This window comes from Loxodonta africana, chromosome 23 (assembly GCF_030014295.1).
Source record: "Loxodonta africana isolate mLoxAfr1 chromosome 23, mLoxAfr1.hap2, whole genome shotgun sequence".
Lineage (NCBI taxonomy): Eukaryota > Metazoa > Chordata > Mammalia > Proboscidea > Elephantidae > Loxodonta > Loxodonta africana.
In genome coordinates, this window is record NC_087364.1 from 56,857,725 (window position 1) to 57,001,903 (window position 144,179).

A 144,179-nucleotide genomic window follows, 5' to 3' on the forward strand; every position below is an offset into this window, starting at 1 on the left:
AACTATGCAATTGAAATTGCCTCTGGATCTTTCTTTTTTATTAGCAGGATAAACTTAGGGATAAATCAATTCTTTGCCTTAGACCAAAGACGTAGGTTGGAAGGCTGTTCTTTTTCAGGAGTCCTTAAGAAGGTAGGTAAAAAGCATAGCACATGCTAACTTGCTCTTCCCTCACCCTAGCCCTCCTTCTTTGTGTGATTACCCCACCCTCGACTGCATTCAGAAATCACAACTCTGGCGTTCCTTTTGTCAGCCTGTTATTCTGAGAGGCTCTTAATTAACCCATTGCATATCCATATAAAGCAGGATATGCAAACATCGAAAATAATACTACAGCTACCACTCATGGAGTGCTATTCATCCAGTCATTTAACAAATATGCCTTGAGCTACTTTTATGATCTAAGGGTACATATCCAGCCAAAGGCTAGATATCTGATGATGAACATAAGGAAAAGATGACTTCTGTTTTCATGGACCATAAAGTCTGGTAGGATAAAGAGACATTGCAAAATAATTGCACAAGCTGAGACTGGAGGACTCCCTAAGACTATTGCCCCCAGATACTCTTTAATCCCTGAGCCAAAACTATCCCCCGGGGTTATCTTTTAGCAAAATAACAAATTGGCACACAAAATAATGGGTATGACCCGTGAGTAGGGTGCTCTGTTTAAAAACCGTCTATATGAGACCAGAAGGTCAAAAATTACTCTAAAGCAAGGATAAGAAGATAACAGGGCAGGAATGCTAGAGCACTGGAAATGAAACAACCGGAATGCAATAAAAGCAAATGTTGACACATTGTGAAAAATGTAACCAATGTCACTGAACCATTTGTGTAGAAATTGTCAAATAGGAACCTAATTTGCTGCGTAAACTCTCACGGAAAACACAACAAAATTTTATTGTAAAAAATCACACAAATAATTATTTATTAGCTGTGACATATGCTCTGAAAGAAAAAACAGAGTGCACTGAAAACACATGATAGGGAATTCCTGTCTGGCGATCTGAGAAGAATTCCCTAATGAAGTAACATTTAACGGTGTCAACTATTTAAACCATGACCTGGAGAGGGAGACAAGTGAAGGGCAGTGGAAGGGAAACACGGGAGAGGAGAACGAAGTAGCAAGAAGTTGACCTATGTTATCTCATTCAATATGCAAAACGAGAACTTCACAGGTAGTCACAGGAAATGGATCTCAAACCCAGCCTTTTCACTTCCTTGTCATGTAACCTTGGGCAATCACTTAACCTTTCATATCTTCAGCATCCTCATCTATAAACCTTACACTTTTTTTTTTGGAAATATCATCACTACTTAGCATATTTACCAGCAAAGAAAAAAATGTTCCCCAGTTTTTAATTGGTGTCAGTCATAATTTCCACCAAGTTTTGCATGGGCATAATGGTTGCTGCTTATGTTTTTGTTAGTTGCCATCAAGTCAATTCCAACACAACGACCCCATGTGTGCAGCGTAGAACTGCTCCATGGGGTTTTCAAGCCTGTTACCTTTCAGGAGCATATTTCCAGGCCTGTCTTCTGAGGCATCTCTGGGTGGGAACTGCCAAGCATTTGGCTAGTAGGTGAGTGCTTAATGGTTTGCGAGACCCAGGAACTCCAAAAAGGTAAGGCATACAGTTTCTACTTTCTGCATTCCACTGGCTCCAAGTTCCACATAAGATATCCTTTAGCTAAGCCTTTGGTGGCACAGTGGTTAAGTGCTATGGTTGCTAACCAAAAGGCCAGCAGTTCGAATCCACCATCTGCTCCTTGGAAATCCTATGGGCCAGTTCTACTCTGTCCTATAGGGTCGCCATAAGTCGGAATTGACTCCAGGACAACGGGTTTGTTTGGTTTGGGTTTGGGATTTTTTTCCAGTTTTTAGTTGAGAACTAGCTCATCCCAAGCCTACCTCTCCTTTTTTCTGAGGAGGTGACAAAGAATTTAAAAATGGAAGAAGAACCAAAGAAAAATCATGGAATAGAAGTATTTAGAGAAAATAAACTAGAAAAATTCCAAGTGTAATTTTAAACTGTTCAGGGCCAGGAAGCCTTATGTGCCTGAGCTTCCCTGAATCTTGAATACCAAAGACTATATGTGAATATAGGGTTGTTATGAGTTGGAATAGGAGCCCTGGTGGCACAGTGATTAAGCACTTGGCTGCTAGCTGAAAGATCGGCAGTTCAAATCCACCATTCATTCCATAGGAGAAAAATGTGGCCTTGGGAACCCTACGGACAGTTCTGCTTTATAAGGTCGCTATGAGTCAGAACTGACTTAACGGCAATGGTTTTGGTTTTGGTTTATGCGTTGGAACTGACCTGATGGTACACAACAACAATGACATCTGTAACTAGGAGAAAACAGTAGGAGGCACATCCTCTACAATTCATCATTTTTCCTAGAATTAGGTTGACGATCTAACTCAAGGAATACTGGGTTGGTACTAAACAGCAGATCCAGGATTGTGACAAGCCTTAAAAAATTTCAGCTGAGGCTTTGATATAGGAAAATAACTTTGATGAAATCATGTTCCTCTATTCAAATATTTTTTTTTAAAACACAATAACAAGACTAATTAACACATTTACTTGTACATGGACCAAGCTTCCTAAAGACAACAGAACATAGCCAGCAACTCAGAGTATCCTCCCATTGCAAATATAAGGCAATGAAAAATCTACTGGGTTTGTAAGGCAGATATATCCCCTTTCTGTCACCCCAGTAATGGCATTAATCTTTTTGCTTTGTGTAAAAGACTCCAAATTGCTTTTTGAGTGACTGGCTATTTCACAAGGATTCCAGAGAGATAAGACCTTTCACCTCTAGCTGCCCAGCCTGAATCAGTACTGCCTGAGATTTACTACCATTTAAAAACCAAGTGTTGACCTATGTGAAATGAAAGCTTATAGAACATAATGCCACATAGGCCAATTTCAACAGCTCAGGGTGACATTCAAACCAATGATGCAAATAGAACAGCAGGAAAGCAAGAAAGGGGTTAAATCGGTCTGGCTGGGTATTTATTTTCAAAATAAATACAAGGAAATTTGGCAGGCCATAATTACAATGTAGATGAACACAGAAGGATTATTTGATGCAGCAGAGATCATACGGCTCACTGTCCGGGTACCAGCTGTGCCTCTACTTTCTAAAATGTTTACCACATGAGGCCCCCTGTGTGTGCATGTGCACACACACACACCCCAACAACCAGCTATCATTTTCCTAGTGAGTCTATACCCTTTTTCTTAAATCCTCTCTCACTTTTAACACTGACTTTTCTGAACTATAAGGATGACAACTTCAGCTATTATATTATTAAGAGAAATGAATTAGAAAAAAGAAAATTAAATGCCCTTCTTGATTCTTTCATCTTCCTCTTGAAAGGGAGTTTCCACATCCACGTTATTGCCCCACGTGACAGAACCCTGATGTTTACCATTCTGAATAGACGGGTACGGCTAGAGAGAAGGACGCGAGTTGAACCTTGGCCACTGAGAAAACACTGAACCAGCACTGTATTCGGACTCTTTCACTGATACCGGGTTTTGAACTAGCACAATAACTTTAAAAGTGACATTGAAAAGAGCTCTTGATGCTCTTCCTATAGTCCTCTAAAGGCGAACACCCTAGAGAGGAATGACTTACTTATTCTGACAGTAAAGTCATCTGTGCCTACAAATACCACTATTATTTAATCCTTGTATAAACAAAAGTACATAGGGAGATAGAGATACACGTATGTGTGGATGGATGGTTAGATTAAAAATGTTGAAATCTTTGGGCCATTTACAATAGATATATAACATACATACTTACATACCTATATACTTACATACATATAAAAATGTCTACTTATATTGCCGTTTTTCTAAACCAAGTGGTTTGAATCTAGAAAGCCTCTTTATCCTGGGATGATTCTACCTTGGAAAATAACTCTCTTAAAAATAGTTTCTTAATTTTTTATGAATTTGCCTCTTATTAAAATTTCAGATGTTCGAAAATACATCCCTTTTCAATTCCTCAATCTAACCAGTATCCTTAAAAATCTGTGAGATAACCTAGAGACAAACATAAGTGTGATGTTACAAAGATACCAGCTTATCATCCTGACATTCTACAAAGAAAAAAAGATGTAGCTGTAGATGCCAACTAATATCTTAATTAGGCATAAACAATTAGAAAATTCATAAATTATTCTTCTGTTTATGCCACAATCCCAAATATGGGGGTGAAACCTAGTAATATAATCACTCAACCATTCCTACTCTGTCTTCCTTCTGGCTATGTTTCTGATTATACTTTATTCTCATCCAGGATAGATGACAAAGTGGGTCACATTAATGATAATCTCAGAATCATTAATAAATAAAAGAAACTCAGAATCTCCCTCATATTTTCCTAATAATAAGTGAATATCAGCTGTGTTGATCTCTGTACTTAGCACTTCCCCTGATATATACAAGGCAATCAGTAAATGTTTGTTGAGTGATTGGGTGGAGGATGTAAGAATAGATGAATGGAACAACAGAAGGATACATGGATGATTCCAAGATCTATGAAAACAGAGTAGAGAGTAAGAAGCTTGTTGATGCTGACCCTAGAACTGAAAGCATTTCAGAGAAAAAACAAAGATCAGCACCAAGGACAGGGAATATGTTCATTGCTATGTTCAGTATCCCTCTGAGTTGATGTTTCCCTATTTGAGAAATGGAGCTCGTAAAAGGGGTGGAGGCAATCCTGGTGACCTTGGGCAACCCCACCTAGCAAAACCTAAGTGCACCTTAAATGAAGATGACTTTAACTTTTTTTACTCTTTTCCCCACACATAGATGATCACAGAACTATTAAGTCTACCTTTAAATTCAAAGTCCAAAGTAAAAGGCTTCCCTAGAAATCGTGGGTCTGCTCCTCAACCAAAAATTCTACCCTAGAGGAAAAGGTTTTGTGCTACAGCAACTCTGTCAAAAATTAAATTCTGTGACAGGACAACCCAACAGTGCAGGACCCAAAACCATGACAGTTCATTCTGAGAACCTAGACATTTTTATGCAAAAATTCCCCCAAGAGGTGGCAGTCAACCTGGTTCCTACTTAGATCCAACTTTTCTTTCAAAAATAACCCAACCCCAGAGTCACTCACAAAATTATAGTACTGAAAAGAATAGGTAGACATCCACCAGCAATACCTGATTCTCTCTCTTTCTTTCTTTCTCACATACATACACATTGACATACACTCCCACACACACATACACACTAGAGTTTAGAATCAGCTGTTACCTTTAAAGTTCAAATTCAGTACACAAACCCTGAAAGACAACATGTCTCTGGACTGAAGTTATTCCCCCATCTCTAGAACATTTGAAGTGGCTAAGACCATCAGTGGAGTCCTGGTGGTGCGATGGTTAAGACCTGGACTGCTAACCAAAACTTTGGCAGTTCAAATCCACCAGCTGCCCCTTGGAAAACTTATGGGGGCAGTTCTACTCTGTCTTATAGCGTCACTTATGAATTGGCTAGCTTATAAGAACAGAAGTTTATTGTCTCAGTTCTGAAGGTTGGAAGACCAAGCTAACATGTCAGCTGGGCCATTCTCTCTTCAAAGCAGGGCTACAAATCGGTTCTTTCCAGTTCAAACCTCTGCTGAGAATTTGCGTTTCTAACAAGTACCCAGGTGATATTAATGCTGCTAGCGATAAGAATCATCTGGGAATCTTGTTAAAATGTAGATTCTGGTTCAGTATACCTGGGGTGGAAATGCAAATTCTCAGCCGGGGTTGCAACCAGAATGAACCGGTTTAAAGTCCTGCTTCAAAGCCTCTAGGAAAAGCCAGACCACTTAGAAATACAAAGTAATTGCCTAGCCTGCAGTCTAGGAACTTTTATGGCTCCAAAACCCCCACTACAACACACACCTTTGGATGGCATCACTGAGCAACATCGTGTCACTGCTATTATTGTAATTTTCACTTATAGATTCTGGTAGAGGTCAATGAATACCCTCTCTCAGCATCCTCCCCATGCCTATATCCTAAGACCTCTGAAGTCACCATATACCTCAAAATTTAGCCATGTCTAAGACACTGGCCTACCACCCATCTTTCAGTTTGTCTTATTGTGATGGCTAGCATGCTGCTATGATGCTGAAAGCTATGCCACTGGTATTTCAAATACCAGCAGGGCTACCCATCGTAGACAGGTTTCAACAGAGCTTCAGACTAAGACAGACTAGGAAGAAAGACCTGGTGACCTAATTCCAAACATGAGCCAATGAAAACCTTACGGATCAAAACAGAATATTGTCCGATGCTTGGTAGAGGGCCAACAAAAACCAGGAAAACCCTAAATGAGATTAATTGACACAACAGCAACAACAATGCACTCAAACACACCAATGGTCATGAAGATGTCGTAGGACCACACAACATTTTCTTTGGTTATACATAAGGTCACCATGAGTCTGAGCTGGCTCAACAACTAACAACAGTAAGAAGACATGGACACTGGGTATCTAGCCCCTCACACTACAATTCACCCTTTCCGCTTTCCATTCACTGCATCACCTCTCAATTTCAAAAATGTCAACGGTCCCTATTGATTTTTACTAGATAAAGCTTAATTTTACTGGCTTTCAAGACCTTTCATAAGTAGTATTGTCCCACCTGGTCAGTCCGATCTATCACAATTTCAAGCACCCCAGGCAGGCCCATCACTTTACAGTCCCAGACAGCTATCCTCAATCCCAGGGGTTTCCGAATCTGTAGCCCAGAGTAAGAATGAAAAAAAATCCCTTCTGGGCTAGTATATCTCAGTTGGGAAACTTTTTAGGGTGTTTTCAATGATGGGGTAGATAAGTTTTGGTAATTATAAACAAATTGTTTTAAAGTAATTGTTTGAATTGTAAGTGGAAGAGAAGAGTTTGACTATTCAAATATAATTAGGTTAATTGATTATAAGAAAGTGTTTCTTTTTAGATGATGTAATAACTACCAAGTTAAGCTTTCCGTTTCAAGTGTATGTTGGTGAGAGTTAATTAAAGAATCACAACTAATCTTTATCTAGCACAGTGGTTCTCAAACTTTAACCTGCATCAGAATTACCTAAAGAGTTTATTAAAACACAAAACACTGGGCTCCATCTCCCAGAGATTCTGATTCGGTTATCTGTAGCGGAAACTGACAATTTCCATTTGTAACAAGCTCCTAGGCAATGTGATGTTTCTGGCATGGAGACCACACTATTGAGGCCCACTGACCTAGTGTTTACTACACCTGAGGCCACCTTCTACATTGCTTACCTGTATTTTCTAATTTAACAGTAGAAGACCTATGAGGTTGGTATTATAGGAAGTTACCTAACCTGCCTATAGTCACACTGTTAGTAAGTGGTGGGAAAAGAATTCAAAACCAGGCAAGGGACTCTAGAGCTGACATGCTTAACCACAAGCATGTAATATCTGTTCTTTGTCAAAATGTCCATTTGAAATACTTAAAGCAATTGATTTATTCTGTAAGCACAATATCTGTCACTGAAGGATAAGGCAAAGGTTAACACAATAAAGGGGTCACAATTGTTCCAACTAAAATTGAACAGTTACCTAGAGCAGATACATTAAGTAGATGTCTTAGTCATCTAGTGCTGCTATAACAGAAATACCACAAATGGATGGCTTTAACAAAGAGAAATTTATTTTCTCACAGTCTAGTATGCTAGAAGCCCAAATTCAAGATGTCAGCTCCAGGGGAAGGCTTCCTCTCTCTGTGGGCTCTGGAGAGAGGTCCTTGTCGTCAATCTTTCCCTGGACTAGGAGCTTCTTTGGGCAGGAACCCCGGGTCCAAAGGACACATTCTGCTCCTGGCACTGCTTTTTTGGTGGTATAAGGTCCTTCACTCTCTTCACCTTATAAGATAAAAGGTGGTGCAGGCCACACCCCAGGGAAACTCTCTTTACATTGGATAAAGGATGTGGCCTGAGCAAGGGTGTTACATCTCACCCTAATCCTCTTTAACCTCAGGCAGAGATTATAACACATAGGAAAATCACAAAAATGGAGGACAACCACACAGTACTTGGAATCATGGCCTAACCAAGTCAACACATATTTTGGGGGGACACAATTCAATCCATGACAGTAGACTAGTCACCAGTTGTATTAGTTTCCTAGAGCTTCCATAAAAAATAAAATAAAATACCACAAATTGGAAAGCTGATAAGAAATTTATTGTGTCACAGTTCTCGAGGCTAGAAGTCCATGGAAATGTGTCAGCCAGGTCATGCTTCCTTCAAAGTTGCTAGGAGAAGATTATTTTCTCTTCTAGCTTGTGATAGCCCCAGGCATTCCTAGGCCTGTAGATGCATCTTCACATAGCCATCCATCCTCTATCTCTCTGTGTCTCTTCTTCTCTTTTATAAAGACACCACTCAAAGTGGATTAGGACTCACCTTACTCTACTATGACCTCATGTTAACTGATAAGAGCTTAAGAGACTGTACGTCTAAACAAGGTCACATTCACAGGTACCGGGGGTTAGGACTTCAACGTACCTTTTGGGGGGACACAATTCAAATCATAACAATAGTGTCTTTCTAAAGGAAAAAAATCCCAGCTTCCCTCCACTTCTTAGCCCTTTGGAAGGCAGCCCCACGTCCTCCAGAGTCTAGTGGTACCATAACTCTGCTGCAGAGAAAGCCCTCTACCCAAAGAAAAGCTGGTTCATACTGATTTTCTATTCCTTCTCTCCATTTACCCAGGAGTCAGTGTTTTAAAGTTTCCCAGGTGATTCCAATGTGCAGCAAAGTTTGATAACAAGTGTTCTAGAGCACCTGCTAGAGCTCTCCACCCAGCTTGATTTATTCTCTGGCAAGAAAGCTTTGACCAGGCTCATCCTATCGATCAATCCTCACGGGACCACTGCTTCAGCTGCAGCCATTGATCTAGCCCCTGCCTGCTTTATACAGACAGCAACTGTCTCTTGACTCTCCATGTGCCCCTCTACACAACCTCTGCCTCTGTCTTGAATGTAACAGGTCTCTGAACTTGAAGAATTTACGTACAATTATGTAATTATTTCTGTTTATCTTGGGGGATGAAGAGACAGGCAAAGAGGAAGTGTTTATTTTAGAAAAACCCTATAAGTCAGGATCAACTTGATGGCATTGGGTTTGGGTTTTCCTAGGAAAGTTCTACATGCTATGAAAACACTAACCAGATGACAACCCTCATTTTAAATGGTGTTTAGTATTTCCATACACATTGTTTTCTTATAAATGAGCCTAATTCTCTACTATGAAATCTAAAGCATAAGACTTCCAGAAAAATACTTGTGAGATGTACATTTTCATCTATTATGATAACTTTTGACCTACATTTTTGAAAATGTATGTATCGTGTAAATTCTGCTATTTCTGAAAAGAATTTGAAGGACTATATGATATTGAGCTGTATATGAAACAAAATAGGTGAAATAGAAATAAGATAATAATTATTAATCATTAGAAAGATGAGAGAGAAAGGGAACTAGGAGTCAGGGCTAAATGACTTACTTTCTGAGTAATTGAGTTAGTTTTGAGCTTTGTGGAAGACAAAAACATGGAGAAACATCTAATGGTATTAATTTCATTATAAAGAGAAAAAGAGGGGGGAGGGAAGGAAGGAAACAGAAAGAGCAGGAAGAAAGCATACTTGAAAAGACAATATTTTCCTGGGACTAAATTCTGGGAAATTATCACATGGATCCTCATTCACGAGACACTTGGTCCCATAACAATCAACAAGTTTTTCAACTTCAGCTCCAACATCTTTGGAGTGTCACCCATAGCCTGTGGTGGATACACAAACCTTGCCTACCTAAAGCATAAAGAGAGAATGATTAATTGGCTAATTGTTTTCCATGCTGTCAAACCTTAGCAAATATTATGGTCTTAAGCCATAATATTTACTGCACATGACTATAAGTTAATGCAGCCAGTTCAACAAATATTAGTCTTGTAGTCTCATTGTTTCCAACTGGAAACTAACCATGTGTTGTCCTGGGCTTGTTCCCTCACATACTGGCTATAAAAGAGACATTTCAGAGCACTATGAGATACTTCAGTTGAAGGAACAAAATTCTTGGTTTTACAATGGTCAGTGAATAGTAATCTAAGGTGTATTGGATTGAAAATCAGTTCCAAAAAATAATGAGTAAGAATTGTTCTCTATACAACTCTGTGAAACATGACCAGCCTTAATATATTGCCAGCTGGCACCTAATTGATGCTTGCTATGTACTTTTTATGTACTTTAAAAAAAAAAAAAAAAGAAGTTCCCATTATTTAAGTCCTATGACTAAACACTACTATTAACTTTATTTTGCAGGTAACATAATAGTAATATCGACAATGCCATGTACAACTTCAGAAGAGACATCTGAAATATAATCTTTTGGTAAGGTTCTTGAAGTGGTATGCTCGTAAATGTATAACAATCACGGTCTCTGGTGGAAAAAAAAAGTCCCAATTTGTAGCATTTGCCAATTTTCATGGTTTAAGTGCTCCCACCATGGCTAACTTCAAGTACCAACATAATGCCACTGAACCAAGTGGAGTTAGGAAAAGATTTGCACAATCAGCTGTCTCGATGCCATATAAACCAGCTCCCTCACACACTGCACATAATATGATATAATTCTGGAGATGCATTAGCTCACTGGGGCCTCAAAAGTAAGTGTCTTAGGCTGGGTTCTCTAGAGAAGAAAACCAGTAAAGCATATAAATATATATAGAAAGATTTATATCAAGGAAACAGCTCATACAATTAGAGGCTGGAATGTCCCAAGTCTGTGGATCAGGATAGAGGCCAATTCACGCAGCCAGAGAAGCTGGTGAACTCAAGATCAGCAGGTCAGAGAGCAGGGCTCCCTGCAGCAGGCAAGACTGCAAGGTTCCTGCTAATTCACGTAGCTGCAGGGGCTGGTGAACCCAAGATTGGGAGATTGGGGAGCAAGACTCTTGCCCACAGGCTGTGAAGATCCAATAATCCAACAATCGACAGGTAAGCTGCTAGCTGAAGTCCCAAGAACCAGAGGTCAGATGACAAGAGATAGCTGCTGGATCCAAAACAAGCCAAAAGCCTTGGCAAGGCAATCAGGAAGGAAGTAGGCCACAGATAGCAGGGAGATGAAGGCTGAGGGGGCAGTGAGCCACCACAGGTCCTGTCCCCACCAGTAACACTCAGTAGATTCCTTCACAGGGGTGATCACATACCAAAGTTCAACAGGGAAGTGATCACAACATTATACAACTGCCAAAACACTGAGAATCATGGTCCAGCCAAGTGGAGACACAATCTTAACCATCATAGTAAGTCACTGTTTCCCAGTACTAAAGGTCCCCAGGCAGCTGAAGAGTCATTGTGCTTCTTTCATCAAAGAGGAAAATGTGTTTCACTTTCCCTGACCTTCTTGCATCTGCAGTTCAGATTTTTAAAAACCATAATATCACAGGCCATAGGACGGAAAGAAACCTCAGAAGCCACCTGGTTCAACCACCTGCGGATGCTTGAATGGCCTGTGCGATAGGCCCATCAGCTGGGGTCCAGATCAGACGTTAACACCTCCACAGATGGGAGGCTTACTACATCCTGATGCCACACATAGTAATTTAGAGCCCTGGTGGTGCAAGAGTTAAGGGCTTGGCTGCTAACCAAAAAGCTGGCGGTTCAAACCTACCCAGGGGCTCCGTAGGAGAAAGACCTAGCAATCTGCTTCCATAAGGATTACAACCTAGAAAACCCTATGGGGCACTTTTATTCTGTCAAATGGGGTCACTATGAGTCTCAAATCAACTCCGTGGCACACAACAACAACAATAACAGGGACCTAGGAAATATTTGGCTCTACTTTCTGTTTTACAAATAAAGAAACTGAATCCAAGGTGTTTATATTTGTGTTCAAGGTCCCAGAGCTTTTAATGACAGCTAAAATTCACCTCTAAGGCTTCTAACTTACAATTGTAAAATGTATTGTCACGTTAGGCAACTTTCTGAGGAACATTTGTCCTTTAGTGTGCTTCATGAAAAATACGCCACTGCCAAGTAAGTGTGAGAAACACAACATACTACATGCTCTAATTAGATACAACACTCATTAACTTTGGTAAAGAAATCTGTTTAACAGCATTAACACAGCATTTCCCAAATTACTTAACTCTGAAACCTTCCACACCCCAACCCCAGCACCTATTAGGGTTCCACAGATGTGAAGAATGCACACTGGGAAGAAGGTTTGCCTTCTGACATTCTTTACTGAACCATCCTAGTACTGTCACTCACAGCTGTATACCGAATATGCTAAATCCACTCTCCACTTGACAGATTTTCCAATATGTGAAGACAGCTCTCATATTCCTTTAGAACCCTCCAGAGACTAGCTGCACACAAGCTGAGAGTTCTTTTCTAAAGGAAGATGACAACGTAGGTGTGAAGAAAAGAAAATTGAAGTGGGACCCCTAGTGGCTAAAAATGCACAAATGATCTTTAATTCCTTCCATCTTTCTTGGACACCCAGAAAGATTCCCCAAGATTGCTCCAGCAAAAAGATACCTTCAGTATCAGTTGGAGGTCCCTCAAAAAACTCACTGAAACACCCAACAATCCTCAGGGACAGAAAAAGAGAGAGAATGTGCTCCTAGCGTGGTTTCGCCAGATTAATTTACTCTGAGACAACCGCTTTTGGAAGCAGGACGAGTTATTATTCGCCTACTCTGAAGACCCAAATCAAAAAGGGAAAGGGAGGGGGCATCTGCTTACTATTCAGGTTCGGTTAAACATTTTTAGGGTTGTTTAATGAAGAGAAATGTTTCAAAGACGGGCAAACGGCCCAACTCTAAAAACCTTCTGTTTGGTATTAATGACAAGGAATACTGAATCCCGTGGTCTGAGCAAACAGTCTTTTTCTAGGCTCTACAGAAATGTGTTTGAAGGAAAGATCTCTGTCGGGGCTTTCATCCCTCTTTGTAAATTTTTGCCCCAGCTGCTCTGAGAAAAGGAGTTTCTTATTTGTTATTTTTTCAGGAGGTACAAAGCAAAAAAAAAAAAGAACTTTATAAATAAAGGGAAGGCTTAGAATACCACTTGGACACACTTACCAGACCTATAAAGAGCTTGTACAAAGCTCTTGATGGATTAGTTCTATAGGTAATATAATTCAAAACACTTGAGGTAGGGCATATTATAGTAAAATTCTTGAAATAACTTTGTATATGCAGGCAGGATCCTTTCACTTTCAAATAACAAGAATTGCAGGTGAACTCTGAAAAACAAAAGACCATTCGGAGTTCTTCTAGACTTTACCCTGCAGCAAACCAAATAAAATTAAATATTTAAAGAAATCGCAGCCTAAGTCCAACCAATGCAAGCAGAAAAATACCAAGATGGTTTTCAAACTTAATCCTTAACCCCAGGTCACTCACCCAGGGATGTTGTTAACACCGTGACAAGTGAAGCAAAGGAAGGACTAAATCCTGGGGCTAGGCTAAGCTCATGCCTACTGAAAGCCACAGCACTGTGTCACAACGTTTTAACCCATCGTAGGCTGCAATGATCACAGAATGGTTTTCATGCACTGATGCAATGAGTCAAGGAGCCCTGGTGGTGCAGTGGTTAAGTGCTCAGCTGCTAACCAAAAGGTAGGTAGTTCGAACCAGGGCTTCGAACCAGGCCTTCAAACCAGTTCTAAATGGTTCATTCGTAGTGGATGGAAACAAGGGCAGCATCCATACTGCATAGCAACCAAATTTCTTGCACATGGGATTTTGACCTGAGTATGAAACAAAAAGAGAAAGACCCTCAACAAGATGGATTGACACAGTGGTTTCAACAACAGGCTCAAGCATAGCAAGGATTGTGAGGATGGCACAGGACTGGCAGTGTTTTGTTCTGTTGAACACAGGGTCGCTAATGAGTAGGAACCGACTAGATGGCCCCTAACAACAACATGAAAAGGGCAGCCTTGCCCCCTCAAAGATGGTGGCCAATGGTGGCCAACCATGATGCTTTGAATGTGTTTCACTCTCCACAGTCCTGCCAATAATCCAATCTCCTGCATTAGGCTTCTAATCACTGCTGAGTTATAAGGAGCAGCACAGACACAGAGACAAGCAAGCAGACAAAGAGGGAAGAAAGACACTATCTGAAGACAACGGAGACAGACCAGTCTACAAACCCAGAAACTCCAAGAATTTCCAGCTAATAAGAAGCCCTTGTGGTGCAACAGTTAAACGCTCAGCTGCTAACCAAAAGTGTGATGGTTCCAACCCACCCAGTAGTTCCACTGAAGAAAGACATGGCGATCTACTTCTGTAAAGATTGTAGCCTAGAAAACCTTAATAAACAGTTCTACTCTGTCACGTTTTTGACTCGCTAAGAGTCAAAAATCAACTCAGTAGCACGCAAGAACAACAGAAGCTGAAATAGACAAGTGAGGACCTCTCCCTACTGTCAGCGCCCTAAATTCAGACTTCTAGCCTCCTGAATTATGAGGAAATAAATGTTTGTCCTTTTAAAACCACCTACTAAAAAAAAAAAAAAAAAATTTTTTTTTTTTTTTACTAATATTTGTGTTACAGCAGCACTAAGAAACTATGACAGAGTGCTACTTCATTCTCCAACTCAGGATCCCAGAGGTCAAACCTTGGCGTGGTCCTTACTCAGAGGGACACAGTTCCCACTCAGCCTAACAGCACACCCCAAAAATAATGTAAACAGGACCGAGGTCTTTTATTTATAAAGCACAGACTACTGACTCGCAACTAATACCAGCTTGTCACTTGCTCATTCATCATTTTTCATTCAGATCAGGACACACTGAAATCTCCTTAGCACTAATTGCCTTCCCCCTGATGCTCCAGTCTTTGTAAGGCTGCTTTTTCTCCAGGGACTTAGAGGGGAAGGAGCAAATTTTTCAGAACCCAAATCAAATGCTCCTTCCTCCAAGAAGCCTTCTTTTGTCACTTCATGGGAAGTGAGCCCTCTCTTCTCTAAACTCCTAGCACACCTTCTTTGCACCAATTCAAACCCTGGTTGGTTGGTTGTAATTATATTCATTTCCCAGGGCAGCTACCACTAATATCACCAGTTGCCACAGAGTCAATTCCGACTCATGGTGACCCCATGCGCCTCAGAATAGAACTCCATAGGGTTTTCATGGCTGTGACCTTTTGGAAGTAGATCACCAGGATTTTACTCTGAGGCACATCTGGGTGGGTTCCAACCGCCAGCTTTTCAATTAGTAGCCCAATGATTAAAAGTTTGCACGACCCAGGGACTGCTACTAATAGTATGTATTACATCTTTTATTGAAAACATGCTATGTGCCTGTATACATATTATCTTATCCGACACCTTGTGAAAGAGATATTGTGACCTCCATTTTACAAGTGAAGAAACCAAGGGATAGAAACACTAATAAACTCACCCAAGTTCACACACTAGTAAGAAGTAGGACTACGAATTGATAGCAAATCCGTCTGTGCCTGGCAGTAACCTATTGCCATCGAGTTAATTCCAACTCACAGGAACCCTATAGGACAAAGTAGGCCTGCCCCATAGGGTTTCTGCAATCTTTACAGAAGCAGACTGTCACATCTTTCTCCCATGGAGGAACTGGTAGGTTTGAACTGCGGACCTCTCGGTTAGCAGCCGAGCACTTTAACCATTGCACTTGAGAAATAGTGCTCATCAAATATTCTGTGATTATAGGGGGCACAAACACAGATATTTCCAAAACTGAACCAAACACCTCACAGAATTGGTTTGCAGGGTCTGAAGGCTTAGGACCATAGTCTCATGGGACAACTCAGTGAATTGGCATAACACAGTGTGTAAAGTTTATGTTCTATAGCCTAGTTTGGTAAGTAGCATCTGGGGTCTTAAAAGACATGAGAGGTCATCTAAGGTACAACTATTGGTCTCTGTGCATCTAGAGTAAAAGAGAAAGAAGGAAACCAAAAACTCAGAGAAGAAACTAGTCCACGTGAAACAAAACCTCATCTACCCTGAGGACCAGAAGAACTAGGTGGTGCCTTGCTATCCATACCAGCCATTCTGATCAGGAACACGATAGATGGATCCTGATTGAATGGGAGCAAAATGTGGAACAGAACTTGAATTTTTAAAACGGGCAGACTTACCGGACCAGTTGAGACTGAAGTATTCCTCAAGACTATTATTGCCCTGGGATACTCTTTAAACCTTGAACCAAAACTATTCCATGAGGACATCTTTTAGGTAAGTAACAGATTGGCTCATAAAATAAGCAATACCATCTGAGGGTACTGTGCTCCTTTAAAAAATCATCTATATAAGTCCAAGGTGAAAACACAATAAAATATTTTCATTACTTTAATAATAAAAATATGTATTCTGTGAGCTGCCCTACATTTCCCCCTCGGTGCTGTTAGGATGGAGTCAGGTGACCAACAGGCCGTGAGCAATGGGCAGAAATGGTGTGTGTCACCTCTGAGCTGAGGCATTTAAGGGTGGCAACACTGGAAGCCATGAGTTGAGATGGCAGAGTCTCAGGACAGAAAGAACCTAAATCCATGAGACACCACATGGGGAAGAGTTGCCAACAGGAGTCATGAGACCCCCACCAGACTTTCTGAGACCCAGAAACAAGCTCTGTTGTGTGAAGCCACTCAGATTCCAGAGATTTTGTTTGTTGCGGTGGTTGTTACCAGAGCGTACATCAGCATTTGCCTCACTAACGTAGGCTCCAAAGCCCATGTTTATCAGCGCTAAATTCCAAATTCTTCCAACTTGCCTTTTCAGGGTGCTTATCCAGTGTGAGGAATTCTTGAGCTGTACAACCAGACAATGCGCTCGCTGCTAACAGAAAGGTTGGAGGTTGGAGGACACCCAGAGGCACCTTGGAAGAAGGTGCTTCCAAAAAATCAGCCAAAAACCCTACGGAGCACAGTTCTGCTCTGGCACATATGAGGTTGCCATGACTTAGAACTGAGGGCGCAGCAACTGTTCTTGTTGTCGTTGTTGTTTGTTTGTTTTTATCTAATATGAGGCAGAAAAAAAAGATGAAGGAACAGATATATCAAATGCTACAGTTTTCTTCAGCAGGAGAGTGAGAATAAAACAGTTTTGAAGCATTCAGAGGGAAATCATGAGGCCCTCTTGGGTGACTTTCGCAACACACCACAACGGAACTGATGTCGCGGACTGGCTCTGAGCGAGAGGGGAGTTGACCGCACCCCAAATGGGCTGTGGCATCACTCTGTTCCAACAAAACACTTCTTCTTGCCACCCACACTACATTTACCTCTTGGATTCAACTTAAGTAAATTTTCTGATACACTGAGGATTGCTGTACACAAGAATACAAACAAACCAAAACAAAACACACCCATTGCCTTCGAGTTGATTCCGATTCATAGCAACCATAGGACAGAGTAGAACTGCCCCCATAGAGTTTCCAAGGAGCACCTGGTGGATTCAAACTGCCGACCTTTCTGGTTAGCAGTTGTAGCTCTTAACCACTACACCACCAGGGTTTCCTCCATAACGAAGAAAGTTTTTTTTTAACATAGAATGGCTTTTAGAAGCAGCTAATTTTCTCATCTATGTCAGGTGGTTTTGACTTACTCGTGGTAGAACAGAAAGATGAATTCTTTTTCTTAGTACATTTAAATTTAGGATTCCTATCTTCACTGTCTTTCCAGCATATTCACCACGGTAACAAAAATGCTCTCTGTCCGGTGTTATTAAACTTGAAAATATTAAATGTGCTTACCTTCTTCTGCTCAGCAATTTCACTCTAGTAATTTACACTACCCATGCAAATTCATACAGATATTCATAAAAATTTATTGGGGCACTATTTATAACAGTGAAAAACTGGAAGGCAACCTTAATGACCGTTAACAGTGGGCTGGTCATATTAGTTATGATATTCCTCCACAAGGAAATAACTTAAAGCCATTAAAATGATATGGTAACTCTGGGTTTAATAACACGCAAATGCATGCATGCCAGTTTTGTGAGTAAAAATTTAATTAAAAAACTTTCGGTGTTAGGTTTTATTTATGTAAAACTGCCTATGTGTGCGTGTATGTGTGTTTGTGTGTAGAGAAGACTTGAACGATATACCCCAAAATACTGACAGCCCTTCCCTCTACTTGGTAGGTCTGGGGATACTTTCCTATTCTTTCTTATGCTTTTTTGATATTGCTTCAAGTTATTTAATATTCGCCTAGTATTGTTATACAGGAGCCCTGGTGGTGCCGTGGTTAAGCACACTCACCTGCTAACTGCAAAGTTAGCAGTTCAAACCCACCAGCCACTCGCTGGTAGAGAGATGTGGCAGTCTGCTTCAGTAAAGATTACAGGCTTGGAAACCCTAAAGGGCCCTTGTACTCTGTCCTACACAGTTGCTATTAGAATCCATTCGATGGCAACAGGTTAGTTTAGTTAATTGCTGTAATCATAAAAAAGATAAAACTATTTTCGTTTGAGGAAAAATGCTTAAACTGTATATTAGCTATCGCATTCCAACCTACTCAAAACTTCATTTCAATAAAAGCACAAAGCAGCATTAATTAAGGACAGACAACAGCCTGTTTTTCAGAGATCAAATCTGCCGCTAATTTCCATACTAAGAATGGTACCTGGTCATAACTCAGTGTTCAGTGAAAATAATGAGGATTTAAAAGAACAAGGGTTGGAAGTTAATTTATTCTTGGATGAGTGATCACATCAGACTCCTACATTTAATGTGGAAGTGGATCTCACAGAGAGAAGAGATATGAATCCATTTCAATAAAATAAAAACTTCAAGTTATTTAACTTCTTGCTGCAGAACTAGAATTCCCAAAGCCATCAAGGCTTTCCAACTCTGCTCAGATCTTCAGTTCATGTGGGCAATGTTACAGTAACATCAAGTCAGCTGGCCATCAGATAAAGGGGAAAATAACAGAGATGCTAAACTGTATCCATCAACACCCCCAAAACTATCTCTGGCAAGGTATTATGACATAAGTTTTTCTTACTTTAAGTTTCTCTCACCTGTTAAGTAGAAGTTTTGTCAAAAAGGAATTTAATAAAGGCAGTACCAAAACACACTGTCAACTCTCCTGTTCAAAAAACTAACACCAGAATTGAATAACCTATACCCAAAACAAATGGGAGGATAAAGGTAAATAGGAAGTAGATGAATTCAACATTTTAATGAATTTTCTACTTTATAAAAATCTATTAGAACAGTACTGTCATGGGGATAGTCCACAAAAAGATATTAAGAATAAATATTGTTTTCAGAGTATAGCCCCATGTCTTTAATATACAAAATGTTCAATAAAAGCTTGCTGAATGGCTGAATAAGTGATGGATGTTATTTTGAAAGAGGTTAGGTATGCTGCTGTAAGTAACATACTATGAAATTTCAGTGGTTAAAACAATAAAAAATTGTTTCTGTCTTTACTGTGACTCTCTCAAGTCACAGTTCAATGTGGTTGATGACTCATTTGGATAACAGCTCTCATCCAAGTGGTGACTCAGGGATCCAGGAGTCTTCCATATAGCAGCTCATCATTTGGAACATGTGCCCTCCAAGATTGCCACAGAAGGGGAGGAGAAACTCAGGAATCAAATGCAAGGTTTTATGGATAGACCTTAAAAGTGGCATACACCATTTCCACCCATATTCCGTTGGCCGTAATTCAGCTACATCTTTTCACTTAGTTTCAAGGAAGGCTGGGAAATGTAGTTTTTCTGTGTGTAAATGAAGACAAAATAGATTTATAAGCAATCTCTGCCATGTGCTCACATGTTTTTATGTTAACTATTTTGACATTGATCTCTCTAAAACATATTATATTCCACATTGCTTTCTTAAGGACAACTACAAATTCATCCCTCTCTTTTCTTTGTGCCCTAAGTTCATAATTATAAGTATTACTCCCTGTTCTGAGCTAACATACAGGGCTGGAAGTCATGCTTCTTTCTTTCCTTGCTGACTGCTCCCACAGTTAGTCATCCACATTCATACTTAATAATGCTGCATTCGTTCAGCCTTGCTTTTATCTCCCTCCACCATTACCTAGGAAACCCTGGTGGTGTAGTGGTTAAGAGTTTGGCTGCTAATCAAAAGGTCAGCAGTTTGAATCCACCAGGTGCTCCTTGGAAACCCTATGAGGCAGTTCTATTCTGTCCTATAGGGTTGCTATGTGTCAGAATTGACTCGATGGGCAGTGGGTTTGATTTTTTGTTTGTTTGTTTGACCATTACGTAGCCCAATTAGTCTCTTAGAAGATCTTTCTCTTCCACTCTGGCCTCACCAACAACTAATCCATCCCAAACACTGCCACCAGAAGAATCTTCTTAGAACATGACTCTTACCACCATTGAAACAGCAACAAATATTCATTATCCTAAAGCATAATAGCATTTCCTTTTATCTTTCCATCTATCACCTTGGCAATAAAATCAGGTTCAAAATAAGGTCCAAACTACTTACCCCCCATAAACTGAGGCTACCTAATCCATTTCAGCCAATTGTGTTATATTCCCTCCTCCATGATATCCTTCCTACCTGAGATACCCTCAGGAAAAAAAAAAAAACAGTGCCATCAACCTCAGCATTTTCCTTCGTTATCTAAATCTTTCAACATCCTGTTCCAGTCTCATCTTCTGTATTAGTTAAGTTGCTAAGTTGCTGACAGATAAACATTAGAGTCTTCCCCTGAAGCTGGCCCCCTCAATTTGGACTTCCAGCCTCCTAGACTGTGAAAGAATAAACTTCTGTTTGTTAAAGCCATCCACTTGTGGTATTTCTGTTATAGCAGCACTAGATGACTAAGACAAACCCTAACAAAGCGGCCAAATAGCAGACCTGCTCCATTTGGGACATACAGGGCCCGTCAGCTGCCATGCTGACAGCAGCTGCCTGGCACCAAGGAGATACTAAGTAAACATAAATCCACTTCTCTCCTCTCCTTGTCTCAACATTACTATTTGCTCACGGAAAAGCATTTCAACAGGCAAACTATAATATTTCTTATTAACGACATAAAACTTATTAATTTTCTCAACAATTTACCCTTATACCATCACCACAAACAGAAAGGGTGTGGAACAGGGAAAAGGGAGAGAAGAATTTTGAAAGCTCTGGTGAAGAGTAAAACCAATGGTTTTCATAGGAATTTACTGAACATTTCAATAACATCCTCTTTTCTCCCACGGAAATTCTCCATCCTAAGTAGCTCATAAAACCTCTTCTGCATTAACTGCCACATAAAAACAAAGACACAGAGCTGCTTCAAAGCATTTTCATGGAGAACTAATATGACCAATTAGTCATAAAGGTCCTTTCAAACAGCCTTCAATGGAGTGCAAACACCTCTTTCTAAAAGAAGTCTAGAATGGTCGAGACATATATGTTTAAGCAAAATTGATAATAGCTTACATGTTAAAAGATATAAGAATTAATTCAATTATATCCAAGTTTATTAAGGTTTATGGACTCAGTGAAAAGTTCAACGTGCCAAAACCAATACTGTTGTATATGTTAATGTTTGTACTTTTTGTTGTTCTGAATTAATTTCTGTTCCCCTGGGCTACCACTTTATTGTCACCTTTGGTAAAAGTGACTTGAATTAAATGTTAACTGAATATAGTTTAAAATAAAGTAGAGCAAAGTTTCTTTAAGCCACACTGACCTCTAGAGACACAGAGGGATTACAAAGAGCCTGGAGTAAAACCAAAATCCACCCTCACAAAATCTGTGTGCATATAATAAAGGGATTTATTTTTTGGCATAAGAATGGACTATCCTCTGAGCTCGGTGCTATACTGCATTGACTAGGCATACTGCATTGCATGTTGTTAAAATTCTACTGCAAAGATAAAAAAGAAAGAAGCAAAGAGAAAAGGAACTTGAAAGCAATCAAAATGATTCAAACACTTGGAATGGAAAAGGCACTGAACTGTGCCTCCAGAAATCTGAGTTCTGGTCCTGATTCTTTCTTCTACCTGTGTAATACCTGTGTGACCTTGGGCAAACCACTTTCTTCCATAAGGCTTCATTCTTCCCATCAGTTAAATGAAGGGTTGATTCCCAAATTCTCTACTATTCTGTGCTAAATAAATTCTAACAATTTCTTTTCTAAACTTAAAAAAAAAAATCCAATATACCCATTTTTAAAATAGCCTCTATTATTGACTTAAGGCCCCTGGGTGGTGCAAACAGTTTGTGCTCAACTACTAATCTAAAGGTGGGCAGTTCTAACCCAACCAATGGCACCACGAAGAAAGGCCTGGTGTTCTGCTTCCATGAAGATTACAGCCAAGAAACCCTCTAGATCAGTTCTACTCTGTGACTCATGGGGTCTCCAATTGAGTTGAATGAACTTGGCAGCAACGGGTTTGGTTTTGGTTATTACTGACTTGATAATTAGACTGGCCAGTGTAGTATATTACTGGTAAAGATGATGATGGGCAAAATACATAATCAGAGAAACTTGATAGTTTTAAATGAGAAACAATATAATTTGAAATTCAGGTCACTTATAAGAAAGTATATGTGTAACACATGGCTTCTTTTTAAGTGATGGTCTCTGTTGGAGAGTCAAATGGCAAGGAAATGTTTAGTCAGTACAGAAATTACAAGCCTAAAGACTAGTAAATGCGGCTCACTCAAGAAGCTGGCACATTGCCAGTGAAGATGGGGTGATCTAAGGTAGTTACGCTGCTGTGTAGCACAGACTCAACTTCAGAGCCAGGATCTCTGAGGGCTTGTCCTGTGAAGGTTAATGCCGCAAAGAAACCATTGAAACGTAGCCTTGCTGTTCTGAGTCAGAAAATTATTAAGAGATATTCATATTTTCTTCTTAAATTTTGATAGATGAGCAGGAAATATACAAGATAAGCCTAGAAAATCCTGTCATGCCAGATATGAAGGAAGCTAGCTATCAAAGGCTGCAGAAGTCAGGAAGATTCAGCAGTCAACCTGAAGGGACTGGCACTGGCCAAAGTTGGGAGATTTGAGCACCAGTAAGAATAATAAACGCAGTGAATTAAAACACAGCCAATTCACTTAAATCTCATGAGTTCCTAGCTGATGCTTAAGGGGGAAAAAAGCCTTTATATGGGGCCCTGGTAGTGCAGTGGTTAAACGCTTGGCTGGTAACCAAAAGGTCAGCAGTTCGAATCCAGCAGCCACTCCTTGGAAACTCTATGGGGCAGTTCTATTCTGAATCGACTCAACAGCAACAGGTTTGGTTTGATGTTTGGTTAATTGGTCCCCTAGGGAGATGATGGAGCCCCAGAAGGGCAGCGGTTAAGAGATCAGCCGCTAACCAAAGGTTGGCGGTTTAAATTCACCAGCCACTCCTTAGAAACCTTATGAAACAGTTCTGCTCTGTCTTATAGGGTCCCTGTGAGTCAGAATTGACCCAGCAGCAACAGGTTTGGGTTTTTTTTGTTTGGGGGGGGCGGTTTGGGGGTGTTATGGATTGAATTATGTCCCACAAAAAATGTGTATATCAACTTGGTTAGGCTGTGATTCCCAGTATTGTATGGTTGCCCTCCATTTTGTGATTGTAATTCTATGTTGAGAGGATTAGAGTGGGATTGTAACACCACCCTCACTCAGGTCACCTCAAGAGATAAAAGGAAAGGGAAGCAAACAGAGAGTTGGGGACCTCATACCACCAAGAAAGCAGAACGAGGAGCAGAGCATGTCCTTTGGATACGGGGTTCCTTTGCCTGAGAAACTCCTCGACCAAGGGAAGATTGAGGACAAGGATCTTCCTCCAGAGCCGACAGAGAGAGAGAAAGCCTTCCCCTGGAGCTGACTCCCTGAACTTGGACTTTTAGCCTTCTTTACTGTGAGAAAATAAATTTCTCTTTGTTAAAGCCATCCACTTCTGGTATTTCTGTTATAGCAGCACTAGATGACTAAGACAGTGGTGGTGATAAGGAATCAACTCATTATTTTGAAAACTGGTAAATAGAGGGAAAGAATCAAGCATTTATCCTGCCTTTACAATGCAAACTGCACCATTGTTGAACCACACAGTGGCTGAGAGAATGTTCCTCTTTAGAGAAGTATTCTGGCTGATAAATGAAAAGAAACAATAGATTATATAACCCCTAATGAACTAAAGAATCTAGATATTGATTACCAATTGATGCTTGCATCTCAGACAGAGAGAGAAACAGACACTATGTGTATATGTCTTCTGATAACATGGGTAACACGGTACAATGTATTAAGTAGCCTCACCAAAATAAGATGAATTTGATAAAGCGTGCCAAGAAGTACAATGAGGACATTGCTAAAGCTATACTTCTAAATATCAATAAATTATTCATGTTCAATGTGCCCTACTACCAAAAGATAAAATATACAGCTACGATACTAAGAATGCAAACAGGATATAAACATTGCATTGACCAAATGCAGCTAAGTGATTGCAATATTTTTGACTGCACACTGATTTTAAATGAACAGCCAAATACTCTGTGATCCACAAAATCACTAGCTCCACTATCTGATCATGAAACTGTGTGTGCCTTACATCCAAATGAAAAGAAAAAATCCTCAGGCCTTCCAATTTAAAGAGGGACACACACACACACACACACACACACACACTGTTGCTTCCTGTATTCCTGAAACCCCACTGGGTGAGGGGGAGCTGCAAAAGTAGCAGCAAAGAGAATGGGTGTTGGGGTTGAAAGACCAGGAACTGCATAAACTACAGAAATCTCTGGAAGACATTAGCAGAGAGAAGGGAGCTAGGAGGAGACTGTCAAAGCCTAGGACATACCAGAGCCTACAGGGTACAAAATCATCAAAGACAACCTAGATAACCTAGATAGATTTTGGCATCAGTGTGAAGCTGGACAACCACCCACCCGTTCATTCCCCAAAGCAAGCCTGTCAAACCAAATGCCCCACCTTGTTACACGGAAATGCCAATCAGGAGCCCCACTAGGGGGGTAAGACCCTCGTATCACAGTAGGGAAAATCTGCTCTAGCCACATAGTCATCAATCACTGAGGGAAGGAGAAATAGATGTTTAAGGATAGTACTTACAATGACAAAGATAGCCAATAAAAGAACTAAATATAATAATGTAACTGAGGGAGAAGAGACAGGTGGCAACAGAGGGGAAGAAAGAACATACTAGGTAGGAGGATAAATAAAGAACAAGAGAGAAGATGGTTCATGTTCGGGAACTACAAGTATTTCAGCAAAGCCAGACTCTGTGGTGTAAAGAAAGGGTTTTGAGAGATGACCAGTCTAGAGAAGTAAGTAGAGGCCAGAGTATCACGCCACATGGAGGGGAGTTTGAGCTTTATCTTGAAAGTTGCAAGGACTTTTAAGCACAGAATCTAACATGGTTAGGTTTGCATTTTGGAACTTGACTCTGGCTTCTGTACGGAGATTGCTGGGGGACAAGTCTAGAGACAGGGAAACTATTTAGGCGGCTGCTGAAGTTATCCAGGAAAGAAAGAAAATAAATTACTGAACTAAGTCATTGGCAGTGAAACTGGGGGGATGCTTTTCAAATTTCAGCATGCATCAAAATCACTGGGGGGCTTGTTAAAGCACAATTGCTGGCCCCCATGATCCCCAGAGTTTCTGATTCAGTATGTCTGAGGTGAGACTCTGCATTTATAAGAAGTTCTCAGGTGATGCTGATGCTGCTGGAACAGGGACCACACTTGAGAACCACTGGCCTATGGAAACAAAGACTGTATTTGAGGCTATTTAACAAGTGGAGTGACAATACTTGGTGACTCATTGAATAAAGATGTTGAAGAGAAGGGAGGAGTCATCGTTCTTCTCCACTTTCTACCTTGGATGACTGGGAGATGATGGTGGCAATCATCAAAGTAGGGAATACTGCAGGAAAACACGTTTGGTGGAAGAAGCAAGGAAGTAGTGAATATGAAAAGGTCCATTTAGCACATATTAAATTTGACATTCACATGGGCCATCCCAACGGAGTTGTACAGCAGGCAATTTATGTATACTTCTGGGCATTAAGCGGGGTACGTGGGCTAAGAAATATAGGTACAAGAATCATCAGCATCCAAACCAAAAAAAAAAAAACAAACCCAGTGCCGTCGAGTCGATTCCAACTCATAGCGACCATGTAGGACAGAGTAGAACTGCCCCATAGGGTTTCCAAGGAGCGCCTGGCACATATGGATGATAATTAAAGCCATGAGGATGAATATGTTTTCCCAGGTTAGTCAGTACAGACAGAAGAGGATAAAACCTTGGGAGACACATAACGTTTAAGAAAAGGAACTGGCACCACTAAGTCAACTGAGAACATCAGAAAGGGATAAGATATTCATTGCTACATTGTTTGCAATAGCAAAAGATTGAGAATAATCAATGCCCATGAATATGGGACTGGTTAAATAAATCCTGGCACTCTCTATAGTAGAATTATTTGAAGATGTAAAAAATAAAATAAAATGGGATGAGGAAGTACTTTAAATACTGATAGAAAGATGTCCTAAATACATAGTATTATTATGTGAAAAATAGGAAGGTGCAGAGTATTGTTTAATATGCTACCACTTAGGTGGAAAGAAGTATGAAACATACATATTTGCTTGTAGATGCACAGAATACCTGTGGAAAGATATATATCTGTAACATCAGTGGCTTCTTGAGGAACATAGGTGGGAAACTGGTAATTAAGGGAAAGAAGATCCAAGTAGAGGTTCAACCCAAAGGCCCAAACATCCTATCAGCCACCAGATACAGGCCTAATGTTAAGCCTGAGAGCCTTATACTATTACTTAAGTCACAAAAACAATTCTTATTCTGATTCCGTGATGACCCAACAACATCCTGAAACTTTTCGCCTAGAAAGAGAATTCATTATTCACACTGTCCCAATTGACTAATCCACCTGACAATCATACAATTTTATGGTAAGTCAATAACTGAGATTCCATTGTGGCTTTATAGGATCAATAATTGGGATTCTAGTATGGCTTTAAACACCCACCTCTTGCAAGCTTTGTAAGCTTGAGGTTCCGGGGTTCAATCAGAACTAGGAGATTAGATGAGAGAATCTGCGTCTACAGAGCCAAGGGCCTAATTTTGGACCCAGGTAAATTGACCAAAGTAAATTTATTATTTGGCTTCTTGACAGCCAGTGAGCACTCTCTCCTGGCCAGGCTGCAATATCACCAAATTTCTAGAGGAAGAAAAGCCTATTTATAATGCTCTGCATCCTACCTTTATGACACATATTTCACTGACTGACGTGAAATTTACCAATCTACTTATCAATTCCCCGGGACTGCGACCTCCAACCTCCCCCAGCAGTATCTCTTGCCCTTCCCAACCAAAGCTCAATGCTTTTGAGTATCATTCCATCAAATTGTTTCTTCCTGCCATAAACAAAAGGTATGCCATATAGTTGGGTGTATATTTGCTAGGGTCCACTACCGAATCATAAATTTCTGAGTACAGAATCTGTTTTATTCACCTTTGTATTCCTGAAAGAAAGTGCATGCCTTACGCATCATAGGCATTGAACACATTCATACTGAATGGGATTGATTTCCCCACTAACATAGTACCTACCCAGCTTCCTTTAAACAGTTAAATTGAGGGCCCTTACAAAATTCCCTTTCAGGTGTGACTTCTAATCTTGTAAGGGAGATAATTTTGCCCAGGGGCCTTTTGACACCCCTGAAATGTCATCCTAAATGAAGCCACTTACTCAACTTACTCGTAAAACCAGCCCTGCTCAGATAATATACTGTTATCTAGCAAAGCCTGGAAATGGGCTTCTAGTCTAGCTAATAGAGAATCTCAGCATACATTAAATATAGATCAATATTTTTCAAATTAGAATTTGATTTTTCAGATCTGCTACACTAAAATGATGCCAAACAAGATGTAAGTTCTCTTTGAAGATGTGAAAGGATGTTTCCAAACCCTGCCCAGGGAATCCAGGAACAGGGAGAGCTGATGCTGGGTAGCCAAGGCGACGCAAAGCCCAGGCAGTATCGTATGGGTAGCAAACAGCTCCGCTTTTTCTGTTTATATGGTGCTTTCAGATATGATTTCGTTTCCACCACTACTATTTTTAGTTTGAAAAATCATTTGCTTAAAAGGGACTTAATCATGTCGTGGTGCCTCAGGACATCATTTTTATTACAAATTTCTCAGCTCAATATCTGCATTACCATGTAACGGAGTAAGGAAGTAACTAGCACTAACGTTAGGTAACAGAACCATTTGTTGAAAATATTTTGTATACAATGTGATTCTTTTTTTCGCAATTAAGAATCCCACTTTCTTTTACCTTCCTTCCCAGATGTTACTTTCCCCAGATCATTTCTGCTACTCTCCTGTCTTCTAGTTAACATCAATGTATAATGTTGACAGTACTCTGTACAATGCAGAGCCTGGAAAGGTCCCGGCCACAGTCTAGACTCTTTGAACGGGTGATACCACAGTGAAAAAATATCAGAGCATTTTCTCTTGACTATTTGACTCACCAGCAACCTCAGCTAAGCAGATAACACAACCTTACTGCTGGAAATGAAGACAACTTGAAGCGCTTACTGATGAAGGTAAAAGACTATAGCCTTCATTATGAATTACACCTGAATATAAAGAAAACTAAAATCCTCACAATCGGGCCCATAAACAGCATCATAGTAAATGATGAAGAAATTGAAGTGGTGGAGAACTTCATTCTACTTGGATCAACAATCAATGTCCATAGCAGCAGCAGTCAAGAAATTAAATGACATATTGCATTAGGCAAATCTGCTGAAAAAGACCTCTTCAAAATATTAAAAAGCAAAGATGTCACTTTGCTGACTAAGGCGCACCTGACCCAAGCCATGATATTTTCAATTGCTTCATACGCATGTGAAAGCTGGACAATGAATAAGGAAGACCAAAGAAAAATGGATGCCTTTGAATTATGATGTTGGCGAAGAATATTGACTATACCACGGACTGCTACAAGAATGAACAAATCGGTCCTGGAGGAAGTACAGCCAGAATGTTCCTTAGAAGCAAAGAGGGTAAGATTTCATCTCACTTGCTTTGGACACATCAACAAGAGGGACCAGTCACTGGAGGACATCATGTTTGGTAAAGTAAGAGGGTCAGTGAAAAAGAAGGAAACCTGCAATGAAATGGATTGACACAGTGGCTGCAAAAATGGACTCCTGGCAACGATTATGAGAACAGCACAGGACCAGCAATGTTTTGCTCTGCTTTACTTGGGGTCGCTATGAGTTGGAGCCCACATGACAGTGCCTAACAGTGACAGAATTCAAAACCATTCCTCTTTTGTCAGGATATTCCCAAAAGGCGATAGAGACTCAAGATCTGTAAGTATTGAAGAATATACATATTTTCTTATTTGAACAGAATCTCCAACTTCAGAAAACTATCCACAAACCTTAAGATGTTTTAAAAAAACTGACTGGAGGGGAGACAGATGTCAATACACTAAAGCAGAAAATGAAAGAAAAGCCTTAAATTGGGAAGAGATGACAGTGAAATATGGAAGGAGGCAGAGAAGGTCTAAGAAATCAGATCAGGCGCAGGGTAATTACCGAGATTGCAAAAATTAATCTAGACACATATTTCTGAGCTCATCCTCAGTGGGTTTTATCTTTACTCCTCTTTCTTTTAACTCAACTGGGTATGATTGTCAGAACACAGCAACCTTATCTGATAAACTACATTTTGTCAAAGTCATTATATCCAGCTTAAGAGGATTTGCCATTCTGTTTTAGCCACATTAAAATAAGGGCCAGGACTATTAAATACACTGTAAACATTTCATATCAAAATCAAAGTAAATCCCATCCTTATCCAGCTAGGAAGAGAGGCCCATCCCTGAGCCATGCTGTGTGTATGTCAAATACCTTGATAGAGTCGTAATGGCCTATTAATCAGAGCACAGGTTAAATAGTCTACCACCTGTTCTACATCAACATTAATAGTCTGAAAAACCTTTTATAGAGACAAGCAATGTCACTACCATCCTGTACCAACTTGAGCTTTCAGAATGAACTCCTTAGGGCCAGTTCTCATCTGTTTCCATATAGTATTAACAGTCATAGACTTGAGCAACTTTAAGCCTGGGCCTAAATCTGCATACTAAAATAAACCACCAGCTCCTGGCTCGAAAATGCTCAGTTCTATTTTTTAAAAATTAACTGTTTGAATGTTTTCTCTGATTCCTCAGTATATGGGTCATGGCAGAAATGAAACTGTGCTGCAACTGATTGCTAGTTATTATTTAATGGTTGAAGACCCACCATGCACAGGCCCTAGTTTTAAGAGTGATCAAGAGAAAACCCATCTCAGGTATCACAAGGTATAATAAGTCCTAGATTCTAGTCTCAGATCTACCATTGAACTTGAAGTTACTTACATGACCTTGGAGGATCTCTTGGCTTCGTAAGTCTCATCTGTAAAACATAGAAGTTGCACTGAGATACTGCTGTCACTGTTGGGTTGTGAGTCAAAAGAAGCAGATGAAAGCACTCATCCAAACAGCTAAACTTACAAAATTACATCCTGGACAGGGTAAAGTTTACTGTCTTCCCGTTACTATGGATGTACAAACCAACTGTGTCTAGATTTAATCTTCAAAGTTTCACCTGAGATACAATGCTGAGTCCTTGAGAGAAAATGGGAGAGACATTATACTTAACATATTAATAAAAAGCATTAACAACGTTTACTTTATTTCATGACTTGAGAAGCTGTAACAGATGAAACTAAGTAATTTATCACTGTGAAGGCCTGCTTATGACTATATCTATAAACTTGAAAACACCGTGTAAATTATTCTAGCTGGATATCTGTGCTGCTACTCATTTGTCAAAAGAATAAATGAGTTTAAAGTTTCCAAAGAAGGAGGTAGATTTACTCCCTACATGCCCATTTTAATTATTGTGTACACTTATTCAGTGTTACGCAAATTACTGACTCTGAAAATTCAGAATTAGTAGTTACAATTTGAACTCTAAAGTTTCTGGATCTGCTTAAAAATCATAGAAGTCTACCTCTGGAGGAAACTCAAGTCTAAGTCCCTTATTTTAAAGGTTATATATATATATGCGTGTGTATGTGTGTGTGTGTGTGTATCCACCACCATCTGTCAGTTTCCTGTACTGTGGTGGCTCTCATGTTGCTATGATGCTGGAAGCTATTCCACCAGTATTTCAAATATCAGCAGGGTCACCCATGATGAACAGGTTTTAGTAGAGCTTCTAGACTAAGACAGACTAGGAAGAAAGACCTGGTGATCTACATTCAAAAATTAGCAAATAAAAACTCTATGGATCGACCAATTTTATGTGGAAGGGAAAGAGGCCCCAGATAAGTAAGGCATTACAGAAAAAGAAGAACAAAGTGGAAGGCCTTACTCTACTTGATTTTAGAACCTATTATACCGCCACAGTAGTCAAAACAGCCTGGTACTGGTACAACAACAGATACATGGACCAATGGAACCGAATTGAGAATCCAGACATAAATCTGTCTACATATGAGCAGTTGATATTTCACAAATGCAGTCTTTTGAACAAATGGTGCTGGCATAACAGGACATCCATCTGCAAAAAAATGAAACAAGACCCATACCTCACTCCATGCACAAAAATGAGCTAAAAATGGATCAAAGACCTAAACATAAAATCTAAAACAATAAAGATCATGGAAGAAAAAATAGGGACAACATTAGGAGCCCTAATACATGGCATAAACAGTATACAAAACATTATTAAGAATGCAGAAGAAAAACTAGATAACTGAGAGCTCCCAAAAATCGGACACCTATGCTCATCCAAAGACTTCACCAGAAGAGTAAAAAGACTACCTACAGACTGGGAAAAAGTTTTTAGCTATGACCTTTCTGACCAGTGACTGATCTCTAAAATCTACATGATACTGCAAAAACTCAACTGCAAAAAGACAAATAGCCCAATTAAAAAATGGGCAAAAGATATGAATAGATACTTCACTAAAGAAGACATTCAGGTAGCTAACATATATAAGGAAAGGTTCACGATCATTAGCCATCAGAGAAATGCAGATCAAAACTACAATGAGATTTCATCTCACTCCAACAAGGCTCCAACAAGGCTGGCATTAATCCAAAAAACACAAAATAATAAATATTGGAGAGGCTGTGGAGAGATTGGAACACTTATACACTGCTGGTGGGAATGTCAAATGGTACAACCACTTTGGAAATCGATTTGGCGCTTCCTTAAAAAGCTAGAAATAGAACTACCATATGATCCAGCAATTCCACTCCTTGGAATATATCCTGGAGAAATAAGAGCCTTTACACAAACAGATATATGCACGCCCCTGTTTATTGCAGCACTGTTTACAATAGCAAAAAGATGGAAGCAACCAAGGTGCCCATCAATGGATGAATGGATAAATAAATTATGGTATATTCACACAATGGAATACTACGCATCAATAAAGAACAGTGAGGAATCTGTGAAACATTTCATAACATGGAGGAACCTAGAAGGCATTATGCTGAGTGAAATTAGTTGCGAAAGGACAAATATTGTATAAGACCACTATTATAGAAACTTGAGAAATAGTTTAAACTGAGAAGAAAACATTCTTTCGTGGTTACGAGAGGGGGGAAGGAGGGGAATTGGGAGAGGGGCGTTCACTAATTAGACAGTAGATAAGAACTACTTTAGGTGAAGGGAAAGGCAGCACGCGATACAGGGGAGGTCAGTACAATTGGACTAAACCAAAAGCAAAGAAGTTTCCTGAATAAAGTGAATGTTTCGAAGGCCAGCGTAGCAGGGGCAGGGGTCTGGGGACCATGGTTTCAGGGGACATCTAAGTCAATTGGCATAATAAAATCTACTAAGAAAACACTCTGCATCCCACTTTGAGGAGTGGCGTCTGGGGTCTTAAACACTAGCAAGCAGCCATCAAGGAGCATTAATTGGTCTCAACCCACCTGGATCAAAGGAAAATGAAGAACACCAAGGACACAAGGCAATTACGAGCCCAAGAGACAGAATGGGCCACGTGAACCAGAGACTACATCATCCTGAAACCAGAAGAACTAGATGTTGCCTGGCTACAACTGATGGCTGTCCTGACAGGGAGCACAACAGAGAACCCCTGAGGAGCAGGAGAACAGTGGGATGCAGACCCCAAATTCTCATAAGACCAGACTTAATGGTCTGACTGAGACTGGAAGGATCCCACTGGTCATGGCCCCGGACCTTCTGTTGCCCCAGTACAGGAACCATTCCCGAAGCCAACTCTTCGGACATGGATTGGACTGGACAATGGGTTGGAGAGGGATGCTGGTGAGGAGTGAGCTTCTTGGATTAGGTGGACGCTTGAGACTATGCTGGCATCTCCTGCCTGGAGGGGAGATGAGAGGGTGGAGGGGGTTAGAAGCTGGCGAAATGGACACAAAAAGAGAGAGTGGAGGGAGAGAGCGGGCTGTCTCATTAGGGGGAGAGTAATTGGGAGTGCGTAGCAAGGTGTATATGGGTTTTTGTGTGAGAGACTGACTTGATTTGTAAACTTTCACTTAAAGCACAATAAAAATTATTAAAAAAAAAAAACTCTATAGATCACAACAGAATAGTGTCCAATATAGTGCTGGAAGATGAGCCCCCTAAGTTAAAAGTCACTTTGCAATGGCTGGAACAATAATCATGAAGATAGTGCATGACTGGACAACATTTAGTTACGACGTACAGTGCGTCACCATGAGTCAGTGCCATCTCGATAGCAGCTAACAACATATAGATAGATAAATAGGTAGGCATAATATAACCTATTGCCATTTTGCCACTGAGTTGATTCCAACTCCCGATGACTCGTGTGTCATAGTAGAACTGTGCTCCATAGGGTTTTCAATGGCTGATTTTTCAGACGTAGATCATGAGGCCTTTCTTCCCAGGCACTTCTGGGTGAATTCAAACCACCAACCTTTCAGCTGGCAGCATAGTTCACTAAAACTTTGGATCACCTAGGGACTCCATATATGTTTATATATATAATATATATATATACAAAAACCAAAAACCAAACCCAGTGTCATCGAGTCAATTCTGACTCATAGCGACCCTATAGGACAGAGTAGAACTGCCCCATAGAGTTTCCAAGGAGCATCTGGAGGATTCGAACTGTTGACCCTTTGGTTAGCAGCTGTAGCACTTAACCACTACGCCACCAGGGTTTCATATATATATATATACACACACACAAGTATATATACATACATGTATGCATACACAGTAACACAGAGAATTAGCTGATTTGCAGCTAGCAAGTGACAGTGAGGACTTCTATCTCTGAGTCCAATGGTCTTTCCACTTCAGCAAACGATTGCCCTCGATATATGCAATGTAACTACATCATCTCCAAGATTGTTTCTAATCTAAATTTCTAGGCTCCCTGAAGAAGCGTAAAGTCCAGATGCAGAGGCATAGTGGGGGAGGGGGGCAGGTAGCAGACGGGAGCACTTGCCTCCCAGGCGCAAGTCCAAGGGGGCTCCAGATGAGACACAGAATGACATTCTGAGGCATCACAAATATGAAAGGTGCCTAAGGGGCAATTTAGAGATTGCCCCTGGGTGCTCAAATTGGTGGGGAGTGCAACTTAGAAATTGCCTCTAGACCCTTGTTACCATCACTACACCTCTGTCCATATGGCTTACTAAACCAAAAAAACAAATCTGTTGCCCTCAAGTGTATTGCGACTTGTAGCAACCCTATAGGGCAGAGTAGAACTACCCCCCTAGAGTTTCCAAGGAGCACCTCGTGGATTTGAACTGCTGACCTTTTGGTTAGCAGCCATAGCTCTTAACTACTACACCACCAGTATTTCCAAAGGCTCACTATCCTAGTGAAAACAACCAGGCCTCCCATTTGCTGGATGAAACAGAAAAGTACTCTATCAATCAGAGTTCTTGGTTGCAAGTAGCAAGAAGACCCTGGCTGATTGAAGAAGAAAAGGAATTTTTGAAAATGTTTCTGGTATTTTTGTGCTCACCAGAAAACATGGAGGAACAGGCTAGGAAAATAGACAGGAATAAGGGAGGCTGGGCAGCAGCCAAGACCAAAGCAGAAGTTACATCACAGACCAGATTGGTGGGCTTGTCACCACTGCTGCCACTACATCCTGGACTCTGGGCGTTTTTGCCGCCTCTGCAGCCACCACTCCAGGCTGAATTCTCGAGCAGCCTTGGTTATTTACCTGAGGATTCAATGATTGGATGAGGCTAAATCACGCACCTGAGCCCCAGCTGCAAGGCAGGTTGAGGAACAGCTTCTATCATGAAGGTAGGCGGAGCCACAGTCACTTCCCCAAACATTAGAAGGGGCCAGATGTAGGGCAGATAGCCAGTTAGACAGACCAATAGTCAGACAGGCAGATAGACAGATAGATAGACAGATAGGCCCTTGTCCACAAGAAGTAATATATTTGAGAAACTCAAAGAAATACATCTTGTCTACATAAATTACCAAAAAACCAAACCAATTGCCATCGAGTCAATTGCCGCTCATAGAGACTCTATAGGACAGAGTAGAACTGCCCCCTAGGGTTTCCAAGGAGTAACTGGTGGATTCGAACTGCTGACCTTTTTGATAGCAGCCAAGCTCTTAATCACTGCACCACCAGGCTCTCTATATAAATTAAGCCCCTTTAAAGTGACTGAAAAATGATTACAACATCCCAATTAATCTCCAGAATTGATCAATAATGATATGAAATCCCATTTTCGCTATCTATCGGAGACCCTGGGTGGTGCAAAGAGTTAAGTGCTTGACTACTAGCCAAAGGGTGGCTATTCTAACACATCGAGAGGCACCTCAGAAGACAGGCCTGGCAATCTACTTCCAAAAGGTCATAGCCTTGAAAACCCTATGGAGTGCTCTACCCTGCACACATGGGGTCACCATGAGTCAGAATTCACTGAATGACAACTACCAACAACGTATGTATATGTATAATATATCTGGAAAGATCCACGTTAAAATGTTTATGCTATTATCTTTGGGTGGTGAAAAATGAGTAATTTCTATTTTTTTAATTATTCTTAGAGCTTCTAAATTTTTCTCCTGTTTATATGCATTGTGTGTGTAATAAATTTTTACCAAAGTACTAATAGAGTGGTAGTTTTCTACTTCTACTGGTTATTTTGTATGATTCTAGAAATTTCAACTACACATGATGCTTTCTAAGAAAGCACATATGGCTTTTTATAACATTCACACACATTTAAAAAAAATTTAATGCTCATTTTATTTATGCAGTTGTTTTATAAATTTAAATATTTCTACTTTTCCACATGCATTTTCTTTAAATTATTTTTTAAAAGGAGCGGGCACAATTCTCTTACACAGGGCACTTAATTTTCTATAAAACTGTTTTCTCCTCTTTTTTTCTCCTTTACAAATGCGTACATTTCTTTTCCTGGTGAGCTTTACTGCTGTCAATTCCAATCGACTACGGCTTTCTATTGCCATTGGTCCTGCAGGGTTAATTTGTAATGTTTAGATTTCTTGGCACTCTTTCCTTCCTTTTCTTCCCCTAAATGCCCAAGCCCTATAACCCTTAATTTTACTAGCTGATTCTGTGCCCAGTAACTATTTATAACCAGAGATAATTCCAGATTTGGACAGCTGGTCTAGTCCATAGTTGTGATATCTGTGATCCCATTTAGTTTGCCCACATCTGACCCTAGGCCACAAACATGGTGAAGGCACATATTAACAGGGCCAGAGATTACCCAGTAAGCAAGGTACGCACGGGCTCAATGCACCTTCCCACCAATCTACAGTGGACAATTTCACCTGTCCCCCCACCACATCAAAGATGTGGTAAAACCCATGTAAAATTGCTACTGCAGATTAGCAAGTAAATACAAGTAAGCCCTTGCATACCTTGCACAATGCAAGCTGGTACATACTGTGCTTACTGGTTAATCCGCCCCTGCATGTATATGAACAAAGAAATTTAAGAAGCACAAAGCTTATGCATTGTGGAGTTTGCCCTACATACTGTGGAGTTGGCACAGCCTGCATTCAAGGGAGAGGAATTTATACTACAGCTAAGAATATCTTTTGTGCCTTTTTATGCAGGGATGAAGTGGCAGGTAAGGCTCCTAGCATCCTGTGAGCACACCATGTTCATTTTCCATTGTTTCTTTCACCTGGTGCTCCTTATTGTTTTTGTTCTGACTCATACTGACCCTATGTACAATAGAAGAAAATGCTTTCTGGTCCTGCACCATCCTCACAATCATTGTTACGCTTCAGCCCATTGTGTGTACAGCCACCATGTCAACCCATCTCATTGAGGGTCTTCCTCTTTTTCACTGACCTTCTACTTCACCTGGTACATCCTTCCTAAACCTCTACACCTGCCCAAGGCCTACACAATGCTCAAACACCAGTTCATACTCTGCTTTTTTCCTAAGTGATGGACAGGTGTATATGTATAGCTAGACATAAATAATAATCATAGGTGCCATTTCTACCAAGTACCAGACTTATCCTCACATCAACCTTACAAGCATAGATTGGATATAGCTACAAAGTAGTAGATACCACGACCATTAAGGAAAATAGTCTCTGCCCTTAGAGAATTTTCAGTCTGATGGAATCAGATATGTGCAAAAATAATTCAATACAAGAGGCTAAGGGCAGAGGAAAAGGGAAATTTTGCCTGCAGTGCAAGAATTTATTACAGTGTGGATTTGGGGGAAGCCTGCTTCAAGGAAGCCCATTTTACAGACAAAGAACCTGAGGTTTGCAGAGGTTACAGTTGTCATGATTACGTCCTAGTAAATGATGGAGCCAGAAATCAGACACAGATTTCTCTAATTCCAGCGTTACCACTCTTTTCCTTGTAAGAAGTTAACTTTGATCTCTTTTAAATTTCTTGCTAGACATGGAGCCAAGATGGCGGAATAGACAGACGCTTCCATCGAGCCCTCTTTACAACAAAGACCCGAAAAAAACAAGTGAGACGGAGTATATTTGTGACAAGCTGGGAGCCCTGAGCATCAAAGGCAAGCTTAGACAACGAACTGAGGGGCAGGGGGAGAAAGAGACCGTTCAGAAGCAGAGAGGAGTTGCCAGACCTGAATCACGGGGAGCCCTCAGGCACCATTCCTGGAGCAGCAGCAGCAGCGGTGGCGGCCTGGTCCTAGCGTTTGGCCACAGTTTCCTCAGGGAGAAGCAGCAGCCACACAGCCCACTCACACCTCCAGAACCTGAGGAGAACTGCACTCTCGGCAAAAGCTAAGGACTTGTGTATATTTTACCGTGCCCCCCCCACCCCCCCACCCCCCCACCCCCCCCCCCGCCAAGCCATCTTCAGTGGCTGAATCCCTGGGCCTGAGAGAGACCCTGGTGAGCACCTAAAACCATCCTCCCAGCCTTGGGGAAGGAAAAAAAAATTGCAAATGGGGAAAAGATAATTTGCTAGCTCCATTAACCGGGGGAGCTCAGGACAGAAGTGGCTCCTGTCCAGGCATAAACCGTCCATGGACCTTGAGCACCTTTCCCTTCTGCATGGACCTGTGTGGGCCTATTTCAGGAGAATAGGCCCTTGTTGGCAAACTCCAACCATTTCAGCTGTGTGGTGGAGAGGTGGGGGTTTGATGTTTGACATTGCTTTGTCTATTAAACAAGGCCCTCACCTAACTACATCAGGGACCTAAGGACTGGTAGGTCCAATCAGGTCACTCAGCCAGCCACGACAGGGGTCCAAAGATAACTGGTACCTCCCAGTCCTTACAACCAAAAACTTTGGATGCCCATGGTCCCTCGGCAGAACCCACCCACCAGCACCTTCTAGGGAACAGAGACTTGTTTTCCTCAGAGACACTTGGGGGTCAGTTCTCAGCCCCCTGCCTTGTTCAGAGCGTGACCCACTGCTGCAATCAGATACCGGTATATACGCCAATCACCCCTGCCCCTCTAAGACTGTGGGACAGAGCCTGTACCACACACTCAATATAAGCTACCTGGAAACCGGAGCTGAATTCATACAAGGAAACTCAATGGACTCATAGACTGATATACCTGATAATAGCTCTAGCCAGCTGCGGTCAGGACACCAGAGCTCCAAAGGTGAAAATAATCAAGCTAGCTCACTCAAGCAACCCATAGGGGTATACCAAAACAAAACAAAGAAAGCAGCTACGACACAGTAAGCAAGCATAAACTAATACGGTAACTTATAGATGGCTTGGAGACAACAGTCAATATCAAGTCACATAAAGAAACAGACCATGATCACCTCAATAGGCTTTCAAAACAAAGAATCCAGGGATCTTCTAGACGAAAGTGCATTCCTGGAATTACCAGATGCAGAATACAAAAGGTTAATATACAGAACCCTTCAAGACATCAGGAAGGAAATGAGGCAATATGCAGAACAAGCCAACAAACACACAGATAAAACAACTGAAGAAATTAGAAAGATTCTTCAGGAATATAATGAAAAGTTTAATAAGCTGGAAAAATCCATAGACAGACAGCAATCAGAAATTCAGAAGATTAACAGTAAAATTACAGAATTAGATAACTCAATAGAAAATCAGAGGAGCAGAATTGAGCAAGTAGAAGATAGGATTTCTGAACTCGGAGATAAATCACTTGGCGCTAATATATTTGAAGAAAATCAGGTAAAAGAATTTTAAAAAATGAAGAAACCTTAAGAATCATGTGGGACTCTATCAAGAGAAATAGCCTACGAGTGATTGGAGTACCAGAACAGAGAAGGATAACAGAAAATACAGAGAAAATTGTTGAAGATTTTTTGGCAGAAAACTTCCCTGATATTGTGAAAGATGAGAAGATATCTATCCAAAATGCTCATCAAACTCCACATAAGGTAGATCTAAAAAGAAAGCACCAAGACATATTATAATCAAGCTTGCCAAAACCAAAGATAAAGAGACAATTATAAGAGCAGCAAGGGATAAATGAAAAGTCACCTACAAAGGAGACCAATAAGAATAAGCTTGGACTGCTTGGCAGAAACTATACAGGCAAGAAGGCAATGGGATGACATATTTAAAAAACTGAAGGAAAAAAAATGCCTGCCAGGAATCATACATCCATCAAAACTATCTCTTGAATATGAAAGTGAAATTAAGACATTTCCAGACAAACACAAGTTGAAGAAATTCATAAAAACCAAACCAAAACTACAAGAAATACTAAAGGGAGTTCTTTGGTTAGAAAATCAATAATATCAGGTATCAACCCAAGACTAGAACACTGGGCAGAGCAACCAGAAGTCAACCCAGATAGGGAAACCCAAAAAAAACAAAGCAAGATTATATATATATATAAAAAAAAAGCCCAAAACAGGGTAATAGCAATGTTATTATATAAAAGACAACATTAAAATAATAAAGAGGGACTAAGAAATGTAATCATATGGAAAGGAAAATACGGCAATACAAAGAATTAAAAGTTAGTTTTAAATTTAGAAAAATAGGGGTAAATAATAAGGTAACCACAAAGGAGACAAACTTTCCTACTTATCAAAATAAAATACGAGGGAAAAATACAGACTCAGCAGAAACAAAATCAACAACAACAAATATGAGGAAAGGACAGTATATAAAGAAAATCTACTCAGCACATAAAATCAAGCGGGAAAAAGAAGCTGTCAACACACAAAAAAAGACATCAATTTGACTTAAAGAACAATAAAAATAATTTAAAAAAAAAAGACATCAAAATGACGGCACTAAATTCATAAAAAAAAAAAACATATCCATAATTACCCTGAGTGTAAATGGACTAAATGCACCAATAAAGAGATAGAGAGTGGCAGAATGGATTAAAAAACAAGATCCGTCTATATGCTGCCTACAAGAGACATACCTTAGAGACAAAAACAAACTAAAACTCAAAGGATGGAAAAAAATATGTCAAGCAAACAACAATCAAAAAAAGAGCAGGAGTGGCAGTATTAACTTCTGACAAAATAGACTTCAAAGTTAAATCCATCAGAAAGGATAAGGAAGGACACTATATAATGATTTAAAAAAAAAGGGACAGTATATCAAGAACATATAACTATGTTAAATATTTATGCACCCAATGACGGCTGCAAGATGTATAAAACATACTCTATCAGCACTGAAAAGTGAGATAGACAGCTCCACAATAATAGTAGGAGACTTCAACAACCCACTTTGGGTGAAGGACAGGACATCCAGAAAGAAGCTCAATAAAGACATGAAAGATCTAAATGCCACAATCAACCAACTTGACCTCGTAGACATATACAGAACAGTCCACCCAACAGCAACCAACTATACTTTCTTTTCTAGTGCACACGGAACATTCTCTAGTATAGACCACATATTAGGTCATAAAGCAAGCCTTAGCAGAATCCAAAACATTGAAATATTACAAAGCATCTTCTCTGACAATAAGGCCATAAAAGTAGAAATCAATAACAGGAAAAGCAGGGAAAAGAAATCAAACACTTGGAAACTGAACAATACCCTGCTCAAAAAAGACTGGATAATAGAAGACATTAAGGATGGAATAAAGAAATTCAGAGACTCCAATGAGAATGAAAACACTTCCTATCAGAACCTTTAGGACACAGCAAAAGCAGTGCTCAGAGGCCAATTTATATCAATAAATGCACACATCCAAAAAGAAGAAAGAACCAAAATCAAAGAATTATCCCTATAACTTGAACAAATAGAAAGAGAGCAACAAAAGAAACCCACAGGCACCAGAAGAAAACAAATAATAAAAATTAGAGCTGAACTAAATGAAATAGAAAACAGAAAAACAATTGAAAGAACAAGACCAAAAGCTGGTTTTTTGAAAAAATCAACAAAATTGATAAACCACTGGCCAAACTGACAAAAGAAAAACAGGAGAGGAAGCAAATAACCCAAATAAGAAATGAGATGGGCGATATTACAACAGATCCAACTGAAATTAACAGAATCCTATCAGATTTTTTTTAAAACAGATTACTCTGAAGAACTATACTCAAACAAATCTGAAAACCTAGAAGAAATGGGTGAATTCCTGGAAACACACTACCTACCTAAACTAAGACAAACAGAGGTAGAATAACTAAATAGACCCATAAAAAAAGAAGAGATTGAAAAGGTAATCAAAAAACTTCCAAAAAAAAAAAGCCCTGGTCCGGACAGCTTCACTGCAGAGTTCTACCAAACTTTCAGAGAAGAGCGAACACCACTACTACTAAAGGTATTTCAGAGCATAGAAATGGACGGAATACTTCCAAACTCATTCTGTGAAGCCACCATATCCCTGATTCCAAAACCAGGTAAGGACACCTCAAGAAAAGAAAATTATAGACCTATATCCCTCATGAATATAGATGCAAAAACCCTCAACAAAATTCTAGCCAATAGAATTCAACAACATATCAAAAAAATAATTCACCATGACCAAGTGGGATTCATACCAGGTATGGTTCAACATACCTGGTATGAATCCCACATCATACCAGGGATGGTTCAACATTAGAAAAACAATGAATGTAATCCACCACATAAATAAAACAAAAGACAAGAATCACATGATTTCATCAATTGATGCAGAAAAGACATTGGACAAAGTTCGACACTCATTCATGATAAAAACTCTCAGCAAAATAGGAATAGAAAGAAAATTCCTCAACATAATAAAAGGCATTTATACAAAGCCAACAGCCAACATCACGCTAAATGGAGAGAGCTTGAATACATTTCCACTCAGATCAGGAACCAGACAAGGATGCCCTTTATCACCACTCTAATTCAACGTTGTGCTGGAAGTCCTAGCCAGAGCAATTAGGCTACATAAAAAAATGAAGGGCATCCAGATTGGCAAGGACGAAGTCTCTCTGTTTGCAGATGACATGATCTTATACACAGAAAACCCTAAGGAATCCTCCAGAAAACTACTGAATCTAATAGAAGAGTTCAGCAGAATATCAGGATACAAGATAAACATACAAAAATCAGTTGGATTCCTCTACACCAACAAAAAGAACGTCGAAGAGGAAATCACCAAATCAATGCCATTTACAGTAGCCTCCAAGATGATAAAATACTTAGGAATAAATCTTACCAGAGTTGTAAAAGACTTATACGAAGAAAACTACAGTACACTTCTGCAAGAAACCAAAAGAGACTTACATAAGTGAAAAAAAAATACCTTGCTCATAGATAGGAAGGCTTAACATTATAAAAATGTCTATTCTACCAAAAGCGATCTATACATTTAATGCAATTCTGATCCAAATCCCAATGACATTCTTTAATGGGATGGAGAAACAAATCACCAACTTCATATGGAAGAGAAAGAGGCCCCAGATAAATAAGACATTATTGAAAAAGAAGAACAAAGTGGGAGGCCTTACTCTACCTGATTTTAGAACCTATTATACCACCACAGTAGTCAAAACAGCCTGGTACTGGTCAACAACAGATACGTGGACCAATGGAACCGAATTGAGAATCCAGACGTAAATCCATCCACCTATGAGCAGTTGATATTTGACAAAAGCCCCCAAACAGTTAAATGGGGGAAAAGACAGTCTTTTTAACAAATGGTGCTGGCATAACAGGACATCCATCTGCAAAAAAATGAAACAAGACCCATACCTCACTCCATGCACAAAAATGAGCTAAAAATGGATCAAAGACCTAAATATAAAATCTAAAACGATAAAGATCATGGAAGAAAAAATAGGGACAACATTAGGAGCCCTAATACATGGCATAAACAGTATACAAAACATTACTAAGAATGCAGAAGAAAAACTAGATAACTGGGAGCTCCTAAAAATCAAACACCTATGCTCATCCAAAGACTTCGCCAAAAGAGTAAAAACACTACCTACAGACTGGGAAAAAGTTTTTAGCTATGACCTTTCTGACCAGTGTCTGAACTCTAAAATCTATATGATACTGCAAAAACTCAACTGCAAAAAGATAAATAACCCAATTAAAAAATGGGCAGAAGATATGAATAGATACTTCACTAAAGAAGACATTCAGGTAGCTAACATATATAAGGAAAGGTTCACGATCATTAGCCATCAGAGAAATGCAGATCAAAACTACAATGAGATTTCATCTCACTCCAACAAGGCTCCAACAAGGCTGGCATTAATCCAAAAAACACAAAATAATAAATATTGGAGAGGCTGTGGAGAGATTGGAACACTTATACACTGCTGGTGGGAATGTCAAATGGTACAACCACTTTGGAAATCGATTTGGCGCTTCCTTAAAAAGCTAGAAATAGAACTACCATATGATCCAGCAATTCCACTCCTTGGAATATATCCTGGAGAAATAAGAGCCTTTACACAAACAGATATATGCACGCCCCTGTTTATTGCAGCACTGTTTACAATAGCAAAAAGATGGAAGCAACCAAGGTGCCCATCAATGGATGAATGGATAAATAAATTATGGTATATTCACACAATGGAATACTACGCATCGATAAAGAACAGTGAGGAATCTGTGAAACATTTCATAACATGGAGGAACCTGGAAGGCATTATGCTGAGTGAAATTAGTCAGTTGCAAAAGGACAAATATCGTATAAGGCCACTATTATAAAAACATGAGAAATAGTTTAAACTGAGAAGAAAACATTCTTATCTACCACTAATTAGTTGGTAGATAAGAACTACTTTAGGTGAAGGAAAAGACAGCACACAATACAGGGGAGGTCAGCACAATTGGACTAAACCAAAAGCAAAGAAGTTTCCTGAATAAACTGAATGGTTCAAAGGCCAGTGTAGCAGGGGCAGGGGTCTGGGGACCATGGTTTCAGGGGACATCTAAGTCAACTGGCATAATAAAATCTATTAAGAAAACACTCTACATCCCACTTTGAAGAGTGGCATCTAAGATGCATCAATTGGTCTCAACCCACCTGGATCAAAGGAGAATGAAGAACACCAAGGACACAAGGCGATTACGAGTCCAAGAGACAGAAAGGGCCACATAAACCAGAGACTACATCATCCTGAGACCAGAAGAACTAGATGGTGCCCAGCTACAACCGATGGCTGCCCTGACAGGGAATACAACAGAGAATCCCTGAAGGAGCAGGAGAGCAGTGGGATGCAGACCCCAAATTCTCATAAAAAGATCAGACTTAATGGTCTGACTGAGACTAGAAGGACCCTGGTGGTCACGGCCCCCAGACCTTCTGTTGCCCCAGGACAGGAACCATTCCCGAAGCCAACTCTTCAGACATGGACTGGACAATGGGTTAGAGACAGATTCTGGTGAGGAGTGAGCTTCTTGGATCAGGTGGAAACTTGAGACTATGTTGGTATCTTCTGCTTGGAGGTGAGATGAGAGGGTGGAGGGGGTTAGAAGCTGGCGAAATGGACACAAAAAGAGAGAGTGGAGGGAGAGAGCGGGCTGTCTCATTAGGCAGAGAGTAATTGGGAGTGTGTAGCAAGGTGTATATGGGTTTTTGTGTGAGAGACTGACTTGTAAACTTTCACTTAAAACACAATAAAAATTATTTTAAAAAAAATTTTTCTTGCTAGTCTATGGATCTCTTGCTTACCCCAACCAGCATCATAGTCTCAAGCTAGCTGCACCATTTATCTATTATTTCTGAATACCTGAGGTCATGGCGTTCCCCACTCACATCGTTGCTCCAAATCAAGTCCTGTTTTTCATGGTTTGCCGCACCCTAGTCAAACGACCACGTGATTACACGGTTGGAGCTGAGAGAGGTGAAATGGGAGCAATTCAGATTAACACAGAACAAACTGTCATTGTTCATATCCAAGGTTCTTAAATAAACCAACCAAGACCAAACTCATTGCCGATGAGGCGATTCGACTCATAACGACCCTATAGAACAGAGTAGAACTGCCACTTGGTGTTTCCAAGAACAGCTAATGGATTCAAACTGCTGACCTTTTGGTTAGCAACTGAGCTCTTAACCACTGCACCACCACATTGCACCACAAGGGCTCCAAGGTTCTTAAATAAGTGCTTATCAATTTTTTGTGTATCTTTGGTAGATTTCCAGATTCCTGACAGAGTTGTTTTTGGTAGTACTGTCCAGTTGTATCACTGCTTTTAAGAAATAGGATGGTGCTGTGCTCCTCATCCACCATTCTGAAAGTCCCATTCCCAATTCCTAGATACCAAAAACCAAACCCGTTGCTGCCGAGTCTACTCCGACTCATAGTGGCCCTATAGTGACCCTATAGAACAGAGTAGAGCTGCCCCATAGAGTTTCCAAAGAGCACCTGGTGAATTTGAACTGCCAACCTCTTTGTTAGCAGCCATAGCTCTTAACCACTATGCTACCTAGGTTTCCAATCCCTAGATCATAACTACAAAAGAGCTATTGCCACACTGCAGAAGTACTTTCACTAGAGAAAGGAGAGAGGTAGGGAAGCCTCCAGAAATGTTCACTTGGAATGGTTGAGATTGAACTAGGATGGAGTGGGAATTGACAACAATTTAGTCTCTTTTTTCCTTCAAACATATTTGCTGTCTACATGGTCCCAATATCTTAATAGTAAAAGAATAGAATTGCCTAAATTTAAATTTTACAGAATAAATGGAAGAGTTCAAAAATCTAGATAAAATAACCCATCCATCAAAAATTGCTTCAGTTGTAGATTATTCTGTACACAGAAAAATACCAGCCCATTATTATTGTCCATGGACCATATTAATAGTAGGCAAGTCCTGAGATTTTCAGTTTAATGGTGTTTATTATAACAAGCTTTATTCAGGGTAATACAAACTGAATCTTGAAATATACACAGTACATTTAAAGTACCACCAGTCTGTCATACTGTGGTGGTTTGCGTGTTGCTGCGATGCTGGAAGCTATGCCACTAGTATTTCGAAAGCCAGCAGGATCACCCATGGCCAACCATGTTCCAACAGAGCTTCCTTCTAGACTAGACAGTCTAGGAAACAGGCCTGGTGATCTATTTCCAAAAGTTAGCAATGAAAACCTTTAGGGTCACAACAGGACATTGTCCAACTCACTAGCAACATCATAAGGAGGGACCAGTCAGAAGAGAACACCCTGTTTGGTGAAAGAGATGGCCAAGGAGGGTGAGGAAGACCCTCAGTGAGAGGAATTGCCACTGTAGCCACAACAGTGGACTCAAACATGTCGGCCATTGCGAGGATGACCCAGGACCTGGCAACGTTTTGTTCTGCTGTGCATAGGGTCTCTGTGAGCTGGAACTGACTCCATGGTAGCTAACAACATATTTAAAGAACCAACTAGTATAAAGTGGAATTAACACAGGGAAACTTCCTAGGGTTTTAATCTGGGAAAGGGGTAGATCATATGATTAAAAGTAGAAATGTATAGAAAAATGCAGACACAGTATTAGTCACAGATCCTTAAGAAAGATTGGATTTTAGGAAAAACCAGGATTTTCTCATGGGAAGAAATATGGGGAGATGGGATTCACAGACTGAGCTGGCTACCTGGCCAATGGGGGAGAATGATGTAAACGTGGTACTTTGCTTAAAGTCTAGTTGCATTACATTTAAGATGCACTTTATAACATAATAAAGCTTATACTAGCTTGGTCTCCAACTAAAACCCCATGAAAGTAGAAAGTGAATACAGAAGTTTTACTCATATTTAAGCTTGAAAACATTAACAGAAGATTTTCATTGAGAAAGGGAAAAGCTTTTCATTTTCATTCAAAGGCCAGTTTCCTTTTCATTCTTAAAAAAAAAAGAATCTAGCATAAGGCATGATGAAACGCCCTCTTCTGTTTCAAAAAGCTCAGTGCAAGGCTCTGTGAACAGGTCCTAGCAACTTGGAGGATCTCAGGTTCAGCTGTGAACACAGCAGGATTTGAAAATCCCAAAGCATTTGTGTTGACCTCCAGCCACTGGAATATTTCCTTATCCAGCAGAGGTTCCGCTTTGCCAGTTAAAAAGTCCCCCATTCCCCTCTCTGTCTAATAGCACACCCTGTTCCTGGCTGAACAGAAAACAAAATTAACCTTGGGCTGGTGGCTGTGAGCCTGATTTCCCTGGACAAATGAATGAGCTCACCCTATGTATGAGTAATGCGCCCAGGTCTCCTTGTTGCTCGGTGTTTTGATATTCATTGCCCAGAAGCCTCGAGCACAATTCCAAACTGCTAATGTGTTAATACTGTCCCCAGAGCTTGATTCCAGTTGCTGAAAAATCAGTAAGATAACAGCAAGCCCAGAAAGAAGACCCAAACTTCCTGTTCTTTGTTGGCAGAATTTTGGCGTGCAATATGCAAAATTTGACAAATTATGCAAAGAAACAAATGTAAAAGGACCAAGACCCAAATCGAGGTGGTGGAGCAGAGTTATTTTACTGCAACTGGGGCCACTGCCAGCTGCATCTGGGCAGGAAGGAAATGCAAATTAAAAGGGAAAATTAGGCCATTTTAGAGCAAAGTGAATTTTCAGCAAAAGCTCCATGCTAACACATAAAGAATAAAGAAGGTATTATTTAGTTTTAAATTGGATTGATTAATTCTTTCCTCATTTATTCTAAACCGCTTCTTTCGCTTTTCCCCCAGAGTCAATGAGGTGTTTTGATCAGGGTCGTTATTTCTGCAGCACCAGTTCTCATCTTTCCTTCAGATCATCTTAATTCATCTTATTCAACTACAGAGAGTGATTTTGACCTTACATGAGGCTTATAACCTTTACTGAAATCAAAGGTAATGGCTTTCTTTTCAAGTCTTTAAATCATCTTCAATACTAAATAAATAGTTTTAATCTAGAAAATCAGATCTTGGAATCAGAACTGAATTTTAGACACTTCTTTACTACTTGGAGCCCTGGTGGCGCAGTGGTTAAGAGCTTGGCTGCTAACCAAAAGGTCAGCAGTTTGAATCCACACCAGCTGCTCCTTGGAAACCCTGTGTCAGTTCTACAGTGTCCTACAGGGTTGTTATGAGTTGGAATCAACTCAACGGCAGTGGGTTTGGTTTTGGTTTCTCTACTACTTACCAATTCTGGGAACTTGAGATTCCTCATCAGTAAGATCCAGAAATACCTGTCTCAGTTATATCATCAGGTTGTTGTTAGGATAAAATGAGATTATGTATGGAAATGCACTTCAATAGCATTTACTGTTTACTATTTTTTATGTCCTAGGCACTATGTGTCAGCCCTGGTGGCAACCCTATGGGGCATTTCTACTTTGTCCTATAGGGTTGCTATAAGTTTGAATTCAAGCCGATGGCAATGGGTTTAGGCACTATCTTAGTACTTATTACTCACTGACTTTTTTTTAATCCTCACAACAATTGTATACAGCGGAGATTATATTATCCCTAGCTTCTAGAGGAGAAGCGTGAGGCACAAAAATAAAGTAACTTGCCTAAGGTCTCGCAGCTGAGATTCAAATCCAGGTAGTCTAGTTCCAGGCTCATGCTTCTTACAACTACATACCCCGCCTCCCAGTACAGACGTGGCGTGCTGTTACTCATTCATGTATTCATCAGCTATCCATTGACCATCTACCAGATGCCATACGTTGTTTCATTATGACTGAAAATGATCAAATCAATGAGATATTTATTAATTTTTATTTTCATCATCTTCACCCTCTTCAACCTATAGGAAATGAAGAGAACAGGATATAGAAAGAAGAAAGATTTTAAAACCGTTATTGAGAATCTTCTCAAAATAATCACATAGAATCTTAAGATGCTACAATACAAATGAGAAAACCCCTCTGTAGCGTAGAGTCAATTATTACTATTGGCAAGAGGAGTGGGGGCATGGGGAGACACAGTGCACAGCAGTCACTGTCCCCTCCATGAACAGTTGCGAAGAGGGGAAGGCGACAAAAGCACTGGAAAGCTGCATCAGGACCAGGATCTTGAACTCACGGAAGAGCAGAATCACTGGGTGGCAAAGCCTGGAGACCTAATCCTCGGCCTTCTTCACTGGGTTGCTGTAACAGCTAAGGAGACAACTTCTGAGAAAGCACCTCCTAGACTGCAAGGTGCTCTGTGATGATAAAGACAATGAGGAACCACTAGGATGTGACTTGTAGCGACCTCCAGCCTCAACAAGGACTTCAAAATTTGTAGCTCTCTCTCTGCAGGAGACACAGATAGTACTGAATTTTAAAAATGGCAGGAAAAAAAAATTGTCGTCGAGTCGATTCTGACTCATAGCGACTCATAGGACAGAGTAGAACTTCTCCACAGAGTTCCCAAGGAGTGCCTGGTGGATTTGAACTGCTGACTTTTCAAATCCCAGAATTTATTTATAATCATCTAGGATTAAAAAAAAAAAAAAGATTTAGAAAAAGGATAATTAATCATCTTAACATTAGTAAGGTTTTATCTTCCAAAGCAATCTTCTCCAAGGACTTCAAATAAGTTTAACTTCATTGTTGTTGTTGTTGTTAGTTGCTGTCAAGTCGATTCTGACTCATGGAGACCCCATGTGTGCAGGGTAGAACTGCTCCATAAGATTTTCAAGGCTGTGGTCTTCAGAAGCAGATCACCAGGCCTGTCTTCCCAGCCACCTCTGGGTGCTTTCAAACCACCAACGTTTCAGCTAGTAGTCAAGCGCTACACCTCTTGCACCATGTTAGTTAATCACGTTGCTCTGTAGTAAGTAGTTGTTATTATTATTTACTCCATTCTAAAGGAAAACTTGAATCAAACAAGAATAAGTGGGGTATTTGGGCATTTCCACACAAGGCCACAGCATGTCGCCTGCCACTTTACCCTGGAACACGTACACTTTCTTCTGCTTAGAAATATCAATTGCTCTCTGAAGATGCTGGCTAAATATGGACTGATGTCTCTGAAAATCTGCCCTTGTGATAAACATTAACAGTGTTAATTTGGAAACCAAAAGAGCCCTCTCTCACCACACCCTTATCTCTATCACCTAGAAAGAGGAGGATCATGGGGCGCATTGTTATCAATCGCTTCTCTGTCATCTTAATGTCCCTTTCTCTCTCTCTCTCTCTCTCTCTCACACACACACACACACACGCACGGAATATATAACTGCATACAAGCTGTCCTGACCCTGAACTTGCTGGTAAACTTCATGAACATAGATGGAGTGAAAAAGAAATTCACTAAATTCATAGATGTCAATCAAGCAAGCAATCCAGGAGTAATCCCAGACCCTGAGTTCAGGCATTTACTTGAAACAACAAATTCAAAGTCATCTCAGAAAACTGAAAGGGTAAGCAGAAATAACTGCAGACTTTTTTGAAAATGAAGAGGTAAAAGTTGTGTATGATTACAAAATGGAGAAGAAAGTTTACAAAATGGAAGAAGATGAGGCTCCATTGTCAATGATGATTTTCTGCCAAGCAGGGCTGTCATTTAAGAAGCAGAAGGATAATGGGAGGCATCAATAACACTGTGGTGCCTGGAAACTTTACAACTTCAGCTTTGGGTAGACCTATTGGGCATTGAAGGAGGCTCAACATATAAAGAGGGATTTAGGTCTGATCTGAAAAAGCACCTCAAAGAAGAAAGCAGTTGACATACTCATTACAAAGGCTTAGCAAGGGAAGATGTAAACTCTGTAGATTCTTGAAACATATATTTCTTCTGAAGACAAAAGAATTAGTAAGTGGCCATAGGATCACAGATTCTTGGAAAATATTTTAGAGATGTGGACCCTTATTGTTATCAACAAGGCTCTGTCTCTCTTGATCTTCTCTTTTGTAAGGACAGCAGTCCTGGGATTAGGATTCACCCTATTCACTATGACCTTATGTTCACCTAACTGATAAAACAAAACCTGTGGTCATGGAGTCTATTTTGACTCATGGCAACCCCAAGTGTTACAGAATAGAACTGCTCCATAGGTTTTGTGTCCAAAGGGTCACTATCAAGGCTGTCTTACATTTTTGAATGCTAATTTAAAAGAAAAAACTTATTTCTTTTTACATTCTCCAAATCTGCCTCCACGTAACTCCTGTGTACTGATCCTAGGACAACTGGATTAATGAGAATAATCTCCATGACAGGTCTTCAAAAATGAAGACAGTTAACAGTCCCTCTCTAAGCCTGCTCTTCTCCAAACTAAATCCAGTAAAATCCGTGAGAGCTGAAACTTGACAGGACTACCTTGTTCTTCTGGGTCTTGCAAGTTTCCTTCTTTGGACAGGGTGCAATCTTACCATTTTTCTATTGCTTCTTTTAGTGGAAAATGAGTTTTCCTTCTCTGGCAAGGCAACAGGCTTGGTTTGGTTTTTGGTTTCTCCGACAGGTTTCCATCTTACACAGGATCCAGCTCCCTTAGTTTTGTTTTGTTTTTTTTTTTTTTGTATTTACAGTTTGTTTTGTTCCTCAGATGTCATGACTTCTAGATCTTGAAAAACCCTAGAAGCTGAATTTTGACATCTAACTTCAGTGTGCCTAAAAATCACCTGGAATGCTTGTTAAAGAGAAGACTGCCAGCCCCCACCCTTCTCTCTGATTTAGTCAGAATATCTGGAATGGGGCCCTATATCACAGTGTTTAAGTTCCTCTTTCTGATGTAGGTGGCCTAAGACCCACACTTTGAGAGACTATGCTAGTAAATCCATGCCATATTAAAGTATGGTGTTAGAAACTGGACATGACACTTTTATTAGTTTTCTGGGGCTGGCATAACAAAATACCACAAACTAGATGGCTTATAAGAACAGATTTTATTGTCTCATAGTTCTGGAGGCTGGGAGTCTGAGATCACAGTGATTCCTTTTTGAGTGGGAACCTATTCCACGCCTCTCTCTTACCTTCCGGTTGCTCCAGGAATTCCTTGGCTCGTATCTGTAGCATCACATGGTGTCCTTCCTCTATCTCTGTTTCTCTGTATCTTCTCTTTTATAGGGACCCCAGTCATTTAGGATTAGGACCCGCCCTACTCACTATGATCTGGTGTTAACCTAGCTGATTAAAAAAACAAAACATGTCATGAAGTTGATTCTGACTCATGGCAAACCCATGTGTTATAGAATAAAACTGCTCTATAGAGTTTTCTTGGCTGTAATCAGTTCTCCAGGCCTTTCTTCCAACCTTTAGGTTAGCAGTTGATCACAAACCGCTGCACCACCCAAGCTCCTAACTGATAATATGTTCAAAAACCCCATTTCCAAACAGAGCCACATTCATAGATAAAAGGATTAGGACTTCAACATATCTTTTTGGAGGACATAATTCAACCCATTCAGCATTCTAGACTCCCTCTTACAAACTGAGGGACCAATGAGGTCATCACCTTCTCTGATCTGGACAACAAATGTCTATTTAAGAGTTTTGTGTCTGCTCAAGAATTCTTTAAATCTTAATATTCTGTAAGAGGATAGATACTTAAGTGGTGAATAAAAATTTCAGAACAGAGGTGCCTGACATACTTAGGGTGGCTGACCTAGGAGCAGGCCCAACTCCATTTCGTTACAAGCTCCTGCTTCTGCACCCCTGAGAATGTAACTTTGACTTCTTCCTATTCATACGCTTACGGACTTGGGCCTCTGACTGGGTGGAAATGTTTCCACCCCTAGCCAGAGATTTAAGGTTATACCCATACCAATGAATCTGTCAGTTGAGCAGAGACATTGTGATTTCCAAAGCCAGTTGATAAAATCTTTAAGGGCTAAAATTAGATTGGGAAAACATGGGAAATAGTAAAAGTTGAATGAAAACTTAGAATATTTAAACAAATTTTATTTCAACAGTAATTATGTTTTCTGGTATACAAGCTTAAATAATTCCCAAGATCTTTAGGTAACTTACTGATATTAAATTGAGTTAATAGATATTCCTCATAATTTAAGTTTATATACTTTTGCTTTTCATGCCACAGAGAAAGTATGTATATATAGGCAAATATATATTTGGGTCTGCTAATGAGCGTGTTCGTTTTTGCCATTTAATGGGATGTACTATAAGAGATATGAAACAAGAACAACCTCTAAGAAGTTTATTAAAAAGAGATTTATTTGATATAGTCAAAAGTTTCATCTGTCTCGATTAATGGTTGAATTTATGAGATTTTTTAGGAGCTTTAATGTTAAAAATAGCATATAAAACAAGGAATTGGGTTTCTCGGTGTTAAAATAACAAAACTTTCTTTGATTACTGGATTGAAGGGTTAATTTATTCTTTGTGCAATCTGCCTCAAAAGCAAGAATTCATTGTCTCATTAGAACAAATTCCTGAATCAAAACCAAGCTGCTTGGCTTTAAAAAAAGTTAAAGTTTTTACCTTTAAGATCTTCGGTTAAATGACTCAAGTATCGTTTCTCATTGATCCATGTAATAAACTCCTGACAACTTCGAAACTTCATAGAAAGCCACAAAAAAAAAAAAAACTTTAAAGAAAAAATGCTGAAAATTTTTGTTTAATATGTTATAAATTACATGTAGTGTGTTGTCAGAATCAAGTGCCTGATTTTCTTCAGGTTAAAATTTATATGTTAGTGTTTCCTTTTATGTTTTTGCCTAATATTAGACAACAAACACATAACATTATGCAGTAATTTTATTATTTTTTAATTTTTTACTTGGTCACAACTTTATTTCTTTTAAATCTAACATCATCAAAGTTGATGTTTTAACTGGGAAATTCACATTGCTTACCCATAGATGTTTTTACTACTATTCAGATATTGACTAAAAAAAAAGTGTTGTTTAATCTCCAAGTATGCTGAGATTTTCTAGCTATTTGTTTGTTTGTTTTTTAATTTCTAGTTTAATTCTACTGTGGTTGCAGAGCATATTTGGTATAATTTCTATTCTTTTACATTTATTAAAATATGTTTTTATGTCCCAGGATGTGGTCTATCTTGCTGAAAGTTCTATGTGGAGCTTGAGAAGAATGTGTATTCTGTTGTTATTGAATGAAGTATTGTAGAAATGTCAATTAGATCCAGTTTATTGATGGTGCTATCCATTCAACTACATCTTTACTGATACTCTGCTTGCTGGATCTGTCAATTACTGATAGAGGGATGTTAAAAGTCTCCTTCCCCCCACCTTCCTCCCTTTCCTGCCCTTCTTCCTTTTCCCCCTTTCTTTCTTTCTCCCTCCCTCCCTTCCTCCCTCCCTTCCTTCCTTCCTCGCTTCCTCCCTTCCTCCCTTCCCTCCTTCCTTCCTTTGTTTCATTCTTTCCTTGTGTGTTGCTTCCTTCAGTCTAGGCTCTTGATTAACTTTGTTAAATAGCCACGATAATAACCTTGAGTACTTCATCCCATGAATCAGGCACACTGCCCTTCCAAAGATCCACACAGCTATATCCCTGCCCATTTATGCCAAGTCAGTTGCAACTCCATCACCATCAACAGGTGGTGATGAACTGGTGGGAATATTCCCACAGACATCAAGGACAAAAAGTTTTTCTTAATGGTAGAGAATGTGAAACTTCAGAAATGGTTACATAAATCAGGCAATAACACAAATAGAAGGAAAACATTCCAGGCACCCCCATGTTCCATGGGGAGATGCACCATGTGGATAAACCACTGTCACGGAATGAGACATCTGCTAGGCATGAGAAGTCTTTTTTTTTTTTTTTTTTCCATCCTCAGGGGGTTTGAGGCCTGTTTATTCTAGAAACCACCCAGGCTATGCCTGACTACAAAACACCCAAATTCTTCCTAGGTGTTTACAGAGATGCTAGGAGAGGCAGTCTTTTTTCCCAAAGCATGTTCCCCCAGGCTAAGGCTTCTGGGCTGTCTGAGGTCCTTGCCTGCACCAGTCCTTTTCAAAACATGTCAGAGCCTCCAGCACTGTGGTTTCTGGAAGTGCCATGAGAAAAATCAGTAGAACAGGAATGGTGCCACTTGGCAAAAGTAGAAGTTTGATTGCCAGGTACTTGGCAATGTGCTGAGAGGCAGCCATAGCATTCTGTTATTTTAGAAGTTTTTCAATAACAAGACCAAGATCAATTTACTCGTCCTGCTCCTTTCTCTCACTCCCTTAATCAAATTCAGATAGGGTCATTGCCTTCTACATTCTCATTTGCTGACCTTTTTTTCTGCTTCATTGAGAAAATTTAGGCCAACAGACATAACTCTCTCAGAAAGGACCCTATGTATGTATTGTCTATATTAGCTCCCTTTCAGAAGTGATAAGGCATAAAAGTCAAGATCATGAACTCTGGAAGCAGACTACATGGCACTTTGCCTACCTCTCAGCTGTGTGATCTTAGGCAAGTTACTTAACCTCTCTGTGCCTCCGTTTTCTAATCTGAAAAATGAGGAAAATAGTACCTACCTTATATGGTCCTTATAATGAAGAAAGGGTAACATTTGCTAAGTATTTTGAAAGTACTCACGACAGTACCTGGCACATAATAGGTATGTTTGTTATCATTCCAATCTCAGAGAGCAAAGACTCCTTCTCTGTGAGGTAAGCTCCTGCACCTGCGCACCTGATGCTATTCCCAACCATCTCCAGCAAGAATTGATTCAGAGTCTTCTCTTTCCTCTAGCTGTAATCTCTCCCTCACTCTCTGCTCTTCCTCCTTAGCCGTAAAGCTGCTTGAGTGTGGAGGAGTTAGGGAAGAGTTCCCAGAGAAAGCTAAACTGAAGTTGTCTTTGAAGGCCGAGTAGGAATTTGCTTACTGAAAGGGCAGCAGGTAACAGGAGTTGGGGTTTCATGCAAAGAAAACAGCACTAGCTGAAAGCTTCAAAATTGCCAGAGTGTTTGAGCAATTGCTCAGGGTGCAGAATGTCTAGGGGGAGTTCCTAAAGTTGACCCTATAAGGCAGGGTCAAACCTCAAATGCCTGTGGGGCCAGGAAGGTAAATTGAATGAATCAAGTAAGCTAGATATAAGAAAATAGGTTATGGAGGGTGTCTTAGCCTTGGTTCCCACCCTAAAAGCACAGCCTGATACCTGGGCTTAAGTGCAAGTATTTTATTTTAGGAAGTGTTCCCAAGGAATGACAGTGGGGGACTGGAAAGAGTAAAAATGAGAAGGGAAAATAGTATCATTGCCTCCTATGTTCTCACTGGCTGACCTTTTATCCTGCTTCATTAAGAAAATTAAAGCCAACAGACATAGACTATCTCAGAAAGGCCCCTATGTATGTATTTTCTATATTAGCTCCCTCTGAGAAGTAGCAAGGCATAGAGGTCAAGAGCATGAACTCAGGAGCTTGCCTACCTGTCAGCTGTGTCATCTTGGGCAAATTACTTAACCTTTCTGTGCCTCAATTTCTTAATCTGCAAAATGAAGATAATAGTACCAGGGGTGAATTGTGGATCTGGTTACTGCTGTGGGAAACTGCAGCTCAATTCCACCGAAGAATGTCTGAGAACTGTGTACAATGCACCTTGCAATTTTCCTCCAGACATAAAAGAGGCTCTCAACATATCAACTGGCTCTTGGTCCTCATTACCCAAGCGTTGCCCTGTAGAGTATTAACCTCTTCACACTCGTGAGTTTGTGTCAGAATGGATACTGAATTCCTTTATGTCTCTCACCTTGTAGCACCAGAAAAGCTCTAGTGTGGAAAGCAGGACTTATGCATTGCAGCAGCAGCTGGATTAAAATGGTAGTCCCAGAGGGATCTGGGATAGGACAGATTGCTGCAAAGTGAGGAGCTCATGCCCCATCCAAAGAGTGTAGCCACAACTCACTTCCATCTGATTCAAGCAAAAACGTCGGCCATTATGGCCAGAAATCCACATTTTTAGGTCAAATCTCTTGATTTTGGTCTCTTAGTAAGTAATTCTAATTTTTCTAAAACACTGTGGGGCCAGACAAAACACATCTATAGATTAAATTCAGCCCTAGGTGGCTGGTTTGTGATCTTTGTTCCAAGGTTAATACAAGAAAGTCTTTGATTGAATTCTATGACATTAGAATTTAAATTTTAGGCAATGGGGAACCAGTGAAGGTTTTTAAGTAAAAGAATGCCTTGAACTGATTTTATCTGGAAAATTTTCTGTTTCTTCAAGTCTGTCAGTTTTGTGGTAGACTGGCCCAAGATGGTAGCTTAGTCAGGTACACCAAAAAAAAAAAAAAATCTGTTGCCAATGTATAGCAGCCCTGTAGGACAGAGTAGAACTGCTGCATAGGATTTACAAGGAGCACTTGGTGGGTTTGAGCTGCCAAGTTTTTGGTTAGTAGCCTGAGCTCCGAACCATTGCATCACCAGGGCTCCAGACACACTATGCCATCCCCCTAAAGACCCAAGAAACCAAGTGAAACTGGTACAGATGACAATCTTGGAACCCTGAGTATCAAACAGAAGGATGAAGAATTAGATCGAACCCAGACGGAAGGAGAAGCTGAATGAAAACGGTGAACGAGGAGATTTATGGATGGTAGGTACCCCGCCAACCAGAATGGACCACAGCCATCTTGAGACAAAGTGATCAGCATTCCTGGGTGTGGAGCACAGGAAGGAAACTTCATGGAATTCCCAACAGGAGACAGAGATACTATGTAGACAAATCCGGAGTTAAGCAAGGCACCATCTGCACCTCTGCCCAGCGATGAGCAGGAGATCCTAGCGCCCTCACCCAACGTTTGCCCGGCTGCAGCCTCACACATCCCACACTCAGACAGTTCCTGCAGGCCGACAGCACATTCACAGACATCCCTAGATCCCCCACCATCTACTGAGAGGCCAATTCGTGCATGCACAGAAGGCCTATCCCGTCCATTTCGGTAGCACGGCCTCGCAGAGCCTAAGGAGATGCCCTACCCTGCCCTCCAGCAGATGCAGTAACTTCTAGCACCATCTTGGAAGGACTTCATGGTCCCACAAGAGCTGTGGAGATACCCTGACCCCCCAACACTTTCCACCCAACATCAGGGAAAGAATCTGCTCTCACACTTCGACTCAGTCCTGTAAGGGAAAGTACATGAGCCTGACAACAGATACACATAGGTGTGACCCACCATACCCAATCCCATTGCCATGGAGTCGATTCTGACTCATAGCTACCCTATAAGACAGAGTAGAACTACCCCAAAGGGCTTCCAAGGGGCAGGTGGTGGATTGAACTACTGACGTGTTGGTTAGCAGCCAAGCTCTCAACCACTGTGCCACCAGGGCGCCACAAATGAGAGGAAATCATACCCAGTCAATTGACACCACCAAAGTCACACACAGACCAGTATCTCAAAACAAAAATCATACAATAATACAAAGAAGAAAGACATTCTAAAGAGAAGAAACGAAGCCCCGATATATCAAAACAAAACAAATATACAATCAATAAATATGTAAATAAATAAAAAGCCTGTTGACTTTGCTTTTAATCTTCAGCCGATGAATTCAAGGCGGTAACCTCCTACGATAGGACAATTATGAGGCAGCATACAGTTCTCTCTTGATATCCAGCCCAGGCCAGTTTTCCTAACCGGCGGTGACTTTGTAAAGTCCTTGAGCCCAAAGATGAACTCCTATTTTCCTCCCCAGCTACCAAGTAACAAAACGGCGATTACATGCAAAGAAACAGTAAGCTGTTCACTCTCCCATTCTTAGGTCCACTAAGGACTTGGCAGTACGGCACGTTGAGGAAATGGGTAATGGCATTGGATGGCAACCGTTCTGATAATGCCTGTCTATTAGCACAGCTGGAGAACATTATGAATATTTCCTAAGACCCTGATAGCACAAACCCATCTGCCTATACTGTGCGGCCTGCTCTCAGAGAGACTCCAGCGGAACAAAGTTCATCAGGCCTCTGCGTGGGCGGAGGAAGGAGTATAGGAAGAATAGCCTCAGGGTCATCAAATGAACGTCCCCCAGGCTGCAGACTAAAGGAGCCACTGGTGCTAGAGAAAGGGAATCCAGATGCCAAAACAGACACACATTTCTCATCCCCAGGAAAGACTGCGTCCTTAATGTCCTACCCAACTAAACCTGGAGATATATAACTAAGGAGTTGCTGCTGGCCTTTTAAAATATAATTCTGATACCGCAGTGAACGCTTTGACTTTGGGAGGTTGTTTTTATTCTCTAGAGTGTATTTTTAAGCTGTATCTTTGGTGAATAAATTCACAGCTATAATAATACATGGAAGAATTTAGCAAACCTGGAATGGTGAGAAGTGAGAAAATATGATTAAATAAGGAGCACTACATATATTAGGTTTTCATTCTTAATGAATGAATGCTTAACGTATCCTGAGAAAATAGTCTGAGTAGCTGGACTATCTATGAAGAAGAATGGGGCACCAGGATGTGAACGAAGACTCATTAACAACCTGTGTTATGCAGCTGACACAACCTTGCTTTCTTAAAGTGAGGAGGACTTGAAGCACTAATGAAGATCAAAGACCACAGCCTTCAGTATGGACTGCACCTCAACATAAAGAAAACAAAAATCCTCACAACTGGACCAATGAGCAACATCAAGATAAGCAGAGAAAAGATTAAAGTTGTCAAGGATTTCATTTTACTTGGATCCACAATCAACAGCCATGGAGTCAAGAATCAAAAGATACATTGCATTGGGAAAATCTGCTGCAAAGGACCTCTTTAAAGTGTTGAAAAGCAAAGATGTCACCTTGAAGACCAAGGTACGCCTGACCCAAGCCATGGTATTTTCAATCACATCATATGCATGTGAAAGCTGGGTAATGAATAAAGAAGACCGAAGAAGAGTTGACGCCTTTGAATTGTGGTGTTGGTGAAGAATGTTGAGTATACCATGGACTGCCAAAAGAACGAACAAATCTGTCTTGGAAGAAGTACAACTAGAATGCTCCTTAGAAGTGAGACTGTGTCTTACATACTTTGGACATGTTGTCAGGAGGGATCAGTCTCTGGAGAAGGACATCACGCTTGGTAAAGTACAGCGTCAGTGAAAAAGAGGAAGACCCCTAATGAGGTGGATTGATACAGTGGCTGCAACAATGGGCTCGAGCATAACCATGACTGTGAGGATGGCGCAGGACCGGGCAGTGTTTTGTTCTGTTGTGCAGAGGGTCGCTATGAGTCAGAACAGACTGGAGGGCACCTAACAACCAACAACATATATATTAAAGGAGCCTTGGTGGTGCAGTGTTTAAGAGCTCAGCTGCCAACCGAAAGGTCAGCAGTTCAAATCCACCAGGTGCTCCTTGGAAATGCTTTGGTGCAGTTCTACTCTGTCCTTCAGGGTTGCTACGAGTTGGACTCAACGACAACAGGTTTGTTTTGTTTTTGGTTTTGTTTTTTCCCTTTTCAAAAGCATTTGAATCGGTGACAGTGAAAATGTACACATTTACTTCTGTGATTAAACATAAATTTAAATAATGGATAAAAAGAATTTCCTCTCTCTACGAAAGTTCTTCAGGCCACATAAATGTACTTAAAAATTGCTGATCCAGTTATAGTATAAGTGCTCTGTTCTGCAGGGTGCCTGGATCTTTGGTCAATAATTAGCCCCAGATCCCACTGGAAGGTCAAGAATCTTCTTAGTTTTGACCATAACGGCATTGTAGTGTTGGGCAGAAAAGCCTAAATCATTAAATGGACAAAGTTCTGTGCTCCCTTCCTTTAGGAAGCAGTAGCTTTGTGCACTCAAAGCCCGAGCCGTACACATGTGAGTGGATGCATCTTCCCTATGAAGAGTTCCATGCTAGATGTTGAAAGTAAACTAATGTATCATCTCACTGAAAACAAAGCAAAGGAGCCTCACCATCCTTCAGCACATGGTTTATTATTAACTTATTCTTCTGACTTTCTGATAAATTACTATTATATCCAAAATGTCAAAGTTTTCTTAAGAGGAAGGGAAATTTTCCAACAAATATTAAGTGATTTAATGTTGATAAAGTACTTAGACTATCACCTGATAATAGAGATACCTGCCTTAACAGGGTTTGTTAAATAAATTAAACTCTATCAACTAAGAATTAACTGTACTTAAAACAGGTCAAAGCATTTACTCAAGTGTTTGGATAATTTGATGGATTAGAAAGTTCCATCACAGTATCTATGTAAAAAATGGCGTCATTTGAGCATCCGACCTCCTCTAACTTCACAAGGGGGAAGGAGAATCAAGGTCATCAAGGCTGATTCCGATGAGGTGGAGGTCAAACGTGCCTCCTCTCTCCAACCTTTTCACAATTCTGACATCAGCTGTCCCTCCCACAGCACTCTCTACTTCTCTGTTCGGTTTGATATTTCCTTGGCAGTGGTCACACAGAACTCACAGACAATACTCACAATAATAGGGTTTATTAGTGAAGTACCAGGATACAATTCAGAACGAGCAATGACTCAGGATACAGTTTTTCAGTCAGGACAACTTCTCAACCATGCCCATAAGCAGGCCTCTCCCTGCCCTTCAGCCTCTTGACCTTTGGGCCTCTTGGGCCAGCCCCGCCTCTGCCCTGCTCAGGTAAGTGTTACAAAGCTCTTTAGCTCTACCAATAAGTGCCCAGAGGCATGCCACTGTGCCAGTAAGCCTCCTGCCCTAAGGTGGGTTGGAAAGCCCACTTTGCTATCTCCTGCTGGTCTCCTGGTTCTGTTGCTGCCATTTCTCTGCCTCTGCTTCTTGTTGTCTTGCATCATCTTCAGTATTATAGCTCTCTCTGTCTCTCTATCTCTCTCTCTATCTCCTGGGCTCTAGGAGGTTCTCAGTACAGGCACTAAGGATCCAAAGGATATGCTCTGCTCCCATCTCTCCTTCTTGGTATTAGTGAGGTTCCCCCCTTCCCACCTCTGGGATGGTTTATTTTAAGCCTAGCAGAATGACAAAACTGACCAATACCCTCAATAGGGTTCCATGCGTCTAATTTGCATGGCCCCACCCCAAGGGTGCCATGCACCTTATTTTGCATTATTAGAAAGCTGTCCAATCCCTTTGGTGGGCCATAAGCATCTTATTTGCAGAGTCCCACCCAATCATTTGATGGGAGTTACAAGGCCATGACTAGAAATGTCATGTAAGAGTGATCCATCACACTGCAATCTATCTGCTGGCTCAGGCTCTTATAGGAAGAACTGTCCTTTAAACAGTTGGACAACTGAAAAAACATCCCAATAAATGTCTGGCGACCACACATACCACAACCACACTGTTTTGGCCCAAGCCCTGGTTGCCAACCTTGGCTACAGATTAGAATCACTTAGGGAGCTTGTTAAAAATCCCTGGAGGCTCAGGCACACCCTAACCCGATCAGAAACCCAGTGCCGTCTAGTCGATTCCAACTCATAGTGACCCTACAGGACAGAGTAGAACTGCCCTGTAGAGTTCCCAAGGAGCTCCTGGCAGATTCAAACTGCTGACCCTTTGGTTAGCAGCTGTAGCACTTAACCACCATGCCACCAGGGTTTCCAAGGCACACCCTGGAGCAATTAAATTAGAACTCTCGGGTGGGACTCAGACATAGTTTTCTGTTTTGTTTTTAACTTTACAAGTGATTCCAATGTGCTGCTAAATTTGGAAACAGCTGCTCTAGGGCAGTGCTTCTCAAACTTTAGTATGCCTGTGACTAACTGGGGATCTTGAACAAAAGGTAGGTTCTAATTCAGTAGGTCTGGAGTGAGGCCTGAAGTGCATTTTTAACCAGTACCAGGCGATGTAGTAAGCACCCAGTTTCTAGGGTCTCTCATACATATCCCCTTGGAGATACATAGAAAAACATTCACTGCGACTGTTTGTAATAAGGAAGTATTGAAAACCACCTAAATGTCCATCAACAGAAGGATGAATCAATTGTGATATACTCAAACAATAAAACTTTATACAGAATTCAAAAATAAGTGAATTAAGGCTGCATGTTTCAACATGGATAAACCTCAAAAACAATGTTAGGTAAAAAAAAGAAAAATAGAGAATTATTTGTACGTGATGATGCCATTTACACTAATTTTGAAAACATAAACAATGCTATGTATTGTTTAACTCACTGCCATCGAGTCGATTCCGACTCATAGCAACCCTGTAAGACAGAGTAGAACTGCACCATAGAGTTTCTGAGGAGCGCCTGGCGGATTCAAACTGCTGACCTCTAAGTCAGCAGCTGTAGCACTTAACCACTATGCCACCAGGGTTTCCATGTATTGTTTGGGGATATCTATATAACGATATACAGGGAAATAATAACTACCATGTCTAAGTTTGCAGGTTTATCTAGGGAGAAAGAGAGGGGATTGGAATTGGGAGGGATACACAGCAGGCTTCAGACGAAATGTAATGTTTTTTTAAAAAAAATCAGAATAAAATCTGACAAAACGTTAGGTTTTGATAGCACTGAGGAGGCATGTGTTTATGTGTTTATCATTATTCTCTATGCTTTATATAAAATATCTTTTAAAGAGTTTAATTTTAAAAATCACTAGGATGTAGAGCACCGATGAAAGAAAATAAGAAGCTATACAAAAGAACACCACATGGTCAAATAGAATGAGACAGGTCCGTGTGTGCTGATATAGAGTGATTGCCAAGACACAGAGGTCACTGTAAAAAAAACCAAGGCAGTGAACTGTGTAGAATACCTCTATTCATGCTGCATAGAATCTCTCTGGAAAAATATCCAAGAAGCTGGTAACTGTGATTGTTTCTGGGGAGGGGGTCAGAGGAGCATGGAGTTCAGGGGTGAGTTCAGGACTTACCTACTTCAAAAAATCAACTGATTTTTTTTAAAAGATTAATGGTCTAAATTATTCATGCTGAGGAAAACAGATGAAAAGAAATAACTGGAATTCACACCTAATATGCCGATTCTAAGGCACTGGGTTTCAGAGAGGTTAAGTTACATGTTCAAGAACACCTAGGTGACAGAACTGGGACTAGTCATCCTGGTGTGTACTTCTTCTAAATATTTGAAATACATAATAACAGGCTTTAAAAAATGTCTCCTTCTGTATTGCTAGACTATCGAAGAGAATATTATGTCCTTCCTCAGTATAAATTACTACTTGCCATCGAGTTGACTCTGACTCACGGCAATGCCATGTGTGTGTCAGGGAAGAACTGTGCTCCTTACGTTTTTCAGTGGCTGATTTTTCAGACGTAGATCACCAGGCCTTTCTTCCAAGGCACCTCTGTGCGGACTCAAACTGCCAGCCTTTTGGTTAGCAGTGCGGAACTTAATCACCTGCAACATGAGTTGGAATCGACTCAATGGCAGTGGGGTCTTGGATGGGACTAATACAAACTATGTTTGGGGAAACAGCAAAATTTTGTAGTTCCTTTTTTTTTTTTTATCAGCGCGATTTCCACGTTTGGTAATATTTGCCCTTGTATGTAATTTTGTTTTTAATTTTCAAAAGTCTTCTTTAAGGAAAGATTTTTCTACCCCTTTTGCCCCTTGTTTAGGGCCTCCATTGACCTTTATTTTTATTTAGTTTCCATGTTTCTTGTTCCCATACCCCCAAAATGTATGGGTAATGGGTTTTTAAAGCATTTTTAAAGTATCGCTATATAATGATGTAGTTATGCGTAAGTGTATACACACACACAACCCCTACATTAAAACCTGCAAAAGCCAGAACGTGTGTAAGACGGAAACCTGTCTGAGAAGGAAAACGCAAATTTTTCCCACTCAAATAGAGAGCAACAGAAACGTGGTAAGACTGCACCCTGTCAAAAGGTGGAAAACTGGTGAGACCCCAACAAACAAGGCGGTCCCGTCGAGTTCCGGCTTTCACAGGTTTCACTGTAACACACATACATACGTATCCTGATTCCTACTGCTTTTCCCACTCTGTCATGCTTTAGCAGCTTAAGTTATAAAAGAATACACTCCTCAGTCTTCGGAAAAGCATGATATCCACCTTTGCTTTATTTATGGATAAAAACTTAGACCCTTTTAGACAGTGTTTTTTGGCCAAAGATCCTGCTTCAAACGTAGTGTACCAACCACATTCAAACTGCTGTTAGATTTAGAGAGTCCACTAGGTGGCACTAGATACCTTTGGTCAAAATCCATAACCCAGTAAACTCTTTCTAGAAAACAGGAATAGAGAAGCGCCTCTGGCATCAGCAAAGATTAAAAATTGAAGCTAATATGAAAGACATCCTGTCCCTGTCTGGAGGGACTGCTCCCAGCCAGAAGACATTTGAAACTCTAATGACATACTTAAAAACTTACCCAGAATGCCAAGCAGAAGTCATAGACTGCCTATGGTGGAGCATCTCTCTTCCCCTGGCAAATCTACATCTGTTCCTTTGAACAGACTTCATGACTAGTGTTTGATCATCTTAAACATATTTCTATACACTCGCCCGCTTCCGTATCAATCTTTTGCTGCCTCTCCCTCCCCTGCCCCCTTTCTCTCTCACGCACACGAGCACACTCATACCACTGAAATGGATTTTTAGGTGATCTTATTTTTTCTGTAAAGAATCATGATCACACCCCTATTAACTAATATTACATGTCAGGACACTTAACTCTCTTCATCTTTTTATAAATTCCCGATTTTCAGCAGTTTTAAATAGGAACAAAACTTGGTAGGTTAAGTCTCAACTCAAATGATAAAAATCTCAAAACTCATCACAAAAAGATCTATTTCTGAGGCCTCTTTTCAATCTTGTATCAACTGATAATCAATCAGGAACATTCACGATAGTCCTTTCCATTCGGCCAATTTTAAAGGATAACAGCCAGGGATGGATCTCAAACAGGTTTCCAGCAAGTGAGTAAGCCTCAGAAATAAAGAACGAAAAGCTAAGAAGCTCTAGGGGTTTGAGAGATTTTGTGAAATGTCCATTAACATGGCTTTCATTTAAGCTAAAAATCTGAGAGATGATTTAATAAAATGGGCTGACGCCTTGAGTATTTCACAACACACAAATTCAATGTGATCCATTATTCACTTCATTCAGAAACATTTGTGTGCGCGTGTATGTGTGCAGACACAAGAATTTTTCCCACGGCAGTAAGTCTATGTGTTCTGCATCCAGATTAAGCAAACCATAACAGTACCTTCCAGGCCTATAATCTACTTCTTTAAGTAAGCATTCAAAGTCAAAGGCACATGGTTCACCAGAGTGCTTAAATGACCACACCCCAATAATATACTGCACATGTAAATGGGTCGTATTTCTAAGAAGGTTTTATATGTGAAAGACCCAAAAGATTAGGGAGTGCCATCGCCTGCCTTTCCATATGTGTTTATTTCCAGAAACAGCAGTTAAGGTCGTACTAAGCCCAACTTTTCTAAGAATTTGAAGGGAAGAATGAGTTTAAAACGAATCCATAAAATTGGGCACTTATTCCTGTCCCAAGCTAGCTCCCGTGATGGGGTAGGAGCTAGCACACGCAGTAACAGGTTGATTTTAGAGCCATTCCAGGAGCTGACGGCCTATTCTGCGTGAGCTCATGACGTCTGAGGCAGATTATACGCAGACTAAAGAATGGTGAGCCCAGTCCTCCACGGTGAAAATTAACACCCCAGTGCCAACAATTTACCTTCTTCCCTTGGTCTCCAACTCAAAACCAAACAATGTGCAGACAAGACTCAGAAACTGTTTTATTAAATTGAACACAAAATGCCTGTTGTAATAACATCAAGCCTTTATCAGAAATCAGTACAGAAGTGAGGATACACAGCCAAAATGAGCCATCAACATAAGCAGTGTAAATTTTAAATAACTTTCAGATTTCAATATTCAATATGCTAAACAAAAATAATAAAACAGAAAAAGCGATTTCAATTTCACAATTCACAGTTGATTGGTTTCAATCCCACGACACTTTCGTCATTGCTGTAGACACAAACAGCATTTCCAAAGTGGTGACTGGCACTTAGCCCCAACAGCATACACAGATCTTAAATCCCTGTGAGATATTCCAAGAAAATTTTAGGAAACCACCAATCTCATACAGTTTGGGCTGGCTTTTTTTTTTTTTTTAAAGCTTATATCCTTCATCAGAGAAGCAGGTCTAGTAAAATAGCAAAAGCAGTTTGAGAAGTCTGCCATGCCTTTAAATGAACGGTTCAAAAATCTCCCTTGGTTTTCCACAATTTTATTCTCTAATTGAAAGCAGTAACTGCACTAAAATGCAACTTTAGCAGGGAAAGCGGCATCAGTTTGCTTCGGGATCTAGAATAGACACCCAGGAGAGGCAATGTATTGTTCTAGCAAACACATGGAATGCTTCAGAGCAGTGTGTGACATCCTCTTGTAAGGCATTTCAAAGCAGACACACCACACTCAAACTAAACTGTTACGTCAAGGACACCACCAGGTGAACACCAATAAATGTAGAAGCCACAGGAAATTCTTACCAAATGACACTGATTTACAAAACCACAAAAAGGTACCCAAGTGCCAAAAGAAGGCAAAACGACGACCAGCCACTCTAAAAGTAAGTTTTGTTCTTCTAAATGTCAGATTTGCAGAATAGAAATAAACTGCTTTATATGTGCTTTACCCTAGGGTATTAACATTCATCATAACATATAGGGTTACTTTTCCTTAAAAAAATATATCATGTAGAGAATAACACGTATCATCAGTGATAGAGTACATTTATTTTCACTAGTGAGGGGGTCACTGAAGCACTTACATAGAAAGTCATGAGTGAATCATGAAGGTCATTTAAATGCAAAAAGAAATCTAATGAAACCTGCATTATTAGTATTCAACAGTACAGTGAGATGTTCAGCAACTGCATTGGGCTTACTGATAAAGTCTTTAAGTTCAGAGTCCTGAAAGGTCTAAAAAGAAAAGCCTAATTAGTAAAAATACATATTTTCCATGTATGGGCCCAAAGGAAGTGTTCAGTGATTTTGGAAGCCATGAGTCTCCTCAAACAAATACAATAATATGAATCAGGAGCATTTAACTTTCAGTTCTCACTTATCTGCCGAATCGTCATGACCTAGAAGAAGTCACTTAAGTTCTTCAGATTTTGTCCACAAAAAGTGAATGGAAAAATAAAGGCATAAGTCAAGAAAATCTCTGGACAGTACTAAAGCTAAAGATGGTCCCTAAGGCTCACAATTTCAACAATTCTTTATACAGTGCAATCATTCTTAATCCTGCTAATTATGACTAGGGGAAGGACAGACAGTGACAATTATCAGGGAATTCAAAGGCTTTATACAAATAGTTTTGACTTTCTAAGCTACTTGTTTGCCAAGAGTTGTTTCAAACGGCTCATCACATATGGGTTTGGCCATTTCCTGTACTCCCCTCTTGTCTGATAGAACAGCTAAAAGTAGTGAAAGGGCCGAAAGAAGTGACAACAGTAAGAAGAGCAGCAATAGGTTAAAATGAGGTATACGCTTTTAATCAACCCCAATCAGTAATCTACAGTTTTTTGTTTTTTTTTAAGAAGTTACATTGCTCAACAAAACTGCATCTTAAGAAGAGGGATAAAGAAAACATTCTTATCGTGAAACTTTTAAATTTATGATAATTAAGCATTTAAAGTGACCATACCAGAAAACTCCAATTTGAAAAGGAGTTGTCTTCCCTCTGAGTGGAAACCCTAGGGGCATAGTGGTTATGTGCTACAGCTGCTAACCAAAAGGTCAGTAGTTTGAATCCACCAGCAGCTCCTTGGAAACTCTATGGGGCAGTTCTACTCTGTCCTATAGGGTTGCTATGAGTTGGAATCGACTCAACAGCAATGGGTTTGGTTCCCACCACTCCCACCCCAAGCACAGAGAAAAACAGAAACTGGAAAACTAAAGTCCACAGAAGAAAAAGGAAAAAAAAGATTATGCTAATTGCCTCAGGTTATCAACATTATCACACTGCTTTCAAAATGATATTAATATTTAAACAAATATAAAACTCTCATTAATGACACCATGCTAAAGTATTTAACAGGAGTGTACTGTCTGCAATTTACATTGAAATGTATTTAAGAAAAAAAGGAACAATGGATTGATGGCTACAGGGATGGAGAGATGGTACAAATATAATAGATGTTGACCGTAGAATCTAAGTGGCAGGTATGTTGTCAACCCTGTTCAGCTGTGAGGATGTTTGAACATTTTCATAATAAAATGTTAACATTTCTACAATAAAATTAATTAAGCAGTGTGCTTTAAAGACTTAAAGCACTCAATTTAGAATTTTAAATTAATTGAAGTAAGGAAATTTTTCCTCTAAAGGCCTCATTTCTGAAGATGCCTCTTTTAAATGTAGAGATGAACTAACGCAATTTACATTATTGCACAAGATGGTCTCTTCACATACTGTATTTGCAAATACATAATTCTGTCTTCTCTACAGAACAAACAGGTTTTTAAAAGACACTGAAATAGAGTTTTTCCAGACATCTGTGTCAAGCTCTCCCCAATCCACTGTACTACCAGTCACTGATAGAAACGTAACACAGAGCAAGGTGAAAAATAGTCTATGAATTGTTGGCAACCTGAGACAACCAGATTCATTTTCAGGGCGTATGGTTCCTGATCGATAACAATAATGGTTTTACTCGGTATCAAATTGAGACAGCATTTAAATAAACAAAAAGGTGTTAGAATACAATTCACACAGATCTTGGTTGTTCCAAGCGCCTGTTTTATAAATTGTGACTAATGGCAACAGTCCGGTCATCTCTTCTCTCTGTGAAATGCTAACACTTGCTAAAGGCACTCATATTCTGGGCTTAACGGAGACAGGGTCACAGAGGACCATAAGCCAGTACTTTTTTTGGTAGCTGCTCAGAAAGGGAGCTCACAAATGATCCTCCCAGTCCTAACGGGCAGAAAAAGTCAAACAGCTATCAGGAGGAATGTCTCATGAGAATCTATTTACACAGCTATTTGTGCATTCAGCTAGATGGACAGTAATAGCTCACGACGGCAGGGGTTCCCCCAACAAAACAAAACACTTCTTATTATATATGAAACTCCTGAATGATGATTTGGCTGGTTTAAAAAAAAAAAAAAAAGATAAGGTAGTTTTTAAAAAATATTTTGTTCCAAAGCCTACATTAATTTTTCCCACACTGAGAGAACATTTCTCAATTTATTTCTAAAGAAGTTCTACTGACCTTCAGACATGCCTCACCAAAGTCCTAAGAGAGTACTTCCAATCTAAGTTCCAGATTTGAGGAAACAAAATAGATTCGGTCCCAAATCCACCAATCCCGCGCCTCTCTGTAGAGAATACTATGCAGAAGAGTTGTCTCCCCTGACATAAGCAAGACTCATGTAAGTCACTAGACAGTCCTTGAACTGTCACCGCTTCCAGTCTCGGTCAATTCAGGGGCAAAGGAATCGTGAATCCCACCACTACTCCTTAGACTCTATCTACAGAGGAAGACTTAACCGGATATCACTAATAGATATGTATTTAACATAAATACATATAGATTTCTCTTTTTATCCTTGTTCAAAACTGTAGATAGTTATTTATAAGCAAGCATACAATACTAGCTCTATCGAATCACTTTGTGAAAACAAGCAGGAAGGTGACAAGCTCCCCTTTAGCTGTTTAAGTCAGAGGGACATAAGAATGATCTCAGATAGCCCAGATTCTTCATTCAGAGTTCCAAAATTCTAAATGGTTTTCTAGGTTTATTAACTAACTAAGAAGGGGGAAGAGTTGGCAGAGGAACCTTTTTAAAATAAACAGTATAAAAAAATGATTCGCCTTGCAGAATTCAGTGCAATAAGAGATAAGCAGACAAACGTAATAAAGAACATGCTCGTATCTACAAGCTGCAGTACATGACATACGAAGACGAGACCCACAAAGTATCTTCTGATCAGCATGGAGTCAAAAGGAGTACACGGCACACTCAGTTGTGTAACTTAACTTTTTTTTGGAAAAACTACTTCCAAGGCATATGCAATCCAATCTTTTAGTTGGAATATGGGATTTTTCCCTTACAACTTCTTGCCCTCACTACCTTAAAAGAGTTTCTGTTATCTTCCAGTTTTGATTTGGAATGACAACTTAACACAAGGAGAGTCACAAAGAAGAGACTTGGATGCTATGAGTTCCTCTTGAAAACGAAGACTGAAATCTACTCGCGTTTTCTGACTAAAGCTTTTCAGTTGTTTGGGTCTCTGTTTGTCCTTATATACAGCATATGAGAAGATACAAAGATGATTCTCGGGAGGGTGGGGAACAGTGGGCAAATCCTAAAGCACATTACACAGCAGGGCTGGACTTCACAAAATGAAACCAACAGAGATCACGTATCAGTGACTGCAATAGTAACAACAGCCTGTTTTGACAGGAAGAAACATTGCCTGTAAGGAATGCATGAGTAGGAGACACAGTACCATGCAGAGATGTAGTTATTTAGGCATTTCCTGCCTGACTACCTCTTTCACCCTCTGTTTAAGCAACAGGACACAGGAAAATATTACAAGGTAGCAAGCCCAAAACACAACCCACTGTCATAAAGACTTGTGATTTTTATTTATTTTTTTTTTGGATGTGCATGTAACTTCTACATATGATCATGGAAGTTATTTACCTACTTCCTAGAGTTTGGAAATTAAGGAGCAAACTAAGTTATCGTAGGCAATATGGTATCTAAAGTGTCATATAAAACAAACGCATCGCTCTTTTTTTAGTGCAAAGAAAATAGAGCAAGTAAGAAATAACACTATAAATCTAACTTCTTTCTTTAAAAGAAAATACACTTATGCATTCGTAACATCCATTAAGGGCACTGGGAAATTGGAAACCTGAATACACAAGGCCTGGAAAAAAATCAAGCCCTAAAGTCCAATGATTTTTCTATGTATACAACACGATTGTTAAGTGGGGAGAGCGGGGAAACCCATCCTTTAATTCTATTTGCAATGGAAAAACTGAAAGTGGATGAAATGTCACTTTTACAAAACATAAATTCATAGCCACAATCTTTTCCTGTTATCTGAAAAAAAGGAAAAAAAAAGATTCAATGAAATTCTCTCTATGGTATCACATCTATACGTATGTCGAAACAGAAAATGAGATTTTTAAATAATCATAGAACCAAGTGGCCAGCACTGTAATATTAAAATCTACTAAAAAATTATACTTAGCAGCAGAGTAACCTATGAGTCAATAAGATAAGCACTAAACTGCCCTAAACTAATCCGCTGTACTTTATAGATTACTGCAAAAATAGGTTATTATACAAGGAGTCACAGGTCCAGATAGAATCTCAACAGAACTTTATTTCATTCTTCTGTATCTGGGAGAAGCACACCTTTCCACGAACAATTCTACTTTTCAATAAACTACCACTTCAACAGAAGAGTGTAACTTGATCCTGTATCAAGGTTAATAGCAAAACTAATATATATAAGTATGGATCTAGATTGTTCAAAAGTATTAGAGAAAAGGAATGATGATTATAATTTCCCTTCTCCCCACCTACTTACCTATAAATTATCAGGAAAAACAGGTGTTTTGTTTTTATTTAGTAAGATAGGCAATCAAACGTGAATTGACCATAGTGAAAGATACTGCTCAAGATAAATTTCCTAATGAAAGTGGCCTTTCAAAAGAAGCATGAATGAGCACCAGTCTTATCCATGTAAAATAACATATAGTAAATAGAATTGAGTTAATGGAAGTCCACGGAGTACTCCATTAGTTAATCTAGACATACACTATAGCTTCTTATTTTAAAAGAAGAAAAAAAAGAATAATACTTATTATCAGATCAGAATTATTATCAGATACAAAGTAATCTATATTTTCAGTATCTTCAAGGAATTCTTTAAAGATTCATTTTACAAAGAAGAAAACTGGCTCTAAAATCAAAGTATTTTTCTACTGGAAATGATGAAACTGAAATTTGACTAACTTTTTTAAAAATTCCTCTCTGTCTATGAAACAGTATGTAGCTGTACACACTGGCTGAACAGAAAAGACTGTAAGTGAAGTGTAAGAATTATATGACTTAAAAATTCTGCCAAAATATCAAGAGATCTGAACTTACAGTCGAGACCATCATATAAGCGAATGTTACTACCAAGGAACAAGTACTTTTCAATTGAAAAATTAAACACATCTTGACATTTCCTAAAGCCAGCCAAAAACCACAACTTTTAAAAAGTCATACCCATCTTAAACTCAGTAGATATTCAAAAGTGGGGCTTGGAAAACCCACAGCACAGCTGTGGCATAAAAATAAGCTTCATAGACAAACTGACTTTCAACTTAAAAAAAAAAAGAGGAGGGAAAAAGGTGGCATTTAAAGGTGTGAAATCCACACCTCGAAATGAAGCTTAGCTGTTCAGCAGTACGTACACACACCACACACACACACAGTGTGTGAATTCAAGAAAACCTGCATTTCAATAAGGAGGAACATGATAAACGGGGGAATGCCTCGTGAAAGACTCCATGCTGTTTACAACAGACTAACCTCCTGACAAAGCACTGAGGTGGTGGTTCCAATGAACCCTTGGGACACTCCAATCTCTGCTTCCGTGTTTTTACCATGATAGGAAGTAAGAACTCAGTAAAATCCTTTACTTAACAGTACAGAAAACTAAAAACACAATGGAGGATGAAATTTCTAAATAGTCATAACTCTAAGCAGTCAGGCTACTAGTTGACCACAACTTGGTCAAGATAAAAAGTTGTTTCTGAGGGGGTAGTTAGGTCACATGCTGATAAACAGCTCAACACAACTGACCTGAAAAAGCATTAGGACCTAAGAAGCACATTCTTTTCCTCCCCCAGTTTTGACATCTCATGGTACCACTGCGGGTTACATGTATTCATGTTAAGCAGAGGAATGTATTCATATCAAAAGGACCACAAAGCAAGGCATGTTGACAAGGTAAACATCAGGCAGGTCAAGGTGCTCTATCTGAACATGGCAATCACTATACATAGCCCAGGTTCTCCATCTCATTCCTGTACCGCTGTTCAGACACCTTGCTTTTATGTTGCTTGCTTTCTAAATGCTGCCGGAATTCCATCTCTTCGCCAGCCCCAACATTACACATGGAGCAGTAAAACTGGCCGCTGGGAGTAACGCACATGGCCAGGTCACGCGGAATTCTCTGCCGGGAGCGGGGGTTGAAGTAAGGACCTGCTGAGGCAAGAGATAGAAGTCATCTAGACGTTCACTTCAAAACGTTCACTTAAGCGAGTGGTGGGCTGACCGATTATCACTGTCGTCTGTGATTCTAATTATTTATTTAAGTTCTAATTCAAATTATGACATTCACAGATTCTTAGCTTTAAATGCATGTGAAATTAATGATTTTTTAATTATAATTTTATACAGGTTCGATCTAAAAGGATAAAATGAATCCCCTAACTACTGTCAGAAAAGCTACTTTAAAATCAGTCCCAAATCTAAATGACTATGTATCTTTAACATAAATCTAATTTAAAAAATCCTTTTTTTGTTTGTTCGTTTAAAGTGTTATATCAAAAGTCCTACAATTATGCTCTTTGACCCAAAAAACCTATCTCTATGAATTTATCCTAAGGAAACATTGAGAATTTCAGCACAGCAAGTTACTAGCAAGGATCTTTATTTCAGCAATAACTAAAGTAGCAAAAACTGGGGGAAGGGAGGTCGGAGGGGGGACAAAATAGGATTAAAAAATATATAATTGATGCAGCAGAAAACTGCACAGTCACAAAAAAACAATGCCATAGAAAAGTCTTCAATTACATGGAAGTCTGATTATAAAATGCTATTAAGTAAAATAAGCGGATCATAAAACGTAATCCCATTTATATTTTAAAGAAATTCTATATATGTAGAGTACAAAGACCTATACAAAAATCTTGGTGGAATCATTGATAATTATTCTTTTTACATAAATGACTTCATAAGTTGGACCTTCAGCTCATTAATTTTCTGCTTTTCTAATATAAGTATTTACCACTACAAATTTTCTCACAATATTGCTTTCACTGCATCTTAGAAGTTTCAGTAGGATATTTTTATTACTGTGCGGTTCTGAGAATTTTTAATTTTCAATACAGTTTCTTCTTTGACTCATGAGTTATTTAGAAGTGTTTTAAACTTTTCAAACACATGGATATCTTGTTTGTGTTTTCTGTTTTTATTATTGACATCTCATTTAAGGGTACTCCAGAGAACTCAGTCTATATGCTTCGATTTTTGACATTTGTTGAGACTTGCTTTATGCATAGGATAGTTTCTGTAAATGTTCCATACATGCCTGGACAATCGTCTGTGCTCTATTGAGTACATGAGTCTGTCTGTGTGTGTGTGTGTGTGTGTGTAATGTCAGTTCAGTAAGTCACTTTTGTTAATTGCATTCAAAACTTTACCAATTTTTATTTACTTGGCCCATAATACTTGAGAGATATCTTGAGATCTCCCAATATAATGATGGATTTGTCAATATACTCCTACAATTCTATTGATTTTTGCTTTATACACACAGAGATTTTTTTTTTAATTAGGTGTACACACCTTCACATTGTTACATCTTCCCCTTTCTGTCCTAATAATGCCTTCTGTCCTAAAGCTTCTTCATCTGATATTAACACAGCTCTCCCAACCTTCTTCATTTTATCCGAATTTCTTTTATTCAATCTGAAAATCTTTGTCTTTTAACTGGGACTGTAATAAACTAGCACTGATCATAATCACTGATAGCTGTTTAGATGTCTTCATAATTATGTCATACTGTGCTTTCTCCAGTTCCCCTTTTCTCTATGCTTCTCTCTTTCCTTTTCAAATAACTTTTGCGATTTTTTGTTTTACTTTTCACATGAATGACCTCTGCTGGGGTGTGTTCACATGGGAGGTAGGGTTGGAGGACATAGGCCAGCCATATAGAAGGAGGAACTGCTCATCCTACTGAAAACAACCAGAAAATGTAGAAAACATTCCCAAGAACTAGTAGGTCTGAATTGATGCTATATACCAGAATCACTGAGGAAGCATTTTCAAAATACACATATATCTGGGTCCCACCTCAAATGTAGTGATTCAAAATCTCTGAGGCACAGTTCAGGCAGGTATATTTTGTAAAAACTCCCCAGGTGATTCTGAGTTGCTACTCTAGTTAAAAATCGATGTTATAATCATTTCCTCCCCCCCCCAAAAAAATGAGACTTTAACATGATGCAAATTTAAACCAAAGAGCCCCTTTTTATAATGTATTTTATATTTCTCAATTGGCAAATACCAGAAGAAACATAAAGGGACTATGACAAGGAACTCTAATAAAACAGAGGCTGTCATTTAAAACGAAAGTAAATAATACACCAAATACGAAATAAATAAAACCTGAAACGAATACCAGTCTGAGAAGCTACCAGGCCAATTCAACAAAACAATGGCTAACCCCAGATTCTCAGGGCTAATAAAAATAAAGCAGGTCATTTACTGACGTAGCCGAGGTATGTGAACCACGCAAGATACCTGAATTGTTCTGTACCGTATACATATTTCTCCTATTAGGCATCATTTTATATTCATTCCCTTCTTTCCTGGCCCTCCGCTGACCCACCTCTGAGGAGTCCCTGGAGAGAAGAAATTTAAAAAGAGTGAGACTTCTTAACAAAGATCCCTTTCAACTCTTTTTATTTAAAGACACCCAGTCTCACGCAACACTCTGGCCTCAAAGAAAACAGCAATACCTACGAGAATGAGTTACTCTGAGCTTCCGCCAGCCGCAGCCTCTTGGCATGATTCTTCCCTTGATAGTGAGCCTGGGCCACTGCCGGAGAACTAAAGGAGGCATCACAGAGCTTACAGTAATCGTTCTCTGTGGCCAGGATCACTCGGCCTCCTGGCTTAAAGGAGCCCATCTGACATCAAAGACAGAAGCAGAAACAGGGTTAAAAATGTGGACTTTATTCTCTACTGCTCCTCCGAGTTCCTTGTAAGAGCTGAAAAATAAGCACAGAATGTGGCAGGACCACAAGCACTCAACTTTTCACTGTGAGACATTTAATCAGGGTTTTGCATTCTATCACCTGTGTACTAGCAGGAGGCCCTGGTGGCACGGTGGTGAAGAGCTCGGGCTGCTAACCAAAAGGTCAGCAGTTTAAATCCACCAGCTGCTTCTTGGAAACCCTATGGGGCAGCTCTACTCTGTCCTATAGGGTCGCTATGAGTCAGGATCAACTTGACGGCAACAGGTTTATACAGTAGCAGAAGGTGAATGGTTCACTGCCATCTACATTGAAGAAGTAAGAAAATGAGTTTAAAAACTCCACACAAAAGGGCAAAGACAGTATGGTAAGGCCTAAAATAACATTACCAGAACGGGTAAGTCTCCCCAGAACATTACCAGAACGGGTAAGTCTCCCCAGAAACTACCAACAACATTTACGGAATGCCTACCATTTTTTAGGCTTGCTGCCTTGTCCAGAAGAACTATACAACCCTGGTGGCACAGTGGTTAAGAGCTCAGGCTGCTAACCAAAACGTCAGCAGTTCAAATCCACCAGCCGCTCCTTGGAAACCCTATAGAGCAGTTCTACTCTGTCCTATAGGGTCACTATGAGTCAGAATCGACTAGACAGCAACGGGTTTGGTTTGGTTTGGTTTTTATACAAGAAAAATAATCCCACCCCTCAAGGAGTCCACAAACCAGCTACAGAGATATAATCAGGGGGAAAAAAGCCAGGAGACCCAGGCAATTGTACTCAGGTTGAGGAGTATTATGTTAACAGAAACCCGACACAGTGCCTGGCAGATAGTAGGTGCTCAATCAATACTGTTGGGTTAATATGCAAATGACAAACTAGCTTTTGCTGTTTCTGACTCATGGCAACCCCACGTGTATCAGAGAAGAACTGTGCTCCACGGGGTTTTCAATGACTGATTTTTCACAAGGCCTTTCTTCCACGGAGCCTGAACATAACTGTTTGCACCACCCAGGGTTGTTAAAAAATCCAAAAACCACACTGTATCAGGAACAGTTGAAGGAAGTAGCACTGTTTCACTGGAAGGGAAGATTTTTTAGGGGGACAAGATATCTGTCTTTAAAAATCAGAAAGAGCTATGCTGTGAACAGGGGTTCAGGCGGTTTGCCCAGGAAGGCAGAACCAACTACAAACAACTGCCAATAGGGGGCAGCCATCAAATTCTAGAACAGCCTTCAGGAACTAGCAATGTGAAAACTACTCAGCTTAAAGATCTCTCTGGGCATTTTCCCATCCTCTGGTGCTGATTTTAACATATCTCATCTTCCCCAACATCCATGGGGTTGAGGGAGCAGTTGGTATTGCTACCCACACTTTAAGAACTGGAAAAAAAATGACATTAGGAAAAGCAAAATTACGCCATGGAGGTTAGGAGCAGAGGTCTAAGGGTCAAAAGAAATTCTGCTCCACCACTTTACAAAATGTGTAACACCACGGACAAGTTACTTTACTTACCTGGGCCTCTAATAAGCCCAGGTCGTACCAGTGCTGCAGCTCCATGACTTGCATGCTTGAGTAATAAGGCCCATTGTCGTTAGGTTGCATCAAGTCAATTCCTACTCGTAGCTACCCTGTGACAGAGTAGAGCTGCCCCACAGGCATTTCCTAGGCTATAATCTTTACAGACACAGATCACCAGGTCTCTCCTCCCATGGAGCCACTGGTGAGTTCAAACCACTGACTTTTCAGTTAGCAGCCAAGTGTTTAACCATTGTGCCACCTGGGCTCCTTAATAAGGACCTAAGCCTCTAAAAGTAGGCCTGTGGCACAGTGCTTAAGAGCTGGGCTGCTAACCTCAAAGTCGGTGGTTCAAAATTACCAGCTGCTCCACAAGAGAAAGGTATGGCAGTCTACTTCTGTAAAGATTACAGCCTTGGAAACCCTATGGGGCAGTTCTACTCTGTCCTATAGGGTCGCTACAAGTCAGAACTGACTTGACAGCAACGGGTTTGGTTTTGGCTTGATAAGCCTCTAAACTATTGTCAGCACTCAGCCTGGAACTAGAAGAAGGCAAGCTCACGTCTGGTATAAAATTTAACAGAGCACCAAAAACCTCAGTAACCTAGATAAACACTATTTCAATAAAATTAAATTTTTAATAGAATATTTCATAAAATCAAATCTAATACAAAAAAGAAATCCACAATGAACAAAATATCCAAAAGTTTAAATAAAGACAGGATCAGTAATTGCACCATGCCAAGCCGCATTGAAGCCTGAGGCAAAAGGTAACTCAGTAACACTTAACCAGTGTTTATTCAAAATGTTGATATTTTGTTCACCATAGAATTTCTACATTAATTTTGATGTTTTAACATATTGCATTAAAATATTAGTTATCTTGATAACTGAGTTTTGGGCAGCCCCTTAAATTTTGTGGCTGAGGTGATTGCTTTTCTCACCTCACCCTAGTCTTAAAAAAAAAAAAATAAGAATATAGCAGAGTGCCTATCATAGCAAGTGCTCAATTAGAGTGAGCTATTATTATTTGTGACTATTATACTGTTCTATAAATATATAATACTTCAAAGAGTTTAAGGAGTAGAATCTATATTCAGAGGTTATTAAACTGCAGGAGTATCTTCCCTAAATCACTTGTTTATCTTCCAAAGAGCCAAAGGAACTCAGCTCTCAAGAGTATATCTCCTCATACCAAAGCCTAGAGAGAGTTTATACAGGCTCTCTGCATAGAAGTAAGAAAGGCACAAACTCAGGAAACTGATCTTGCAACCAGAAGACAAAATATAAATGGGGTTAATGGCATAAAGAAATAAATGCCTTAAAATTTCTTTGTTAATGTAGGGCTTAGCCTGACCCTTCAGGGTCCTTTAACCCAGAGTTATGAGAAATACATAGACAAATAAACATAACACTATTTGTTTCATCGTTTCATGCATCACAACTGAAGCCAACGAGAAATCTCAAGGCTCACAGAAGTACCAGGTAGGTCAGTGGTCCAAATGCATCTGTCCAACTGTACCTCGAGGGGCAGTCAGGACAATTCATACATACGGCAGTTTCTACCCTGTCGCTATTTCACTCTGACACTCAGAAGTGATTTCTGGCACAGGCTCACCGTGCCAAATCCTCATGTCACATGTCTCACCTGCGGAGGGACTGAAACAACTGGAGTAGCCGCAGGCTCCACTGCATTGCTCATCCTGGTAGGAGGAGGACAGCTATTCGCAGCATAGTAATTTCGGAGTTTCTTACCATGGTTTTTACCCTAGAAGTAAAATAAAACGAGTAATCACCATGAGGAAATTTGTCAAATTGAGTTAATCAACATATTCACTTAAAAAAAAAAAAAAAGAGTGTTTTCTAATCGAAAAAAAAGAAAGCCCTGGTCCAGCCAGATTGACTGGAGAATTCTAACAAACATTCAGGGAAGAGTTGACACCAATTCTGCTCAAACTATTTCAGAACACAGAAAAAGAATGAATACTCCAAAATTTATTCTATAAAGCCAGCATAACCCCAACACCAACACCAGGTAACCCAAAAAAACCAAACCATTACTGTGGAGTTGATTCATAGAGACCCTATAGGACACAGTAGAACTGCCCATAGAGTTTCCAAGGAGCGCCTGGTGGATTCGAACTGCCGACCTTTTGGTTAGCAGCTGTAGCACTTATCCACTATGCCACCAGGGTTTCCACATCAGGCAAAGACATCACAAAAAAAGAAAATTATAAGCCAGTATCCCTCATGAACATAGATGCAAAAATTCTCAGCAAAATTCTAACCAAGACAATTCAACAGCATATCAAAAAAAAAAAACAATACATCATGATCAGGTGGGATTCATACCAGGGATGCAACGATGGTTCAACATTAGAAAATTGATAAACATAATTCACCACAAAAATAAAACAAAGCAAAGAACTACACCATCATCTCAAGCGATGCAAAAAAGGCATTTGATAAAATCCAACAGCCTTTCCTGGTAAAAACTCTCAGCAAAATAGGAATGGAAGGGAAATTTCTCAACATAATTAAGGGCATATATGCAAAACCAACAGCCAACATTATTCTCAGCAGAGAAAGATTGAGAGCATTCTCTTCGAAAACACAAACAGACAAAGATGTCCATTATCACCACTCTTATTCAATATTGTACTACAAGTCCTAGCCACAGAATAAGGCAAGAAAGGGAAATAAAGGGTATCCGAATTGGAAAGGAAGAAGTAAAACAATCTCTATTCACAGATGCCATGATCCTATACAGAGAAAATCCCAGAGACTCCACAAGTATGTTACTGAAACTAACAGAAGGATTCAACAAAGTGGCAGGGTGTAAGATCAACACACAAAAATCAGTTGTGTTCCTTTACACTAACAAGGAGAACTCAGAAAAGGAAATCAAGAAAACAATATCATTTACAATAGCCCCCAAAAGGATAAAATACCTAGGAATCAACCTAACCAGTGATATAAAAGACTTAAAAAAGTAAAACTATAAAACATTACTGCCAAGAAACCAAAAGAGACCTACATAAGTGGAAAAACATTCCATGCTCATGGGTTAGAAGACTTAACATTTTGAAAATGTCAATACTACCCAAAGTGATCTATAGATGTAATGCAATCCCGATCCAAATCCTAACAATATTCTTTAATGAAATGAAAAAACTAATCTCCCACTTTATATGGAAAGAGGCCCTAAATAGCTAAAGCAATATTGAAAAGGAAGAACAAAGTAGGAGGCTTCTCACTTCCCAATCTTAAAACTTACTATATAGCCACAGTAATCAAAACAGCCTGGTACTGGTTCAATGACAGACACATAGACCAATGGGACAGAATTGAGAACCCAGAAGTAAATACATTCATCTACAGGCAGCTGATCTTAGACAAAGCAATGAAGCCCATTCAGTGGCAAAGAAACAGTCTCTTTCACAAATGGTACTGGCAAAACTGGATATCCATTTGCAGAAAAATGAAACAGGGTCCAAACCTCACGCCATATATAAAAACTAACTGAAAATGGATCAAAGGCCTAAATGTTAAAGCTAAAACTATAAAGCTACTGGAAGATAACATAGGGACAAAACTAGGGGACTTAATTTTTGACATAAATAGTCTAGCAAACACAACTAAAAAGGCACAGGTAACAGAAGAAGTATTAGATAACTGGGACCTCCTAAAAATTAAATACTTATGCTTACCAAAAGACTTTACCAAAAAAAGTAAAAAGAGAACCCACGGACGGGGAAAAAATCTTTGACAACGACCTATCTGATAAGGGTTTAATCTCTTAAATACATAGAAAACTTCAACAACTCAACAAACAACCCAAGCCAAAAACAGGAAAAGGACATGAACAGACACTTCAAGAAAGAGGACATTGAGGAGGCCAATAAACACATGAAAAGATGCTCACGATCATTAGCCAAAAGAGAAATGCAAATCAAAGTACAATGAGATACCATCCCACCCCTGCAAAAACGGCACTGATCAAAAAAACAGAAAACAAAAAATGCTGGCAAGGTTGTAGGGAGATTGGAACTCTTATACACTGCTGGTGGAATTGTAAAATGGTACAACCGCTATGGAAAATGGTATGGCACTTCCTCAAAAAGCTAGAAATAGGAATATGATCCAGCAATCCCACTCCCAGTATATATGCAAGAGATATAAGAGCAGTGACACGAATAGACATATGCACCTATGTTCACTGTAGCATTATTCACAATAGCAAAAAGATGGAAACAACCTAAGTGCCCAAAAACAGAGGAATGGATAAACAAATTGTGGTACATACACACAATAGAATACTACACAACTATAAAGGATAATGAGGAGTCGGTCAAGAATCTTATAACATGGATGAACCTGGAGGATATTATGCTGAATGAAATAAGTCCATCACAAAAGGACAAATATTTTATGGTCTCACTATTATAAAAAGTCAAGAATAGGTATAAACACAGAAAGCAACGTTCTTTGAAGAGGAGGGAAGGGGAATCATTTTCTAGACAGTAGACATTCGTTATTTTTGGCAATGAGAAAGGCAATACCAAATATGAGTGAAGTCTATACTACCTGACTAAGGTAAATAAAGACACTAAGAAATACACAAGAATAAGGAATAATTTTGGTAAATGCTATAACATATACAATTTTGCAACAACAGTAATAACAATAAAAAAATGTATGATTATATAGGTAGATATGTATGTATATAGGTGTACAGGAAGGTGTATGTGAGACACACACACGCATGTACAAGTGTATCACATGTATATACATGCTTGTGTGTGCTGCATATACATTCACATATATAACAAAGCACATGGGGGACACAGTTACAAAGACTTCCTAGGCTTATCCAAACACCTTACAGGATTGGTTTACTTGGTTAAAAGGCTTAGGGCCATAGTCTCATGGGACAACTCAGTCAATTAGCATAACGTAGTTCATAAAGATAATGTTCTACATTCTAGTTTGGTGAGTAGCATCTAGGGTCTTAAAAGCTGGGGAGCTGCCATCTAGGATACAACTACTGGTCTCTACTAGTCTGGAGCAAAAAAGAGTGAAGAAAACCAAAGACTGGAAGAAGAAACTAGTCCACAGGGCTAACAGCTCACACAAACCAGGGCCTCTTCTAGCCCTAAAACTGGAAGAACTAGATGGTGCCCGGCTACCACTACTGACAGCTCTGACCAGGGACACGATAGAAGGCTGCAGATAGAATGAGAAACTCCTGCGACTATCATCCTAAGACATGCTTTGGACTTGGAACAGAAGCCACTCCCAGAGGTCACCTTTAAACCAATTAATACACTGGCTTATAAAACAAACAGTATCAACTGTGAGGAATGTGCTCCTTTAAACATTCAACTATATGAGACCAAATAGTCCACATTTACCCAAAAGCAAAGACGCGAAGGCAAGGAGGGACAGGGCAGCTAGATCAATGGAAACAGAACAAGCAGAATGGAAATAATGAGAATGCTGCCACACTCTGAAAATTGTAATCAATGTCATGGTGCAATTTATATAAAAATTGTTAAATGGAAACCTAATTTGCTATGTAAACTTTCACCTAAAACACAATAAAATATTTTTTTCCAAAGAGTGTTAAAAGAGAAATTACTTACACTAGATCTTAAAGGAAAAGAGTCTACTCTTTAGTTCTAACGAAATGATTACATTTATCTGAGAGAGATAAGAGAACAAAGCCAAATGAAATTAATTTGCTACATATTTATGGAAAAGTATCACATTTTCCAGTGATCTATGTCTTTCTTAGACTTGTTGCCATTCATATGCCACTGCCTAAATACTATGAATTCCATGACACTTTGATTTAATCTCTAAGTCAATAATGAAATGGATAATCCAATTATATATATAAAATAACTCCTGCAGAGTATCCTTTTTAAATGCAAAGGACTTTCATGTGCATTAGCTCATCTGCTGCTCAGAGAAATTCTGTAAGAGACTAAGTAGTAGAGCCAAACCCTAAGCCAAACCTTCCGAGTCCAAAACACAACCCTTTTCACAACAGCATGAAGGCTTCAGGATGCACTGTAAACATCTATGAAAATGGATTTGCTATTCTCATGTTATTATTCACTTATTACGTTACGATTGTGTTCCTCAGATTGATATATCAAATGGTGGAAAGGATCAGTGGTCCAAAAACATTGTAAATAAGGGTAAAACAGCATATTATTTTTTAAAGTGTGTTTCACTGAATTGTACATGTAGAAATTATTGAGATGGCATATGTTTTGTTACATATATTTTCACCACAACGAATTAAAAAATAGACATATAAAGTACATGGTAACATTCAACCTGTAGACAAATATTTATTCACCATACTATACATGGTTGTTGTTAGTTGCCATCGTGTCAGTTCTGACTCATGGCAACACCACATGTGCAGAGTAGAACTGTTCCATAGGATTTCCAAGGCTGTGACCTTCCAGAAGCTGACTGCCAGGCCAGTCTCCCGTTGCCCGTCTGGGTGGGTAGTGGTCAAATGCTTAACGGTTTGTGCCACCCAGGGACTTACTACATGCTAAACCCAAGAAATAAACCAAGGACTGGCACACAGCCTAAAGGAGGAGACAGATCTGTAAGCAGCCATTTAATGAGCTGCCGACCCTAATGTCCTAAAGATGCTCCTCCCATGGTCACAGTGACCTCCACAGAGTCAAATCCAGTGGACACATCTGTACCTTCATCTTACTCAAACTCTAAGCAACATATCATGGTTGACACTCCCCTTTTCTTGAAACACTCCTGCTGTTACTTTCTCTGACTTAGTCTCACCTCCCTACCTTCCTCCTCCACCAGACCTCTGAACTCCGCAGTGGCCAAAGCTCCACTTCAGTCCTCTTCTCTCTCCTTCTTCAGTTAAATTTAGATTATCTCACCCAGTTCTGTGGGCTTCAAATGCAATATTTGGTGACCCCCCCAAAATTATATATCTCCACTTCAAGCTTTAGAACCACATACCCAACTGCCTTCTTGACATCCACACTTAGAAGTCTAAGAGGCATCTCCAACTTAACATGGCCAAAACATAACTTGTGATTCCCCCCTAAAAACTTTCTCATCACCACCACCTGCACTGGCCATCCATGTCAGTAAAGAGTACCACCATGACCAAGCTAATGAAAAAAACCAAGGCATCCTTCATGATTCTACCCATCTCTAAACCCAACATATCCAATCCATCAGCAAGTCTTGTCAGCCTACCTCAAGCTCATTTCACTTCTTTCCACAGACATTACAGATACCGTAGTAATTAAAGCTACCATCGTTTCTCACTTGCAGTAGTCACCAACTCCTAACTGGTCCCTGCTCTCACTCTTGAGTCCTTCTATAATTCTTCTCATAGTAGCCAGAGCAAGAATTCTAAACATAAATAATATCATGTTACATCCACACTTAAAATCTTCCAGTGACTTCTTATTAAACTTAAACTCAAATCTCCCCATGACTTATAAGGTCCGATATGATCTAGCCCAGTCTACCTCTTAGAAGTTATTTCATACAACGACCCTTCCCTCTGCTGATTGCAGTCCAGCTTTACTGCCCTTTTTCTGTTCCTTAAACATGCCAAATTCATTCCAGCTTCGGGGCTTTTATACTTGTTCCTTCTGCAAAGTATGTTCATCTGTCATATCTCAGCAGAGTTGGCTCCTTGTTATCTTTCAGGTCTCAAGTAACATTGTTATGGATTGAATTATATCCACCAAACACACATGTTGTAAATCCTAACCTATGCCTGTGGTTATAATCCCATGTGGGGACGAGTGGTCTTTGTTATGTTAATGAGGCAGGATAGTATAGGGTATATCTTCAATCTCTTGAAATATAAAAGAGCTTATACAAGGGGGCAAAGGAGAGATGGGGTAAGACAGATGCCAAGACACATGAAGATCTTCAAGGAACCAGGAAGCAGAAGCTGAAGAGACAGAGACCTTTCTTCAGAGCAAACAGAGAGAGAAAGCCTTCCCCTACACCCAGAGCTCTGAATTCAGACTTCCAGCCTCCTAAATTGTCAGAAAATAAATTTCTGTTTCTTAAAGCCACTCACATGTGGTATTTCTATTACAGCAGCACAGGTAACTAAGACAAATATCTAACTCCATCTAAATATCACACCCCAAATCCCTGCTCCCATCCATCACACTACCACATGGTCTAGCTTTACTTTTTCCTAGTACCACTTGTCACTATCTAAAATATTGTTTGTTTGCTTGTCCTTCCTCTCTTCTGAAATGCAGACTCCTTAAAAATAAGGACCTTCAATTGGCAAAATAAATTCTATTATGAAAACATTTTGCACCCCACTTCGAAGTGTGGCGTCTGGGGTCTTAATGCTAAAAAGCAGCCATCTAAGATGCATCAATTGGTCTCAACCCACCTGGATCAAAGCAGAATGAAGAACACCAAGGTCACACGATTACCATGAGCCCAAGAAGACAGAAAGGGCCACAGGAACCAGAGACTTACATCATCCTGAGACCAGAAGAGCTAGATGGTGCCCAGCCACAACTGATGACTGCCCTGACAGCGACAGCGAGCACAACAGAGAACCCCTGAGGGAGCAGGAGAACAGTGGGCTGCAGACCCCAAATTCTCATGAAAAGACCATACTTAATGGTCTGACTGAGACTAGAAGAATCCTGGCGGTCATGGTCCCCAAATGGTTTCTGTTGGCCCAGGACAGAAACCATTCCTGAAGACAACTCATCAGACATGGAAGGGACTGGACAATGGGCTGGAGAGAGATGCTGATGATGAGTGAGCTGCTTGTATCAGGTGGACACTTGAGACTGTATTGGCATCTCCTGTCTGGAGGGGAGATGGGAGGGTAGAGAGGGTTAGAAACTGGCAAAACAGTCACGAAAGGAGAGACTGGAAGGAGGGAGCGGGCTGACTCATTAGGGGGAGAGTAAATGGGAGTATGGAGTAAGGTGTATATAAGCTTATACGTGACAGACTGACTTGATTTGTAAACTTTCACTTAAAGCACAATAAAAATTATTAAAAAAAATAAAATAAAGACCTTGTCTGTCTTGTTTACTGTTCTATCCCCGATGCTCAGAACAATTTCTAGTGTATAGCAAGCAATTGATAAATATATGTTGGATAAATTAATCAAGCATTATAATGGAGGCTGTGTCATCTGTATATCACAGGTTAATGAGTTTTCCTCCAATCCTAATGCCTGTTCTTCCTCATACAGTTCAGCTTCTTGGACGATTACTCAGCATACAGATTGAATAAGTATGGTGAAAGGATACAACCCTGATGCAAACCTTTCCTGATTTTAAACCACGCTATATCCCCTTGTTCTGTTCGAAGGACTGCCTCTTGGTCTATATACAAGTTTCTCATGAGCACAACCAAGTCTTCTGGAATTTCCAGTCTTCATAATGTTATCCATAATTTGTTATGATCCACACTGTCAAATGTCTTTGCATGGTCAATAAAATACAAATAAACATCTTTCTGGTATTTTCTGCTTTCGGCCAAGAAATGCAGATGACACAACCCTGCTTGCTGAAAGTAAAGAGGATTTGAAGTACTTACTGATGAAGATCAAAGACTACAGTCTTCAGTATGGATTATACCTTAGCATAAAGAAACCAAAAATCCTCACAACTGGACCAATAAGTAACATCATGATAAATGGAAAAAAGATTCAAGTTGTCAAGGATTTCATTTTACTTGGATCCACAATCAACACCCATGGAAGCAGCAGTCAAGAAATGAAACAATGTATTACATTGGGCAAATATGCTGCAAAAGAACTCTTTAAAGTGTTAAAAAGCAAAGATGTCACTTTGATGACTAAGATGCACCTGAACCAAGCGATGGTATTTTCAATCACCTCATAGGCATGTAAAAGCTGGACGATGAATAAGGAAGACGGAAGAACTGATACCTTTGAATTATGGTGTTGGTGAAGAATACTGACTATACCATGGACTGCCAGTAAGAACAAACAAATTTGTCTTGGAAGAAGTACAACCAGAATGCTACCTGGAAGCGAGGACGGTGAGACTTTGTCTCACGTACTTTGGACATGTTACGTCAGCAAAAGGGCTGATAGGGAGTATTTTCATACGTACAACTGTAAAGTTAAGACTAAATCAAAGGTAGAAATGAAGGTGAAGGATTAATATTCAAATGTTATACATTTTAACATAGGGAAAATAATGCAACCAAAATATGGGAAGGAAAAGAAAAAGAGGAAAGTAACATAAGCTCATTGATTCTGCAAGAGGCAAGAGCTGCGAAACCATCAAAAACTGACAAACCATATAATAAAATATTAAACAACAAGAGAGGGGAGTAAAGTCATTTAAAAGATATAAAGCACAGGGGATGAGAATGAACTACAAGGGATGGTGGGATATGACACTTCCCTGTGTATATCTTTTTCTACAGTTCCATTAGAAATATATTCACATTTTGCAGACTTTGAAAAAAAATCAAAACCAACACGGATGGGGAAGACCCAAAATGAAATATCAACAGGCACAAACACACGCAGAAAAAACTAACTGTAAGAAGGAATCAATAATATAACCATGCTGGGGGGGGGGGAGGGGAATTAAACTCTAAGTCAATTTTGGAAAACAGTATTTTCACTATACATTGTAAGGTTAAAGACAAAAAGAACAGTACACGAATTATCATTCTCTAATTAGTAGATTTGTTTTTCATAGGTATGTTGTTCTTGTATGCCATTCAGTTGATTTCGACTCATAGCAGCCCTATAGGACAGAGTAGAACTCTTCCATAGGGTTTCCTAAGCTGTAATCTTTATGGAACAGACGATGAGGTCTTTCTCCTGCAGAGTGGCTAGTAGGTTCGAACTGCCGACCTTTTGGTTAGCAGCCAAGTGCTTAACTGTTGCACTACCAGGGCTCCTTTTCACAAGCATAAGGATTATCAATTTGCCAACTACTTTATACATACTCTAGTATTATGTATGTGTGTGTGTGTGTGTGTGTGTGTGTGTGTGTGTATCTTGTGGATAATGAAAGCCTAGGTTTCTCACTATCAAATACAGAAGTTAAACATAAGGAAAGGCTAGGATGAACACTGTGGTGGAATACTGAAATTGGAGGTATCAGTATGAACTCAGTTGTCAATACAGGTACATATAGATATTGACGTGTGTACACATCACATATATTACTAGCTCTGCCACTGAGAGGGTCTAGAAGTAATGGCATCCTAGTACCAGAGAGGATGCATGCTACCCAGGTTTGGGTTTCTAAATACCATTCTCCAATAAAAGAAACCAAGTTCCTTAAACAGCTGACTGACATGGGGAAAAGTACAAGAGGAGCTAGAATAACTTGAATTGCCAGGAAGTAAAAAAAAGTACACAAAAATTGATGAGGACATGTCAAAAGGAAACCAACACCAACTTGAAGGGACTCCCCACATACAAATCTGGGACAATTTAAACATCAAATAAATAATGACAGCAATAGTTTCTATTCTTAGAATAAAACAAGAATCTATAAACCCATAGTGGTATAAATAAGTAATTGAATAAATAAATGTCAGAGTGATATCAATAAATAAATGAATATATAAATAAATGGGAAAAAGAGGAAAGCACTCCTTAAAGTAAAATTCCAACTAATATAGAAAGGATGATTGAAACAGAAAAATCACCTTTTGCCAAGCATGACAGTAATAATCGTTGCAGCAAGAATCATGAATGGATGCTAAAATCACTGAGAGACAGTATGATGGGAAATATAATAGTCACAGGGTCTCAAAGTATCTCCTCACATAATACTTACTGAACACAAAAGGAAACACAGTAACTTTATAAAGGTGACCCCTTGCAGGCACCACCTTAACTAAGTGATCAGCATTAAGGGCACCTGCAATGCAACATAGTCAGATTGTGTGCTCCCTGATACCGTGCACTGAGAAGGATACAACATCACTTCTATGGTAGTCTTATGAAAAAATCCTAACCTGAATTTAATCACGAGAACCCACCAAACAAGCCCAACTTTGGGACACTCTATAAAACAACTCTTCAAAAATTGCAAGATTATAAAAGGCAAAAAAAAAACTAAGGGCCTACCCAGGTGAAAGGAGCCATGACAACCACGTGCAACAGTTCATCCTGGGTTGGATCCTGGAGCCAGAAAAAGGGCATTAATGGACGACCGGGGAAATGTAATCTGCATATTAAGGAATATTATTATATCAGTGTTACTTTTTTGATTTTGATCATTGTAGCTATGTAAAAATGTTAACATCTGGACAATCTGGGGGAAGGACATAAAGGAATTCTTTGTACTGTGGTTGGAACTGTTTTCTAAGTCTTAAAAACATTCAAACCAGAAAGTTTAAAAAAATGCAAAATAAAACAAAACTTTCCCAAAGCCACAAGTAAGTGACAGATTTGGGGACTCCATGCCACCATGCTTCACCACATGCTATGACCACTCAACACAACAGTACTGACGACTACCTCAGGTGTCAGGTACTATTCTAAATGCCTTACACATATTAACTTGCAGTCCCCTTCCCCCCTCTCTCCTCCTTCTCGTCATCATCATCTCCATCATCATCTTGAAGAGACACAGAGAAGTCAGGAAATGTTTCCAATATCACATAGCTGGTAAGTAGTAAAAGTCCCTCAGTGGTGCAAACAGTTAAGCACTTGGCTGCTAAATGAAAAGTTGGCCGTTTGAGTCCACTCAGTGGCACCTTGGAAGAAAGGTCTGGCAATCTACTTCCAAAAGACTAGCCATTAAAACCCAGTGGAGCACAGTTCTACTCTGACACACATGCAGTCACCATGAGTCAAAGCCACCTTGATGACAACTGGTTTGATTTGTTTTTTTGTAGTGAGTAGCAATGCTACAAGCAATCCTGGTGGCACAGTGGCTTAGTGCTCAGCTGCTTTCCAACCCACCAGTGGCTTCACAGGAGAAAGACGTGGCAGTCTGCTTCTGTAAAGATTACAGCCTTGGAAATTCTATGGGGCAGTTCTACTCTGTTTTACAGGATTACAAGGTCGAAAAGACAGGAATGGGGAAGTAAGACTACAGTTTGAATCCAAGTAGTCTGACTCTAAAGTCCATGATTTCATGTTCTTAACTAGTCCCCTAAGAAACCCTGGTGAAGCAATGGTTAAGCACTCAGCTACTAACTGAAAGGTCAGAGGTTCGATCCCACCAGCCATTCAAGGGAGAAAAGACCTGGAGATCTGATCCTGTAAAGATTACTGCCTAGGAAACCCTATGATGCCATTCTATCCTGTCATATATAGGGCCACTATGAGTCAGAATCAACTCAACGGCACACAATAACTAGTCCCCTGCAAGAAGGTTCTGTAAAAAGGAGACAATCAGAAATCAAGAGATCTTTAAAATTAAAAAGTGTCAAAATTTAAAAAAATCAATTTAAGGTTAAAAGTCAAGAACATCTTTTAGAAAGTAAAATAAAGAAATAAAGGAATGATAAAAGAGAGGAGAGATGAGCAATAGAAATAATCCAGCGGATCCAGGTTAGGGTTAAGAGGATTTCCAGAAAGACACCAAAGAAGACAGAGAGGAGAATATTATCAAAGAAACAATATCAAAGAAAATTCCCCAGGGCTCAAGAGGAACAGGAGTATGCAAAACGAAAAGGCTCTACTAGTGCTGACCGGGACAAATGAAAAAGACTCAGATCTGGACACATCCATCACTGTGAAATTTCAGACGCCAAGGATAAAAAGGAGAACTTAAAAGTCTCCAGGGGGAAAAAAAGACCAAAATTAAAACAGGTCACCCACAAAAGAATAAGAAACACAATAAGATGTATCTTCATCAACACTGGATGATAAAAAACCATGGAGTACAGCCACGAACATACTGAAGGGAAATAATTTTTGACCTAGAACTGAATGAGCTGCTATATCAAATGACAAGAGCTCAGAAAAAACTTATTTCCCATTACTCCCTTGTTTTATTTTAGAGAGATGTTATAATATACATTTACATTTATTCTTTCTTCCTTCAAGTAATGTGAAGATGTACTCCAACGAAACAAAATTAAAAAAAAAGAAAACACAGCATTTAGAAAATAGTGGCTCCATCCCAGAGCACCATGAAGAGAAATCCAAAACTGACAGCTCTACAGCAAACCCAGAGGCAACCAGGTGAAACGGGACAAGAAAGCAGAGGGATCTAGGATAAGAGGGGGATTCCATACAATAAACAGTGTGATCGAGAGCTTGAGGGAAAATGAGGATATAATAAAGATGCTGTATACAAGAAAAACAGGAAAAAAGAAGAAAAGCAATTAGAAACTCTTAACCCGTTACCACGGAGTCAATTCCAACTCATAGCGACCCTATAGAAACTCTAGGAAATATAAAAAGCCACAGGATGAGGTCATGATCCAAATACAAAACAACTAAATCCAATTTAGGAACAGGAAAACAGTGGGTTTCAAGATGAACGAATGAAAAGGATTGTAAACAATAAAGCTTAAGAAAACAGTAGATGGTTAAAACCACCACCCGTCTGTTAGTTCACCACATTGGGGTGGCTTGAGTAAAGCTATGTCACCAGTATTTCAAAGAACAATAGCGTCACCCATGGTGAATAGGTTCCAGGGGAGCTTCCAGCCTAAGACAGATTAGGGAGAAAGGCATGGTGACGTACTTGTGAAAATTAGCCAAAGAAAACCTTACAGATCCCTACAGAACACTGTCTGACTCACTTGCTTTGGACACATGATCAGGAAGGTCAGTTGCTGGAGGAGGACATGACTTTTGGTGAAGTAGAGGGCCAGTGAGATGGACTGGCACAACAGCCACAAGGATGGACCCGAACATTCCGGTAATCGTGAGGGTGATGCAAGACCAGGCAATGTTTCGTTCTGTTGTACATATGGTTGTCATGAGTCAGAGGTGACTCAGTGGCAGCTACATAGTTCTATCTTTAAAAAAAAGTGTCAGAAACTCAAGGAAAAACAAAAGGCTACTTCAAATCTATGTTGCTGTGCACTGTCAAGTCAATTTTCAACTCATAGTGACCCCACGTGACAGAGCAGAACTGCCTTACAGGGTTTTCTAGGCCGTAATCTTTATGGGAGCAGATTGCCAGGTTTTTCTCCCCTGGAGTCACTGGGTGGGTTCGAACCACCAACCTTTTGGTTAGCAGCTGAGCACTCAACTGTTGCACCACCAGGGCTCCTGGGACAAACTAAACTGGGCATGATTCTGAGCAACTGATGGCATCCAAGAAAGATTTACCCATTAGAACATCTCTTTTGAGTAACACAGGACCATGACATTGAAAACAGAGAAGGAAATAGCTCAGCAGTGAATATTTCCCTAATCATAATAACGCAAAAGCTGAGTATCAATTTTCAACTATTGAAATCAATCTGCAAACAGAGCATAGAAAACTTAATTTGATTAGGGAATAGACAAAAATGTGATTGACCTTGACACTGCCAAAGTGAAAATATAGTCAACAAGTTGGAATGTTGAAAAAAGGAACAGGTGATTACTGTTTTTCACTCTAAGGGCTAGGCATTATTTTGAGCAAAAAAAATTTTTTTAATTTTAAAGAAGTTGTTACAAAGAGGTCAAATGCTACAAAGAGGTCAAGTAAGAAAGAGCTGGATCTGGCCTATACTATCACTGGTGACCTTGGAAAAGACCCTTTCAGTAAAACACTGGAATGGAAACCAGACTGTGGTGGGCTGGGGAGCGAGTAGGAAATGAAGACCTAAAGAGGACAGTTATACCCTGTAGAACTCTAAGGCCAGGGGAGATGGGGAGAAAGGTGGCTAACAAGATTAAAAGTAAAAGGAAGGTTGCTGCTGTTATTTTTATACGAAAGAGACTTGAGCATGTTTTCAATTTGTTCAGAGGGGCTGACAGGTGATGAAATCCAGGGTACAGGGAGAAGAACTAGTCTTGTACAGGAGAAAGGATAGCTATTCTTCTGAAATGAGAAGAGGCAGAGGTGGGCTTATTAGGGGAATCAAAAAGCTGGTGAGATCCAGCTGATGGCAAGAGCACAGAAAGCTTCTCTTAATGTGACCAAATCAAGAGCTGGAAGAGCTCCAGAATAGGTTGTTTCAAACAGCCGAACAAGAGATCCACAAGGACTCCTTCTTGAGTAAATGGGCTTCGGTGACAGACCTGGGAGCAAGGCTGACAGCATTTTTATATTTGAGAATCATTTTATATTACCTCATCAAGTGGCTAAATTCTTTTTTCTTCATGAGAATCCTTTCAGATTATTTGGTATCTGAATCTAGAAGACTATCTCTGGAGAATTTTGTGCCAGGTTTGACTCAGGAGGACAAAGTTTTACCCATTTATATAAGATCCTACAGCAAGTGAGCAGCAAAAAGAGTAACAACAGTAAGACAGCCGTGTACCTTCTTATTCTGTATTTATGTTAACCTTCCATCCAAAAGTGGCTCTACCTCCAGGCATTAATGCTGATGAAACAGTGTTATGTTACTGTGTGCCAGGCTTGTCCTAAGTAACCTGCAGCCTATAGACAGATTTTAATAAAATGCAGGCCTCTTTTTCCTCCAAAGATTTTATTTTAAATTCAGTTACCACCAAAACCATGATTTTGAGACTGCAAAAACAGATAATTTCATTAAAAATAAAACAGCCAAGAGTGTTCTGGAGCAGATCAATCAGTTTAAAAAGTCACGGGGATAAAACTAAATCTATGGCGACCACAGATACAACACACATGGATCATTTCTAAGGCCGACCCGGCTTGGGAACACCAAGGATGTCAGCGAAAGGTGGTAGTGAGGTAAAGGGAAGTATTTATCCAGCAGCTTCCTAGTGTGTCCTGGATTACTGTAACACGATACATCAGACTTTAGTGTAAAGCTGCTCAAACTGGAGCAGTGGTTGTTTACAACACCCTTAGCAACTTGAAACATTGAAATTTCAACAATGGTGTCAGCTGACTGAAAAGTTTTGAATAATGTAATCACAGTGATTTACCATTTGACACGAATGTATTTCTAGCTTATCAACAGGCTACCAGTGACCCCTTTTACCTCACACATACTGAAATAATGAATTTGGGGCCTTAGAATTACTTTGTATTAAAAACGACAGGAAAAGGTTTGTAGAGTTGAAATAACACTTACACTCATCATCTCATTTAATCCTCTACCGTTTTGTTTTATTACTCCTTGTGCTGGGGAGGCCTTGCTCATACTACAGTCTTATCTTTGACTGTAGCAGCCTTTCTTTTATCACTGCCTATTTTATTTATGTATCCTCTGTGTAGGCTTTGGAAACCCTGGTGGAGTAGTGGTTAAGTGCTACAGCTGCTAACCAAAGGGTCGGCAGTTCGAATCCTCCAGGCGCTCCTTGGAAACTGTCGGGTAGTTCTACTCTGTCCTATAGGGTTGCTGTGAGTCGGAATCAACTCGACAGCACTGGGTTTGGTTTTGGTTTTGGTGTAGGCTTTGGAAACCCTGGTGGTGTAGTAGTTAAAAGCTACAGCTGCTAACCAAAAGGTCAGCAGTTTGAAACCATCAGGCACTCCTTGGAAACCCTATGCAGCAGTTCTACTCTGTCCTATAGGGTCGCTATGAGTCGGAATCAACTCAACGGCAATGGGTTTGGTTTGCAGGCTTTGAGTTATCTTTCAGGTTAATTATCTTTATGCTTTCTTGCTTTGTTTTTTCACCCACCTCTATATCACTGTTCGTGCTATGATTGCTTGTTATTCTGATCTATGCTTTGATACACTCTCTCACTTTGACCATTCCCATCGTGTTGAAATCCTGATTTCACTGTTGAGATTAACCTTCCTCTATGATGCCTTAACGAAATTGCTCTGCAACTTTTACACACTAACTGCTCTGCCTTGGTTCTCTGTAAGAAACTTCTCCCTCTTCAACAATCACCATAACATCTGTCTCACTCAAATCTTAGCTTCTAGACTCTTAGAAACATACTTCACTATGCCCAAACTTTTCATTTGTCTCTTCTTCTTTCCCTTATTTTTACCCTGGTCTTTGGCTACTTAAATTGTCCCCTATGACTAGAATTCCTGCTAATCAGAATAGAACAGGCTACCCTTCTCCTCCAACTTTACTGCTTAAAAATCCTGATTATTAAGGACTATTTTTTTTATACCTAAATTTACTTCCCATTTCTTATATTATTTAACATACTTATTCACTGTATCATTGAGGAAACTGCAATTAAGTAGAATTACTCATCTAAACTCATAAATTTAGAGCAAACACAAAAATGTACAATAAAAGGAAAAACCTAAATAAACTTGGATTCTGTTTCTTATCCAGTTTAGCCTTATCATCCGATGATCTTGTAGCAAACTGAATTCTCACCACGCAGAACCAGAAGCATCCATCACTATCTAAAGAGTAACAAAGTGATACTGGAAGAAAAAAAGCCACGAGGTATAAGTATAATCCATGCACACATACATTAAAATGACACATTGGCCAAGAGTATTCCCTCATAAAGGTAAGCAACTCTTCTTTAAAAGGTATATTATATACATGTATGGCACACAAGCAGGTTTGCTCCCAAGTTTATGATTTTCTATGGGCTTTATACAGCTAAAACTCAAAAATTTGGAACCCAGGTTTGATTTTTCTAAGTAAATGTTAGGCTATCATCCTAACAGACTCCATCTGAATGGTAGACACACAAAAAAAAGACCCTATAGCAATCTGGAAACCCTGGTGGCATAGTGGTCAAGACCTACAGCTGCTAACCAAAAGGTCGGCAGTTTGAATCCACCAGGTGCTCCTTGGGAACCCTGTGGGGCAGTTCTACCCTGTCCTATGGGCTCACTATGAGTCAGAACCGACTCGACAGCCAATGGGTTTTTTTGCTTTGCAGCAACCCACTGTGGTTGGGGGAAGGGGTATGCGGAGAGAATGAGAATGGAAGTTGGGAAAAAGGGAAGAAGGTAAAATAAAACCAGAAGGGAGCCTTGATGAGCCAATGATGACGTGTGCCAAGATGAGAAAGATATAATTAACTCAACTCCCTGCACCTCAGGGCAAAACAAAACCAAACATAGGGGACTACAGGGCAGCAACATATTATGTTTTCCCCTAAAGCCCAGAGATATCAATTCGTCATCTAAAATACTTCTGATGCATAGCCACAAAGTAATACAATTATCAGCCTTTGGTATGGGGGAGGGGAAGACTTACACCCAAAGTAAATAAAAACTGTTTAAGTTGGACACAGTTATAGTGACACATTAGAAGAAATAACTTTCTAACAGCTTTCTACCACACTGCATGGGGTGTCTCAGCCCTGGAAATATTCACCAAAAAAAAAAACCAAACCTGTTGCCGTCAAGTCAATCCCGACTCATAATAACCCTATAGGACAGAGTAGAACTGCCCCATAGAGTATCCAAGAAGCGCCTGGTGGATTCGAACTGCTGACCTTTTGATTAGCAGCCATAGCACTAACCACTACACCACCAGGGTTTCCGGAAATATTCAAGCAGAAGCCAAATAGTCAAATCAATGATGGCCTGGAAGGTATCCCTTCATTAAGTAGGATTTGACCTTTATTCCCTCCCAGATCTCTTTTCTCCAAAAAGGAAAGTGCATATGTAATTTTTCTAGAAAAATTTCCATCTGTTCTTAGGTAGTCATCTGTTTAAAATTATCCTTTCCCACTGGCTGTTCTACATGGTGGTGAAAGCTTTAAATCTTAAAAATAAGTATCAGCTCACTCTAATGGGCTAAAAGGAATCAGAGTCCACTTATCATGAGTAAGGGAGAGGGTTCAATACTCCAATGCCATTTTATTCCCACTCTAAAAAGAAACTTGTGTTTTCTTTAGCAGTGATAGGATATATAGAGTTAGAGGTCAAAAAAGGGAAAGTGTAAAATCTATACACAGGGATTACCTTGAAGTGACACAAACTGTATAGCTGGATGGTAATGTATACAAGACTAATTCCTCTCAATAATTTTGACATTGAATTGAGTTTGGTACATCATGTTTCAAATACTTATTCTTGGGACCACAGGTTCAAACACCAGCACAGATGATTCTCATTTGTCTGCAGACAACAGTAAACTACCAAATGCCATACAGTTAAGTGTAGGAGATTTGAGACCCCATTCCATAAAAAGAGATGGCTTCTTTTAGAGTAGGAACATTATGCTTTAAGTCAAGTATACTTGGTTATTCCAGGCACAATTGGTCCTACCTGGAGAGACAACTCCTAAATGGGCAATGCCTTTAAATGTTCTTTCATGAAGTGCCTGATTTTCTTTTCTTCCCTTACCTGATAATGAGCCTGGGCTTGCTGTGCTGAGTTCAAGGTGACATTGCAGAGCTTGCAGTACAGGGGCTTACAGAGGTCCTCCAGGGCAGAGTCTTGATCCCCTCCCTTAGGTAACCCTTCTTCCCCTGCCAGAGGCAAGGAAGCCTCCTGCCCAAAAGGCTTCTGTGGCGGAAGCTGCAAGGTTCCTGTAGACCTGGTGGCCACTGACATAGGAGGAGAGGACGAGGGCCGCTTAGGTGGAGGAAGCCCGGCGTGTTGCAAGAGGATCATTGGGTAGAAAAGCGTTGGGCATAATCCAGTGGACGACGAGAAGTCTGGTCTTTAGATCTAAATCAACAGCAAAAGAATACTCACTTAAATATGTGACCTCATACTTAGCAGTACAAAAAGGAGATGACCACACCATCCGATCCCTTCTTTTCCTTTTCCAAACCCCTCTTTAGGACTTTCTTCCCTTCTGCCTCAGCCGAAAGGCTTTCCCTGTTTCCTAGTCCACACTGACACAACTGCCCTTCCACTGAGAACGGCTTTATAAAAAAAAACGCTTTATAGATTTAGTTTTATTTTGCTTGGCCCAGCTCCAACTGCTGCCCCTCTGGCCCATGAACATTAATAGCTTTGCATCCACGGCTAATTAAATCTAAAAGTCACATGGCTAAAATGGACATCAAAGGTCACCTAGTCCAGACCTCTTCCCGCAGGCACACTTTCGCTCAAACACTCTTAATGTCAACCATGCACAGACAAAAACAACATTGGCTAAGAACCTGAGCAAATGTCTCCTTTCCATCCCAACTAGATTTTCCATCCAAACTCTGTCAAAAAGAGTGAAATAAAGATTATCATCACTGAGAATCCTTAAAACACTTCTAGGGCTATCTAAAATATCACGAGACTCTAGGAATAACTAACCCAGAGTTAAAATATGACCGAAATAAATACAAATGTTCCTTCTGATCAAGCAATAATATTTAAATAGTTGAACCCATGATTCCTTAGAGCAGAGACTGCAAACAGACAGCCTGCAGGCCACATGCAGTCAAGGCATGCTATTTGGAATATACAGTGCTCAATATACAGTGTTCTGGTTTGCTTTCATTTTTCAAATTGAATTTGTTGTAAACATTAAAAATAGAGACAGTCCTGGCTTCTCTTGATAAAGGGACGACTGGCAACACTTAACCCATGTTCCTACATGGGGAGCAATTAGCTAGTGCTGAGAGGGACCAACCCTTGTAGCCAGGTCTGCCTTCTCCAGGTCATCGCAGTCCCTTACTCAGCCTGTTGCCTGCAGGCCCTGGATTTTAGGACTTCACGTCATTTAGCCTTAGACTGTATTTATGAGTACCCTGTAAAATAAAAATATTTTCTTTCCCTCTAGAGGCAAATTATCTGCACACACACACACACACACAAAAGAAATTATCAAGTAAATATCTAATGTGTTAATGGATCACACTACCGTGAGCACCAATATAACTTCAGTTCACCAGTCGTTAGGTTATTTCCTTTCCCCTTCTTATTAAATAACCAATAGCCCCTATTCTGTTTCCTTCACAAAAGATCTAATAAGTTCTACTTCCTCTCCAATCTTCATGCATGATCTCCGCTGCCTCCCACCCACATGGCATCTTCGAACCCTGCTATCTCAAAATGAACCCCAGTACACACTTCCAGCTCCCAAGATTCTAATTAACTGAAACTGAAATCCTTATTTCAAAATCCACTATTCCCTCCACTCTCCCAACATTATTAAAAAAAAAAAAAAAAAACTCTTTTCTTGGTCAATAGACTAGGGCTATTTTAAGCTGCAAAAATACCAAGCTGAAATTTTCCATCTGCAATGGAAATGTGCACATTTTACAGCAAGAACAGATTTACTAAAAGGAACCAGGTAAATCTGGAAAGGTTCTAAGTCTCTTTAACCACATTTGAGAAGTACAAGGTCCCGAGAAGTTGCAATCAAGTAACAACTTTTATACTAAATTCAGGGTCTGGGGGTAGCAGAGGAAATCAGTGCAATGGGGAAATAATGTAGTTCAGTGCAAGACCCATCAATTACCGGTCACAGTATTTAATGATTTTATTATTTCATTGATCATAATATTTAGAAAAACAGTAACATCCTTTGATTCTTAAGCAGAAGTATGTTACTATGTCTCTGGGAACATAAAGCAATACAGACTTAGAACACCTAAAAAGTTAGGTTCTCTACAATCATAGTCCTCTCAGTTACTTCAACCAAACATATCCAGAAAGGAAAGACGTTTCAAAAGGGAAACCAAAGAGACAAAGACCACTTAAAAAAAAAAAAAAAGTTAATTATATATACTAATTCATAATGTTAAAAGGCCACACATGCCACTTACACTGGGTCTACTGATGACAAACTGCCCCAACATGCTGCTAGTTCAGAAAAGAGAAGGTAAACCAAGGTGCAAAACATCCAGATAAAAGATATCAGCAATATAAAGAGAAAATCAAAGGCTACCAATTGCCTAGACATGTCTGAACTTGTTTTTTGAAAGCTCACTGCCATTTGAGGAAATTCCAGGATGTGTCTCCCCCAGTGTGGCCCACAGGTTTCCATCAAAATAAAAGCCCTTTCAAGACACAGAGGTACAAAAGGCCTCCTTGCAGAAGTGAGAAGACCCACTGAATTATCATTTTATCTTTATAATTTTTAAAGACAAGCCAGATATTCAACATTGATTTTTTCTGGTATATTTATCAAAATCATAGTATCAATTCAAAAAAGATCTATACATGGCAACTACATCTGATATCACTAACCTTGCATACAAAGAGCAGCATAAAATATCAATCTAAAATAAATAAAACCAAGCCTTCAAAAAACGCAGGAAGGGTAAAATAGAAACTCAAACCATATGCAACTGAAATTTGTTCAACTGCTGCGTAGATCAGAAGAGTCTAACTTGAAGGTTGATGTCAATAAATATCCCTCCTATCTTAAAAACCATTTCATTGGAGGCTTGAAGCAGCATAAATGAAAGATTTATGATGGTTAATTTTCCGGTTTGGAAGAGATTGAGGGGGAAACCAGAGCTTCACTTAAAGAAAATTAAGTATCATACTTAGTTTTCATGATTGGAATGGGGCCTACTTTCACATACTGTACTAAAAACAATTACTTTCCTATTTGAAGGAGAGAGAACAGAATAAAGAGGCCGGTTTACTGGCCCCTCAGTCTGTAATGGGGAATTCTGGAAACAAGAGAAAGACTGTGAGCATTACTCAGAGGTCATCAGAACGCAGGGAGAAGAAATGGGGGGGGTGGGCGGTAAGAATCGACTGAGACAAGGTTTCTCCTATGAGGAAGAATCCGAAAGAACGCAGGAACCTGGGAGAGAAGAGGCCTTGATGAATTGGCGAACGTGTGCCAATCTCAGCCCTGCTGGTTGCCAATCCTACGGAACGGTTTACATATCTCAATCAGTGCGACACACACTTCGCCATCGCCCACATATACTTTACATGCCTAAGGTGTGCATGCACACACACACCCCACACACACACACGCAAGCACACACCTCAATCCCGTAAGGATGCCATCACGGAAGATGGAATCCCCGACTCCCGCGGGGCGGAGGCAGTGCGCCGGCCAAGGCAGTTGCGCGCAGACCCGGTCCCAAAGGTACACGTGAAATGCTTAAAAGGAACGCATCCATCCAAGCCGCGCAGCCCCGTCACGTGGGGGCAGGTGGACCCGCAGCATCCGACGGAGCCGCGGTCCTGGCCGCTCCCGGGCTTGTCACCCAGCCGCACTCACCGGAACCCCGGCACGCGCCCTGAGTCTCGGCCCCGCGGCCCCGGGAGGCCGCCGTCCGCTCCGCACCCGCTCGGCCGGCTCCGCGCCGCCTCTCCTCGGCGCAACTTTCGCGGCTGCTCTGCGCCGAGCCGCCCCACAGCCGAAGGCTGACTGTCAAAAGTCAGCCCCACCGGACACAGGAGGAAACAGCTGCAGGAAGTGACTGCAGAGCCGGGAGGCGGCGGAGGAGGAGACAGGGCGCCTGGCGGGCGTCACCAGTGCGCATGTGCCGGCGGAGCAGGCCCGGCGGCGGCCGCGGCCCCCGCGTCCCTGGCTGGCGGGGACCCGGCAGGTGTCGCGAGTGCCAGCGCAGGGGCGCCGGGCCGGGCTGGGGAACAAAGGCCCGACCAAGCCAAATGCCGGATGCACCGCCGCCAGTCCCGGCAGACAGCGCCTAAGGCATCATGTACGCCGGCAAGTTGGTCCACAGCAGAAGCTTGCCTGGGGCTCGTGCAACTTTCCCCTCCTGCCTTTGAGATCCAAACCTTTTCATCCCTACCCGTTCCTCAGCTATGGTGGCTGAGTGGAACTGCCGAAATAGCCAGGAGCCTTTAAACTGTGCGACAGATCCTTCAAACTACGCCTTTTTCCATGCCCGGACCAGGTTGGAGGAAGAAGAGCGAGGTTGCCTGTTCACTGGTCTCCCATCCCACAAGATCCCCTACATAAGCCCGTGTCATCTCCTCTGCGCTGAAGTAGGAGGAGATAGAGAGGACTTTTTCCTGACCCGCAGAGCCTCACCTGCAAAATGGGAAGGACCAGGAAGAGACCCAGCTAAAGCTAGGATGTCACGTCCTCTCGTAGTAAACCTGAATATCTTTAGGATTGACATAGAGAGATGAGCTGGGGAAATTCCAGCCTCAAAGTTCTATTAGTTTGTAAATTAATCTTATGAAAATTTGCGGGTTTTTTTTTTTTAATCATTAATTAAAATGCCAAGAGATCTAAGGATAGCAGAAGGTACTTTAGTAGTAGGCCAGCTACTGGGAGAGATCAAGGCTGTTTCTTGGGCTGATGAATACCCCGTGTCATACCATCACCAATAAACCATACTTACTGTTTTTCCAATAATGACTTCACAAATACAGTGATCACTGAGCAACACCTGCACGTACAACTAGTATAGACAGGCCATTTGAGCAGAGTAACCCAGAATGCTCCTTAGAAGCAAGAACAGCAAGACTTCAGCTTGCTTACTTTGGATAAGTCATCAGGAAGGGTCAGTCATTAGAAAAGGACATGAGGTTTGGTAAAGCAGAAAGTCAGTAAAAAAGAGGGAAACTCTCCATAAGATGAATTTATATGATAACTGCAAAAATGAACTGAAACATACCAAGGATCATGAAGATGGCACAGGACAGGACAACATTGTGTTCTGTCATTGTAAGGTCACCATGAGTTGGAGCCAACTCCTTGATAAGTAACAACACATCAACTAGCCCATCATGCCTAGGTAGAAAACACAGAATTTTTCTGAATTGTTTTCCCAGCTGTTTACGTACACATGTTTAATGTATCAAAATTTTAAATGGCCATGAATTTTTTAAAAATAATGCTGCCGAAATCCCCTTTCCACTTCTTTTTTCTTTATCATCATTAGCCAGTCACAGAACTTCCCAGTCCACACTCTTTAGCCAACACCACCACTCAGCCTTTTCCATCCTGACCTTCTACCATCTCCTAGACATTGAAACACAGTCACTCGTGTATTCATTGGCCCCGTCCGGGCTGCTCACTTCCCTGCCTCCATGATTTTGTTCAGTCTACATCTTGAGCTTGCAATGCCCTTCCTCCCTACTCCATATATTTCCAAACCCTTTAAGGCCTCTTCTCCCATGAGCCCCCCATAGCACATTCTCTGTACCTTTGATGACACACTTAAGACTTGTTGCTTTGTATTATAGTTACTTAAAGAAGTACCTAATGTGGATTGAATTGTGTCCCACCAAATATGTGGATATAATAGCCCCTATATATCTGGAAACCCTGGTGGCATAGTGGTTAAGAGCTATGGCTGCTAATCAAAAGGTCCACAGTTCAAATCCACGAGGCACTCCTTGGGAACTCTATGGAGCAGTGCTACTCTCTCCTATAGGGTCACTGTGAGTTGAATCGACTTGATGGAAACTGGTTCATTTTGGTTTTTTTGTACATGTGGATATAATCCCATCTGGGAATAGGATTTTCTTTGTTATGTTAGTGAGGCCGTATCAGTGTATGGTGTGTTTAAAACCAATTACTTTTGAGATATGAAAGGAGCAGATTAAGCACAAAAGCAAACAGGGACAAACTGGAGAAGATTAATGCCACATGGAGATTGTCAAGGAACCGAGGAACTGAAGCTGAAAAAAGCCAACAGGGAGAGAAAGACTTCCCCTGGAGTTCGCACCCTGAATTTGGACTTCTAGGCTTCTAACTGAGAAAATAAAGTCCTGTTCATTAAAGTCACTCACTTGTAGTATTTCTGTTATAGCAGCACTAAGAAACTAAGACGCCTAACTTGCCCTATAAATCCCTTGAGTGTAGGAAGAATACATGTCTGGGAACCCATTCAGCAGCTCCATGGGGGAAAAGACCTGGTGACCTGCTCCCATGAAGATTTAAATAAAAAATTTTAAAAAACATTGCCATTGAGTAGATTCTGACTCATAGCGACCCTGTAGGACAGAGGAGACCTGCCCAATAAAGATTACAGCCTTGGAAACTTTATGGGGCAGGTCTTCTCTGTCCTATAGGGTTGCTATGAATCAGAATCAATTCAAGGGCACACAACAACACATCATATTTTACAATAAATAAATTTTTCTAAATCATAGATTCTGAAAGTAGAAAATGCAGAAACATATAAAGTGAACATTTAGACTTTCCATACTCATGCCAGGCCCTTTCAGTTGTACCATTTACTTTCAGGCTTTTATCCATACATCTAAAAACATTCATTTTATTGAGACTGAATTATGCTATATATATGCTTTTTCACTTGTAAGCACTTTCAATAATTAATCCTAGGAAATGTCACTTTTAATGACTCCTTAATATTTCATCCAATGTACATAGTATAATTTAAACACTCACTATTGATTTGGAGGATCTTTCCAATTTTGCACTAAAATAAATACCACTCCAGTGGTAAGCATCTTTTTGTATATATCTTGATCTGAAGTTCTGAATAATTATCATGAATGAATTACTAGAATATGAAATGATTAGCTCAAAGGGAATGAACTTTTAAGGCTTTTAATATATTTTGTCAAATTTCCTTCCAGATACCATGACCACTCGGCATTCCCACCAGCACTGTCTTGAGTGTGATCATCTCACTGTTCATACAACAATATTGCATATTACAATTTTTTCTTTTTTGCAATTTGATAGACAATGAAATAACAGGCTGTCATTATTATTTCTTTAATTATTTCATTTTTGCAGTTACTCTTTGAGAATTGCCTGATGTAATCCATCATCAGTTTTCTTTGGTGAGCAATCTCTTATTGATTATGTAAAAAAAAAAAATTTTTATTGATTATGTAAGCACTCCTGAAAATGTTAACCTGTTGTCATTTCAAGTTAAAAATATTTTTCTCAGTTTATCATTTACTTAATGACATTTTTTGACTCACAAAAATTTTACTCATCCTTTGGGTCTCAGCTTATATGATATGTCTTCTGTGAAGCCTAATCTAACCCCAAATCAGTCCCTCCTAAGTACATCTATAGCAAGTCTCCTGGACTTCCCTTCATATATCCAAGAACTAAACCAAGGTAATTCCCTGCCCTTGTGTTAAACAATATCGAAACCAAATATACTTTCCTGTCTTTGTGTTAAATGATTCTGAGATCAAGTATACTTTCCTGTACCTATGTTAAACAAAACTAGAAACAAACAAAAACAAAAAACTAGTTACTTGCTCCAAGAAATACTAGCTCCTAAAAGATCAGAATATGAGCCTACTGAAAGAGTACTTACAAAGACTAACAGCTTGTGCTTTTCAAGACCTTTGCACCACCAAGCTGCCCCATGGAGGGACCCATATAACAAGGAACTGAGACCTCCCTGCCAACAGTCATGTAAGTGAGCTAAGAAGAAAATCCTCCAGTCCCAGTTGAGCCTTCAGATAACTGCAGCCCCTGGAGACATCTTGACAGCAACCTCATGAGAGGCCCTGAGCCAGAACCACCCAGCTAAGCTACTCTCAGATTCCTAATCACAGAGACTGTGTGAGATAAAAAATGTTTGCTGTTCTAAGCTGCTGTATTTATTGTCCAGCAGTAATAACTAATATAAGCTCTCTATTATTTTTGACTGTTTAAACTATGTATATAGATTATCTTGATAAAAATAAAAATGCTTGAAAATATACATCTCATTACTCTTGTTTTTTAATTTTGCCTGTTCTTTGCTGTTTATACTACCTGATTCACTTTAGAATCACATTGTCAAATTCCCTGAGAAAAATTCTTATTGGGATTTTAATTCAAAATGCATCAAATCTATACATTAATTTGAGGAGAAGTGAAAATTTTACAATATTGTCTTTCCAGCCACCCTATAATGATTCAAGACTTTTATTCACTTCAGTAAGATTCTGTGATTTTCTTTATCATAGATGCAATATTTGAAGCATTATTCTATTATAAAAATAGGTAAATATATATTATTTTTCACTTTAGTGAATGCTATCTGTTTTCTTTTAATTATTGCTGGCATATACAAAATTCACTAATGTTTTGTATTATTCTCAAGCATTTAAAATAACTTTATTATCTGCTTTTACTATTGCTAGAATGGTACACTCTTCCTTATGGGCAGAATGCGAGAGAGAAAATGAGTATTTTTAATAGGATAGCAATCACATTCCCTTCCTGTATTCTATGAGTTGTCAGGTTATCACATGTAGGTCTTAAGATCTACAAGCAGTAGCAATAATTGGCTACTTTCCTAAAAACTCCATATACCTTCCTGACCTAATATCCTCTTCCTTCTCTCAACCTGCACAACTTCTCTGACAATTCTCAAAAATACTGGAGTAAATTTTTGTTTTGATAATATGTCGGAGCTGTTCACTTCCAACTGTTTCTTTTCTATTGACATCACTAGTGTAAACTCAAGTTCAGACATTCTTTATAACAAAGAAAGTCAAGCCGTTCTTCCTCCTAAACTTTCACTCTTGCAACCATTATACTCTTTGGAGGAAATATCTATCCATTATGCATTCTTACATTCGTACTTGGGCTGTTTTGTGTGTATGTCTGTCAGTGTTATCTAATAATGGGAAGGACACTAGCTTGTAATAACAGCCTACTACATCAGGAACTGTACTAAAGTATTCATACCCTATTTTATATAATCCTCACAACTTCAGTAAGGTAGATATTATTTTATACATTTTACAGATGAAGGATATAAGTCTGAAAGCTTAGGTTATTTTCCAAAGTCATATCAATCTCCTCTCCTAGTATGGATTCTTTCTGAACCTAAGTTCCCTAATCTGAAAAACAGAGAAACTAAGACCAGCTTCATAGAATTGTTACGCTAAGAAAGAACATAAGTCGATTTTCATCATTCACAATAGTTATGTTGTATAAAGTGGGCGTGAACATTGAATTCAAGAATATTGAACCATTGCACCAAGGGGGAAACACAGAGTTAGGTTCCTACGAAGCTCTGGTCACATTTTTATCAATGGATCAGTACGTAACCTTGCTTTATGTGTGATTCTGTTTAAAGACACCTTATTTAATATATGCCTTTGATTCATTAATATTGAATACAGTGGCCAATGGCACTGTAACTCATGTCTGAACAAAGTTTATCTAACATGTATTTTCTCACATCACAGCCTTTTTGCACTGAGGAACACTAGACAGCACTTCAGCACTACACTTGTGGCCATTTTGAACAGTGAAAATCATCAATAAAAAAACACGAATGCAAAAAATATGTATATGACAGTGAATAGATCGCAAAAAGGATACTTGTTTACAATGCGAGAACTGAAACAAAGACAGAATGTTGCCTTGTTTGACCTCAGCTAGGAATGTGTGCATTGTTGTTAGGTGCTGTGGGGCCAGTTCTAACTCATAGCGACCGCATGTACAACAGAACGAAACCCTGCCTAATCCTGTGCCATCCCCACAATTGTTATGTTTGAGCCCATTGTTACAGCTACTGTGTCAATCTATCTCATTGAGGGTCTTCCTCTTTTTCGCTGACCCTCTACTTTACCAAGCGTGATATCCTTCTCCAGGTACTGATCCCTCCTGATAACATGTCCAATGGAAATGAGGTTGTCTTGCCATCCTTGTTTCTAAGGAGCATCCTGGCTGTACTTTTTCCAAGACAGATTTGTTGTTTCTTCTGACAGTCCACGGTATGTTCAATATTCTTCACGAATGTGTGCATTGGGCAGCTCAAATTTTTTTGCTACTCTGCCTATGTCCGAAAATGAAGGCAAAAGTGCCATGAGTAATGATTTCAGGGTTACAATAAATTTTAGTGTGTAGTCAAATTCACAAATATGGAATCCACATATAATGAGAATCAACTGTATGTACAATACTTATAGTGGCTCAGTAGTAATGTTTTTTTCCTGGGAACTTAGAATATTGTTATAAACCTTGTAAGTGTTCAATATGTGTCCTTTTTGGTGGCAGTGACAGAAACAACTCGAATTGACTTGGGCAGAGGAAATGGAAGGATTCTGGAGGTTCCCTAGTAGCCCAACCATGGGGAAGGCAGAGGTGGAGCTGGGCTTCTGGAACCAAGGACTCAGATGCTGTCAGGTATCAATCAATCAATCAGTCTCTCTCTCTTTCTCTGATCTGCTTCTCTCCCATGGCAAATAGGCTTCACTTTGTTTCACTACAGGCTCATTTCTCACAAGGAGGGAAACTTGGATGCTAATAGTTCCCAAGCCTTGCAGCTCGTGACTTCCACCTTCAGAGAAGATTGAGTCTCAGTCTCTAACTTTCTATTCCAAGTTTTAAAACCCTAGACACAGAATTTTCTTGGAGAAGATGTCCACCCCTGGATTCATTATCTCTGATTAGAGGACAGGGACACAGATAAGCAGGTCTTGCTGTAAGGTCAGCTACCTCAGCTGGTCAGTTGTTGGTTACTATAGTGAGTGGCATTTAAGCAACAGAGGGAAGAAGTGGGCAAGGAATCGTGAAACCTAGGCAGTTGTCCTGATTTACAAAGTCGCTTTGGACAAATCACTAAATAGCTCTGAGCATCATCTTCCTTATCTGCATAAGAAGTATTTTGGATTAGATGATATCTGAGGTCTTGTCCAAATGTAAAATTTTATGAGTCTATATATAAAAAGGAACCCTGGTGGTGCAGTTATTAAGAGCTCAGCTGTTAATCAAAAGGTCAGCAGTTCAAATCTACCAGCCACTCCTTGGAAACCCTATGGAGCAGTTCCACTCTGTCCTATAGGGTCACTGTGAGTCGGAATTGACTTGATGGCAGTGAGTTTGGGTTTATATAGATATATAATAGAAAAGTAGAATTTCATCAGATTTCAATATTGGCTTTTTAAAAAATCTATTAAATTTTTTAAATCTTCCATCAGTATTTTCCAAGCTATTGAAGAATGGTAGGCATGACTAGCAAGGTCCCTAAGGACCATTCCATTACTAATGTTCTTTAATATCAGAGTAGTTCACAAGATACATTTGAAAGAAAAGTGCACTTGAAGTTGATGCAACTAGTATTTGTGGTTTGTTATAACCTTGTCCGTGGCCTTTACTGTCAAATTAATTTTTCTTTTCAAGTAAGATGATCTCACCCTCCCTCTGCTTAATGAAACAGGGGCTTGGAATAATAAATAAAAATGGGTAATAAATAAAAATATATCCACTGTTGAAGCTTCATCTAGAAAGATGGAAACAAAAGAAAGCCTGCTGACTGGCTTCCAAGAAGGGTGTCATTACTTTAGAGAAGTTTATCACCTAATTCATGTCTTCATTCATTTAACAAATATCAGTTGAAGACAGCAATGTGTCAGGCAGAGCCCTGGTGGTGCAGTGGTTAAGAGCTTGGCTGCTAACCAAAAGGTCAGCAGTTCAAATCCACCAGCTACTTCTTGGAAACCCTATAGCTTCCTGCTCTGTCCTATAGGGTCACTATGAGTCTGAACTGACTTCACAGCAAAGGATTTTTTGTGTCTGTGTTTGTGTGTCAGGCACTGTTCTAGGTGCTGGAGATAAAACAGAGAACAAGAAAAACAAGATCCCTAGCTCTTAGCACTTATATGCTAGTTAAGGAAACAAGTAATAAATGGTAATAAACACATGGATAAGATGATCTCAGAGAGCAATAAGTGCTATGAAGAAAATGTAACAAAAAATGAGTAGAAAGTGGGGTGATGGGAGCAAACTGAGAGAGAGTCATTAAGGAAGATATTTCTTAGTAGGTGAAGGTTGAACCAAGGCCTGAATGAGCAAGTCAGCTGCATGAAGATTTAAAGGAAGCATATTACAGTAGAAGGCAGGAGCCCTAAGGTGGAAATTAGCTTGATGTTTTGGAAAAACAAAAAAAGCCCAATGTGTATAAGGATGAGACTGGTAGGAGAGGATGTTGGAGAAAGAGCAAGGCCAGGCCAATGGAGCCATGAAATAATTTGGATTTCATTCTAATGTGAAGAGAAGATGTTGAATTCTTTTGAACAGAGAGTAAGACAATCAGATTTATACTTTTATAAAGATAATTTTGGTAAATGCATGAAAAATGGCCTACCATGTTGGATTTATTCCATAAATGTGACATTAGTTTAACATTAAAAACTAATTATATAATTCACCATATTAACGGATTAACAAGAAGAGAATTGTGTGGTTTCAGAAAAGCATATGATTAAAAATTCATTATCTACTTATGGTTAAAAAAAATTAACAACCTAGTAATAGAAAGGAATTGCCTTAACTTGTTAAAACATACAGCAAGCACAATACTTAATGGTGAAATGTTGGAAACATTCCTCCTAAAATTGCAACCAATACAAGACTATCACTATCCCAATATTCTTTCAACGTTGCACTGGAGATCCAAGCTAGGCAGTTAAGACACATACACAAAGAAAAGTTAAAAGTTTATAACAATAATAAAAGGATATAGAAGATTTCCCTTAAACGAAAGGCAGAGCCAACATGGCGCTATAGACAGAAGTACCCAAAAAACTAAATAAAACAGATACAGACTTTAATCCTGGAACCCTAAGCGCCAAATGAAGGAATAAAGAACTTGATTAAGCACTGAATAGAATAAGGAAATAACAGAGAACAGAGAACAAGGAGAGCTATGGAGTGGAGGTCCCCAACCAGCTAACATGGCCATTTCACTATCTTCAACTACAGCCACCAAAGAATGCAGATGGGAGTATCAAAGACAGCCCCATGGAGTTCCCAGCAGGAGATAGAACACCTGGTAACCAGGGATACACACATTCCCATCCCGCACCTTTCTTCCCTCTGTGTGGCCTCTGCCATTTTCCAACGGGCCACAGTTGCTCAGGCCGAAAGATACCAGCTCACTGCCACTGGGGTCCACCCTGCCCCCACTGACTGGCCACTTCAGTGCCATTTTTTTGTTTGTTTGTATTTTTATCATTTATTTAATTATTACTTTTTTTGTTGCTTCTCTCTCTCTCCCTTCCTTCCTTTCCTTTCTCCTGCCCACGTAGCCCCGTGTGCCATCCCCTTCTCTTTTTAACAGGCATGATTTTTTGTATTGTTTGCTTTGTTCTTTGTTTCCACTTTTCAAATTCCAATCACCAGTAATTATCAATGCATCCTAATTGTATGTTCAATGAATTTCAGACTGCACAAGTTGATAAAAATCTTCCATTTCTTCATCTTTGGCCTTAGTGGTTGGTGCATAAATTTGAATAATAGTAGTATTAACTGGTTGTCCTTGTAGGTGTACGCATATTATACTATCCCTTTCAGTATTGTACATCTGGATCCCAAAAAACCCAGTGCCCTCTAAGTACATCAGGATAATCAGGATAGACCTTGAAATATTCTCTTTGACAATGAATGCAACACTATTCCGCTTCAGCTTGTCATTACTGGCATAGTAGACCATATGACTCTCTGATTCAAAATGGCCAATACCAGTCCATTTCAGCTCACTAATGCCTAGGGTATCAATGTTTATACATTTCATTTCTTGACTACTTGCAGTTTTCCTAGATTCATACTTCAGACATTCCATGTTTGGATTATTAATGGGCATTTGCAGCTACTTCTTCTCATTTTGAGTCGTAGAACATCAGCAAATGAAGGTCCTAAGAGCTTGATTCCATCCACATCATTAAGGTCGACTCCACTTCGAGCAGGCAGCTCTTCCCCGTCATCTTTTGAGTATCTTCCTACCTGAGGGACTCATCTTCCAGCACTATACCAGACAGTGTTCTGCTGCTATTCATAAGGTTTTCACTGGCTAATTCTTTTCAGACATAAACCATAGGGTCTTTCTACTAGTCTGTCTTAATCTGGAAGTTCAGCTGAAACCTGTCCACCATGGGTTGGCCTGCTAGTATTTGAATACTGGTGGCATAGCTTCCAGCATTACAGCAACTTATGATGAGCCCCCATAGTACAACAAACTGACAGGTGTGTGGGGAATCCAAAAGATAAAAAAAAAAAATTTCAGAAATGGACATTGTAATAGAAGGTTTTAGGAGCAAATTTGAAACAATGGAAGACAGGATCAGCAAAATTGAAGGCAAATCCTTCAATATCACTTTGAGGAAAAATTGGAGAAAAGAATAAAGAAAAATGAAGAAACCCTGAAAACGATGTGGGGTACAATCAAAAGCAAAAATGTGCATGTGATTGGAGCTCCAGTACAGGAGGAGAAAGCGGAACACACCGAGAGGATCATTGAAGATTTGCTGATGGAAAACTTCCCTAATGTCATGAAAAATGTAAAGCCAACAATTCAAAAAGCTCAACAAACCACATGTAGGATAGACCCAAAAGAAAAACACAAAGACATAGCATAACAACACTTGCCAAAACCAAAGACAAAAAAAGAATCTGAGAGCAGCTCAAGAAAAAAGAAAAGTCACACACAAAGGGAAAACAATAACACTAAGCTCTGATTACTCAGCAGAAACCAGGCAGGTAAGAATGCAATGGAATGACATATATAAAATCTTGAAAGAAAAAAACTGCCAACCAAGAATACTATATCCTGCAAAACTCTCACTCAAATATGATGGAGAGATTAGGACATCTCCAGATAAATAGAAATTAAGGGAATATATGAAAACCAAACTTACAAGAATTATTAAAGGGAGTCCTTTGGTTAGAGAAAAAACATCAGACCACAACCTAAATCTAGCACATATGATAGCATCAGCCAGATACGAATCTAGAAAATGAACTCTCAAGGATAAAACAAAACTAAAAAATTTACAACGGGGAACCAATCTGTAATGACAACAATGTCAGAACAATGAAAGAAGGAATAGATGGTGTAGGTATAAAACTTTCAAATGGAGAGGAAGTCAAGATGTTATCAAGTAATAAGAGACTGGTTTAAACTTAGGAAAATAAGGGTAAATTTCAAGGTAACCAAGAAAGTTAACAACCTACTCATCATAATAAAGAAGAAAAACATAAAGTCTCAGTAAACACAAAATTGAAAAAAAGGAAAGAAATGAAAAAAAAAATCCACAAACAAAAGAATTTCAACAAGAAGAGTAAGAGGAACGAAGAAGTCACCCCACAAAAAAAGCACTACAAAACGACAGCAATAAGCTCACACCCATCTATAATCACGCTGAACATAAATGGCTTAAATGCCCCGTCTTAGTCATCTAGTGCTGCTATAACAGAAATACCACAAGTGGATGGCTTTAGCAAAGAGAAATTTATTCTCTCAGAGTCTAGTAGATTGCAAGTTCAAATTCAAGGCGTCAGCTCCAGGGGAAGCTTTTCTCTCTCCATTGGCTCTGGAGGAAAGTCCTTGTCATGCATCAGTCTTCCCTTGCTCTGGGAGCATCTCAGAACAGAAACTTCAGATCCAAAGGACGGGCTCTGCTCCAGGCACTGCTTTCTTGGTGGTATGAAGTCTCCAACCCTCGGCTTGCTTCCCTTTCCTTTTCATCTCTTGAGAAATAAAATGTGGTGCAGCCAACACCCTAGGGAAACTCCCTTTACATTGGATCAAGGATGTGACCAGATCCTACCCTACAATCTTATGCTAATCCTCTTTAACATAAAATTACAATCACAAAATGGAGGACAACCATACAATACTGGGAATCATGGCCCAACCAAACTGATACACACATTTTTCTGAATATAATTTTTATTGCCCTTTAAGTGTAAGTTTACAAATCAAGTCAGTCTCTCATACAAAAACTTATATACACCTTGCTACATACTCCCAGTTACTCTCCCCCTAATGAGGCAGCCCGTTCCCTGCCTCCACTCTCTCTTTTTGTGTCCATTTTTCCAGCTTCTAACCCCCTCTACCCTCTCATCTACCCTCCAGGCAGGAGATGCCAACATAGTCTCAACTGTCCACCTAATCCAAGAAGCTCACTCCTCACCAGAATCCCTCTCCAACCCATTGTCCAGTCCAATCCATGTCTGAAGAGTTGGCTTTGGGAATGGTTCCTGTCCTGGGCCAACAGAAGGTCTGGGGGGCCATGACCACCAGGGTCCTTCCAGTCTCAGTCAGACCATTAAGTCTGGTCTTTTTATGAGAATTTGGGGTCTGCATCCCACTGTTCTCCTGCTCCCTCAGGGGTTCTCTGTTGTGTTCCCTGTCAAGGCAGTCATTGGCTGTAGCCAGGCACCGTCTAGTTCTTCTGGTCTCAGGCTGATTGTAGTCTCTGGTTTATGCGGCCCTTTCTGTCTCTTGGGCTCATAATTACCTTGTGTCCTTGGTGTTCTTCATTCTCCTTTGGTCCAGGTGTGTTGAGACTAATTGATGCCTCTTAGATGGCTCCTCGCTAGCATTTAAGAGTCCAGACACCACTCTTCAAAGGGGGATGCAGAGTGTTTTCTTAATAGATTTTATTATGCCAATTGACCTAGATGTCCCCTGAAACCATGGTCCCCAAACCCCTGCTCCTGCTACACTGGCATTTGAAGCATTCAGTTTATTTAGGAAACTTCTATGCTTTTCGTTTAGTCCAGTTGTGCTGACCTCCCCTGTATTGTGTGTTGTCTTTCCCTTCACCTAAAGTAGTTCTTTTCTACTATCTAATTATTGAATACCCCTCTTCTTTTTTTTTTTTTTTTTCCCTCTCCTACCCTTCCTCCCTCCCAACTCTTGTAACCAAAAAAGAATGTTTTCTTCTCAGTTTAAACTATTTCTCAGGTTCTTATAGTAGTGGTCTTATACAATATTTTTCCTTTTGCAACTGACTAATTTCACTCAGCATAATGCCTTCCAGATTCCTCCATGTTATGAAATGTTCACAGATTCATCACTGTTGTTTATTCATGCATAGTATTCCATTGTGTGGGTATACCATAATTTATTTATCCATTCATCCTTTGATGGGCACCTTGGTTGCTTCCATCTTTTTGATACTGTGAACAGTGCTGCAATAAACATGGGTGTGCATATATCTGTTTGTGTAAAGGCTCTTATTTCTCTAGGATATATTCCAAGGAGTGGGATTGCTGGATTGTATGGTGGTTCCATTTCTAGCTTTTTAAGGAAGTGCCAGATCAATTTCCAAAGTGGTTGTACCATTTGACATTCCCACCAGCAGTATACAAGTGTTCCAATCTCTCCACAGCCTCTCCAACATTTATTATTTTGTGTTTTTTGGATTAATGCCAGCCTTGTTGGAGTGAGATGAAATTGTAGTTTTGATCTGCATTTCTCTAATGGCTAATGATCGTGAGCATTTCCTGTTAGCTACCTGAATGTCTTCTTCAGTGAAGTGTCTATTCATATCTTTTGCCCATTTTTTAAATGGATTATTTGTCTTTTTGTAGTTGAGTTTTTGCAATATCATGTAGATTTTAGAGATCAGGCACTGACTGGAAATGTCATAGCTAAAAATTCTTTCCCAGTCTGTAGGTAGTCTTTTTACTCTTTTGGTGAAGTCTTTGGATGAGCATAGGTGGCTGATTTTTAGGAGCTCCCAGTTATCTAGTTTTTCTTCTGCATTCTTAGTAATGTTTTCTGTACTGTTTGTGCCATGTCTTAAGGCTCCTAACATTGTCCCTATTTTTTCTTCCATGATCTTTATCATTTTAGATTTTATATTTAGGTCTTTGATCCATTTTGGGCTTGTTTTTGTGCATGGAGTAAGGTATGGGTCTTGTTTCATTTTTTTGCAGATGGATATCCAGTTATGCCAGCACCATTTGTTAAAAAGACTGTCTTTTCCCCCATTTAACTGTTTGAGGACCTTTGTCAAATATCAACTGCTCATATGTGGATGGATTTATATCTGGATTCTCAATTCTGTTCCATTGTCCTATGTATCTGTTATTGTACCAGTCCCAGGCTGTTTTGACTACTGTGGTGGTATAATAGGTTCTAAAATCAGGTAAAGTTAGGGCTCCCACTTTGTTCTTCTTTTTCAGTAATGCCTTATTTACCTGGGGCCTCTTTCCCTTCCATACGAAGTTCGTGATTTGTTTCTCCATCTCATTAAAGAATGTCCTTGGGATTTGGATCAGAATTGCATTAAATGTATAGATCGCTTTTGGTAGAATAGACATTTTTATAATGTTAAGTCTTCCTATCCATGAGCAAGGTATGTTTTTGCACTTATGTAAGTCTCTCTTGGTTTCTTGCAGAAGTGTACTGTAGTTTTCTTTGTATAAGTCTTTTACAACTCTGGTAAGATTTATTCCTAAGTATTTTATCTTCTTGGGAGCTACTGTAAATGATATTGATTTGGTGATTTCCTCTTCGATGTTCTTTTTGTTGGTGTAGAGGAATCCAGCTGATTTTTGTATGTTTATTTTGTATCCCGATACTCTGCTGAACTCTTCTATTAGTTTCAGTAGTTTTCTTGAGGATTCCTTAGGGTTTTCTGTGTATAAGATCAGGTCACCTGCAAATGGAGATACTTTTGCTACTTCCTAGCCAATGTGGATGCCCTTTATTTTTTTATCTAGCCTAATTGCTCTGGCTAGGACCTCCAACACAATGTTGAATAAGAGTGGTGATAAAGGGCATCCTTGTCTGGTTCCCGATCTCAATGGGAATGCTTTCAGGTTCTCTCCACTTAGGGTGATGTTGGCTGTTGGCTTTGTATAAATGCCCTTTATTATGCTGAGAAATTTTCCTTCAATTCCTATTTTGTCAAATGCCTTTCTGCACCAATTGATAAAATCATGTGATTCTTGTCTTTCGTTTTATTTATGTGGTGGATTACATTAATTGTTTTTCTAATGTTGAACCATCCCTGCATACCTGGTATGAATCCCACTTTGTCATGGTGAATTTTTTTTTTAATATGTTGTTGAATTCTACTGGCTAGGATTTTTTTGAGGATTTTTGCAACTACGTTCATGAGGGATATAGGTCTATAATTTTCTTTTCTTGTGGTGTCTTTACCTGGTTTTGGTATCAGAGATATGGTGGCTTCACAGAATGAGTTTGGTAGTATTCCATCCTTTTCTATGCTCTGAAATACCTTTAGTAGTAGTGGTGTTAACTCTTCTCTGAGAGAGTTTGATAGAACTCTGCAGTGAAGCCGTCCAGACCAGGGCTTTTTTTTTGTTGGGAGTTTTTTAATTACTTTTTCAATCTCTTCTTTTCTTATGGGGATACACACATTTGGGGGGGGACATAATTCAATCTATGATAGAAGCCATAAAGAGAGAGTGACAAAATGGATTTAAAAAAAAAAAGGACCCATCGATATGCTATCTATAAGAGACACTCCTTAGAAACAAAGACATAAATTTATTAAAAATCAAGGGATTAAAAAAAAAAAGTCAAGCAGGAAAAAAGAAAAAAGAGCAGGAGTGGCAATACTGATCTCAGATAAAATAGACTTTGAAACAAAATCCACCATAAAAGACAAAGAAGGGCATTAGGCATTATACGATTTAAGGAACAATCCACCACAATGACATAACCGTAATAAGTATCTATGCACCCAGTGACAGGGCTCCAAAATACATAAAACAAACTCTAACGGCACTGAAAAGAGTAATTGACACCTTCACAATAATAGTAGAAAACTCCAACATGTCACCATCGGTAAAGGACAGAACATGTAGAAAGAAACTCAACAAAGATAAAGACCGAAAGGTCATGGTCAACCAACCTGACCTCATAGACATATATGGAACACTGCACTCAAAAGCAGCAAAGTACACATTCTTTTCCAACACACATGGAACATTCTCCAGAATAGACCACATCTTAGGCCACAAAGGAACCCTCATCAAAATCCAAAACAATGAGATAATATAAAATATCTTCTTTGATTACAACACCATCAAAGTGGAAATTAACAACCAGAAGACTAAGGATAAAAATCAAATACACGGAAACTGAATAACACTCTGCTTAAAAACCACTGGGTAACAGAGGAAATCAAAGATGGAATCAAGAAATTCCAGAATCAAACAAGAATGAAAACACATCACACCAAAACTTTTGGGAAACATCAAAGGCAGTGCTCAGATGTCAATTTATAGCAATAGATGCACACATCAAAAAAGAAGAAAGGGACAAAGTCAAAACATTAGCCATACGACTCGAACAAATAGAAAGAGAACAGCAAAAGAAGCCCGCAGCCACCAGAAGGAAGTAAATAATAAACATTAGAGCAGAAACAAAAGAAATAGAGAATAGAAAAACAATAGATAGAATCAACAAAACCAAAAGTTGGTTCTTTTAAAGGATCAACAAAATTGACGAACCATTGGCCAAAGTGACAAAAGAAAAACAGGAGAAGATGCAAATAATCCAAATAAGAAATAAAATATGTCAGATCCAACTGAAATAGAAAGGATCTTAACAGAGCACTATGAAAAACTATACTCTGTTGGGCCACACATTTGAATACCTAGAGGAAATGGACAAATTTCTAGAAATACACTAGCCACCGAAAATAACACAAACTGAAGTTGAAAATTTGAACAGACCTATAACAAGAGAAAAGAGTGAATAGATAATTTAAAAAAAAAAAAAAAAAAAAGTCCTGACCCAGATGGCTTCACTGGAGAATTCTACCAAACATTCAGGGAGGAACTTACACCAGTACTACACAAACTATTTCAGAACATAGAAAAGGAAGGAATACTTCCAAATTCATTCTATTAAGCCACCATGACCCTGATTCCAAAACTACGCAAAGACACCACAAAAAAATTACAGACCAATATCTCTCATGAATATAGAAGCAAAAATTCTAGCCAATAGAATTCAGCATTATACAAAAGAAAAATAATAATAATACATCACAATCAAGTGGGATTCATACCAAGTATGGAAGGATGGTTCAACATTGGAAGATCAATCAACGTAATCAACTACATAAATGAAATAAAAGAATTACATGATCATCTCAGTAGATGCAGAAAAGGCAAAGTCCAACACCCATTCCTGATAAAAACTCTCAGTTAAATAGGTTTAGAAGGGAAATTCCTCAACATAATGAAGAGCATCTATACAAAACTAACAGCCAACATCATTCTTGATGGAGAGAGGATGAAAACATTCCACTTGAGAACAGGAACAAGACAAGGATGCCCTTTATCACCACTCCTATTTAACATCATGCCGGAAGTCCTAGCTAGAGCAATAAGACAAGAAAAAGAAGTAAAGGGCACCCAAATTGGTAAGGAAGAAGTAAAACTGTCCCTATTTGCGGATTTTTTTTTTTTTTTTTTTTATGATACTATACATAGAAAACCCAAAAGACACCATGGGAAAACTACCGGAACTAACAGAAAGATTCAGTAGAGTAGCATGATATGAGATAAACATACAAAAATCAGTTGGATTCCTATACACCAATAAAGAGAATGACAAAAAAGAAATCAGGAAAACAATACCATTTGTAATAGTCCCTAAAAAAATGGAATACCTAGAAATAAATCTAACCAGGGGTGTAAAAGACCTATACAAAGAAATCTACAAAACACTAGTGCAAGAAACCAAAAGAGACCTATATAAATGGAAAAACATACCATGCTCATGGATAGGTAGACTCAACATTGTGAAAATGTCCGTTCTACCCAAAGCAATCTACAAGTACAATGCAATCCAGATCCAAATACCAACAGCATTCTTTAAATAGATGGAAAAACTAATTATTAACTTTACATGGAAAGGGAGAGGTCCCAGATAAGTAAAGCACTATTGACAAAGAAGAATAAAGTGGGCGAACTTGCACAACCTGACCTCAGAGCCTACTATACAACTATGGTAGCCAAAACAGCCTGGTACTGGTACAACAACAGATAAATTGACCAACAGAACAGAATTGAGAACCCAGATGTAAATCTATCCACCTATGGTCCCCTGATCTTTAATATGGACCCAAAGTCCATCAAATGGGGAAAAGACAGTCTTCTTAACAAATGGTGCTGGCAAAACTGAATGTCCATCTACAAAAAAAAAAAAGAAATGAGACCCGTACTTCGCACCATACACAAAAACTAATTCACAATGAATCAAAGACCTAAACATAAAACCAAAAAACTATAAAGATCATAGAAGAAAAATAGGTCAATGCTGGAAGCCCTAATACATGGCATTAATAGAATACAAACCATAACTAACAATACACAAACACCAGAAGATAAGCTAGATAACTTTGATCTTCTAAAAGTTAAACACTTATATTCATCAAAAGACTTCACCTAAAGAGTGAAAAGAGAACCTACAGACTGGGAAAAAAATTTTGACTATGACAAATCCAACAAAGGTTTAATCTCTAAAATCGACAGGAAAATCCAACACCTCCACAACAAAAAGACAAATAATCCAACTAAAAAACGGGCAAAGAATATGAAGAGACAGTTCATCGAAGAAGACATTCAAACGGCTAATGCTAGTGATGTTTGCAATTAGAGAAATGCAAATCAAAACAGCAATGAGGATACCATCTCACCCCAACATTACTGGGCACTCATTAAAACAGCAGAAAATAACAAATGTTGGAAAGGCTGAGGGAAGATTGGAACTCTTATGCACTCTGATGGTAATCCAAAACGGCACGACCATTTTGGAAAATGATATAGCATTTCCTTAAAAAGCTAGAAATAGAAATGCCATATGATCTAGCAATGCCACTCATAGGAATATATCCTAGAGAAATAAGAGCCATCACGTGAATAGACGTATGTACAACCATGTTCACTGCAGCATTATTCACAACAGCAAAAAGATGGAAACAACCTAGATGCCTGTCAACAAGTGAATGGATAAACAAACTATGGTACATACACACAATGGAATACAACGCAACCATAAAGAAAAATGATGAATCTGCGAAGCATCTCACAACATGGATGAATACGGAGGGCATTATGCTGAGTGAAATAAGTCGATTATGAAAGAACAAATATTGTGGGAGACCACTACTATAAAAACTCATGAAAAGGTTTACACACAGAAAGGAACGATCTTTGATGGTTATGAGGGAGGGAAGGGGGTGGGGATGGAAAAATACTAAAGAGACAATAGATAAGTGGTAACTTCGGTGAAGGGTAAGACAGTACACAACACTGGGGAAGCCAGCACAATTTGTCCAAGGCAAGATCATGGAAGCTCTATAGACACATCCATCCAAACTCCCTGAGGGATCAAATTACTGGGCTTAGGGCTGTGGGGACCATGGTTTTGGGGAACATCTAGCTCAATTGGTGTAACATTATTTATTTACTTACTTTATTGTGCTTTAATTGAAAGTTTACATTTCAAGTCAGTTTCTAATACAAAAACTTATATACACATTGTTATGTGACCCTAATTGCTCTCCCTATAATGTGACAGCACACTTTTCCTCTCCACCCTGTATTTCCCATGTACGTTCAACTAGTTGGGTGTCCCTCTCTGTCTGCTCACCTCTCCTCTGGACAGGAGCTGCCTACATGGTCTTATGTGTCTACTAGAGCTAAAAAGTACACTCCTCACTAGTATCATTTTATGTCTTACAGTCCAGCCTAATCTTTGAAAACTTGGGTTCGGGAATGGTTTTGTTTTGAGCTAACAGATCTAATCCATAAACAAACTATGGTACATATATGTTCTTTGGGGTCCCTCCAGTCTCAGTCAGACAATTAAGTCTGGTCTTTTTAGTAGAATTTGAGTTCTGCATCCTACTTTTCTCCTGCTCCATCAGGAATTCTCTGTTGTGTTCCCCGTCAGGGTAGTTGTTGGTGGTAGCCAGGCACCACCTAGTTCTTCTGGTCTCAGGCTGGTGGAGTCTGTGGTTTACATGGCCCTTTCTGTCTCTTGGGCTCTTATTTTCCTTGTGTCTTTGATGCACTTCATTCTCCTTTGCTCCAGGTGGGTTGAGCCCAGCTGATCCATCTTAGATGGTTGCTTGCTAGCTTTTAAGACCTCAGGCACTACTCACCAAAGTGGGATGTAGAATGTTTTCTTAATACCCTTTGTTATCAATTGGCATAACATAGTTTATAAAGAAAACACATTCTACTTTGGTGTGTAGTGTCTGGGGTCTTAAAAGCTTATGAGCAGCCATCTAAGATACTCCACTGGTCTCACCCCATCTGGAGCAAGGGAGAAGGAAGAAAACCAAAGACACAAGAGAAAGATTAGTCCAAAGGAGTAATGGACCACAACAACCACAGCTTGTAATAGGGAACCCCAGGTCAAGAAGGGAGAGCGTTGACATGTCATGGGGTTGACAAACACTGTCACAAAACAATATGTATATTAACTGTTTAATGAGAAACTAGTTTGCTCTGTAAACCTTCGTCTAAAGTACAAAAAAAAGATAGGGCAGGACCAGGCGATGTTTCTGTTGTGTATAAGGTCACTTTAAGTCAAAGTTGACTCAACAGCAACTAACAACAAGAACAGCATAAAAGTTGTCAAAATTAAAAGTATCAAAAATAAAATGCTTCAAAATTGAAAGTACTAAAGGAGTAACTCTAACAAAAAAAGGTTCAAGTGCTTTAAAGAGAGAAGCATACATTTTACTGAAATACACTAAAGAAAATGCAAATAAAAAGGAGATATGCTATATTCGTAATTTGAAAGACTCAATATCATCAGTATGTCATTTCTGCCTACAGGGATCTACAGATTGAAAATGATTTCAATTAAGATCCAAGTAAGTTTATTTTGTGAAGCTTAACAAGCTGATACTAAATTAAGATAGTGTAGCATTTGACACAAGAATTTAGAACCATAAGGAGACATCATGCATGAATACTCAATGTATGGCAGAAATGGCATTTCAAATTAGTGAAGAAAGGATAGACTTCTCTATAAATGGAAGTAGGATAACTGGCTAACCATTTGAGGAAAAAATGAAACTGGACCCCAAACCCAACCTCACACTAGAAAAACAAGTCAATTCCCAATATTTTGCCTTCGGGAGCATTAGGCTAAGGCAGGCCCTCGAGGTGAATAATTGGACAAAGGCACCTTCTCTGGAGAGACAACGTCCAATGGACACACCGTTTAGTGGACTGTGCCTTTGTGCAAAGTCTAATGCCCTTTTCTCCGAGCCAGATATATGTATATATGCTTCACTGGTTTTGCTTCTCTGGAGAACCCAGCCTAAGACAACAAGGCGGTAAAACAACAAAGAAAATAAAGGGAATGATCACCACAAATTCTGGCTGGTAATTACTTCTAGGGAGGAAGGAAGGGATGCAATTTGGGATTCTGGGATATGATAAAGCTCAATCATTTGGACGCTTAGTGAGCACACAGGTATTCATTATTGTTCCTTGAATAATACGTGTAGATTTTCATACACTTTATTGTGCTATGCTATATTTTCAAAATAAAGAATGGACTTACACAGGAGGGGGATGTGATAGAGATGATAGATCAGTGGTAACACAAATCACACCATGTGTAAACTAGAATGTCAAGTTATTAAACTACAAAATGTGGACTTATCATTTAAACTCTCAAAAAGGAATCTTTTCCTTATTAACAAGTTCTGGGGGACCACCTCATTATTCCTCCATTCTGGTTACATTTCATGAGGATAAGTGTGTAAGACATCCTTCTTGGCTTTTTATCACATTTGAACAAAGAGTAAGTTTGTAAGCTTCCTGGACAAAGGGTTTAAGACATTTCACACTCAATCCTCCCCTGCTGAAGGGTCCTGGAAACCACCTGAGAGGAGATAGCTATGAAGTAGAATCAGAACACATTCTTGAGTTACTGCTTAAGAACCTGTCCTGAAAAACCACCAGACCCATTGTAGACTTTCGTACAAGTGAGAAATAAACTTTTACATGATAAGACAGTAAAATTTTTAGGTTCTTTGTCTCTTAGTTACCTGTGCTGCTATAACAGAAATACAAGTGGATGGCTTTAACAAAGAGAAGTTTATTCTCTCACAGTCTAGTAGGCTGGAAGTCCAAATTCAGGGCATCAGCTCCAGGGGGAAGGCTTTCTCTCTCTGTTGGCTCTGGTGGAAGGCCCTTGTCATTAATCTTCCCCTGGTCGAGAAGCTTTTCAGCACAGGGACTCCGAGTCCAAAGGACTTGCTCTGCTCCTGGTGCTTCTTTCTTGGTAGTGTGAAGTCCCCATGTCTCTCTGCTGGCTACTGTCACATCTCGAAAGAGATTGGCTTAAGACAGAATCTAATCCTGTAGATCCCATCAACATGACTGCCACTAATCATCTTATTAACGTCATAGTGATAAGATTTACAATACAGAAAAATCACACTGGATGACAAAATGGTGGACAATCACACAATACTGGGGATTGTGGCCCAGCCAAACTGACAGATATTTTGGGGGGACACAATTCAATCCATGACAATTTGTATCAGAGCAGGTCTTAGTCACCTAATCTTGCCATAACAGAAGATACCACAAGTAGGTAGCTTTATAGAACAGAAATTTATTTTCTCACAGTTCAGGAGGCTAAGAGTCTGAATCCAAGGCATGCCCCCAAAAGGCAGTCTGGCTTTATCTATTTCAACTTCTTATAGCAGGCAATCCTTAGAGTTCCTGGATTTATAGCTGCATCTGCCCTGTGCATCTATTTTCATGTGTCCCTGTGTCTATTCTGCTCTTTTATAACTCAGAAGTGATTAGGTTTAGGACCCACTCTATTCTGGTATGGCCTCATTAGCACAATGAAAGAAAACTCTATTTTCAAACAGGCTTAAACCTAGAGGTATCGGGGCCAGGATTTCAATACGTATTTTGGGGGAAACACAATTTAATCCACAACCGAGCATAACCTAGCCTATCCCGACTAATATAAAAATCTGCTTTTGAAGCTAGAATGCTTGGTTTTGAAGAGCCCACTTGTCTCATAATAGTTATATTTGCAATTCACTGGGTTTCAGTCAATGAAATTAGCTGTGTATCCAACAACTTTCTTTTTAATGTTTTTAACTTTTTATTTTGAAATAATTTCAGACTTACAAAAGAGTTGCAAAATTAGTACAAAGAATTCCCATTCTCCTCCCAGCTTCCCCAAATGTTAATATCTAACATCACCACAGCACAATAATTAAAACCAGGAAATTAACATTGATACAACATTATTGACTAGTTTATAGGCCTTATTTCAATTTCACCAATTGTTCCACTCATTCCTTCTTTCTAGTTCAAGGCCGAATCCAAGAACATATGTTGTATTTAATCTTCGTGTCTCCTTAAATTTGGAGTAATTTCTTAGACTTTCTTTGCCTTTCTCCACCTTGATATTTTTGAAGAGTGCCAGTCAGTTATTTTGTATAACATCCCTCAATTTGAATTTGTTCAATGTTTCCTCATAATTAAATTTAGGTAATATGTTTTTGGCAAGAATACCACAGAAGTGAGATTGTGCCCTTCTCAATGCACCAATTAGAAGGCATATGATGTGGATATGTCTAATTATTGGCAATGTGAACTTGATCTGACTGGTAATTATAAAAGTTCTATTTTTACCGTTGTAAATTAATAAGTGTCTTGTGGGGAGATACTCTGAGACTATGTCAATATTCTGTTTATAAAATCATCACACTTTTGCTGATTTTGGCCTCCATTAATGACTCGTGCCTGAAATATTACTGTGGTGTTTGCCAATTTGCCATGAGCCAAGATGAAAAATGGCTCATATAGGGCTATGAGATGGAATCTACTTGAAGGCAATGCATTTGGTTTTGGTTTATAGGCCCGTAACCAAAAAAAAACCAAACCCATTGCCATCCCATCAACATCAATTCTGACTCATAGTGACCCTATACTACAGAGTAGAACTGCCCCCATGGTGTTTCCCAGGAGCGGCTGGTGGATTCAAATTGCTGACCTTTTGATTAGCAGCTGAGTTCTTAACCACTTCTCCACCTGGGCTCCTATAGGGCTGTAGCTCTCAGTAAATAAATGCCATTACCCAGTGGCAAGACCTCAAGCTTTTATTTACTTACAGTGCAATTAGGATGAAGATGAATTGAGCAAGATTTATCATAAGGTCGGTCTCCCTCAATCCCTCATCCCAGGGTGAATTGACACAGGAAATCTCTTCTGTACACATGTGGCCCCAAGATAACGTTGTAGGCAAAAGACCTGGGAGTAAAGGGGTCTAGGGATTTTATACCTTAGAGTACATGAGAACAGGGAAAGTGGTTAAGAGGAAGAGGCCTTTGTTCAGCTGCATCAGGCCTGACCATCCTGTTACCATCCTCTGTGTCTTTGTTCAAATTCAAACATAACTATCCTGTGGCCATGGGTGCATCACCGGAAAGAACATTCCCACCCCTCTAGCTACAAGATTGATTTCATAAGACTTCATTTCTGATTAATGATATCATAGGTTAAAAGTCAACAGGAGAAACGACCTTCCCTGAGGTGCATACCAAAACTTTAATACAAATAAGTAGTCACGGAGAGCGTGGAAAGAGAATCTCACGCTGGGAAAGCAAATACATTCCTTTGTAAATGGTGACGTTCTATTATCGTTCTATATTTATTAATTAGAATTCTAGTGTTGGGAAGATCTTTGCCTTCTCCCCCATTTATTTATGCATTCAGTTATTTATTATAGCAGTATGGACTCGTGCATTTTTATTTTATTCTATGAATTATAGTCATATAAACCAAGAAAAACCAAACTCATTGCTGTCAATTCCGACACATAGCGGCGACTCTATAGGATAGTGAAGAACTGCCCCACAGGGTTTCCAAAGCTGTAAATATTTATGGAAGCATATTGACACATCTTTCACCTGCAGAGCAGCTGGTGGGTTCAAACTGCCGACCTTTCAGTTAGTAGCTGCCACGGACTGACTTGTGTCCCCCAAAAGTATCTGTCAACTTAGCTGGGCCATGACTCTCAGTATTGTGTGATTCTCCGCCATTTTATGTGATTTTCCTATATGTTGTAAAACCCTATTAAAAAAAAAAAAAATTTTTTTTTTTTACTATGATATAATAAGACAGGTTGGTGGCAGTTATATTGATGAGGTCTACAAAGTTAGGTACTGTCTTAAGCCAGTCTCTTTTGAGATATAAAAGAGAGAAGCAAGCAGAGAGACATGGCGACCTCATACCACCAAGAAAGCAGTGCCAGGAGCAGAGCGCATCCTGCGGACCTCAGGTTCCTGCACTGAGATGCTCCCAGACCAAGGGAAAACTGATGCATCACAACGACCTTCCTCCAGAGCCAAAAAGAGACAAAGCCTTCCCCTGGAGCTGACTCCCTGAATTTGGACTTGAAGCCTACTCGACTGTGAGAGAATAAACTTCTCTTTGTTAAAACCATTCACTTGTGGTATTTCTCTTATAGCAGCGCTAGATGACCAAGACAGTCGCCAAGCACTTTAACTATAATCATATAAAAGCCAAAAACCCAAATCCTTTGCTATCAAATAGATTCTGACTCATGGCAACCCTATATGACAGAATAGAACTGCCCCATAAGGTTTCCAAGGAGCAGCTGATGGATTTGAACTGCCAACCTTTTGGTTAGTAGCTGAGCTCTTAATCACTGCACCACCTGGAATCCATAGTCATATAGTCATTATTTAATCTGCTTAATTAAATTGTCCTAAATTTAGATATCAGAAGCTCCATAAGTTGTCTCTTGTGTACTTTCTACAGGTTCTCATTTCTCGAGGACTTTCTTACTTTCCAGCACCACAGGATATTCTAGGCTAGTCCTCCTAGTGCCCTTGCCCAATCCAGGAATCAGCCATTTCTCAACGGGGACTTGGTTCTCTTTATTACAGAAGGGTATTTAGAAGCCAAAATCTAGGCACTAGGTGTGTTTGACAACTTTCTATACCTTGGCATTTGGTAATTTCCCAAATCTTTGCCTGTGCTGTTTATCATAATTTTCCTACTATTAAATTGTATTTTATTTCTTTTCTGTTAACTGCTGCAGCTCTTCTGGTTATATCAAAGCCTAATTCGAAGTCCTAAACTGGCACTCCATGCATTGGATTCAGTACCTAGACTTACTTTGTTTGATCAGTATCATTTTTAAATTGGGAGATTTTACATAAAACAAATCTTGGCTTCTTTTGAAAATCAGGAGTTTAGCTGAACATGGTGATTAAGTCCATGAACTCTGGGTTTGAACCTGAATTTGAATCCTCTCTTTGCCTCTCACTAGCCATGCCACCTTGGGCAAGTTACTTAACCCCTCTATGCCTCAGTTTCCTCATCATGAAGTGAGTAATAATAATACCCTACCATTTTTTTTTTTTACTATAGGATTGTTCTGAGGACTAAATAATTTATATAAATATTTAAACCAGTGTTTGGCACACAGTGAAAATTATATAAGTGTTAGCTTATATTATTATTTAATAACACCAGGCCTGCAATCCATACTGCAACAATCAGCTGTGAATAGCAGCTGTTCTCCTCACATACATCATGCGTTCTCCACTTTATCCACAGTCTTCCCTACTCCCTATTGTATTCTCCATACCCAGGAAGATGTCATTTGGAATTTATCATTTTACCCATGGCTTACTTCACCCAATTTATCTTATCTGCTTCACCCTGGAAGATATTTGAATTATGTGACACTTGATCTGATAGGAAATGTCAATTATAAAACCAGTCTCATACAACTCAAATGAACTTAATTCAAGTTTTCAAAAAAACTAGGACATTTTGAAGGTTGGCTTCAACTTTACCAACTACCTCAAAGTACTGTTTGAAGTTAGCAGCAGTCCAACAAAAAGACTTACCTCTTTTCTTTTTTAAGTAGTCTAAGTTAAGAGCTAAAATTCTTAACTGAATGTAGTTAATGCCTCCCTTTTGCTTGATGATGGCAGCACCCATCCAAGTCTGTCCCACTCCGAAGATAAGAAACATCATACCAAAATCTATTCATTTATTCCAATCCCTTGTTCTAAGAAACCACAAATCTTGCCATTCCCTTCAGTTTTAGTTCCTCCCAGAGAGCATGCTCAATCTCTCTTTCTCTCTAAATACACAACACACGCGTGCACACACACACACACACAGACACCAACTTGTGTTTATAGAGACTGGTAGCATTCTATTCACTTAAAAAAAAAATTCACTTAAGAAAAAAAGAGGCAGTTTGAATTACTGAAAATTACCGGATATGTATAACTCAGAAAAATATGGCCTCCTCTTCAGGAGCAGACTGTCGAGATTAAACTAAACTGATTCCTACTTTTTCTACTACCATGCCTTTCTACCCACATTTGCTGGCACTGTTAGTAGCATGACAAGGTCACCCCAGTGATGAACATCAGTTGTTCATGCCTGTTCTTAGCCCTCTGCGCTCCTTTTAGGAGAGTGCTCTTAATTTTCCCCTGAAGACCTATGGTACCCCGGTGCATGAGTAGAGAATGGCTGTCAGTGTGCCACTCTTTTATAGATTGGGGTAGGAATATGATCCGAACGTATTCTGAGAGATGGCCTCTCCTAGGAACTGAAATTCTGAGTCAAGTGAAATTGGGATGGGAAGAGTTGCAGATAATTCATCTTGGTGATGGCACTATGAAAAGGCTTCTATGGCATCAAGTTACTCAGAACCCTGGAGCACCTCTGGCTTCTGTACATCTGTGACCAGCTTGTTCAACTTTTTCTCCCCCAGAACCTTCCATCGGTTAGTTAGCTAGATAGTTAGTTTTATTCATATACATTTTATTTATGTATTAATTATTTGTCATTGCTGTTGTTAGCTGCTGTCAAGTCAGCCCCAGACTCATGGCAATGGAACAAAATGCTGCTTGGTCCTGAACCATACCCATAATCAATTATGTATTAGATCTTTGTGACTCACAGGGTTTTCATTGGCTGATTTTCAGAAGTAGATTGCCAGGTCTTTCTTCCTAGTCTATCTTAGTCTGGATGCTCCACTAAAATCTGTTCAGCATCATAGCAACATGTAAGTATCATGTGCTATACCTGAGGGTCATTGGCCAGGAATCAAATCAGGTCTCCCAAATGGAGCATGAGAATTCTACTGCTGAACCACTAATGCCTCTATGTGTTTTTTTAGTTACAAAGTTATTTATCTTTCTTGAGATACCCAGAGTTGGTTTTGCTATTTGCAAACCTATATATCCTAACTAATTTGGACATTCTTTGCTGCTCTGCCACTTAATAGCCATATACCTCTCTAAACAGTAAGTCCCTCATCTATAAAAAAAGCAGTGCAAATGTGAGTCCTGGTGACAAAGCGGTTAACCGCTTGGCTGCTAACCAAAAGGTCAACAATTCAAACCCACCAGCCTTTCCGAGGGAGAAGGATGTGGTAGTCTGCTTCCGTAAAGATTTACAGCCTTGGAAACACTATGGGACAGCTCCTTACTGTCCTGTGGGTTGCTATGAGTTGGAATTGACTCAATGGCAATGGGTTTGGTTTAACAGTGCAAAGATGTTGAAAGGTTTAAATTAGATAAAACCTGTAAGTTGAATATCCATCATTACGCCTTGAAGGGGAACATCAGCTCAGTAAAGCAAAGCTGTAATTATTACTTAGAATGAATGCCATGGTTGTAGGCTAGATTTCATATCGAATATTAACAAAAGGGAAGCCTCGGTGGCATAGTGGTTAAGTGCTACGGCTGCTACCCAAGAGGTCGGCAGTTTGAATCCACCAGGCTCTCCTTGGAATCTCTATGGGGCAGTTCTACTCTGTCCTGTAGGGTCACTATGAGTCAGAATCGACTCGATGGCAGTAGGTTTGGTTTGGGTTTTGGTATTAACAAAAGTAGCTGACTCTACTTTCCTTCAGAATTTCCAGAAAGGACAGACTACAGCTTCTCCTGGCATAAACACCAATATCTCTCAACTTTTCTTTCTATATGCTAGGTCTAATATTCCTCTTGCTATGACCTGATTCTCAGTAAAAGCAGAGTAATTGGAGCCCTGGTGGTACAGTGGTTAAGAACTCAGCTGCTAATTAAAAGGTCAGCAGTTTGAACCCACCAGCTGTTCCTTGGAACTTCAATGGGGCAGTTCAGCAATGGGTTTGGTTTTTGGGTTTACTACCCAGTCAAAATTCTGAATATATTTAAATATATGAGCTAAAAAAAATCCTTACTCTGCCACAAACCTTGCCAGCTCCTTTTAAACTTCCCTGATGGGTATTACTTCTCATGCTGGCCACCTTTGTTGACTATTCTCTTTGAACCTTCTCCAAATTAAGCTTCTTTTGTGTCAGTTATGAGAACTGCACTTTTAAAACCAAAAATTTGAGCGGTGGGGGCGCATATAACATGTTTCAGGATGTAAGCATTTTATTAAGAGTATGATTTCAATTGTTAGAACTGCTTTCTACTTAATGGGAATAACTTTTCTTGTTAGTGTTCTCCCAGCGTTATTTCCAGCAGTATCTTCACTTTCATCCTCTGGATTGTTATTGGTTTTCATTTGGGAGAATAGGATTTATTTTGTCCTGTCCGAAAAATCAATATCAAGCATTTTCCAGCAGTTTGAATTCTTCTGTATTTCATTAGCAGAGAACCATCTGTACGTATAATAACTCTGTTCTTATAGTCTTTAGAGGAAAACATCAGCCGATTCCTTAGAAACGTTAATGGCAACATTTATTCCCTTGAAAAAAGACCCATTAAAACCAAATCTGTTGCAGTTGAGTTGATTCAGACTCATAGGACCCTATAGGACAAAGTAGAACTGCCTTATAGGGTTTCCAAAGAGCAGCTGGTGGATTTAAACTGCCAACCTTTTGGTTAGCAGCCAAGCCCTTAACCACCGTGCCACCAGAAGATTTATTAGTGTCCTGTGGGACATTATATAACTGTGATTATCCCTGGAGCAGGAGAACTATTATAGTAGAGTAAGCTTGTTGGGGAGGGATGGAGTGGGAAGAGGATATTAAACTTGCACTGTATGTGCCTCCCCCAAAATAACCGAACCAGGACTATGAGTACAACGTGGGGAAACAATAGAGGTATGAACTTTACACAAAGCTGAACAAAGATTCAACCTTCATTCAGTCAACAAATATTTCTGAGTACGTACTGTGTGCCAGTCACTCTTTAAGTACTTGAGATTACTTAAGTGAGTGGAATAGACATAAATTTCTATCTCATGTAGCTTATATTCTACTAGGAGAATATGGCCAATAAACAAGATTAAAAAGTAAAATTATAAGTAAACATAGAATTACCATGTAACCCAGCAATTCCACTCCTGGGTATATACCCAAAAGACTTTAAAACAGGGACTCAAACAGCTCACTAATGGCCACTGCAGCACTATTCACAACAGCCATAAGGTGGAAACCACCCAAATGTCCATCGATAGGTGGATGGGTATACAAAATGTGGTACATACATACAATGGAATATTAGGAAAAAAAGGAATAAAGTTCTAATACATGCTACAACAGGAGAACCTTGAAAGCGTGGTAAGTAAAATAAGCCAGACACAAAAGGACAAATATTGCATGATCCCAATTATATGTGAAATATCTAGAATAGACAAATAGAGACAGATATAGATTAGTGGTTACCAGGGACTAAGGGAAGGGAGGAATGGAGAGTTAATGCTTAGTGGGTACAGAGTTTCTGCCTGGGGTGATGAAAAAGTTTTAGAAACAAATGGTGGTGATGGTTGCACAACGCTGGGAATATAATTAATACAACTAAATTGTACAGGTAACAATGGCTAAAATGGCAAATATTTGTGAATATATATATATATGTATACACTTATATGTATATTACCACAATAAAAATAAAACTAATTTTTTAAAACATGAAACTACAATATTCAACTCAGAGAAATCAACAGACCAGTATGTTAGTCCAGAGCTAAGCCCATGTATAAATAAGAACTTAGGATGTAACTAAAGAGGCACTTGGATTACTCCATAAGGGATTACTCTATAAAGACGACTTGGGAAATTGGTTGATATTTCAGGTACCAGGACCCAGTTTCAATAGCTATGGAATTTTGAATTTGACAGAATATAAGAAACCAATCTTGCCAAGCTTGATAAATCTTGAGAGATTTTATCAACATCATGATGTCCATATGGGGGGAAAAGAAGTCAAAAATATAGTATGTGAGATGGTATTAAGTAATAAACTAAACAGGGAAGGGGTCTGGGGAATTCTGGGGTTGGAAGTTTAAATAGAAGAGGAGAGGACAGAAACATCTTGGTGAAAAGATGACATTTGAGTAGAAACCTAACCCGTAAAAACCAAACGCGTTGCCGTCAAGTTGATTCCAACTCATACCAAAAGGAGATGAAAAAGAGAGCCGTGAAGACAGCTGGGGAGAGCATTCCAGACAGAGGGAACAGCAAAAGAAAAGTTCAATGCTTGGTATGTTCAAGGAATGCCAAGTAAACCGGTGTGGCTAAAGCCAAGTGAGCGAGGTAGAGACTGGTAAGATGGAGCTAGGGTTTTGAGGCCGGTATAATGACTAGCTTTTACTGAGTAAAACATTATGCTACGTGAATGATATTTGGATGTTTTAAGTAAGTGATATTTTGAACAGAGGGGTGACATGATCTAAGTTACGTTTTAACATGATAATTCTTGCTGCTGTGTTAAGGCCAGACCGAAGGAAAGTGAGGCAGGAATGACATTCAAAATACTTAAAAATTATGGCACAGCTAACCAATGTCACAAAACAATATGTGTATAAGTTTTTGAATGAGAAATTAACTTGAGCTGTAAACTTTCACCCAAAGCACAATAAAAAAATTTTTTAAAAAAGAATTAATTTGTAGGAGACGTGTTGTAAATACATCTACTTAACCCATAAAGACTGAGACTTGATAATGACACCGGAATGTCAAAAAATCTTAATGTTTCCATATAAAAATCATTTTAGATACTTTAAGCATAGTATCACTTAAGATACTACAAGTGACATACTACGAATAATTATGTGATGGCTTCTATCTATTTTTGTTCTATCATTAAATTTAGAATATTGAAGAGGGCTGAATATGCAAATTTTTAATAAAATTGACATCATTTCACATACTTAAAAAAAAAAAAGTAAAGCACAAGCAGTGACTAACCAGAGAAGAAGCACTCTGCTTGATACAACCTGCAGGTTGAATGGTGGTGCAGTGGTTAAAATGATCCACTGCTAACTGAAAGGTTGGAAATTTCAAACCACCAGTGGCCCCACAGAAGAAAGATGTGGCAGCCTGCTTCCACAGAGATGTACAGCCTTGGAAACCCTGTGGGGTCGCTATGAGTTGGAATCAACTCAATGGCAGTGGGCTTGGGTTTTTTTTGTTTGTTTGTTTGTTTTAGGCAAAAGCAGGAATACCAGTTAAGAAACTGTTTTAAAAATCCAAGTAAGAGATAATGGTGGCTGAGCAGAGAATGATATCACTGGAGATAGTGAGAAGAGGTCAGATTCTCTCTATATCAAGGTAGAGCCAATAGGGTTTCTGACTGATCAGATGTGTGGTATGTGAGAAAGAGTTTAGGATGATTCCAAAGTTTTTGGCCTGAGACACTAGAGAGATGAAATTGTTATTTCCTGAAATGTGAAAGACTGTGGAAGAACCAATTTGGGTGGTGGGGGTGGGGGGAGTCGGTAAGGAGTGGAGGTTAGAGCTCAGATTTGTACGTGTTGAGACTAAAAAACCTATTAGACATTTGGGAGATGTCAAATAGACAGTTGAATTTCAGAGGAAAGGTCTGGGCTGGAGATATAAATGTGGGAATTATATGGATATAGATGATGTGTAAACCAATGAGACTGGGTGTCTTAGTTTGCATCCTCCAGTTAGCTGAGATGGATGTAGGAGTAAGTGGGTTACTGGGGAGTAATCCCCACGAAAGATAAAGGAACAAAAAGCAGAATTTGGCAAGGAAAGTTTTTGGAAAACAATGCAGATCTATTTCATCTCGGCCAACCCACTGGGGAGCTCCATGCATAGGGTGGCAGTTCGAGGAGTGATGTGTTGGGTAAAGACGGCCCCTGGCACCTCCACATACCCAGTCATTGGCTAAAAAGTGTGGCGCTGTCTCAAATGTGCAGTGGATTCTAAAGATCTTGCAGATGGAGGCTGTCGGCTAATTAAATTCCTCAGAGTTGAATGGCAAGTTCTTTCTTAAAGGGAGATCTAAGTGGTACCCCTCCAAGGCTGCCACAGTCCATCCCCACATCAAATGGGTCGCTATCCCTATACTCATTCTGGAGCAGCTCCTCCAGGGTTCTAGTGGGCCTCTCTTCTGGAAGGGAAAACTTAAAATAGGGAGGTTAGTGGGACAAATGACAGCCCCATCCCTGCAGTTTATCTCATGTCTGCGCCTGGTACTCATCCTCTCCCCCCTCCAATATCCATCCTAAATTCCCCTCACCTTGACTATCATCTCTACAGGTCTTGGTGGCTCACCTAGTGGTGTGGCTTAAACCCTCATCTCTGAAGGGTCTGAGCCATTGGTAACCATAACCTTTTCAGATCATGGTCACTGTTCTTGCCCATTCACAGTCTCAATCAGGCAAGTGTATCAAGAAGCACCAAGCGCATCAACTGAGTTCCTCATGTATTCTTCACTGTCCTCATTGTATAACAGCATCCTACTTATCAGGACTAATTATCACTGCCAAGATGGTGACTCTTGTTGCCTGCAGGTCCCTGGACACATGAAGTCTAAAGTGCCTTGGCAACAGCCATAGATGGTAGTTCAATGGAACCATGGCTATGTCCTCTGGAGAAGGTACCCACTTTGGGGATCAGAACATCTATCCTTCAGAGTCCAAAGATGCAGAGACGGTAAGTACTATTTCCTCCAATGGATCATTATGAACAATGTATGCCTATTTCTCCTCCTTGGTTCCTGGACATATAGTTCAAATTCAGTGCACGTACTGCATCCTGGAAGATGATGCTCCCAATCACATAGAGTATTGCATTTGAGCAGTAAGTGTCTATTCCTATGAGAACCAATCACCAGAACTTCCAGGATGGAAAAGGCTTAATGTAGTAGTCAACTTGCCACCAAATGGCTGATGGAGCCCTCAAGGAACAGTATCATTTCAAGGGCTCAACTTTGGTCTCTGTTGCTAGCAGTTTGGACATTCAGAGGTAGCAACAGCTGAATCAACCTTGACAAGTGCCTCCATTTGTGGCCTCCATCTCTGCCATCATGGCAAGTCCGTTTGTGTCATCATGCCAGTTTCAGGGTGGCTGATGACAAAAGCTGGCCAGCTTACCTGGTTATTCGCAGTCCAGAAGCAGACTAGATTCCTGACTCACTGTTTGAAAGGGAGGTAACTGGTTGCTAACCAAACAGGTGAAGTGAGAAATAAGACATTGCTCTGTTAAGCTACTGAAATTCTGAGGCTAATTTGCCTCCACACATAACCTAGCATTGTCTTGACTGATACAGCATCTGAGTATATTCCACATTTTTTAATTGACTGCTGCTTCTTACTGCTTACTTCCGTGACTGAAATAGGGCTATTTTTCCGCCAAGTTTAATGAGGAAATCTTCCAGGACAATGCCAGTTGGTCACATCCTTTGACAATTGTTATTTTCCTTATCATCATAAGTATTTTACACAGGTTTTAAACTCTTGCATCGAAATTTTTATTAGTAATACCACCAGTGGGTATTACTAATTGAACTTATAATTTAAATGGATAATATTACATTTAAAAAAGACTAAAAGCAGCATTCAGGTGGTGGCACGAATGGTTAAGCACTGGGCTACTAATGGAAAGGTTGGTGGTTTGAATCTACCCAGATGTACCTTGGAAGAAAGGACTGGCAATCTACTTCTGAAATATTAGCTGCTGAAAACGCTATGGAGCACAGCTCTGCTCTGAAACACATGGGGTCGTCATTAGTAAGAATCAACTCAATGGCAATTGGTTTGAGGTTTTGGGGGGGCTTTTTAAAATTAATCAATTTTTATTCTTAGGGAACTCACTGCTATGGGAAGTAAAACTAAACAAAGTCTCATATTTGCAAACAAAAGATTTAATTATAGGAAATCTTGACAGAAAATTGAGCTAATTAGTAAGAAACTTTTTTTTCTATAATCAAAATCATGAATAAATACTCACAGTGGCTTGAAATGGAAACCCTGGTGGTGTAGTGGTTAAGTGCTACGGCTGCTAAACAAAGGGCCAGCAGTTCGAATCTGCCAGGTGCTCCTTGGAAAATGTGGGGCAGCTCTACTCTGTCCTATAGGGTAGCTATAAGTCGGAATCGACTCGACGGCACCCGGTTTTTTAGTGTCTTGAAAAGCAGCAACTTCATTCTTCAGAATACTGTTTGAGCCCCCACAGGCTGACCATAAATTCACACAGTCCAACTCCAAGCACTACTTTGGAAGTGGAGGGGGGCGGCAAGGGCATTTACATAGCCTAGTCAATGCTGCACTCCATTAGAGGGGCAAACAAATTAGGTTTCTTCAATAATACAAAAATCCAAATTTCCCAGTAATTTCTGGTATATAACAACATAAAAGCATAAAAGAGTTGAATAAATGATAAAATATAAAATTGATATAAATGGAAAAAGAGATCACTACTAGTTTTGCTTGTAGATCTATATGACACAATTTTTTAAGAAAAAATATTCACAACTTTCTCCCAAAATCTTCACCTAGATTTAACACTTCAGAAAGATGCAGTTGTTAGGCGTCTTCAAGTTGGTTCTGACTCATAGCATCCCTATGTACAATAGAACAAAACTCTGACCAGTACTGTGTCATTCTTAGAATTGTTGCTGTGCTTGAGCCCATTGTGCAGCCACTGTGACAATCCGTCTCCTTGAGAATCTTCCTCTTCTTCGCTGAGCCGCTATTTTACTAAGCTTGATGTCCTTCTCCAGGAACCAATCCCTCCTGATACGTGCAAAGCATGTGTGACGAAGTCTTACCATCCTCGCTACTAAGAAGCTTTCTGGCTGTTTATTTCTTTCACAACAGATTTGTTCATTCTTTGGGCAGTCCATGGTATATTCAATATTCTGAAAATACATTCAATATTTTCAGAAAGATGGGACTTGCTAATTCTTTACTCTCAGAATACTGATATGTATAATCCCAGGGAGAAAATTACCCCAGTTTGATAACCTTCACTCCAGTTTCCCCAAATATTATCCATGGATCATGCTAATACATCTGAATGCTTTGAATTTTGACTTATTGTGTAAATTAATCATAGCAGTGTTTTCACTGTGTGGTATTTGTTTATATGCCATCAGTTTTACATTAAGGGGTAAATTAAAAACATTCACAGACAACTCACTACTAAAACTATTTTAGTATATTGTTGACAGCATTGTCCCCAATTTCATTTAATGTTCCCTTTATGCAGCTCCTTGAAATAAATTTCTCTCCTATCTCAAGCCAGAAAAAAAAAAAAAAAAAAAACCTTTCCTTTTCCCAAGAAACTCGCCTGTTTTTAAACTAATAACACTGAACCTTTAATTGGTCATTGTGGCATCTAGCCTCCAGGATGGTGTCCAATGACCCCTATCTCCTGATATTAGCAACTGTGTGTAGCCCTGTCGCACAACATATGGGTAGGTCTGCATGACGAACAAAATACTGTAGAAGTAATGGTATATCATTTCCAAGACTATGTCTTCAAAGGAACTGTAGCTTACTGCTTGCTTTCTCTTACAGCCTCTCTGATCACTCACTTTGGGGAAATCCAGCTGCCATGTTATAAGCAGATTTAAGCAGGCCTGTAGAGAGGCATGGTGAGGAACTAAGGCCTCTGCCAACAACTAGGGAGGAACTAAGACCATCAGCTTCAGTCAACAGCCATGTGCTTAGTTATCTTGGAAGTACATCCTCAACATACCCAGGTTGATCTGTGTGACTAACAAAATATTACAGGCAGTGATGGTACAGGAAGTGATGGTATATAATTTCCAACACTAGGTCATAAAAGCCCCAGTCAAGCTTTCAGATAACTGCAGTCCCAGCTGACATCTTAAATGCAACCTCATGAAAGACCCTGAACCAAAACACCCACCGAGGTTGCTCCTGGGTTCCTGACCCTCAGAAACTGTGTGAAATAAATGAAATAATCAATGTTTAATGTTTTAAGCAGCTAAGTTTTAAGGTTGTTATACAACACTAGATGATTTATTAATCTGCTTCCCTGTTTTTTTTGTTTGGAAACCTCGATTCAAATATGAGACTCATCTCTAAAATCTAGACAGGACTTTAAGCACATATTTTTTTGTTTTAACATTATTTCCTCATTTTGATTTTGATTTCCTCTTCTATTTATTTAGCTTTATTTTACCATGTACCATAAGCCACTTCAAGTTATTTCCTGTAAATGAGGTAAAATTGTTTTTATGACAAAATCAAGGAATATAACCAGAAGAAAGCAACATGATATAAGCAAATAAACACTGTGTGTTAGGCCAAAATTGGAAAATTTCTTCAACATGGAAGAAAGTTATTACCCAAGGCTTTCTTAAAATTTTTTTACGTAAGTTCTGTGTAAAAATAAATATGTTCAACAAAATTATAAGTCACCTAAAATGAGGACTGTACTTTTTTTTTTTATATTGTGTTTTAGGTAAAAGTTTACAGTGCAAATTAGTTTTTCACTCAAAAATTTTATACACAAATTGTTTTGTGACATTAGTTGCAATCCTAGCTATGTGTCTGCACTCTCCCCCTTTCAGTTTAGACTCTGAGTTCTCAGTACCCACTCATCCAGTTTTCCTGTCCCTTCCTGCCTTCTTGGTCTTTGCTTTTGGACAGGTGTTGCCCATTTGGTCTCTTATACTTGATTGAACTAAGAAGCACGTTCCACACATGTGTTATTCTTTGTTTTACAGGCCTGTCTAATCTTTGGCTTGGAGCCCTGGTGGCAAAGTAGTTAAGAGCCCAGGCTGCTAACCAAAAGCTCAGCAGTTCAAATCCACCAGTTGCTCCTTGGAAACCAGGGGCAGTTCTACACTATCCTATAGAGTGGCTATGAGTCGGAATTGACTCAACAGCACACAACAACACCACAATGTTTGGCTGAAAGGTGGACTTTGGGAGTGTCCTATAGAGTGGCTATGAGTCGGAATTGACTCAACAGCACACAACAACACCACAATGTTTGGCTGAAAGGTGGACTTTGGGAATGTCCTATAGAGTGGCTATGAGTCAGAATTGACTCAACAGCACACAACAACACCACAATGTTTGGCTCAAAGGTGGACTTTGGGAGTGGCTTCAGTTCTGAGTTAGCAGGGTATCTGGGGGTCAGAGTTACAAAGGTTCTGCCAGTCACTGTCAGATCTGGTCTTGTCTTTTTTTGTGAATTTGAATATTGTTCTACATTTCTCTCCAGCTCAGTCTGGAATCATCTACTGTGATCCCTGTCAGGGCAGTTGGTGGTGGTGGACAGGAACCATCTAGTTCTTCTGGGCTCAGGCTGATGGAGGCTGTGGTTCATGTGGTCCATTAGTCCTTTGGACTAATATTTCCCTGTGTCTTTGGTTTTCTTCATTCTTTCTTGCTTCAGATGGGTTGGAACAAATATATGTATGTTAGATGGCTGCTAGCAAGCTTTTAAGCCCCCAGATGCTACTTACCAGAATAGGATGTAGAACATTTTCTTTATGAACTATGTTATGCCAATTGTCCTAGATATCTGCGGAGACCACAGCCCCAGCCCTCAGCCTCAGTAACTCAGTCCCTCAAAGTATTTGGATGTGTCTAAAAAGCTTCTGTGGAAACCCGTGTGGCGTAGTGGTTAAGTGCTACAGCTGCCAACCAAAGGGTCGCCAGTTCAGATTGGCCAGGCGCTCCTTGGAAACTCTATGGGGGCAGTCTACTCTGTCCTATAGGGTCGCTATGAGTTGGAATCGACTCAACGGCACTGGGTTTGGTTTTTCGGTTTTTTAAGAAGCTTCTATAACTTTTCCTTGGTCAAGTTGTGCTGATTTCCCCTATATTGTGTGTCGCCTTCCCTTCACTATTATGTAGTTAGTGATTTTCCTTCCCCACCCATCTCTTCCCTCGTAACCATCAAAGATTGTTTTTTTCTGTGTGTAAACCTTTTCTTGAGTTTTTATAATGGTCTCATACAATATGGGTCCTTTTATGACTGACTTATTTCACTCAGCATAATGCCCTCCAGATTCATCCAGGTTGTGAGATGCTTTGCAGATTCATCATTGTTATTTATCGTTGCATAGTATTCCCTTGTGTGTATGTAACATAGTTTGTTTATCCATTCACCAGTTGATGGGCACTTAGTTTGTTTCCATTTTTTGCTTTTATGAAAAATGCAGCAATGAAATTGGGTGTACATATGTCTATTCATGTGATGGCTCTTATTTCTCTAGGATATATTCCTAGGTGTGGTATTGCTGAATCCCATGGTATTTCTATTTCTACCTTTTTAAGGAGGTGCCATATCATTTTCCACAGTGATTGTACCATTTTACATTCCCACCAGCAGTGCATAAGCGTTACAATCTCCCCAAAACCTCTCCAACATTTGTTATTTTCTGTTTTGTTTTGCTTTTTTTATTAGTGCCAGAAATGTTGGATGAGATGGTATCTCACTGTAGTCTTGATTTGCATTTCTCTAATGGCTAATGATCTTGAGCATTTCTTCATGTGTCTGTTAGCAGCCTGAATGTCCCCTTTGGTGAAGCATCTGTTCATATCCTTTGCTCATTTTTAATTGAGATATTTACCTTTTGTTGTTGAGATGTTGAAGCATTCTATAGATTTTAGAGGGAAACTACTTTTATCCTCTGAGGTAGAGTTTCCCAATCACCAGTCCATAAAGTCATTTTCAAGAAAACAAGAAAAATAAGGACAATGCAGACAATTTTCCATAAAATTAAATTTATTCAACTTAAATCTCACTGCTTTATGTTGATATTATGTTCTTTCTAAGGATTAGAAACTTATCGTATTTCATTAATATGACATTGATACTGAATGGTTGTTGTTTTCCATGTTATTAATCAGCAAATCCACAACGTCTCCATGTTTCCCAGGATTTATGTGTTTTTGTTTGATTTCTTTTTTATTAAATGTTCTCGGTCCAATCTCACTTAATTGGCCTAATAATGTGTTTGCTGCTTCTGCTCTACCCCCTACTTCATTGCGTAGTACCTGAGGTCTTAAAAGCTTGCAAGAAGCCATCAAGGTTCAACAATTGGTCTCTATTCTCCTGGAGTAACAGAGAAAGAAGGAGAGTCAGGAATAGGAGGAGGAAATACAATGTGTGGCTAA

At 39.6% G+C, this 144,179-nt stretch overlaps 1 protein-coding gene and 1 long non-coding RNA gene across 5 annotated transcripts; both read right to left on the reverse strand.

Moving 5' to 3' along the window:
• Positions 1 to 30,432: 30,432 nt before the first annotated feature.
• On the reverse strand, positions 30,433 to 47,794 carry LOC111752318 (uncharacterized). The gene is made up of 3 exons (XR_002787280.2): positions 45,689 to 47,794; positions 30,579 to 30,692; positions 30,433 to 30,480 (listed from the first exon to the last, which is right to left on the reverse strand). It is a non-coding gene; the product is annotated as an uncharacterized LOC111752318 (long non-coding RNA).
• Positions 47,795 to 67,475: 19,681 nt separating this feature from the next.
• On the reverse strand, positions 67,476 to 103,477 carry ZMAT3 (zinc finger matrin-type 3). Of its 4 annotated transcripts, none has more exons than XM_023555490.2 (6): positions 103,365 to 103,477; positions 99,575 to 99,901; positions 80,884 to 81,003; positions 77,488 to 77,654; positions 77,266 to 77,366; positions 67,476 to 74,940 (listed from the first exon to the last, which is right to left on the reverse strand). In XM_023555490.2, the coding sequence occupies exons 2-6, from the start codon at positions 99,842 to 99,844 to the stop codon at positions 74,732 to 74,734; spliced, it is 867 nt and encodes a 288-aa protein (XP_023411258.1). In that variant the 5' UTR covers positions 99,845 to 99,901; positions 103,365 to 103,477; the 3' UTR covers positions 67,476 to 74,731. The 4 variants fall into 4 exon arrangements, with proteins under 4 accessions (XP_023411258.1, XP_010594316.1, XP_010594318.1 ...); XM_010596014.3 differs by having other exon boundaries at positions 67,476 to 74,943; XM_010596016.3 differs by lacking the exon at positions 103,365 to 103,477 and adding an exon at positions 103,126 to 103,332 and having other exon boundaries at positions 67,476 to 74,943.
• Positions 103,478 to 144,179: the final 40,702 nt, after the last annotated feature.

Bases quoted from the DNA above. Each gene is read 5' to 3' on its own strand.
- ZMAT3 (XM_010596014.3), bottom strand. From the start codon at position 99,844: ATGATCCTCTTGCAACACGCCGGGCTTCCTCCACCTAAGCGGCCCTCG. The intron at 77,655-80,883 runs GTGAGACATGTG...CTTTGATGTCAG, and splicing joins TTGTTTCAGTCCCTCCGCAG to ATGGGCTCCTTTAAGCCAGG. The intron at 77,367-77,487 runs GTAGGTATTGCT...TCTTCTCTCCAG, and splicing joins GCTCAGAGTAACTCATTCTC to GGACTCCTCAGAGGTGGGTC.